Raw genomic sequence first — 138,954 nt, 5'->3', positions numbered from 1 at the left:
CCTGAGAGCTGGGCACACACTCACAGCCTGTCCCCAGAGTTGGGCACACACAGCCTGTCCCCAGAGCTGGGCACTCACACACAGCCTGTCCTGAGAGCTGGGCACTCACACACAGCCTGTCCCCAGAGCTGGGCACTCACACACAGCCTGTCCCCAGAGCTGGGCATTCACACACAGCCTGTCCCCAGAGCTGGGCACTCACACACAGCCTGTCCTGAGAGCTGGGCACTCACACACAGCCTGTCCCCAGAGCTGGGCACTCACACACAGCCTGTCCCCAGAGCTGGGCACTCACAGCCTGTCCCCAGAGCTGGGCACACACACACAGCCTGTCCCCAGAGCTGGGCACTCACAGCCTGTCCCCAGAGCTGGGCACTCACACACAGCCTGTCCTGAGAGCTGGGCACTCACACACAGCCTGTCCCCAGAGCTGGGCACACACACACAGCCTGTCCCCAGAGCTGGGCACTCACAGCCTGTCCCCAGAGCTGGGCACTCACACACAGCCTGTCCTGAGAGCTGGGCACTCACAGCCTGTCCTGAGAGCTGGGCACACACACACAGCCTGTCCCTAGAGCTGGGCACTCACAGCCTGTCCCCAGAGCTGGGCACTCACAGCCTGTCCCCAGGGCTGGGCACACACACACAGCCTGTCCCCAGAGCTGGGCACACACTCACAGCCTGTCCCCAGAGCTGGGCACTCACACACAGCCTGTCCCCAGAGCTGGGCACTCACACACAGCCTGTCCCCAGAGCTGGGCACTCACAGCCTGTCCCCAGAGCTGGGCACACACACACAGCCTGTCCCCAGAGCTGGGCACTCACACACAGCCTGTCCCCAGAGCTGGGCACTCACACACAGCCTGTCCCCAGAGCTGGGCACACACACACAGCCTGTCCCCAGAGCTGGGCACTCACAGCCTGTCCCCAGAGCTGGGCACACACACACAGCCTGTCCCCAGAGCTGGGCACACACTCACAGCCTGTCCCCAGCTCTGGGCACACACACACAGCCTGTCCTGAGAGCTGGGCACTCACACACAGCCTGTCCCCAGAGCTGGGCACACACTCACAGCCTGTCCCCAGAGCTGGGCACTCACACACAGCCTGTCCCCAGAGCTGGGCACTCACAGCCTGTCCCCAGAGCTGGGCACACACACACAGCCTGTCCCCAGAGCTGGGCACTCACACACAGCCTGTCCCCAGAGCTGGGCACTCACACACAGCCTGTCCCCAGAGCTGGGCACACACACACAGCCTGTCCCCAGAGCTGGGCACTCACAGCCTGTCCCCAGAGCTGGGCACACACACACAGCCTGTCCCCAGAGCTGGGCACACACTCACAGCCTGTCCCCAGCTCTGGGCACACACACACAGCCTGTCCTGAGAGCTGGGCACTCACACACAGCCTGTCCCCAGAGCTGGGCACACACTCACAGCCTGTCCCCAGAGCTGGGCACTCACAGCCTGTCCCCAGAGTTGGGCATTCCCAGCCTGTCTCTGGGTTTTGTGCCGGTTCCCCAGCCCCAGCCGGGGGGATGCTCAGTTCACCTGTGTGATTGTACAATAAATCCATGGCCCCTGGAGAAGGGGAGTGAAGAGCTGAGGGGAAATCAGCACGGAGAGGGGCATCCGACTTGCTCCATTCGTTTCCCATGACAGAGTTTAATCTCGGTGTGCAATGGGCAGGAGCACAGGGACACGCCGAGAAAAAGCCAAAGTTGCTCCTGGAGAGCTCGGGGGGGGTGAAATTACCGGGACTGGCAGCGGGGCCAGGGCTCACATCCAGCGGATCCCGGAGCTCCCGGGGCAGCAGGGACAGCCTGGAGCAGGGGGAACCTCAGCTCCAGCAGGACAGGAGCCTGGAGACCTTCAGTAGAGCAGGACAGGAGCTTGGAGACCTCCGGCAGAGCAGGACAGGAGCTTGGAGACCTTCAGTAGAGCAGGACAGGAGCCTGGAGACCTTCAGTAGAGCAGGACAGGAGCCTGGAGACCTCCGGCAGAGCAGGACAGGAGCTTGGAGACCTCCGGCAGAGCAGGACCCGAGCGGCCGGAGCTGCTCCCGCAGGCCGGGGGAGCCCCGGGGATGAGCTGGGGCATTCCCAGCTCCCTGCCGGCATTCCCATCTCCTTTCCCACATTCCCATCTCCCTGCCGGCATTCCCATCTCCTTTCCCGCATTCCCATCTCCCTTCCCGCGTTCCCATCTCCCTTCCCGCATTCCCATCTCCCTTCCCGCGTTCCCATCTCCCTTCCCGCATTCCCATCTCCCTTCCCGCATTCCCATCTCCTTTCCCGCATTCCCATCTCCCTTCCCGCATTCCCAGCTCCCTGCCGGCATTCCCATCTCCCTTCCCGCATTCCCATCTCCTTTCCCGCATTCCCATCTCCCTTTCCCACATTCCCATCTCCCTTCCCGCATTCCCAGCTCCTTTCCCAGCTCCCTGCCCTCATTCCCAGCCTCTCCAGGAGCATCGTGCTCAGCTCCCGTTCCTGGCACCAAGCAGATGGACAACCTGGGCTCTGGAGAAGAGAATGGATTCATTGAACTTTTATTATTCATAAACTTACTTTGGGGCTGGGGTGGACACAAATGCTTCCTCACCCTCATTCCAAAATCCAGAGCAATGTGAGACTAAAAATGCCAGTCCTAAAATTCTACATAACATTTCAAATAGAAGCAATTTGATAATTTCCTCAGGCACACAAAGCAGCAACTCAATAAGAATAAATATGCTAATGAATGTATTTAGTCTTGGCCATTACATTTCATAAATATTTACTGCTCAGTGTTCAGAGTCCCGATTCACAAGAATCAGTTTCCAAGCAAAGCAAGACGTGTGAAGGGAAGGGTTTTGTTCTGCTGTGCCAAAACAAAATCAGCTCATTTCCCACGGAGCCTGCGGGGGCTGCACAGCCACACCCGACACGGAGGGACCCTCAGCACAGCCAGGGAGGGACAGCCCTGGGGCTGGCAGCTGCACATCTGGAGAGAGCCAGCACATCTGGGGAGAGCCAGCACATCTGGGCAGAGCCAGCACATCTGGGGAGAGCCAGCACATCTGGGGAGAGCCAGCAAACACATCTGGGGAGAGCCAGCACATCTGGACAGAGCCAGCACATCTGGGGAGAGCCAGCAGATCTGGGGAGAGCCAGCACATCTGGACAGAGCCAGCACATCTGGGCAGAGCCAGCAAACACATCTGGAGAGAGCCAGCACATCTGGGGAGAGCCAGCACATCTGGGGAGAGCCAGCACATCTGGAGAGAGCCAGCACATCTGGGGAGAGCCAGCAAACACATCTGGGGAGAGCCAGCACATCTGGGGAGAGCCAGCACATCTGGGGAGAGCCAGCAAACACATCTGGGGAGAGCCAGCACATCTGGGGAGAGCCAGCACACCTGGGCAGCAGCACAAACACATCTGGGCAGAGCACAAACACATCTGGGCAGAAGACAACAAGCAGGTACCTCAGTCTGTTGGTCCAACCCAGCCATGGCCCTGGGCAAGGAGAAAGCTCTGACTGACATCAGTGAAGCCTCACAGGGTTGCCAGGGGAGTTACTTATGGAATCGGTCACCTTAGCATGTGACAGCTGCTTTTTCTTCTATTTCTTCTCACAGTACTGCAGATTTCCAGGCAAAAACGGTCTTCAGAAGGAAAAGGGGAAGGAGGGGACTCCATTAAATGAATAAAATAGGAAAGGGCAGGTAAAGTCATTACCTGGTGTCTTTTCAGCAAGGAACAACTAAATCAAAGCCTAATCAATATATTCCTTTCAACTAAAGTTCAAACACAAATCTCAGCCCCAGGAGGCCAGGCTTGAGGGAGCTAAATTTACACAGCTCAGAGGGCAAGGATGCACTTGCCATGCAGAACAAACATCACCTGCCCATTAAAGCCTGCACTCCACAGCTGCAGTAAAAGCTTTCCTGATGGCCAGGCCATGGAGCAGAGCCCTGGAGGAGGCACTCAGCTCCTGGAGAGCCCTCCTGCCATCCATGTCCTCACCTGGCCCTCGCTGCTGGGACACCCCCTTGGTCCCCAGAGCAGGAACGGCTCCAGGTGACCCCTCCAGTGAGGGCCACCTTGGCACTGGGGCCCCCAAGGACTCCACACTGTCCCAGGGTGGCAGAAGCACGGGGGAAACACAAATCAGCAGCCTCAGAGCTTCCAGCAGCAGGGGCTCGCTGAGCAGCCCACATTTGTACCTGGAGGAGCTGGCCTGACCCCCAGGGGAGGGGACCACACCCCACACTCAGCCCTGGGGGTGTTGGTGAGGGGTTCAGGGCTGCACGGACCAGCACCAGCAGCCCAAAGTGGAGCACCCTCGTCACCAGAGCCAGCACCAGGGGAACCTTTCAGTGTCCCACAGCAAAACCTGGAACACTGCACACAGCACCTTTCCTTCTTCCTGGAGCCAGGACAAAACACTGCTCAGCTCAGGATTTATTATTTGAGCTCAGCCCTTAACAAGCACCATCCTGCAGTCATTGCCACCTCCATGTGTTCAAGTCAAGCAAAAGGAACTTGAGAAGGAAACCAAGTGAAAGTGGTAGAAAGGTTGGGATGCTTACAGGGGATAAATAATGGATCAACACAGCAGAAGGTTCCTCCTACAAAAGGATTCTTTATTGTGTGGCCTTAACTTGGCTCAGAACTGCTCTCTCCCCTTGTCACCTGTCCTGCCCCACCTGCCAGGGAGCTCCTGCCTGGGACAGGGACAAGTTCATTCAGCCACGTTGGGATGAAGTTTTAAGAACTTCCACAGGCAGCTCTGCCTCATCAGGTTACTCCTACCCCTCCTGGGCTGGAAACTTTGCCCAGACTTTGCCTGCAGATCCCAGAGCCTCCTTTACCCTCACCAGTAGGTCCTGCACAGTCTGGGCTGTGCTGCTGGCTGGGATTTACTGACAGATCTACTCAGACTTGTGAATTATTCACAAAAAAATAATGGGAATAATGTGGGAGCACATCATTCATTAACACCTTTTCTGAACAAGTAATAAAAAACTAAATATAAATGCTGTAATTTCCACCCAAATGCACTATGACTTCTACCAAAAAAACCCAGAGTGAGGCAGGACAACTTTTTATTCAGAAATTTTTTATATTTTTTCATGTTTTTATTCAGAGCTGGAATAAAATAAGAGAAATGTGACAAATATGGGGAATTTTGAAAGGGCCCTGGCATTCCATTAGGCATTAAAACCCCCCACCTTACCCACAGAACAGGCTCATGTTTCAGTTACAAAGATAATGATTAAATAAATCAGTGCCTTTGGTGTCCTTGAAGATTTTCACAAAGCATAACTTTTCCCTCTCTTTCTATGAAATACAGATATTTAATCTGGCCTGTGTAAATACACGAGCTTTATCATAGCCATGCACAAAATTCAGTATTCACACAGTATTTTCTCCTGCTCATCATGCAGCTCATCCCCTGCTCCATTTCCTGCCCCTCACTCTGCTGAGCCTGACTCCCTTATCTCCCAGCTCTCCAGGAGATGAGGCAGCAGTGTGGAGCTGTCAGGATCCAGGAGATAAAGCAGGAACCAGAGCTCAGCTTCACTGGCAGCCTCTCCACACCCTGCAGCAGCTCCAGGGAGCAGCACCCGCTGCTCGGGCTGGGAGAGAAGCACTGAGCCAGGCCAGGGGACATTTATCCATCACTGCCATCCCTGCAGAGTATATTCCAAACCTTTACACAGCATCACGCTGCTGCTGCCACTGCTTGCATTTGGGTAAGTGAGCCCTGGAAGCACAGGTGTGCCAGGGAAGGATCCTTCTGGAACTCTGGGGTGTCCAGCTCCACCTGAGGGAGAGGTGAGACACCACACAGCAGGTTTGCTGTGCCGTGTCTCCCTCTCACAGAGCTGGGAGGGATTTCTGCAGCCCTGGGCTCACCAGGGGCAGGTGTCACCCACGTCTGAGCCAGACTCGTGTCCCACTCGTGTCCCCCAGCACGGCTGCCACTGCTCCCTCTGCCCCCTGGAGCCTCAGCACAAACACCTGGGGGCCACAGAAAGCGAGCACTGGAATGGCAGCCCTGGAAACAAAGCACATTTCCATCAGCACAGCTCCAACAGCGGCTGCAGAGGCACCGAGCAGAGGCTGGGGCCGTGCAGAGCGGTGTCCACTGCCCCGGGGATGGCCAAAGGACAGGAGTGTCTGCAGAGACCACAGCAATGTCCAGGGGGGCTGCAGGTGCTGCCAGGATCCTGCTGGGATCCTGCACCCACCAGCTCAGAGGGAAAACAGACAGGATGCTGCCACAGCCACTTAAACACCAAACCAAAAACTTCACCCCAATTAACCACTTGGTCCCCACGGATAGTTGGGGTCTGCACAGCATGACCTGAGCCCCCAGATCTCTTCAAAGCACAAATTTCCAGAGAACAAGGCTGCCACTGGCCCCCATTCCCAGGGCAGGCTGCTGGATCTGGTTTGTCAGCAGGACACGGCTCCCTGGAATAAAAGGCCTTGGAATTCTGGCTCCCTCGGGATGCTCCACGGGAGAGCTTTTATCCCTGCCCATCCCTTTTATCCCTGCCCACAGTTCTCACTCAGACACAACTGCTGAAGAGCCAGAGCTGCTGCAGGGGAAGCAGCTGGGGCTGCTGTAAAAACACCCAGCTGCAAATCCATCTAAGGGCTGGAGGAAGACACAATATCAATTCCCAGGGCCTGCTTTGGACTGTTCCCATGTAAAGGTGCTATAGAACCACAAATTGTTATTGCAGTATTAGCTGGAACAACGAGGCATTAGGAGGAAGAACTGCCTGAATGCCTGGGGGAAATCAGGAATGAGAATGAATTACAGAAACTGATACAGTTATACATGCCCTGCTCTGAAATGTATTTGAAACAAAACGATTACCATAATAAAAGTAAATCCATTTCTGTTCTGCTTATTCTCTGTAGACAAAAGAAAGGGTCAAACATTTTTTTTAATCAATTAAAAGATGTAAAGAACCATAACTCAAAACATCAATTTAATTTTGAGCACAGATAATCCGGTGATTTGAAAAAAATAGAATCCAATTCAGGGAAGACATTCAAATAATAAATTACTTACCTTCCTCACACCTTGTTTCCAAAACTGACTGTGTGAGTTTGCCTGTCTGTGAGAAGCCTGTCCTAAGGAAGAGGGACAGAGCAGAACACCCTTTCCTCTTTCTGCCTGCTCAGTAAATATTGAGTAAACTCTGCATTAGAAACTCGGTGCTCTGTCCCTCAGCAGGGGATTCCTCTCTGCACGTTTTGCATGACAGCCCCAGAGGAAAGCACAGGGAGGCAGAGGAACCTCAGGGCCAGGGGGGTTTGTGATGTCCCCTCCCAGGGCCACCCCAGAGGGGACAGGGGGAGCCAGGAGGGACAGCAGCACGGGACAGCCACCCCTGCACCCAGCTGCTCTGCCAGCACCTCCTTCCTTTGCTCCTTTATTATTTTTAATGCAGGGCCACCACTGCAGGGGACAGGAAGGGGGGCTCGGGGGGGATATTGAGCCCAGATTGATCCCCGGGCAGGCAGCTGCCAGGGCTGCAGCAGCACAACACAGGCACAGGGAGAAGTCTATTAATGAGCTCCAACTACTAAATTATTGACTACTTAAGTACTGCAAATTTGGTCTAATTATTTTCATGATGGGAGTTTAATTAAAGTGTCTTTTGTATAAAAAGTCGAGCAATATCCTTGTTCAGATAGTGTCAGGGAGAGTTTCCAAAGCCTGCCTGGCTTTCAAAACCAAATTAAAAGTTATATCCAATGCAAAGCTCTTCAAAAGAGGGAGCTTTTGTGTGGGAGAGCACTTTAATTCTCATCTCCAGCTCACAAGTCCTGCTGCTGAAGCACGTGCACCTCTCCCCATCAGGGAGAAATCTCACCCTGCAGCCAGCACGGGAAACGAGGGCAGCGTGGGGCACCGATGGGAATCTGATGGCAGTGGAGTCACACAAAATGAAACATGAAGGGAGGCTCCCAGGGAGCAGGGGAAAGCAGTCAAACCAAAACACTGAGGGCAGCAAATGACACCAAAAATTCAGGTTGCACACGATTGTCCACTGCAGAAAGACAAGCAGGGATTTGCCAGCAGGCAACTTCAGCATAAATGCAGGCAGTGCCAGCAGCTTGGCCAGTGGCTCTCCCCTCAGTGACAGGGAACAGTTCCCAGCAGTGGTTTGGCACTGACAGCTCCTCCCTGGCACCCTGGGCCTGCCCAGGTGAGCTCGTAGCTAACAGGGAGTGTTTAGGGTGAACACAGGTCCATTCCTCTTCAGGGGCACGATGCACAATCCTCCCACGAGCTGGGAAATCAGCACTGGGCTCTCCTCGCTGGTTCCTTCTTTTTCTCCAGTGCAGTTGCTGATGCCACACCCTTTGCAGAGCTCCTTCACTGCTCACATGAACGTCCCTGTGCACTGATGCCTCAGTCCAGGCACCCAGTGCTGCATCCAGGGGCTCCTGTGGAGGTGGCAGCGGTGTGCTGTGCACCCCTGGGCACCCCTGGGCACCCCTGAGCACCCCTGGGCACCCCTGGGCACCCCTGAGCCCCCTGGCCACCCCTGAGCACCCCTGAGCACCCCTGAGCCCCCCTGGGCACCCCTGGGCACCCCTGGGCACCCCTGGGCACCCCTGAGCACCCCTGGGCACCCCTGAGCCCCCCTGGGCACCCCTGGGCACCCCTGGGCACCCCTGAGCACCCCTGAGCCCCCCTGGGCACCCCTGAGCACTCCTGAGCACCCCTGGGCACCCCTGAGCACCCCTGGGCACCCCTGAGCACTCCTGTGCACCCCTGGGCACCCCTGAGCACCCCTGAGCACCCCTGGGCACCCCTGAGCCCCCTGAGCACCCCTGAGCACCCCTGGGCACCCCTGAGCCCCCTGAGCACCCCTGAGCACCCCTGAGCCCCCCTGAGCACTCCTGAGCACCCCTGGGCACCCCTGAGCACTCCTGGGCACCCCTGGACACCCCTGGGCACCCCTGAGCCCCCCTGGGCACCCCTGGGCACCCCTGAGCCCCCCTGGGCACCCCTGAGCACCCCTGAGCCCCCTGCGCACCCCTGGGCACCCCTGAGCACCCCTGAGCACTCCTGAGCATCCCTGAGCACCCCTGGGCACCCCTGAGCACCCCTGGGCACCCCTGAGCACCCTGAGCACCCCTGGCCACCCCTGAGCACCCCTGGGCACCCCTGAGCACCCTGAGCACCCCTGAGCACCCTGGGCAGGGCAGGTGAGCACCCCTGGCACCTCTGGAGGCAGCTGGTCCTGGCAGGGGTGGGAGCAGCGTGGGGAACCTGCCCTGGCACAGCCCCTGCCCCCTGTGCAGGTGACACCGAGCTGGACAGGGGACAGGGACCTTCCCAAACTGAAACCCCCGGACACCAGGCACGAGAGAGGGACCAGCTGCAGTGTCTGAAGCCTCTGCAGCAACAGGAACAACATTCACAGCTGCACTGCAGCTCTGGGAGCCCCAGAGAGGACAGAGGGTGAAACTTTTGAAACAGAACAGTTAAAAAAGCCAGAGGAATGTGCTCAGCATCCCAGTGTGGGCTTTCAAAAAATGCCTGAGCCACAAGGGATTTAATTTTTTCTGAAGTTACTGGGTTTTCTCACAAACACCCCCAGAGCTTGCTGAAGTCACGTGGACCTTGCTGGACAAGCCTGCCACGCTTCCCAGGGAACAGCACCAGGCAAAAGCAACGACGAATTACAAGAGACACCAGAACGAAGTAGGAATTAATGGGGTTGACATCAGCTGGAAATAAATCTTTTTTTTTTTAAAGACAGTCACATGTATCACATACCTGCTCATTTCAAAGCTACAGGAATTAGAAATTCCACTCTGATCCTGCTGTAAATGTGCATCCAGACATTTCTGGGTTCCCCCTGCACAGGACATGATCTCCAGGCAAAGCCCTGTGGCAGCAGACAGCAGAGGAAAGGAAAGGAAATGGTTTGGGAAGGAGCAAGCTCCATGCCAGGCAAACAGGAGGGAGCTGACAATTCTTGAACTCCTGTCCAAGCATCTGCTGGTCGACACGAGAGCACGGCAGAGGCTCTGCCTCACCTGCTGTGCAGAGCAGTGGGCAGCCTGCCCTGCCTGCAGAGCAGCACAGAAAATTAATTTCCAGCAATTACTCGTGCTCTGGCCAAAGAACCCGACCTTGTGTGTGAGCAGACCAGAGGAGAGCTACAGGACACCTACAGCTGCTGCTCCAAATGCATTCAAAAGGCAACAAAAAGCCATTTCTGAGGGTCTGGGCCTGCAGCAGCAGCCCTGAGCAGGCACAGGGGCTCTGCTCCCAGCTCCCTCCCAGCCCTCCCAGCCCTCCCAGCCCCCTCCCAGCCCCCTCCCAGCCCCCTCCCAGCTCCCTCCCAGCTCCCTCCCAGCCCTCCCAGCTCCCTCCCAGCCCCCTCCCAGCCCTCCCAGCCCCCTCCCAGCCCTCCCAGCCCCCTCCCAGCCCTCCCAGCTCCCTCCCAGCCCTCCCAGCCTCACAGACTCCTCCCGTGCACAGGACATGTCCTGTGTCTGTGTCAGACCCTGACTTTGCAGAGCTCTATTTCTGTTGTGTGTACTAAGTCAAGATTCTTTTTCCAAGCTGGTATCAGGTGAGACTCAGGGTAACAGCCTGATCTGGGGAATGGAAGAATTACAGCTTTAAACAAGAATGGGATGGAATGGAATGGAATGGAATGGAATGGAATGGAATGGAATGGAATGGAATGGAATAGAATAGAATAGAATAGAATAGAATAGAATAGAATAGAATAGAATAGAATAGAATAGAATAGAATAGAATAGAATAGAATAGAATAGAATAGAATAGAATAGAATAGAATAGAATAGAATAGAATGGGATGGGATGGGATGGGATGGGATGGGATGGGATGGGATGGGATGGAATGGAATAGAATAGAATAGAATAGAATAGAATAGAATAGAATAGAATAGAATAGAATAGAATAGAATAGAATAGAATAGAATCAATTCTCAGTATTTGGACAGTATCACTGGCCCCAGAAGCAGGACTGAGGGTTCTGGAGGGCACATCAGACAGATTTTCCCAAACGAGAGCACTCAAATGCTGCAAGGTTGAGGGGAGATGCTCAGTCCCCAGGCAGATTTTCCAGACCCTGCAGGTCACCTCACCTCACCTCCTGCTTTCACTGACAGCCAGTCCTGCCAAGGAAGGCTCAGAGGAGCCAATTTCAAACACTTTTGTGTGAGGCAGCACAACCCAGCACGGCACCAGGCAGCAGGGAAAGGCTCACACTTCTCTTTAAAAGCAGCTTCTTTAATTCTTAAAAAAAGCCATTTGAGGAAATGTGATCCTTTTAAACAAGACAGACCACAGCAAAGCATTAAGGTTTTACAACTTGACTAAATTACCTTTCTTACAATTTCAGGAATTACATTCTGGCACATTGCAAGTCTCCAGTAAGTAATCCCAAAATGCAAACCTGATGAGAGAAGAGAATCAGAAGGGAAGAATCACAGCAGTATATATTACCATTTTTAAAATAAAAAACAAAGAATTGGAAGGCTTTACAGCACAGCAAAAGTACAAGGAGAAATGCTGGGAACTTACAGAGCGCTTGGGGAAGATTCCTTCTGTTTCTTAAGCATAACCCAGTGCTGCTGCTGCTTTGCCAGCTGTAGCAGGGCTGCCAGGCCCGGTGCCTCAGGAGGGCACCTGTGCCACCCCGGCACAGCTCAGGGCACAAAGGGGGCAGTGCCACTCCCCCAGTGCCAGGCTGCGGGGACAGGGGCTGGCAGGAGCCCTGGAGCCCCCTCCTGTGCCAGCTCAGGGCTCGGTGACCAGCCCAGCACACAGACTGAGCTTTGGTTTAATCCTGCCCTCCCCAGCTCGCTCTCCAGGCTCACACACTGTGCACGGGATTTACAGAGCTCTCCTGCCACATCACACTCTTCCTTTCTGTTGGGTTGGACTCAGTGACAAGGACAAAACTATCTATTAGGAAACAAATTACAGTTATTTAGTACTTCTAAAAAACGGCTGGCTTTTAGAATCACTTTGCCTTTTAATATTTAATGACCCAGATCAAGAACAGAACGCTCCCGGAGGAGCAGCCAGCTGGCAGGCAGCCCAGGGGAGAGAATTCTCTGGGATCATGGAGCACCTTCTCAAACAGCTGCGTTTGGGAAAGGAAACTTCACTGGGTTTGGTTTCTGGACTGGAACAAACACATCATGTGGATAACATGAAGCATCTCTGCAAGCAGAGAGCAGAGGGCAGTTCTGGGGAGGAGCAGCTCCCTGCACCTGCAGAAAGGGCAGCAAGGACAGGCGGGTTCTGGGCATCCTCGCCAGCAGCTCGCTCACAAACAGGGCAAGCCTGGCATTAACAACCACCACTAAACCAAAAGACATCTCTAAATGCATGACCAAGAATTTAGGGGCTAAAACTCCAGGAATTAAAGCACTGGGGATTACAAATGTCATAGTTGCTATTTCATCCAAAAGAGAATTTGATTGCAGTTCCTGTAGGAGGAAGAGAGTGGGTCCTTTCCCCCACAAGTCCTACAGCTCTTGTTTCCCACGTGGTGCCAGAACTGTTAATGATCCTCGATATTGTATATCTGCTGTAGGGCACCATCCTGTGCGAGGAAAGCACAATACAGGACTTCTGAGGGGGGAAACTGGCTAGGAGTGAGACACAGGAGGGACCCGACTCCCTGCTGCAAAAGGGAATCAACATTCACCTGGATGACAAATTAGATTGTAAAGCACAAGATAATTTAGTGATCTCAAGCACCAGAACGTTACTGTGACTTCCATACTGATACAAACGCCAGGCTGAAGAAACACTGCCCTCAGCCCGGTGTGAAAGAAAACATGAAGCTTTAGGAAAGGTGGGGAAATTGCCTTTTAAAGCTAACACAGTGACCTAGTGCAATTATGATGTGCAGTCACAGGTGCTCCAAAACTCTGACATAACAAAATTCTGATGTAAAAGTAATCTTGCATTCTAAGCTAAAAAGGTTGACAACTCCAGAAAAAAACTGTTCAATTAACCTAGCTCTGCTGTTTTTTCTTGCTGCAGAACACAAGTTGATTTTAAAAGCATGAGGTTTTCAAGGCCTGCTCTGTACCAAAATTGGAGGCTTCTGCACTGCGTGCTGCTTTGAAATGGCAGTAGTGGCATAATTACATTATCGATGTAACTTGCACTCTCCGAGGCCCAATCGTGTGAAACAAAGAGCCATTTACATAAATCTTCCACTAAATAGCAGGCTCTATTACCCCAGGATTTAAACAGAAATAGGCTCCATTTCCTACACAGAGCTGTGAGAGAAGTAACACTGCAAGTCTACAAGGAGTGCAGTGACTGAGAGAGGCGAGGAGCCGAAAATGGGAGTGTCCAGCTGGGCACAGCCATGGGCTCCGTCCCGTGTCCCTGCTCTGTCCCGTGTCCCGGTTCTGTCCCGTGTCCCGGTTCGGTTCCGTGTCCCGGTGGAGCTCCGGGCCGGTCTCCGCACCCGGTGTGTGTCCGGGTGTCCGTCCCGCTGTCCCGATGTCTGTCCTGGTGTCCCGCTGTCCCGCTGTCTGTCCCGCTGTCCGTCCCGCTGTCCGTCCCTCTGTCTGTCCCCCTGTCTCTCCCCCTGTCCCCGTGTTCGTCCCGCTGTCCCGCTGTCCCGCTGTCTGTCCCGCTGTCTGTCCCCGTGTCTGTCCCGCTGTCCCTCTGTCTGTCCCTCTGTCTGTCCCTCTGTCTGTCCCGCTGTCCCTCTGTCTGTCCCGGTGTCTGTCCCTCTGTCTGTCCCTCTGTCTGTCCCGCTGTCTGTCCCGGTGTCTGTCCCTCTGTCTGTCCCTCTGTCTGTCCCTCTGTCTGTCCTTCTGTCTGTCCCTCTGTCTGTCCCTCTGTCTGTCCCGGTGTCTGTCCCGCTGTCTGTCCCTCTGTCTGTCCCGCTGTCCCTCTGTCCGTCCCTCTGTCTGTCCCGGTGTCTGTCCCTCTGTCTGTCCCGGGCTGTCTGTCCCTCTGTCCGTCCCGCTGTCCCTCTGTCTGTCCCTCTGTCTGTCCCTCTGTCCGTCCCTCTGTCTGTCCCGGTGTCTGTCCCGCTGTCCCTCTGTCTGTCCTTCTGTCTGTCCCGGTGTCTGTCCCCGTGTCTGTCCCTCTGTCTGTCCCTCTGTCCGTCCCGCTGTCCCTCTGTCTGTCCCTCTGTCTGTCCCGGTGTCTGTCCCGCTGTCTGTCCCTCTGTCTGTCCCTCTGTCTGTCCCTCTGTCTGTCCCGGTGTCTGTCCCGCTGTCCCCGGCACCTCCCGGGCAGTGGCGCCACCGTGTGGCCGTCCCGCAGCGCCGCGCGGGGTCCCGGCCTGACCCGCACCGGGACCCGGGGACAGCCCGGGACAGACAGACAGACCGGGACAGACAGACAGGGACAGACAGACCGGGACAGACAGCCCGGGACAGACAGACAGCCCGGGACAGACAGACCGGGACAGACAGCCCGGGACAGACAGACAGCCCGGGACAGACAGACAGACCGGGACAGACAGCCCGGGACAGACAGACCGGGACAGACAGACCGGGACAGACAGCCCGGGACAGACAGACCGGGACAGACAGACAGCCCGGGACAGACAGACCGGGACATACAGCCCGGGACAGACAGCCCGGGACAGACAGACAGCCCGGGACAGACAGACCGGGACAGACAGCCCGGGACAGACAGACCGGGACAGACAGACAGCCCGGGACAGACAGACCGGGACAGACAGCCCGGGACAGACAGACCGGGACAGACAGACAGCCCGGGACAGACAGCCCGGGACAGACAGACCGGGACAGACAGACAGCCCGGGACAGACAGACCGGGACAGACAGCCCGGGACAGACAGACAGCCCGGGACAGACAGCCCGGGACAGACAGCCCGGGACAGACAGCCCGGGACAGACAGCCCGGGACAGACAGACCGGGAGAGAAACCCCGGGACAGACAGACCGGGACAGACAGACCGGGACAGACAGCCCGGGACAGACAGCCCGGGACAGACAGACAGCCCGGGACAGACAGACCGGGACAGACAGCCCGGGGGAGACAGCCCCGCACCGGGACCCCCGGCTCAGAGACCCCCGGCTCAGGGACCCCCGGCACTGGGACCCCCGGCTCAGGGGCCCCCGGCACTGGGACCCCCGGCTCAGGGACCCCCGGCACTGGGACCCCCGGCACTGGGACCCCCGGCACTGGGACCCCCGGCTCAGGGACCCCCGGCTCAGAGACTCCCGGCTCAGGGACCCCCGGCTCAGGGACCCCCGGCTCAGGGACCCCCGGCTCAGCTCCCTCCCTCGGCCGTCCCTGTCCCCAGCCCCACACACCATCCCTCCAAATGCCAAAGCCTGGGAAACAGGGACAGCTGTCCCGACAGGGTGTGCGCGCTTCTCTTAAAATCATTAATGAGCTCCTGGAGTAAATTTCTTTCCAGAGTGATTTTCTGGTTTCAAGGCTTTTTCTCCTCCATCACACTGAGTGGACCTAAAGCATCCACAAGGCTGACTTTGCCTGTAACCCACCCATAACTCTGAATTATTTTTCCCACCCCACTGTTGGCTTTGAGTTTTTACAGAAACCCTCAGCAGCTCAGCACGGGGGTCCCAGTGGTTCCAGGGCCACGTCTCACACTGCTCCAGCCAGAGCCAGCCATCCTCCACTTGCAAAAACCCAGCAAATAAAACTACACCCAGGATTTCTGTGCACCCTCTCCTCATGCAGCAAACACGATTGTTTTCCATGAACAACAAGCAGAACTGGTTGTGTTGGTCGTTGTTCCGAGCCCGGGGAATTCAGACCCCACGTACCTCTGCTGTGTGTGATCGTTTCCAGAGGCAGCAGGAACCAGCGGCGTTTCTCAGGAGTTGTTGGAGGGGAATCACCGGGGCCGCTCGGGCTGCACAGAGCTCTGCAGCCCACACAGAACCGTGGGTATAAAATCAAAAGATTTCAAAGCAATGAAGGGCTGGGTTTACACCAGATCAAATGTAGCCCACATAAATCAAAACAACAGCCTCAAAGACTTGCAAAAATAATAACGTTTAAATTCATAAATATTCCAACTCTTTCTTTTTTAACTGCAGGGAAATAAAGCAGTGATATTGCAAATTCAGCTAAAGCTCTCTAGATTCCTCCACTTGTTTTCTGCTTTGGAAGGGTGGTGGCTGTGAATAAATGTAGATTAAAAACCCACTGCACAGATTAATCACTGTGATAAAGATTGATAAATGCAAAACCCTTTCACATACAGATGTGCATATTTCAAATAAAGATCAATTCATCACACTTGAATGAAATGTTTTGTTCCCAGGTCGTGGACTCACTTTAAAACAACCCCTGCGATCGATTAAAGGCCACCCAAAAAAGCCCAGACCCCACAATGGCGCTGTCCCAGGAACCTCTGTGCTCCATCCTCATGGACCACAGCTGGTACACAAAATCCCCCAGCTGAGGCCACACACGGGATTTCTGTGGGCCAGGAGATGTCCTGGCACTAACATGCCCTTGAAGAACCCCAACAGCTTTGGCTCTGGTCTCCTCTGAGAGCTGGTCTGGTCACACCTTCCCACCCTGGTTTGCAGCAGAACAACATTCCAAGGCTCCACCTGCAGAGTCTCAGCAGAGAGAACCAGGGCAGGAGCCCTCGAGCCAACTTCAACCAAGGCATTTATTAGTAACTCTGGGAATCACCTCTTCAATGCTGCTGCCTTCTGGGTTAGAGCCTTGCAACACATTTTCAGCCACGTACAAGCAAGGATTATTTTACACTCCCAGCTCTGCTCTCCTGGCTGCTGCTGCCAGCCCCAAGCTCCAGCGCCCTTCCCGAGTCCCAGCTGTGACAATTCCAGCTGTGCTTCTGCTTCAGCTCAAACCCTTCACAACCAGCTCTGCTTCTCCTTTCACCTTCAACTGCCAAACACTCCAGAAAGTCAGCAGGAGGTGGCCCTGACTCCTCTTTTCCAAGTTTGCCCAAGTTTTCCCAGGCGTTTCAGAGCAGCTCCATCGCTTGGCCATGGTGTGGCAGCCAACAACAGTCAGTGAATGAGGCACGGCTCTGGAGTTCTGCAGCACGGCAAGAGAAGAAATGGTTGCTGGTTTGCTATTGGGTTTGTTTTTCCTTTAGAAAGACCCTTAAATGCCTTTTTGTGTGCTCCTGTTCTAAGGCAAAACAAGAACAGCTGTAGGAAGTAAACAAAAACACGAGAAATAGACTCCAGACTAAGCATCTTTGCCTGTATTTACTGTTCAAAGTGCTGGCAGTCGCGAGAATATTTGGGTTTTTCCTTCATAAAAGAATATCATGTGCAGGATGGTTTGAGTTTTGGTACGGGGCACACCACCACTCCAGGGGTCTGCTTCTATTACTGAGACATCAAACACCAGGAAAAAACCAGGCGAGCAATTAAACCAGAACCGTGCCAGCACATTTTTTAGAGATTCCTGTATTTCATCCACCATCCTCTTCAGAGACATTGCAGCTGACCCCACTGAGATCACATGCAGAAGCCTGGTGAGTTCAGAAAGTCCAGTGTCATCTATCTGGGCTTTCAGCAAACAGGAAAAGCTGGTTGTTTTTTGGCAGAAGAGCAACACGTCATCTTCCACTCATAAAGTAACGCAGTTGGCAAAGATGTGACCATTTTTGACCAAGGTTCCCCAGCAGGGCTCTCTGCAGCCCCAGGACAGCAGCACCAGCAGCAGCACCAGCAGCAGCAGCAGAGCAGCAGCAGCAGAGCAGCAGCAGCAGAGCAGCAGCAGCAGAGCAGCAGCAGGAGCAGCAGCAGAGCAGCAGCAGCAGCAGAGCAGCAGCAGCAGCAGGAGCAGCAGCAGGAGCAGGAGCAGCAGCAGAGCAGCAGCAGCAGCAGAGCAGCAGCAGCAGCAGAGCAGCAGCAGAGCAGCAGCAGCAGCAGAGCAGCAGCAGCAGCAGAGCAGCAGCAGGAGCAGCAGCACCAGCAGCAGGAGCAGCAGCAGCAGCAGCAGCACCAGCAGCAGCAGCAGAGCAGCAGCAGGAGCAGCAGCAGCAGCACCAGCAGCAGCAGCAGCAGGCTGCACGGTGCAGTCCCTGCAGCCCTGCCCAGCGCTGCCAGCCCTGGCACTGCCCTGCTGCCAGCGAGCCCCCGGGGCTGGGCTGTGCCAGAGCCACAGGCGGGCTCTGAGCAGTGACAGAACCGGGCTGGGGCTGGGCCCGTGCCCTGTGCCCTCTGCCCTGTGCCCTGTGCCCTGTGCCCTGTGCCCTGTGCCCTGTGCCCTCTGCCCTGTGCCCTCTGCCCTGTGCCCTGTGCCCTGTGCCCTCTGCCCTGTGCCCTGTGCCCTGTGCCCTGTGCCCTGTGCCCTCTGCCCTGTGCCCTGTGCCCTCTGCCCTCTGCCCTGTGCCCTGTGCCCTGTGCCCTGTGCCCTGTGCCCTGTGCCCTGTGCCCTCTGCCCTGTGCCCTGTGCCCTGTGCCCTCTGCCCTGTGCCCTGTGCCCTGTGCCCTGTGCCCTGTGCCCTGTGCTCTGTGCCCTGTGCCCTCTGCCCTGTGCCCTGTGCCCTGTCCCTGTGCCCTGTGCCCTGTGCCCTCTGCTCTGTGCTCTGTGCCCTGTGCCCTGTGCTCTGTGCCCTGTGCTCTGTGCCCTGTGCCCTGTGCCCTGTGCTCTGTGCCCTGTGCCCTGTGCCCTCTGCCCTCTGCCCTGTGCCCTGTGCCCTGTGCCCTGTGCCCTCTGCCCTCTGCCCTGTGCCCTGTGCCCTGTGCCCTCTGCCCTGTGCCCTGTGCCCTGTGCCCTGTGCCCTCTGCCCTGTGCCCTGTGCCCTGTGCCCTGTGCCCTGTGCCCTGTGCCCTGTGCCCTGTGCCCTGTGCCCTCTGCCCTGTGCCAGCAGCCCAGGGGGAGGGACACAGCAGAAATCAAACCAGCAGCATGTGGCCAGTAGCCCATTGCCTCGGGAGCCAGCTCACCGGGATGCTGCAGGAACGTTCAAACTTGCCGTGTGAAATAAGAGCATTTATTGGGTAAATCAAGTCAGCATATTACCAAAAATAAAAGGAGTGCCCTGGAAGCTGGGGAAGCGAATCCCTGGTGTGCTCGGTCCACAGGACACTGGAGCCTGTGGGACAGGGCTGAGCAAGGGCAGAGCTCTGCTCCTGGCTGCAGGCATCTCCCCTGTGACAGCTCCACACGATGGGAACAGCCACCAGGAGTGACAGTGCCTGAGAAACGCTACAATTACCGAAGAACGATAAATATTGACTTTATAAGTGCATATTTGTATCTAGTTTTATTGTAAACACTATCAGGCAATTTTGCCCGGTTCCTTTTTTCTTATCTTAAGTCAGCAAACTCTCCAACGAGCCAAACAAACTGAGATCAAACAGGTCATATTGAGGGGATGCTGCCTGACAGCAGTCTCTGCTCTGGGGAGTCTCACCTGCCCCCAGTGATACCCCAAGGACAGGAGTTTCTCACACTGCAGATACTGATATGATGAATGAAGCTGATCAAGTATCTCCTGTAGATTGATGCACCTTTAAAAAAAGAAACCCTCAGTACCCACAGCACAATTTAGCAGAAGATACGTGAAAGTGCAGGAGCTAGAACAGTATTATTTTGAATAATTGTAGTATTGCAGAGAAACCTTCTAGCCTGCCACAGGAAAAGAGAAACTTGGCCATAAATTATCCTGCCTGGGCTTGCAAGTTCAGCGTGAAGCACATGTGAGCAGCCTCTAACTCATCAGGGTCTCAGAGGTAACACAGGAGTTAAGGCTGCACTAACATCACTCCTGAGTATAAAGAGTAATAAGTTAAAGCTTTAGAGAAAAAACACCATTTCCCCCATTTGCCTCAGGCTCTCACAGCCTCTGTGCAGCAGTGGCAGCCTGCAAAGGATGCCCATCATTGCCTCATCTCACTAATTCCAGTTTACCTGCTGCAGATTACAACACGGGATCAGTATTAAGCAAGAGCTGTCCTGCTCACCCTCAGCCTGCTCCTGAGAAATGCTGAGCAGCATACAGAGGAGTTTTTATTCAGCCCTTCCTTGTAGGGAGGCTAAAACTTAATAACTTCTGTTTAGAATAATAAATTCACATGCATTTTTGTATATCTCCAAATTTGGGAAGGGTTTTCAATTCCTGCTATAAATCAGATCCCAAAGGAATTCCTATGTCGCTGAAGCAGGTGTCAGAGCAGCAAAACCTCGGGAAATGCTCGTGACCCTGCAGGACACAGAGAGAGAACTGCAGCAGCAGTGCCATTTTCTGTCTTCAGCAAGATAAACCCAGAGAGGCACTGCTGGGACAAACAGAGCACAGACCTGGGCTGGAATCCACTGCTCCCAGTACCCCTGTACACCTGCACTGGTACTGCCTGTACCTGCACTGGTACCCCCTGCACACCTGCACTGGTACTGCCTGTACCTGCACTGGCACCGCCTGTACACCTGCACTGGTACCGCCTGTACCTGCACTGGTACCACCTCACACCTGCACTGGTACCACCTGTACACCTGCACTGGCACCGCCTGTACACCTGCACTGGTACTGCCTGTACCTGCACTGGCACCGCCTGTACCTGCACTGGCACCACCTGTACCTGCACTGGTACCCCCTGTACACCTGCACTGGTACTGCCTGTACACCTGCACTGGCACCGCCTGTACCTGCACTGGTACTGCCTGTACCTGCACTGGCACCGCCTGTACCTGCACTGGCACCGCCTGTACCTGCACTGGCACCGCCTGTACCTGCACTGGCACCCCCTGCACACCTGCACTGGCACCGCCTGTACCTGCACTGGTACTGCCTGTACCTGCACTGGCACCGCCTGTACCTGCACTGGCACCGCCTGTACCTGCACTGGCACCACCTGTACCTGCACTGGCACCCCCTGCACACCTGCACTGGCACCACCTCACACCTGCACTGGTACTGCCTGTACCTGCACTGGCACCGCCTGTACCTGCACTGGCACCACCTGTACCTGCACTGGTACCACCTGTACCTGCACTGGCACCGCCTGTACCTGCACTGGCACCACCTCACACCTGCACTGGTACCACCTGCACACCTGCACTGGTACTGCCTGTACCTGCACTGGTACCACCTGTACCTGCACTGGTACCACCTGTACCCCCGCACTGGCACCGCCTGTACACCTGCACTGGTACCGCCTGTACACCTGCACTGGCACCGCCTGTACCTGCACTGGTACCACCTGTACCTGCACTGGCACCGCCTGTACACCTGCACTGGTACCCCCTGCACACCTGCACTGGCACCGCCTGTACCTGCACTGGTACCACCTGTACCTGCACTGGTACCACCTGTACCCCCGCACTGGCACCGCCTGTACCTGCACTGGCACCGCCTGTACCTGCACTGGTACCACCTGTACCTGCACTGGCACCGCCTGTACCTGCACTGGTACCACCTGTACCTGCACTGGCACCGCCTGTACCTGCACTGGTACCACCTGGTACCACCTGTACCCCCGCACTGGCACCCCCTGTACCTGCACTGGTACCACCTGGTACCGCCTGTACCCGCACTGGCACCCCCTGTACCTGCACTGGCACCCCCTGTACCTGCACTGGCACCGCCTGTACCCGCACTGGCACCCCCTGTACCTGCACTGGTACCACCTGTACCCGCACCGGCACCGCCTCACACCCCACACGGTGCTGATGGAGCAGCCCGGGGTCAGAGCTGGCTGTGCCGGGCTCGCAGCAGCTGCAGGAGGGACAGTGCCAGCACAGGAGCTGTTCCAGCCCATTCCCAGCTGCAGGGACATTTCCACAGGTGCTTCAGCCCCGATGCCACTCGCTCCCGGTGGGTCAGGGGTGCCCCTGGTGCCAGGGCACGCTCGGGGTGCCGGCCCCGGGCAGGCAGGGCAGGCAGGGCTGGCAGGGCAGGCAGGGCAGGCAGGGCTGGCAGGGCTGGCAGAGCAGGGAGGGCTGGCAGGGCTGGCAGGGCAGGCAGGGCTGGCAGGGCAGGCAGGGCTGGCAGGGCTGGCAGGGCAGGCAGGGCTGGCAGGGCAGGCAGGGCAGGCAGGGCTGGCAGGGCAGGCAGGGCTGGCAGGGCTGGCAGGGCAGGGGGATGGGAGGGCTGGCAGGGCAGGGAGGGCAGGCAGGGCTGGCAGGGCAGGCAGGGCTGGCAGGGCTGGCAGGGAATGGCAGGGCAGGCAGGGCAGGCAGGGCAGGCAGGGCAGGCAGGGCTGGCAGGGCAGGCAGGGCAGGCAGGGCTGGCAGGGTAGGGAGGGCTGGCAGGGCTGGCAGGGCTGGCAGGGAATAGGAGGGCTGGCAGGGCTGGCAGGGCTGGCAGGGAATAGGAGGGCTGGCAGGGCTGGCAGGGCAGGCAGGGCAGGCAGGGCAGGGAGGGCTGGCAGGGAATGGGAGGGCAGGCAGGGCTGGCAGGGCTGGCAGGGCTGGCAGGGCAGGCAGGGATGGCAGGGCAGGGCTGGCAGGGCTGGCAGGGATGGCAGGGCAGGGCTGGCAGGGCAGGCAGGGCAGGCAGGGCAGGCAGGGCTGGCAGGGCAGGCAGGGCAGGCAGGGCTGGCAGGGCAGGCAGGGCAGGCAGGGCTGGCGGGGCAGGGCAGGCAGGGCTGGCAGGGCTGGCAGGGCTGGCAGGGGGATGGCTGGGGACAAGGAGGGGACTGTGTTCGGAGTTTCCCAGCTCAGGCAGCGCACACCCAGCACGGCTGCAGCCCGCTCTCGTCGCACGCCGGACACCGCAGCGCCCGGTAGGACTCCCGGAATCGGTTTGCCAGCATGGAGAACTTGCTGCCATGGCACAGCGAGCAGGGAGCGCAGCCTGAGCCTCTGCACTGCCAACAGCCTCGATCCGTGGTGCCCTCCTGAAGAGACAGCGGGAAAAAATCTGTTAGTGGGGGTGAGAAACCAAAGCCAGGAACATTCCTGAAACAAGAGGAAACCCTGTCTCCTGCTCTTTGCCATCACAGTTGCTCCTGACACACCGCTCTGCCTGTGACAATCAGGTCTCCACAGCAAGGACTTTGACAAAACGGCTCCCAAATGCTTGGGGACAATTTGTGGCTTCTGCTAGAAAATGAGAAGTTATTGTGCCTTGGGCTTATTACACAATACTCCAAACTCTTCTTTCTCCTCTGCACAGCTCCACCCATCCTCCTGTCATTCCTTATCACACCATTTCCACTCTGTAGCCTCAGGTTTGAGCCACGCTTCATTTCTTCAGGGATTGCTCGTCGCCCTCTCTCCCCAAACCCCTCACCAGCACCATGCACACCACCCTCTTTGGAGCTGTCCTTTGTGCCTGCCTGTCTCCCACTGTGCCAGGCAGCCTCTTTCAAACCCCACCTGGAGTTCCCGGGAGCGGAAGGATCCTGGTGACCCACGCTCAGTTCGGGCCAGACTCGGTTCCATGAAACTGGATCAGCTCCACATGACAACATTAGGTTTTGTGGGATCAAATCATGGTCAGACTAATTGAGATTCTGACCAACAAAGACTCCCCCATGAGAAAGCAAATGTAAGACACAGCCTTATTTCAGCTGATACTAAAATTTTAGCCTGAAGCAGTCTCGGCCACAGAGCAGCTGTGTTTAGCCTTGTCAGGCTGGAGAAACTCTGGCCTGCTCTCATCCCACTGGGAGGGGTGACAAGGGATGGAGCCCAGCCAGGCTCTGGAAATGCCAGCCACCTCCAGGGGAAGAAGTCAGTGGGAGACAGGAGCACCTGGCAGCAGCACTGCTGTCCCCAGAGCATGATCTCAGCACTGTGTTGGTCGTTATCTCCTGAGGGACACGAGGAACAGTGCGGAGCCAGACACAGAGATGGGTGGGGCTTGGGTGGGCTAACAGGAAAAAGCATTTTCCATTTTCTCTTACCTGCAAATGCTGGTTGCAAGTGACCTTATTCTCCATGTCTGTTTTCTGTCCATCAAGAAAATGTTCTCTCTTTCCCCGGTACATGAAGGTCCAGTCATTTATTCCATCAGACTGCATGATTCTTCTCATGAGCTCTTTCTGGTCCATCGGTGCACGGATGATTTTCAGGTTGTTGGTGTAGATGATGATCTTGCCAAAATCTACAACTGGGGAGGTCTGAAGAAGGAAGTTACCAGTGTCTCACCAGTATAAATTCATTCTGCAAACACTGATGGTCCCTGCACTTGCAGAAGAGCATTCCCTCCACCAGGCCAGCTGCCCTGACCACCCCCAGAGCATCCAGCAAATTGGTGGAGGTCCAGCCCTAGTGGGTAAATTTGTATTTTTTTCCCTAGTAATTGTAAAGCTAAACTTGGTCAAACATTTCCCTGAGAGCAGCACTTTGCTGACCTGGTCTCTCCTCCCTCCTCTCTGGCTGTCATCTGGAGTTACTGGGGCCTATTGTTTTACACACTCCTCATATTTCACACTGTGGCTGTGGAGAGAAGCCATGAAAAAGGAGATGTTCTCCTAAAAAATGCCCTGAGTCACATCAGCTGCCAGGAGGTGGCTGGTGCCCTCCTGGCCGTGGGACACCTGCGTCCCTGTGGGGAGAAACACGAGGTGGAGGCAGCTGAGCACGAGTCCTGCCCAGCTGCAGGAGGAGAGAGCTGGTGTGTGCTACACAGAGCGGGAGTGTGGAGCAGCGAGTGCAGGCTGGGGCAGCACAAGCTGGGACTGGACAATGTGGTTACTCGAGGTATCTGTGCCTGGGGGACTGCGGAGGGAGAGGAGCGTTACCCTAGAATGCAAAACAAATTAACGGGGTGGATAAGATCACAGCAGTGCACTGTCTTCAGGCGGGACAGATTCATCGTGGTCTGATGTTTCCAGGCAAATTACATGTCCAGTGTGTCAACAGGTCAAATATCAGCCACCTGGGTTTCCCATCACAGCTCTGATGAGTACCAGGAACTAACAGACTTGCAATGTGTTCCAGTCAAGGCCATAAAAAGTATTTACACATATTGTGTGTGTACTGCCTCTTTATTAGGACTAAAGGAACACTTCTCTATCAGTGGCATTAATTATATGTTAAGAAAATAGCCAGTGAAACTAAGCTGGGATTGTCAAAGTAGCCAAAGAAGGATTCTGGCTGCCAGAGGATGAGGACACCCGGTACCCTGATGGCAGCACTGGCTTCCTGCCAGCTGGAGTCGCACAACTTTAATATTTTAAATACATCTAATTAACTTCATGGCCTCCTTACTTTTGACTGATCTAAATGCAGCAGGATTCCCACGTACAGACATCAATATGTATAGAAGTGTTCTCTTTTACTCTACCCAATGGACAGATGCAGATCAGCACCGGGAGAAGCCAGAGCACAGCTGGCAGATGCTGTTCCCTCCTTCCTGCACTGCTGCAGACCCTCAGGATGCTGCCACGTGTGGCATATTCAGCATGCAGAATTCCGGGAATAGTGGCTGGAGGTTCACAACCACCCTTTTCTAGTCCTGGCCTGACCAACCAGTTTTATCTGGCTGAGGCTGCAGTGAGAGGCTCCTGTCCCCAGTTAACTGGAGCAGGATTTAGGCTGAAGGGACAGCCCTGGCAGCACTCACCCTGCAGTGGCTGGCACCGGGCTGGCAGTCGCTGAGCAGGGTCCCCGTGAGCCCGTGCTGCTGCTCCTCTCGGATGATGCTGATCCTCGGGGCCATCAGGGCCGTGGGCCAGTAGAAGCTGTTCTGTGGCAGCTCCCCGGGCACACAGAGACGCTCCTCGGGCTCGAAGCTGTGGCGCAGGAAGCGCCGCGAGGGCTCCTGTGCCGGGGGCTCCAGCTCCTGCCCATCCTCATAGACCTGCTTCAACACTCGCCCGCTGTAGGCTGAGGATATCTTGAACCTCACCTTGCGGGGCCGGCCCTCCTGCCGCTGGCTGAGCTCCTTCTGCGGCTCATCCATCACTGCCAGCTCAAGCTGCAGCTCCTGGAGATCAGCTCCAAGAGCTTTGGGTCCAAAAGAAAACCCTTCCAGCTTCCCCCCGCCGCATGATGTATAATTCAAGGTTTCTAGTAGTTCCTCTCATCTTACAGCAAAACTGACACCGCTGTATTAAATATTGATAGAAATTCACAAAGAGAAAATACCGCTGGTAGTGAAGTGAAAAGCAGGTTGGTGAGTGGGGGCCAGGCTGGACACCACAGGAAAAAAGGAGTTAACCTGGAAGGAGAGGAGTAAATAGGAAACTCTACCCATGTTTCTGAAACCATAGAAATGTTTCTGACACGTGCTAAGAACTACCCCAAATGCATCATCCCAGTAGCTTTTCATGATTTTCTGACAAGGTAAAAAGTTAAAAAGACAAATTCAGAGAAAAAGCAATCCAGCCTCACAAATTGCTAATGTGAATAATACCTCTCCCATTCTCACACTGAAATCCTGAGAGCACAAAGCTCAGTTGCATTTTAATCTCATGTGTTCCTCTACAGGTTGTGAGATATAATTAAGATATTCTCTTGTTAGTGCTCAATCCCTATTTGTAATTTTTGATGCTTTTTAGGGCCTCTTGGACCTAGGTGGTGGATCACCACCCCTGGGGCCCGCAGGGTGAGGGATGCCAGGGCAGGTGCTCGGTGTGGTGGGGTGGCACTGGTGGGCACGGGATGCAGAGTCCTGGCAGGGGATGCAGAGTCCTGGCAGGGGTGGGTGTGGGATGCAGAGCCCTGGCAGGGGATGCAGGAGCCCTGGCAGGGGTGGGTGAAGGGTGCAGGAGCCCTGGCAGGGGCGGGTGAAGGGTGCAGGAGCCCTGGCAGGGGTGGGTGAAGGCTGCAGGAGCCCTGGCAGGGGTGGGTGAAGGCTGCAGGAGCCCTGGCAGGGGTGGGTGAAGGGTGCAGGAGCTCTGGCAGGGGTGGGTGTGGGATGCAGAGCCCTGGCAGGGGTGGGTGTGGGATGCAGAGCCCTGGCAGGGGATGCAGAGCCCTGGCAGGGGTGGGTGAAGGGTGCAGGAGCCCTGGCAGGGGCGGGTGAAGGGTGCAGGAGCCCCGGCAGGGGTGGGTGAAGGGTGCAGGAGCCCTGGCAGGGGTGGGTGAAGGGTGCAGGAGCCCTGGCAGGGGTGGGTGAAGGGTGCAGGAGCTCTGGCAGGGGTGGGTGAAGGGTGCAGGAGCCCTGGCAGGGGTGGGTGAAGGGTGCAGGAGCTCTGGCAGGGGATGCAGAGCCCTGGCAGGGGTGGGTGTGGGATGCAGAGCCCTGGCAGGGGATGCAGGAGCCCTGGCAGGGGTGGGTGAAGGGTGCAGGAGCCCTGGCAGGGGTGGGTGAAGGGTGCAGGAGCCCTGGCAGGGGTGGGTGAAGGGTGCAGGAGCCCTGGCAGGGGTGGGTGAAGGGTGCAGGAGCCCCCGCCGCCCGCACAGCCCCGCAGCTCCCGGGGCCAGTGGGGGTTTGTTTCCCACAGCCTGCACGAGCCTTACTAAAAATACAACAAAAATAATTTTACATTCACCAGTGAAATCATTAAGTTGCACGACCTAGATCATCACAGCACTATATTTGACTCCAGCCTCTGCTCCAGAGCATTTGCCTCTCCTCGAGGTGCAGCGCGGGCAGGAGCAGGAGCCGGGGCTCTGCAGAATGAACAGGCAGCCCCTGCCCAGAGCAGCACAGCACCTGCAGTGCAGCCACTGCAGCACAGCTGGGGCTGTGCAAAACAGGGCCCAAACAGCCACAGTGAGCTGGACTTCAAAGGCGTTTCCACCTGCAAGCCTTGCTGGCAAACTCTTTGTTGTGCTGTGCTTAGAGCAGGCACTGCTGCCCTCCTCCCCTGCACTGGGAGCAGGGTGGGATGAGCATCGGGCTGCCAGCAGTGCCTGCCCACCCCACTGCAGGCACACAGACCCCAGAGCAGCTGTTTCCCACCCCAGGGCAGCTGTTTCCCACCCCAGGGCAGCTGTTTCCCACCCCCGAGCAGCTGTTTCCCACCCCCGAGCAGCTGTTTCCCACCCCAGAGCAGCTGTTTCCCACCCCAGAGCAGCTGTTTCCCACCCCAGGGCAGTTGTTTCCCACCCCAGGGCAGTGGTTTCCCACCCCAGAGCAGCTGTTTCCCACCCCAGGGCAGCTGTTTCCCACCCCAGGGCAGTTTTTTCCCACCCCAGAGCAGCTGTTTCCCACCCCAGGGCAGTTGTTTCCCACCCCAGGGCAGTGGTTTCCCACCCCAGGGCAGCTGTTTCCCACCCCAGGGCAGCTGTTTCCCACCCCAGGGCAGTTTTTTCCCATCCCAGGGCAGCTGTTTCTCACCTGCTGTATGACAGAAACAGCAGGGCCTGGGAGGGCATTCACGGGCAGCCAGCACAGCCACCACTGCCTCTGGCCCGGCAGCCTGCACCTGGATTTCATCATTCCTTGTGCCAGGAGCTACTGGCATCTGCAGCTAGAAGTGAACCTCAAAAAACACAAGTATTCTGCTAACTACTGCTGGGGAGTTTCCTATTCAGCAGCACTGAGACAGTCTCAGCTGAGACTGTTTTATATTTGGGCCTTACAAACCTGTCCACACGAGCCAAGACAAAAGTCTGCTTCCAGCTGTCTCCAATTGATATCTGCCAGCAGCTCAGAACATCTGCAATCTTTTATCTGACATTAAACATGACATTTTTAAGATGAACAATTTTAACAGAATTGTTAGAAGTGAAGAATGTTTTAAATATGAGCTATCCCAGCCAGACCTGACAGATCATAGAGTGCTGAGGGCTGGCTGTGTCATGTTCAGAGTTTGGTTTGGGATCCCCAGGGTGGGAGCAACCCCCACCACTGGCATTCCCAAACATCCCAAATTCCTGGTTCCAACCAGGGCTGCCATCAGCACAGCCTCCCCAGGCCGAGGGATGAAAGGGGCAGGGCTGGGGAGAGGAGCAGCAGCCAGAGCCAGCACCACTGGGTAGGGACTTAGCTCAGGCTGGATTCTCTGATGCAAACCTCTAACATCTCCCCCGGAGTCCTGAGCACCTAATTAGAGCTGAACTAAGCTGTGATGTCATGCTGGATCATCTGCCTCCATGAAGGGGCTGACAGGGCTTCCTTCCATACTCAGCCCCCCGTTTTCACAAAAACGCCAAAGTCACGAGTTATTTAAAACTCAGGACTCTGTAACACTCCACTGAGCTGGATTCACGAGACACGAGGGTGCACAGCCACAGAGCTACATGTACACACCTTCACAAACCCCTGAGCCCACGGGACTCCACTTTCCAGGAGTCCAAGCCGAAGGTTTCCCTGTGCTGGCACAAGGAAACCTGCTGCACATTCCTGGAGGCTGAAGTCAGTGGGAGTGGAGGACGCCCAGCAGCTTACTCTGCACCTACCTAAGCACAAAAATCCTGAAGTCACAAAGAAACAAAGGAAAAAGCAGGAAAAAGAGCTTCGAAGAGGGAAATTCCCAGGTGCTGAGTTGTATCTACAGGCACAGCTCTCCCTTGGCTTCTCCTGAAAGCAGCCTGGATATTCTGGATGAATGCAGCCAGCTCTGGGAGCACTGCTCTGCCAGCACAGGGCAGCTCCACCGCAAGGGCTCAAGCCCCCTGTGTGTTCCTGGTGGGCTCAGGAGCAGCCTGGTGCTGCTCCCCTGACCTGTGGGAGAAGCCCAGAGCCCCCAGAGCGAGGAGCAGCCAAGAGCTGGAGCAGCCTGTAAAGCAGCAGCACAGCAGCAATGCTCTGGCAGGTGCTCACCCCTCCACACTGCCCCTCTTGTGCTGCTCCATCCCCTCCTAGAGCTGGGGATTTATGTCCTGCTCCTGCCTGCAGCACTCACCCGTGGCCAGAAGTACCTGGGAGCACTAAAGGTGATGCAGCCTTGCAAGCAGTGGGGTCATTTCCATGTGTTTAATTAGGTAACTGTAGCCTGATGTTTTCTGTGGTGAAACCTACACAGAGTCCAGCTTCTGAAGGCCTGGGTTCAGGTCCATGCCTTGGAAACCCTGACTTCTTGTCTTGGAGAATTCAAACTGCATCGCTGCAGGTTCAGCACTTATCAGGCAGATCCCAGAGAAGCAGGATGCTGTGCTTGGTGTTCCGTGGTTCTGCTCTGCAGGGAAAAAGGATGAGTGCACCAGAAATCCCAGATCTGGGGGGCACTGGGCACTGTCTGCTGAGGGGCCGGGGGCTCCCAGGCAGCTTCAGCTCCCAGCGGAGGAGCAGGGGCTGCCCACTGCCCCCTCTCCCTGTGAGGAAGCGCCAGCCCTGGGCTGTTAGCTCAGAGCTATCAGAGCCCGTTTTGTGTCTGCCCCACATTCTCACAGGTCTGCTTTAATCACCCCCATTCCATTCCTGCCAGGTGCAGGGACCAGGCCTCAGGAGGAGGAAGAGGAGGAAGAGCAGAGGAGGTGCCCTGGGTGACCTCCCCAGTCACAGGAAGGACACGTCCATCCTCTCTCACTGTTGCTCAGCCTGGTTCCACCGCCAACTATTCCTAATGACACTTCAACAAACACACAACAATCTGTCTTCATGAAAACCAGTGAATAAATTTAATTTAAAAATACTTTTCTATTTCTGGACAGGCACCACTCTGCTCCAGCTACTTCAGAATCAGCTGAAGCCTTCACAGTACCCGACAGCCAGACTGCATAAGGCTGTAATGGCAAAACACAGCATTCAGCCCTCTGTGAATTTAATAAACAGCTCCCCTAACCCCTCCTCTTTACGAAGCGTAGACGGGGTCTCAGTGTTTGGCTTCTATGCTCCAGCTGATGTGTATGTTCCTCATGAAGGGGAAAAAGGAAAAGAGAGCCTGAAGCACACAGCTGCCCCAGGGCTTGTCCCTCTGCGAGCCCCTCGGGGCTGGGAGCAGGGAAGTGATGTTCACTGCCTGTGCCCAGCACAGGAGACCAGGCATTGATTTGGGAAGTGGAAAATCTTAGAGAGGCTCTTTCCCTGCTGGCTGCAGGTCCCCACACTCTGCACATCCCTGCAGAGTCACGCTGGCCCCATTATGTCTCCAAGCAAACACAAGTTATTTACTGAGCGTGCTGGGCTCTGCCGTGGGCACGGCGTGCGCTCAGAGCCCAGGGCCGGCAGACACTGCCCCCAGCACCTGCCATCCGTGCCAGGGAGCACTCCCAGCCTGGCCCTGGGGTCTGCAGACACGGCAGCTCCTGCCACTCGGCCCCTCCAGCAGCAGCGCTGGGCGCTGTGTTTGTGGGTGGGGAGGAGGATGAGCTGCCAGCTCAGATCTATAATCTGTAGCAGCTTGTACGAGGCACCCCCTCTCCCTGCCCTCCAGGAGCTAAAAACAGTCTGAAAGGTCCCTCTTCCCCCAGGAAGGAGGCATGTGGCATCCACTTGCACGGTGCAGAGTGGCTGAGGCTTTTTATACCCCCTGGAGGTGCTGTGCCCTCTCATGGCACACACAGCCCTGGCTGCAGCAGCGGCCACTGAGCCCCAGCCCACTGCCCCTGCGGCACTGGGGGATGATGAGGACAAAGCATGCTTGCACTTTGCTTTGGGATCCATTGGAGCTGTTTTCTGAGTCCATGCTGGAGCTGGGGGAAGCCAAAAGAGGCACCCCCTGGGGCAGACGTGTGTGCAACCACTTGGTGTGCAAAGGTGGGCACATTGCTCTCAGTGCTGTCTTCCAATTTCCAGCTCCATGATAAACCTGTTTGAGTAACCCAGTCTTGCAACACGTATTTGAGCAGTTCCATCCCTTCAGCACCAGGGATCCATCCCCTGGGAAGCTGCAGAGGGCTCCTGTGGATCAGTGGGGCCGTGCCCACGCCTGCCTGTCACCGCCTGCGGCCCCAGAGCAGCATCCCAGAGCAGCCCTGAGTTAATTACAGCATCGGCACCAGACACTGCTGAAATGAAAGGGAAGGATGAGCGGCTTTCTAACTCTGCCTTTATTTTTTAACCCAAATTACGAGTCACGTTGGAAGACAGAGGCGGTGACAGATAATAAAGTTCAATGGAATGGTCTGAGTGTGAAGTGGAAAACCAGGAAAGCCTCACACCCTGATCCCAAACTGGACACCGAGATGCTGTGTGGCCTCGTCTCCTGCTTTCCTCCGTGTAAACTGGGGAGTGGGGGAGGCTTAGTCTGAGGGCATTCCAGAGATGAATTAGCTTTTGCCAAGTGCTTTGAAGATTTAACACGTTATATAAATGTGAGTGTTAGCACAGACAGCTTTTGTATTGCATCAGTAGCAGAGGATGCAGCCCGGATCGGAGCCTTGGCTGTTGTTCCAGCTCAGGAGCGGTGGGAAAAGCCCTGATCAATACCCTGGGTGATCGATACCCTGTGCCCCAGGCACACAGAGTCACTGCCAGGCTCGGGGAGCTCACCCACAGCACATCCCTGGTGGAATTCCCAAGGGATGGAGAGCACTGGGGGCTTCCTACAACCACCCATCCACTGCAGACCCCCAGGGAGCCCCTGATCCCCTGGGACCCTGAGTGTGCTCAGCACTGCTGGATTCCCCAGCCTGGCTCCCCCTGAGCTGCCTGTGAGGTGACCAGGCTCTCCAGCTGTGGCCAGTGGTTTCCCTTGGGGATCCAGCAGGAGCTGTGCATTGCACTGTGCGTGTCCCTGGGTCCCAGCCGCTGCTCTGAGAGTGCAGCTGATGCAGCCTGGCTGTTAAGGACCAGGAGAAGCCAAGGAGCACTCTGGAGACCTGGCTGGAGGTGAGCAGGAGCCAGCATGCAGAGAACCCTCCACTCAGCTTCCTTTCCAGCACCTCCCCACTGCAGGGTAGTCCATAATTCTGTTTCCTTTCTAATCTAATCATGAAAATGCAAACTATGAGTGCTAATAACAGAGCACATATAGGAAAGGATATGTAAAAAAAGAAAACAACCTTCACCACCTTTGTTTTCAGTCAAGTTTATGTCAGGAATCGCATTTAGAAGCACTGGCAGATGAGCTGGTGCTGCTTGCTCATTAACCAGCCCAGCACGCAGCACCGTATGGCACACTACCAAACAGCACCAGAGCAAAAGGAAACTTGAGATGGAGCAATGAGGGCATTGGTTCCTCCCATTATCCTGAAGATGTTCGTCAACATTTTAGTTTAGCCAAATGGCCACTATATTACAGAAGTATTTCGTTTTGACAGAATCATGAGCTGGGCGGAGAACTCTTGAAAAAACACATTAACCCTTTCCACACTGCACTTCTGAAGAATCCTGAGAGTAGGGCAGGCAGGGACGACTGCAGCCTGATGGCATTATCTGAGACATCTTCGGATTTACAGTCTCGTCGTCCCATATTTGCAGTACTCTTATGTTGAAAACACAGGGCTGAAACACGACAAGGTTTGTAAGGAAAATGGTCTTGGACCTTAACTGCCCCTCCTGCTGTCCTTAGGCAATCCATCAGTATGTGCGGGCAGGCAGGCCCGAGATAGGAATTCAACTGATAAAGGGAATGCAAATTACAGGTGTCTGGGATGGTCCCTGGCCTCCCTTGCCAAGGCAGCGCCTCGCTCAGACCCCTCTGGCTGTGCCGGGCTCGGCTGTCCCCGGGCTGGGCTCGCACACGGACCCTGCCCGCAGGGAGCAGGGGCTGCCCGTGCTCAGCACCGGCTGTGCCCCAGCAGCAGCCCATTCCCGACCAGCCTGCGACTGGACAGACTGGGCAGACTGGGAGCTGCTGGGGCGCGGGTGACGGCAGCAGAAGGCACACAAGAGTGTCCCTGTGTCCCCGGCCCTGTGTCCCACCCCGCTGGCGCTGTCCCTGTGTCCCCGGCCCTGTGTCCCATCCCCGCTGGCGCTGTCCCTGTGTCCCCAGCCCCGCTGGCCGGGCGCTGTCCCTGTGTCCCATCCCCGCTGGCTGTGTCCCTGTGTCCCCATCCCCGTTGGCTGTGTCCCTGTGTCCCAGCCCCGCTGGCCGGGCTCTGTCCCTGTGTCCCCGGCCCTGTGTCCCATCCCCGCTGGCTGTGTCCCTGTGTCCCATCCCCGCTGGCTGTGTCCCTGTGTCCCCATCCCCGCTGGCTGTGTCCCTGTGTCCCAGCCCCGCTGGCTGTGTCCCTGTGTCCCATCCCCGCTGGCTCTGTCCCTGTGTCCCATCCCCGTTGGTCGGGCGCTGTCCCTGTGTCCCCATCCCCGCTGGTTCTGTCCCTGTGCCCCCATCCCCGCTGGCTGTGTCCCTGTGTCCCATCCCCGCTGGTTCTGTCCCTGTGTCCCAGCCCCGCTGGCTGTGTCCCTGTGTCCCCATCCCCGCTGGCTGTGTCCCTGTGTCCCCATCCCCGCTGGCTGTGTCCCTGTGTCCCAGCCCCGCTGGCTGTGTCCCTGTGTCCCATCCCCGCTGGCTCTGTCCCTGTGTCCCATCCCCGTTGGTCGGGCGCTGTCCCTGTGTCCCCATCCCCGCTGGTTCTGTCCCTGTGCCCCCATCCCCGCTGGCTGTGTCCCTGTGTCCCATCCCCGCTGGTTCTGTCCCTGTGTCCCAGCCCCGCTGGCTGTGTCCCTGTGTCCCCATCCCCGTTGGCTGTGTCCTTGTGTCCCCATCCCCGCTGGCTGTGTCCCTGTGTCACATCCCCGTTGGCCGGGCGCTGTCCCTGTGTCCCCGGCTCTGTGTCCCCAGCCCCGCTGGCCGGGCGCTGTCCCTGTGTCCCCATCCCCGCTGGTTCTGTCCCTGTGTCCCATCCCCGCTGGCTGTGTCCCTGTGTCCCAGCCCCGCTGGCCGTGTCCCTGTGTCCCCATCCCCGCTGGCTGTGTCCCTGTGTCCCATCCCCGCTGGCTGTGTCCCTGTGTCCCCATCCCCGCTGGCTGTGTCCCTGTGTCCCAGCCCCGCTGGCTGTGTCCCTGTGTCCCCATCCCCGCTGGCTGTGTCCCTGTGTCCCATCCCCGCTGGCTCTGTCCCTGTGTCCCCATCCCCGTTGGCCGGGCGCTGTCCCTGTGTCCCCATCCCCGCTGGCTCTGTCCCTGTGTCCCCATCCCCGTTGGCCGGGCTCTGTCCCCGTGTCCCCATCCCCGGCAGTGCGAGGCTGGAGCTGTCGCTGCCCGTCGGGAGCAGCGGGCGCAGGGAGCCGGCTCCGGAGCGGCTGTGGCACGATCTGCTCCCGCAGCCGGCCCCGGTGCCAGGCCCCGGTACCGGGGCTGTCCCGGCTCCTCGGGCCATCGCGGCTGAGCTGCGGGGCCCCGCGGCCGCTGCACGCCCGGGCTTGATCCCCGCCGAGCGCCCGCCGCAGCGCACAGCCCCGGCCCAGCAGGCTGGGCGGCTCCGGGCCGTGGGAGGAGGAATCGCTCGGGGCTGATTCAGCGAGCCGAGGCAGCCAAACCGGGCGAGGATGGCACTGCGGGGCCAGCCCCGGCACTGCCCGCCAGCCCCGGGCAGCTGAAGGAGCGGGGAGCGAGCCGAGCCCGGCACCGACAGCTCGGGCTGATGTTGATCAGCGACTCCCATCTCCTGAGCCGCTCAATTCTTCCGTGCCGTGTCAGCCCTGCGGAGCGGGAGCGCTGCAGCCTGCCCGGCTGTGCCCGGTTAGGGTTAGGGTTATGGTTAGGGTGGGTTAGGATTAGGATTAGGGTTATGGTTAGGGTTAGGGTGGGTTAGGATTAGGATTAGGATTAGGATTAGGGTTAGGGTTAGGGTTAGAGCCGTCCCCTGGCTCGGGCTGACTCAGGGTGAGTCACTGCGAAGCTGCAGGCGCAGCGAGGGCGCTCGCACATTGGCTGCCGGCCGCAGCTCTGGATGTAGGAGGCTGCGTTCCACGCTCCGGCAGCGCAGCAGCTCTGCTCCCTGCTCCCTGCTTCCTCCTCCTCGCCCTCCGTGCAGGATTGCTGCCTGAGCCCAGGCTCTGCCTCTCGCAGGAGGAGGAAGGCATCTCAGCCGGCTCCGCTGCATGCGGGCTGTGGATGGCCCTGGCTCCTCTCCTGAAGGGGCTCCGCACTGAACATGGATGACTTGGCTCTCCTTGACCTGTTGGAGTGTCCCGTGTGCTTTGAAAAGCTCGACGCCACAGCGAAGGTGCTGCCGTGCCAGCACACGTTCTGCAAGCCGTGTCTGCAGAGGATCCTGAAATCCCAGAAGGAGCTCCGGTGCCCCGAGTGCAGGACCCTGGTCCTGGGCAGCATTGAGCAGCTGCCCTCCAACCTGCTCCTCATTCGCCTCCTGGATGGAGTCCGGTGTGGACAAAACGTCACCAGGTTCGGCTCGATCCAGAGGTCCGGGCTCCTCTCCTCCCCCGCCTCCATCAGGAGGGTCCCCAGGGGGCTGCAGCTGCACCAGCACCGGCTGGCAACGAATCCCAGGGTTCACATGGAAGGGGTAAGGAGATTCTTAGTTCTTTCTTTTGCCCACGAGCATAGAAAGGTTCCTGCTGCGTGCCCGGAGCCAGGAACTTTCCCTGTTAGCAGCACTGCAGTGTTTGAAGTGAGACTGAGTGTTTCGTTTGCAAATTTGGCTGCTGTTTCGATGTGATATTTGACTGTTTCAAGTTCACCGCAGCAGAAATTGACTCCCAGGCTGAGACAAAGCCTTTCTCCCTACAAAAACTTCCGACCAGCTCTTTTCTCCCAGAGTTTTCAGATGCTTCCTGGCTTTTGAGGGCATTTCAGGTGCTTGGACTTTTGGGCAATACACTGCTTTTGACTGATAGCGATTAAGTCAGTAATTGCAGAGCTGTAACTGTTAGTGGTGGAGAAGGTATTTCCATAGCTGCACCTCAGTTTCCCTGCACTGTAAAAGAAGGGGGGGTGCCCAATGCTGCTGCTGTTGTTACTTCCAAAGTTCTTGATTTTCACTAGTTAAAAATATTAAATTTGACTCACAACTGTACCTAGGGATGATTTACTAGGCTAATTTTAAAATTCTAAGTTCTTTCCTTCATTTTCTTTAATAACACAAAAGCTTTTCTCGAATAATGAGGAATTGATATTAGACCCGTTAAAAGAGCTTGGCTGAGATGGAATTCAGGGTAGAGACTTGTGTCTTCACCTTTCCCACATTATATTCCTGGATTTCCATTTGTCTCACCTGAACTGTTCTGTACAATGTCTGTAAAACCTTCCAGCAGCACTCAAGCTTGGCTGAAAGGGCTTTGGATGGCAGAGCCTGGCCAGAGCTGGGAGCTGTAGAGGCTGGGCAGGCACGGCACAGGTGCCATGCCTGTCCTGTGGCTCTGAGCTGGCACGGCACAGGTGCCATGCCTGTCCTGTGGCTCTGAGCTGGCACAGCACAGGTGCCATGCCTGTCCTGTGGCTCTGAGCTGGCACAGCACAGGTGCCATGCCTGTCCTGTGGCTCTGAGCTGGCACGTGTGTCCCAGGGAATCTCTGTGGTGTGGGTGAGGGATCTGGATGGATCACACACCCGAGCAGGCACCCCTGGGGAGCTGCTCTCTCTCTCTCTGTGTTCCCCCTGTGCAGGCCTGAGCCCGAGGCACCGTGTCCCTTTCCCGGTGTGGCACAGCCAGGGACAGGCTGGGGGCGGCGAGTGGCACTGCCCAGAGCACTCTCCTGGCCACAGCACCCCGGGGAACGGGGCCAGGGGCACCCTGGCAGCTCCTCGGGCTGCCACTGGCTCCTGGCAGGGCCCCTGCTCTGACCGAGACCCTCGCTGGGAGCTGCAGGAGCTGCTGGGGCCATCGGTGCAAGGGCCAGAGCGACAGGGACAGGCTGCAGCCACTGCTGTCCTGGGCACCATTCCAGCTGACAAGGAAAAGGTGGTAGTTTTTCCAATTGGACTCTCCTGGCCCTGGATAAAAGAGCACAAATACGCTTGTCTGGTTTTCTTCTCTCTCATTCATTTTGTGTTTCTTTACCTGGTTCTCAGGACAGGTAGGAACTTGCTGCTGGTGTATAATGGCAACATCCATCCATCTATAGCTCCCAAGAGCTTTTAAGAGCAACTTAAGACCAAACTCCTGGGAATCAGCAGAGCCAGTGAGTGCTGGGGAAGCAGTGGCTGTGGCTGACTCCCTGGCACTGGGACAGACCTCTGAGCTCCTGTGCCTCTCTTGGATGGGATATAAAACACATTACAGTGAAATGCTCTTACACTTAATTAGGTACTTAATTATAAAACACTTTGGAATCCTCTGCTGCAAGGTGAAGAATGTAACCTATTAGTCACATTTTGGTTTTAGTGGTTTTAAATACCTGCATTCAGGACCAGATGTTACTTTGGGTACTCCAGTGGGATGGTGATGGATTTGGAGCCTCCCCTAAGCTGGCACTCAGTGACAGCAGCACGTCACCCAGCACAGCAGGGACACCTTTGAAAGTGCCTGTGCAGTGCAAAAATGAGACAGTGATGAGGGTGATTTGTCAGCACCCTGCCACATGGATGCTTCCAGGGTCACCTGAAGCAATCTGGGTAAGCAGAGACCTCCAGATGTTTGTGAACCTCAGAGCAGATTATTTTATTCAAGAATCGTGGTGAGAGCAGCTGCCCTGCAGTGCTGCTCACCCCAGCACAGCTCTCCCCTGGCTACTCAAACTGCAGTGCCCATGTGCTGCTGCAGCTGGAGGTCACCAAAAAACAGACTGCTCCAACCTGCAAGGGCTGCTGATTACCCCAACACTATCCTTGTGCTACAGAGCAACTGCAAGTGATGTGCCTCACACAGCTCTGCAGCCAGAGCCACCACCCATCCAGGATAGGGGCCAGCATTTGGCTTTACCAAGGCTGTTCTATAAAAAAACTTCCTTTACTCCCTGGAGCTGAGAACATCACAAGTTTGATCAAAGTTTCTCTCTCAGCAGAGATGTTTCCTTGCCAGCTCTTTGCTCTTCATGCTCATGAGCATCCATGAAGGCAAAAAATAAAATCAATCCCCCATCACCCAGCAAGCCAAGAGCTCGTCTCTTTCTGAGCAGGAGGAGCAAGCAGGCCCCCACAGAGCTGCTGGATTAGCACAAATACAGCGCTGGGTTTGTGGTCAGGAATTTCCCAGAGCCAGTTGTTAAAAAACAGGGAATTTTCTAATTACAGCTCATCCCAAGCGATTTATTTGCTGGCATTTAAATCCCTTTTGAATCCACTTCCTACGAGCTAACGTGGCTGGGCACGTGCTGGGTTTGTGCACATGGACCTGTCCATGCATAAGCACGGCCTGGCTGTGTTCCCCCAGCTCTGGGCCCCTGCACTGCCCCACAGCTGCTCCTGGCACCCCAGCCAGGCCTTCAGATCCTGAACATCAACGCAGAGAGGACAGGACTTCGGATTTGCAGAATCTCCACATAACAAACTGTCTGGAATTTAAGCATAAAAGGACTTGCTGGGAGGTGTATGTGTAAATAAGGCACGCTGAAGCCTTTGAACTCTTAGGAGCTGCCCCTGGCATGTGCCAGGTGTGGTTACAGCTTGTGCTGAAGCTCCTCCTCAGCTGGCTGCAGCCCCAGCGTGAGCTGGTGAGCAAACAGGCCACGTGTGCTGAGGTGTGCACGAGCCTCCCACTCCTCGTCAGGGGGAGAGGATGACCCAGCTGCACCCTGCACATGGCAAAACTCCATCCAGGCCCCTGAACAGCTGCTTGGGTGCTGAACTTTGTCATGCAACAAGCATGGGACAGTGAGCCAGAGGAAAAAAGTTCCGAGTATGACAGCTTGCCTTAGGAAAACACGGACCACGCAGATTTAACTGTGACTTGGGCTATTTTCTCTTCGCATGAACTGAGCGCTCAACACCCCCTTCCAGCATTTCATGGGAGATAGACAGATAACACCTCTATTGGGATAAAAATACTCTGCACTCCAACGTCCCACCTTCACACGGACGTCTATAGATAGTGCTTGCGTCTTGGTGTTTTCTTCTCCTCCAGAATCATCTCCAACTCCTTTCTGCATTTGACAGACAGGACTTGGGTTGCTGGAGCTTCTTGAAGTCTTGTTCAAAGCAAACTCCATGTTTGCACCTGGCAGAGGCAAGAGAGTTTCCTGGCTCCCTCACTGGGCCAACCCCCTTCCCACCCTCCCCAAACCCCCAGCAGTTCCCAGCGAGGACCTCCAAATGTGTGTGCCGTCCCCTGGGGCTGGCCAAGCGCTCTGGGGATGTCACACCCGCGGTGCTGCCAGCCTGGCCTCTGCCTGCCACAGCATCCTCACACCCCACAGCTGCTGGGGCCACCACAGAGCCCCTCAGCTGCACACAGGGATGCTTCATCTGGCTACAAAATTCTGTGTGCTCTTACGGCCTTTGTGGAGAAAGGATTTGTCCCAGGTCTCCCCCACTGCTGTGTCCTGTCAGGGCTCATCTCACTCGAGCAGAACGAGGAGCTGCTCCCACAGTGCTGGTGGCCCCTTGTGCCAAGCATTGGTGTGTTTCTCCCTCTGCATGTAATTCTAGCACTTGTACCTACTACAGAGAGAGTGAGGACAACAAACCCCCCAAAATCTGTGTGAGCAAGAGCCAGCACAGGGCACTCCTGGGTGGTGCCCCGGGCAGTGGAAAGCCCAAAGACCTCCACAGCCAGCAGCAGGAGCCAGTTTCCCTGGTTTTACAAAATTAGGTACCAAGCTGCAAACACATAAAAGTGTTTTAATTTGTTTCCAAGGCAATGAGTCAGGCTCAGATGGCGAGTCAGGAATAGCACAGCAGGGCTCCTTTGCGAGCTCACCTGCGCAGTGCCGTGGTCAGCCAGGAGCCTCTGAGTCCCCCTCCTCTCCCATTGTCCCCGCTGTTCTCTGGCCACGTCCCTGTGTCCGTGCAGCTGGTGGCTGGCCTGAGTTTGTCGCTGTCCCTCCAGAGGGAAGGGTGGGAAGGAGGCACAGTGCCATGCAGCTCTGCAGCGTGCCAGGGCTGGAGGCAGCAGGTGGGACATGGGAGAGCTCTCCCTCCCTGCTGCCAGCACCAGCTCGGCTTGCAGAGCGTCCAGGCCCGCTGCCCACTGGCAGAGATGGCCACGTTGCCCAGGGCTGGCAGCGCTGGCTGAGGAGCCACATCAGAGCTCCCTTTCCCGGTGCAGGGAGGCCACTGAGGCAGCAGGACAGGGCGCAGGAGCAGCAGGAGGGAGCAGGATGCAGGTTTCCTCCCTGCACAACAAACAGTCTCTTCTGAGAACAGTGCTGCTGAAGCAGAGCATCATGACTGGGCACGCCAAGGGCTGACACAGTTTGTTTTCCGTGCAGCTTAAAGCCATGACACACAAGTTAACCACTGCCCGGGACTGCTGACAGCAGCACAGACTCATCTGATCCAGAGCAGCGAGCCAAGAGGTGTGAGAGGGTTTCGTTCAGCCTGAGCTGGCTGGCGCCTGGTCCCCAGCACGCCCCTGCCACGTCCTCCCTTTCAGAGCTGTCCCTGCTCTCCCTGTGCCCCTGTAGCTCTGCCAGCACTCAGGAGCAAAGCCACACTCTGCTCCAGCTCCAGCCCTGGCATTCCTCCTGCTCAGCTGAGCGTTCCCCGTGTTTCACATCATAGCAAAGTGGAGCCTGACCCAGCTGTGTGCTCCTGGGCAGCCCTGGCAGCAGCACCAGCACATGGCCAGGCGCTCCTCTCAGGGCTGGCTGCCGGCACTGGAGCCTCAGCATCGCTCATCCTCTGCATCAGAGAAGCTGCTCTGTGTTTTCTTTAATCATTTCCTCCATTTTCTGTGTCACCTTTGCATGCCAAAGCCAGGCCATGTTCAGAAGTGATGTGAGCCTTGATGCCATGGTACTCCAGGGCTGTGAGTGAGCAAAGGGCAGAGCTGCTCCCACTCCCTCTGCCATTGTCCCAGCAGCTTCAGCCATGCAGATGGAGCAGCACAAAAGCAGCTAAATCCATGCAATTCACATCCCCAGCATCTCCCCACGATGCCCAGTTGGCTCAGGAGCAGGTGGCCACCAGCATTAGCCATGGCCAGTGCTGGCCTCCCCTTTGGGCAGGCCCAGGAGGGATTGGGGCAGCTCCAGGGCTGACGTGAGCAGGAGGGACTGGCTTTGTGCACACAGTCTACGTGTGCTTGGAAGACAGGAACAATCCTCCTCAGGGAAGAAATAATTCAGAAACCACCCAACTGTCTGAATCCTCAGAATATAATTATGTGAAGAGATTGAAATGACAAGTTCACTTTTGAAGGTTTTGTTCCCTGTGACAAGGCTGAAGTTATCTCCTCTGCTGAAATGCAGAAAAACAGAATTGTAATGGCAATTAATTTACATTCAAATAGCTCTTTTCATCCACCTGGATCCTGCAGAGCCCTGAACTGTGCTAGCTGAGCACACAGCAGGTGATGGGGTTCATTCATGCCACGGAGACATGGGCAGTTGTGGCAGGATGCTGGAGGCAGCTCTCAGTAATCAGAAGGGATGGAGATGTCATTGATCATCTCTATAAAACACTGACATGTGCACTTCCTTCAGTGGCAGCGTGTGGATAATGCCCAGTGTGAGTCACAGCTCAGCAGGAGCATGGCCTGGGCTGTGCCCTCAGATGTGTCCTGGGGTCAGTGGACACTCAGGGTGAGCCATTCACACTGCCTGCTCTGTCCTGTCTCAGTGGACACTCAGGGTGAGCCATTCACACTGCCTGCTCTGTCCTGGGGTCAGTGGACACTCAGGGTGAGCCATTCACACTGCCTGCTCTGTCCTGGGGTCACTGGACACTCAGGGTGAGCCATTCACACTGCCTGCTCTGTCCTGGGGTCAGTGGACACTCAGGGTGAGCCATTCACACTGCCTGCTCTGTCCTGGGGTCAGTGGAGACTCAGGGTGAGCCATTCACACTGCCTGCTCTGTCCTGGGGTCACTGGACACTCAGGGTGAGCCATTCACACTGCCTGCTCTGTCCTGGGGTCACTGGACACTCAGGGTGAGCCATTCACACTGCCTGCTCTGTCCTGTCTCCTGTGGGCAGCTCCCATCAGATCCATCCCTTGGGATTGACTGCAGAGACGTTCAGCAGCTCCCCTGCTGAATGTGAGGAGTTATACCCTGCTCATTGCAGATAATCACAGAGTGCATTTCTCTGCTGGGAAGAGATGCCCCAAATTGCTTCCTCACACACATATACATATTTTTAATCTTTGTTTTGTGCGGAGGGAGACTCAGAGGCATTGGATGTCTGCCCAGCACAACTGATGCCAAATGCCAAAAATAGTGAAAAAAATGAAATCTCTTCTCCCTTACTGGCCTCAAATCCACTGAGAATGGGGACAAGGAGTTGAAGTGCATCTGCCATGACCATCCCTGCTGGCAGAGTGGCCAAGGAGAGAACAGCATCTCCCGCAGAGACGGTGCTGGTGCAGAGGGGTTCTGCTCCACTCCTGGCACTGCCTGCTGCCTTCTCTCCCCAGGGCTCCCCCACTCTCTCCAGGCACCCCCCTGGCAAGGGGCACCTGGGGCTCAGCCACCCTGAGAGCCTGAAGTAACTCCTGGGTCTCACTCAGGCATGATGGAAGAGAAAGCAGAGAGGAAAATCAGGAAAAATGAAGCAGCATCGAAAAATGTTCCAGGCACCCCCAAAACTGGTTTCTTCACTGTAGATTCTCTCTCTCTGCTACTGGGCAGCAATACTCTACACAAACTTTCAGCTGAGCTTTTCCCAAGGCTGCTCCCAGGGTTTTCTCACTGGGATGTTCAGCAGAGTCCAAGGCTGCAGGAGGGACCAGCCAGCGTGGGCAATTCTGAGCACTTGCTGCTGCTCCCACCCTGCTAAAATGAAATGCTGCTTTGGATTAGCTAAAAGCAGCTGGACATACAAACGGGAGATGAGCCCATGAAAACAAAGCAGGTCCTCCTCCCCCTGCCAGGAGCATGTTCTGGCCCAAGAAAGCTCCCCCTCTGCCCTCAGCCACCTCCAGGCACTCCTTGTCTTTATCACAGGTTAATTAGCACCCCAGTTTCTGCCTTTGCAATTAACCTACTTTACATAAAGCAAAACAGATCCCTTGCAGAGGATCTGGGACAGCAGGAGTGGGCAGAGAGCAGCCCAGGCTGAGACAGGGCTCAGAGCAGCTCAGAGCTGCAGCTGCAGCAGAGAGGGGATGGCCCGTGACCATCCCCAGCCCCAGCACCCTGGCTGACACAGCCTGGTTCCGTTGTTCTTTTACACCCTGCAAACACCTTAAGAAACAGGGACTTTGCGTGTCTTTCTGAAATCTTCAGCTTGCAGCTTTATTTTGTGACTGGCCTGTACAGTAAAAACCACATTAGTTGCTCCTTGAGGGTAGGTAAAGGCTTAGTTTATGTCCCAAATAAAGAATTGGGAAATCAATTGGACATTTTTCCTCAGTATCTCACAAGCCAAACAAAATTTCTTTTAAAAAAATTAAAATACTTACAGATGTTGGAAAAAGCTGAGTTGGGTAGGGAGATTTGAAAGGGCAGAAAAGTGTGAGGAAAGGGTTAAAGAGGAGGGGAAGAGCTGAAGGTTGTGAGTGTGGTCAGAGGAAGAAAGAACCCATTCATCCAACCATCCATGCATCCAAGTGGAGGGATGTGTTCAGCCAGAGTTAGCACCACAAACACACCTAAACACGGGCATTTATCCCGGTCTGCCCTGCTGTCTCATCCCTTTGCCTGCTGAAGGAAGAATATTCCAGACTCTCAGCACTCTGTTGCTTGCTCCCTGCTCCCAGTTAGCACCAGATATGCATTTCATTTCAGAGTTTCTCTTCTTTTTAATACATTTCCATAACTCGTTCATGCTGCCTTTAATGTTTTGCCGTGTCCTGCCGTTCCCTCACATCCCAGACGTTGCTGCTCCTCCTTCCCAAGCCCTTTGTGAAAGCCCCGTTTGTTTTCTGGCTGCTCCCGAGGCAATCCGAGCTCTGTGTCCCCCGCGCTGGTGCAGCAGCTGCCGGTGGCCCGGAGGGAGAGCTGCTGTCCCTGTTCTGTGTCCCCAGGCTGCTCTCCTCACTGTCCAGCTGTGTTTGCACAGCCCTGGCACAGATGTGATCCCTGCTCTTCTGATGGAGAGCAGCACTGGCCCAAGCCTCCCTTTCCTGCTGCTTTTCTCCCAGCGATGTGCTGTCTGTGTCACTGAGCCAAGCACATTGTTTACTGGGAGCACAAATTAAGAGAGAGAATGATTTAATTAGAACTAAACATTAAACTAATTGCTTCCCATTTCAAAGGCTTTGAAGTAAAAGCAGTACATGAAATTTTCCTCTTCTTGGTTCCTTTTCCCTACCAGGCATCAGGGTTTGGGGATGCTGGAAGATGCCCTCTTTCCAAAAACTTAACAATTTCCATGGGAAATTCAATCTTTTCCACACTTCTGGAAACTATTGTCTACCCTCATGAAACCCATGTCTACCCTCCTGACCTCTGAAAAGTGACTGAGAGAGAGGGAGCTCTGCAGGAGTCCTGCCTGAGCCCTGGGCACAGACACGGGTGGATGTGGGGAAATGCTCAGAAAAAGGCAGGAAATCTGGAATGTGTCACTGAACAGAAGCCTCCTGTGGGAGGGGGTGACCGTGGGGAAACTGCAGGGCACGCTCCTCAGCATGCCACAGCAGCTGGCAGCCTCTAAAGAGAGAAGGACAATCCAGATGTGCAGAACCCAGGGAGGAAGCAGCTGAACCTTGTCCCCGGGTACCGGCGCTTCTGCTGAAAGCTGATCCAGGCTGTAGAGCCAGGGAAAATCCCAGCACACCAATGTCCCAGCACGGAGCTCGCACAGCTGTGCCACCAGCTAAGAGGCCAGGAATGGAGCTCAGAGTTTGGGCTGTCCCCTCAAAGTGCTGCTCTGTGCCCAGGAGCTCCACACAGAGCCCTGGTGCACACAGGGCTCAGCACAATAGCTGCTTCAGGGGAACTTGGCCACTTCATGCTGGTGAGTCAAGATCACAACACCCCTGCACCTCTTCTGGGTTTGGCACATCTCTTCCATGTCATGTCAAGCTGCAACAATGATAACATTAAGCCAGTTCTTCCCATAAGCCAGGAAAAGGCTGAAATAAACCCACAGTCATGTGTTAAAGCAGGGATAGAGCCACAGGAGCGCAGAACCTGCACTCACCCTGCTCTGCTGCGTTCTCCTGGTGGGTGACGGCCACCAGGTCGATGGCTGTAGCCTCCAGTCCTTCTGAAATAGAAATACCTGGGTCATTAAAATAGATATTGTGTTGGAGGAGCCCTTATAGCAGGCAGTAAGATCCCATGGGAAGACTAGTTTAAGGCCTTAACTGTTTCTTAATATTCTTAAACAAGTCCAGCCTGCTTTTCATCTTGATACACACTTAGCATAAGTATTTGGGAGCTTGTCTTCATTAGTAAAACCCATCAAGGAAGGATGTGGGTAGTTAATCCTAATAAATGCATGCTTAAGCCTTAGACCTCTGCATTTTTTTCCCATTAATTAGGAACGCTTTTGGGGAGCTCTGTGTCGGACGGGGCTGTTTCTTGTCCCCCCAGGTTCCACGAGCCAGGGCCCTGTACACCTACCGCGGGCACAACCCCGGGGAGCTGCGCTTCAACAAGGGGGACACCATCGTCCTGCTGCGGCAGCTGGATGAGAACTGGTACCTGGGCGAGCTCAACGGCATCAGCGGCGTTTTCCCAGCCAGCTCCGTGCAGGTCATCAAGCACCTGCCCCTGCCCCGCCCGCTCTACAGCCTGGACCTGCGGGGCCGGGCCCCGGCCGACAGCAAGGACATCCTGACCTTCCAGAAGGTACCGCCCGCAGGGCTGTGCCCGGCTCCTCGGGAGCTCTGTGCAGCTCCCTGGGGGTCCTGCAGCCCCTCGGCCCCCACTGCCAGCAGCACCCCCCGACTGCCCGGGCAGGGTGACCGACAGCATCCCCAGGAGTGCAGGGTGATCAGCAGCATCCCCAGGAGCCCGGGCAGGGTGACCAGCAGCATCCCCAGGAGTGCAGGGTGATCAGCAGCATCCCCAGGAGTGCAGGGTGACCGACAGCATCCCCAGGAGTGCAGGGTGATCAGCAGCATCCCCAGGAGTGCAGGGTGATCAGCAGCATCCCCAGGAGTGCAGGGTGATCAGCAGCATCCCCAGGAGTGCAGGGTGACCAGCAGCATCCCCAGCAGTGTGTGCAGGGTGATCAGCAGCATCCCCAGGAGTGCAGGGTGATCAGCAGCATCCCCAGGAGTGTGTGCAGGGTGATCAGCAGCATCCCCAGGAGTGCAGGGTGACCAGCAGCATCCCCAGGAGTGTGTGCAGGGTGACCAGCAGCATCCCCAGGAGTGCAGGGTGACCAGCAGCATCCCCAGGAGTGCAGGGTGACCAGCAGCATCCCCAGGAGTGTGTGCAGGGTGATCAGCAGCATCCCCAGGAGTGCAGGGTGACCGGCAGCATCCCCAGGAGTGCAGGGTGACCAGCAGCATCCCCAGGAGTGCAGGGTGACGGACAGCATCCCCAGGAGTGTGTGCAGGGTGATCAGCAGCATCCCCAGGAGTGCAGGGTGATCAGCAGCATCCCCAGGAGTGCAGGGTGATCAGCAGCATCCCCAGGAGTGCAGGGTGACTGACAGCATCCCCAGGAGTGCAGGGTGATCAGCAGCATCCCCAGGAGCCCAGGCAGGGTGATCAGCAGCATCCCCAGCAGTGCAGGGTGATCAGCAGCATCCCCAGGAGTGCAGGGTGACCAGCAGCATCCCCAGGAGTGCAGGGTGACCAGCAGCATCCCCAGGAGCTGGACAGCCCCGGCTGGTGCCAGCTCAGAGCGTCACAGGCGGAGTTCCAGGGGCTGTGGCTCCAGAGACCTTCCAGCCACCGGCTCCCCAGCACAGCTCTGTCAGCACCGGTCTAGACCTTAATTGTGCTGGGCAGTTTAGCTTGAGATGCAGGGTGTAAATGGCACCGGCACCAGTTCCTAGAAATAAAATTAATACTTGTAATGCCCATAATTATGGCAAGCTCTGCTTTGTGGCTGTTTTATAGGAGGACAGAAGCAAAACATCTTATTTGAAGCTCTAATATATATTTTTTAAATGTCTTTTTCATTTAATGAAATAATTTTAACTTCAGTAATGACTTCTTCAAGTCCAGCATTAAAAGACACGAGTTAGTTAAGGGATACATACAGCCACCAAAGAATTAGAAATTAATTCTAGAGAAGGGAAAGGTAGGGCTACTGTGGGAGACACAAAGCTCTCCTGGCTCTGACATGCAGTTTGTGCCCCATTTTATCATGTCTCCTGGGATTTACATAGGCAGAAAAATGTTTCCAGTTTACTCACAGACATGACAGGATGGCCATGGCACATGGGTACCTACACACATACTGTGGGCTTTAAACCTTATTTTGGAGAGGGAAAAAGAGGAAACCATTCCTCTTGTGAAATGACAACATCTGGGAGCCTCCTGTACCTCTCCTGCCATGTCTCCCTGTCCATCCCAGGCATCCAGCACATTGCTTCCCACGAGTGGGTGAGATTCTCCAAGTTTTGCAATTCATCAATGTCAACAGTAGATCATGATTAATTCCTCTGGCACCCATCGTGGTGAAAAACACTGTCACCACATGCCCTTTGCTGCTAACATGCTGATCAGCAGTTTCCAAGAAGTCCTGTGTGATCACTGCCCGTATGCAAACTCGGGGCCTCTCCCTCCTCAACCCCAATCCTCAACAAGTCAGGATTTTTTCAATGGGAGCAGCATCAGGCCATGAGTGTTCCAGCTGACAGAGACAGACCTGCTGGATCTGATCCTGCAGGGAATGCCAGCATGAGTGAGGGCCTCTCTGAGCCCAGGCCATACCCTCAGCTGCAGAGTTTGGTTGTCCTGCTGCCAGGTGCACCCCTGTGTGCCAGCACATGTGCCAGGGAAAGGGCAGTGAGTCTAAACATCCCTTCTGATTTAGAGTTATTGAGTACAGCTCTCCCAGCACCTCTGCCAGCCAGAGCTTTGGGCAAGGAGCGTATCGGGGGGAGCGCTCATCCTCAGTAACCCCTTGTCTTAGCACGAGTCTTTCAAACAAAATTTAATTTTGCTGTCAGCTTTGAATTGGGAATTCTACACCCAGAATTCGTCACTGACAACAGATGAGAGAAATGACAGAGCCCCAAGATTTTAAAGATAGCCTGTAACACCAGCTGACCCCTGCCCGCAGCTCTGCTGCCAGATGGGAAAGGGGAACAGAACAGTGGAGGGCTGTGCCAGGTGTAACTTCTGAAAGCCCATCCCATCTCCTGCTGTCTCTTCCAGCCCAGCAGCTCTGCTCAGCAGCTCCTGCAGGCCAGCAAAAGCCACTGGTCCCCCCAGTCCAAGGGCGCGTCCCTGCAAACGGCGTCTCCCAAGGCCAAGGCCACGGAGCCGGCGGCTTTCCCCAAGGTGCCTGACTCCAGACGGAAAAGTCTGCGGCAGTTCTCCATCACCACGGCCCTCAACACCCTGAACCGCATGGTGCACTCGCCCACCGACCGCCCGGCGCTGGAGATCAGCTCCCCCGTGCTCATCAGCTCCAGCAACCCCAGCGTGGCCACCCAGAGCAGCGAGAAAGCCGAGCCCCCCTGCGGGACCCCTCTGCAGGTGAGGCAGCGGCAGCGCCCAAACCTGGCATGGTCCTGAGGGACACCGAGCCTGGGAACAAACCTGGCATGGTCTTGAGGGACACCGAGCCTGGGAACACACCCAGCATGGTCCTGAGGGACACTGAGCCTGGAGCCAAACCTGGCATGGTCCTGAGGGACACTGAGCCTGGGAACAAACCTGGCATGGTCCTGAGGGACACCGAGCCTGGAGCCAAACCTGGCATGGTCCTGAGGGACACCGAGCCTGGGAACAAACCTGGCATGGTCCTGAGGGACACCGAGCCTGGGAACAAACCTGGCATGGTCCTGAGGGACACTGAGCCTGGGAACACACCTGGCATGGTCCTGAGGGACACCGAGCCTGGAGCCAAACCTGGCATGGTCCTGAGGGACACTGAGCCTGGGAACAAACCTGGCATGGTCCTGAGGGACACCGAGGCTGGGGCTGAGGTACAGGGCCGGGGCAGTGTCAGGGCAGCGCCAGAACAGTACCGGAGCTGTGTGAGATCAGTGCCAGGGCAGTGTCGGGACTGTGTGAGTGCAGTGCCAGGGCTGTGCCAGGGCAGTGCCAGGGCAGTACCGGAGCTGTGTGAGATCAGTGCCAGGGCTGTGTCGGGACTGTGTGAGTGCAGTGCCAGGGCAGTGCCAGGGCAGTGCCGGGGCTGTGCCGGGGCTGTGCCAGGGCAGTGCCAGGGCAGTGCCAGGGCAGTGCCAGGGCTGTGCCAGGGCTGTGCCGGGGATGTGCCGGGGCTGTGTGAGTGCAGTGCCAGTGCAGTGCCAGGGCAGTGCCAGGGCTGGCCAGGGCAGTGCCGGGGCAGTGCCAGGGCTGTGCCGGGACTGTGTGAGTGCAGTGCCAGGGCAGTGCCAGGGCTGTGTGAGATCAGTGCCAGGGCTGTGCCGGGGCTGTGTGAGTGCAGTGCCAGGGCTGTGCCGGGGATGTGCCGGGGCTGTGCCGGGGCAGTGCCAGGGCAGTGCCAGGGCTGGCCAGGGCAGTGCCAGGGCAGTGCCGGGGCTGTGCCGGGGCTGTGCCGGGGCTGTGCAGGGCTCCCAGCGCAGGATCTCCCTGCCAGGCGCTCCCACACCACGCCGGACGCATCTCGGCCCATAAAAGGGAACAGTTCTGCCTCTTCCTCCTCCTCCTCCTCCTCCTCCTCCTCCTCCTCCCCCGGCTGCCAGGCCGGGCCCAGGCGGAGCCAGAGGCAGTTTGCAGGGCTGGCTGTGTCTGTGCATGTGCCTGTTGTGCAAGTGAGGGCAGCGGGCACCCCCGCCCTCCTCCCCGCCGCCGGGCTCCCTCCCCGGGCACGGCAGCGGATCCCTGGCTGGCAGTGGAGAGCTGGCAGAGCCCGCAGCTGCCCCCAGCACTCCCCTTTCCTGGGGACAGACCCAGTGCAGCGCCCGGGAGCTCCCAGGGGATGGCGAGAGCCTCCCTCCCCTCGGGGCACCGCGGGCACAGGGAGCGCAGCGCTGGAAAGGGAGATGGAGCGACAGAGGGATTTCGGGAGAGGGAGGGTGTTAAACACTTTGTACTTAAAAGGGCTTGCAAGGTACTAGCGGGAGATCAGCAAAAGTGAACGCTGAAATCAGTTATACGTGACTCGAAAATATTTCTTTCGGTCTTTTTTCCCCTCTGCATCTTGCAAATGCAAAGGCAGCTTTGAGGATGCGATAAATGCTGGGCTGCTCCCAGACACAGGGGAACACAAAGATGAAAAACATGGAGCTTTCCACCCAGAAGGGGACATTTCAGCACAGTTCCATCAGGAAAACCAGCAAAAGGCTGTCATTTTGTTCCAATGCAGAAAAAAAGAAACTCCAAATTAATAAAACAGAATTATAATTTCCAGTCAACTCTGTGAGCACCTGGTCCAATTCTGCCTGGACTAGAAAACAAGGAATGCAGAGAAGGTTTGAAGCTTCTGCCTGAAGACCTGCCACTCCAGGTCTGAGACAGAAGCTGGAATTGCTGGGGTGTTTTAATTAATTTAATTTACTGGAGAGCACCAGAGCGGGTGAGTCACTTTTCTGTTTTCCGAGGTCCTTGCCAAGCCAGTGCTCCAGCACCGCATTACAGACATGACCACTAGAAATTAGATTTGAAACGAACATGAGATTAAAGCCCCAGCTTGCATCATTAAAGATCCTGTGGTCGTTGCTGGAGAGCACAGCTGCCAGCCACATGCAAGCACAGCGGTTCCGCTGCCCCGAGCTTCCCGGGACGCTGCTGCCACCGCCCTGGGAGCTCTGTCCACAGCAGGGCAGGGTGTTCATCCTCAGCAGGGCAGGGTGTTCATCCTCAGCAGGGCAGGGTGTTCATCCTCAACAGGGCAGGGTGTTCATCCTCAGCAGGGCAGGGTGTTCATCCTCAGCAGAGCAGGGTGTTCATCCTCAGCAGGGCAGGGTGTTCATCCTCAGCAGGGCAGGGTGTTCATCCTCAGCAGGGCAGGGTGTTCATCCTCAGCAGGGCAGGGTGTTCATCCTCAGCAGGGCAGGGTGTTCATCCTCAGCAGGGCAGGGTGTTCATCCTCAGCAGGGCAGGGTGTTCACCCTCAGCAGGGCACAGAGTTCACCCTCTCAGCACGGCACAGCCAAGGCTCCTCACAGCAGGCTGGGTCTGGCCGGGAAGGAGTCACTGCTGGCTGGGCTGGGGGACGTTTCGTGCTGCAGAAGGGACAGCCTGGCAGGAGGGCAGCCTGGCAGGAGAGCAGCCTGGCAGGAGAGCAGCCTGGCAGGAGAGCAGCCTGGCAGGAGAGCAGCCTGGCAGGAGGGCAGCCTGGCAGGAGAGAGTCCTGGGGATGCCAGGCTGCCTGCTGCCATCCTCCTGAAAGCCAAAAGGGCAAAGGCAGAAGCCAGAGGGACAAGTCAGAGTGTGCCCAGCTGGCACAGACCCACACCTTTGGTAGCTGGGACCTGCAGAGCCCAGCAAGCACAAGGGACACAAAGCCGCACTCGGAAAAGGAACAGGAACAGCCCGCAGGCAGGTGCTGGGCTGGGGGTCGTGGCTGGGGGTCAGCAGACACTGGGCACAGGACACCCAGAGCCCCTCAGCAGGGGGACACCAGCCCAGCTGAGAGAGGAGGAGGGACAGGGAGGGGGACAGCCCAGCACACTGCTCGTGACCACGCTGGCACAGCAGGGACAAGGAGTCACCCTCCGGTCCTGGTGGGCAATGAGTGGCACAGCACAGGGCACAGGCAGCTCAGCAGCACAAACGGGGCTGCAGCTCCTCCCTGGAGCAGCAGACCCCAGCAGGAGCACAGCGGGGACAGCAGGGTGGCTGGCACCGCTCTGCAGGTACAAAACAACAGCGGGGAAGGGACCGGCTGGGGATCTGTCACAGGGGCTCGATGATCCTGGAGGTCTTTTCCAGCCGAAATGATTCCAGGATTCTGAGTCTTCCTCTTGCTGCCTGGTCTTTTTTTAAGTCAATAGCTCCAGACTCTTCTATTTCCTGAAATGTTTGGTGGTTTTTGAAGGGTGGGTGGAGCCAGTCAAACGTTAGCTGCTCCTCCAGTGGCTGAATGCAGCTGATAACCAGGTAAATTCTTTGTTTTCTTTGCTTCCTTTCTCCCGTAGGTCAGCACCTCTTACTACCCCTCACCAGGAGCGCTGGGGCCCCCGGCAGCCATCGTCACCCTGCCCCACCTGCAGCAGCACGGGCCAGCTCACCTGTACGTAAGGAAACTGAAATGCTCTGGGGGACACGCTGGGATTTCCTGTAGCCTCAGCATGAGCTCGCTCCTGCCAGGCAGGAGGTGCAGACAGACCAGAGCACAGCTTGGATCCAAATGCAGATCCGTGTAGGAATGGACCTGGCTGGTCTAAGCAGGGGGTGGCAGAAGCCTGGTATCACAGCTGAGCGCATCTTTCTGCCTCACTGCAGAATCTATGGAGAAATTATATTTGTCAACAATACATTTTAATTTTTTTTAAGTGTAAAGAAACCAGTTACTCCTTTAGTGCCTCCAGTTATTTCTGACAACTTTCACAGAGTTAAAATTTGCAGATAACACCCTATGATGATTACATCAAGGTAAGATTCACCACCCTGGAACTTTAGTAAAGAGTAAAATAACAACAGCATCACGACACGCTGTTTACACAGCACTCAGCCCCCCTGGTACAGAGGCAGGCTGTGGGAACGCTGGTGGCCAGGAGTAGCACCCACAGCTGAGCGCTGTGTTGGGACCCACACACACCATCATCAATCAGCCAAGACTCCAGCACACACTTAATCCAAAGGACAAGAGAATTCCCAAGACCTTAAACTAATTTTCAGAAGGATGGTGTGAGGGCATCCCACCAGCTGCATGGTTTGCACAGAGGCAGTGTCAGCCCAGCACCTGCACAGCCTCCCCTTGAGGTGGCTCCTGAACAGCCATGAGCTGTTCCAAACCCCGAGAACGCCCTGAAGCCACCTGGGCTGGGGCAGACCCCGAGGGAGCAGCCCCTCACACAGCCTGGCCCAGCAGGGCAAACCTTCAGATTCTTGTCATGAACAACAGGGAGAGAGAAACCCTTCAAAGAGTTCTGGAGTAGCCCCTGACCTTCCAGACACCCCTTGTGTTGTTTCTGTTTTGTAAGTAACACCTGATAATTGCAGTGTTGGGCTGTAACTCATTGATTCTTGGGGTAGATTACATCCCCCTTGAAAAAACAACAGTGCAATTAAATGTGTTACACTGGAGACAAATTCAAGTTCTTTAAAGAACAGATAGGGAAAAGTTTTGAGAAATGCACCATTTTCTTTGCTGCTGTTTTGCTGTGAGCTTACACTTGGGTCATTGCAAAGAACAAAGCTTCAGCCCTTGGTCCCAATCCCAGAATCACAAAAGAGAGGTCTAGGGGGGATTTCAGACTAATTTCTAGTCTGATTTCCTCGCTGTCCTGGAGTGGACCCATGTACCTCCTCCTGCCTCCTGCTCGGTCTGCTTCATTCTCCATGGCCTCCAGTGGCAGCGCCCCCAGTCCTTGTGCTGCAGTCGAGGAGGAGGAGGAGGGAGGCAGGAAGGAAGGACGAGAATGGTGCTTTTCCCTGGGCCTCCAACACCTCCTGGCGATGCTCCAGGCAGGTAGATCCAAGGCCTCTGGTTTCAAAGGCAGAATTGCCTGATGCTATCTTTAACACCATAACTGTGCTCTTTCAAGAGCTTTGCCTTAGGACAGGTACTTGTCCTGATCGTGCTTCTGATGGAGCACTCGCTGTGTGATGTGCAGAGCAGCAGCTGGGAGTCCCCAGCGTTTGTCACCCTGGGCTGGCACTTCTAGGACAGAAACCATCCTCCCGAGCTGCTTTGTTCTCCATTCCTGCTGCCTTTTCTTTTATTCATGTCCCTTTTGGCCTGAGGTGACAGGCTGTTTCCTCCCTGCGAGTTCTCTCCACAAACGGCAGCACCCAAACCTGGATGCAGCCCTGGCTGAGGAGGCTCCGGGCAGGCAGCAGCTGCTCCGGCAGAGGCGGCAGCATCCCCCGGCCCAGCTGGGATGCTCCAGCCTGCACGGGGGGCTCTGCCTCCCCTCACAGCCTCTCTCCGCAGGTGTGTGGCTCTCCACTCCTACGCCGCTCACGCACCGGACGAGCTGGAGCTGCAGAAGGGAGAAGGGGTCCGTGTCTTCGGCAAGGAGCAGGACGGGTGGCTGCGGGGCATGTCCCTGGTCACGGGCAGAGTCGGCCTCTTCCCCAGCAACTACGTCACCCCCCTTTTCAGGTCTGGGATGCCTTAGGTGAAACAGAAACGTGCAGAGGGAAGGGGGTAACACGGAGAACCTGGGCTCTTCTTGTTTCCATAGAGAACCCGTGGCAAGGCATCCCCTCGGTACTGACAGGGGACCCCCAGCGCTGACCAGGGCCGGGGGTCCCTCGCCAGGCGGGATGGCACCCGGCAGCTCCGGCTCTTCTTTTCCTGCAGGAAATCTAGTCTCTCCGACTCGAAGATGCCTTCCCTGTACACCTCGTGGACGCTGTCGACCTCCTCGCTGTCCTCGCAAGGGAGCGTGTCCGAGAAGGGCCCGAGGCAGAGCAGAGCCCTGCGGCCGCTGCTGCTGCCCGTGCCCGTCCCTGTCCCCGGCAGGACCGCGGGGACACCGGCCCCGCTGCGCCGCGGCCGCGGCAGCAGCAGGAAGAGTAAGTGCCCGGGGGGCTCTGGGGGGAGCACAGGGACACATTCCCCCAGCCACAGCGGCTCCTGGCTCCCACAGCCCTGCTTGGCCCCGGCCCTGGCTGCCCTGGGAATCCCGGGGGGTTTGACACAGCGTGGAAAAATTCCTTCAATGCTTTGTGCAGAGCTCTGTGTTTATCCTTTTTCCAAGGAGGCTGCAAGGTTTATCTTCATCCCATTCACGCTGTTTTGTAATTCACTTCCAAGAGTATCCGGGGACCGGGTGCTGCGTTCCCAGCCCTGGCAGGGAGCGCTGCCCGTGGTTTCACACCTGCGGTCGGTCCCGGTGCACAGGGTGGGCACGGGGTGATCCTTGGGAGCTACAGCCCCACCGCATCCTGTGAGCAGGGCTGTCCGTGCGGGGCTGTAACCTTTGCTTACTCTGCACGGTTTGGATTCCTGACTGAATCCCTTCCCACGGCCCTTGCTCCCCAGACGGATCCCTGCAGAGGCCGGGACAGGCAGGGACCCCCGTGCAGATCAGCGGCTCCCTCCGGCGCCCCACGGCTGCGGGCCGGCCTCTGCACTTGCAGCTTTACCCGCACAGCATCGCTCCCGGAGCTGCCGTGGACGAGGCAACGAGGCCCAACTTCTATGAGGCTTCACCGGCGCTGGTGGTCAGGGGAGGGGAGAGCCGAAGCCCCTCCGTGTGCAGCTCGGTGATCCTGGATGCCAAAGACCCCCCGGTGAAGAGCGAGGCGGCTCCAAAGCCGCCCGCCTCAGCCCCGCCGTCCATCCTGGTGAAACCAGAAACCTCCCGCAACAGCGCCGAAAAGGTACAGCCAGAACCCCCCGAGCATCCCCTTGGAACCAGCAGTGACAGCCAAAACTAACCAGGGTCAAATCCCCCGAGGGCTTTTCTCCATCCTCACCAGCTTTTCTTCCACCAGAAGTCACTGGGATTGACACATGCATTAGGAAGTGGGGGATTTGATAATGTTCACATTAAGCCCTGAAGAAAGGCAGGACGCTGCAGGGGCTCTGTCCCTGTCACCAAGTTCAGTCACAAGCAAATCTCGAGACTTTTCCGAGGTCATAAATTGGGCAAGAATCTATGAGTTGGGGAGCAAATGCCACAGAACTGGTGTCAGGCAGAGCTTTGCAGAACTCCCCCATCCCCCTGATGTCGCCTGGGCTAAGCCAATTGGAATGGGAATTTCCCCTCCGACAGCCAGAGAGAAATTTCATAAAGGTAAAATCATTCTGAAAATTGCCCTAGTGACAGATCTCCCTTCCCTCAGTACCCAAAGATGTGCCCAAATGGCTCCACACGCCCCCCAAAGCCCCGACAATCTCAGAGGCAGCTCAGCATCAGCTGAGAGAGCCCCCGGCTCTGCGAGGGCAGGAGGTCCCGGTGCTTTGCTGCCTCCCGCTCTCAGACCAGCTCTCCTTGTCCCCAGTAGCTGCCAGCACTGCTCTGCTGGTCCCTGGGGCTCTCTTCATCAGCCTGGGCTTCTCTGCAGGCGCCCTGCACGGCGCAGGGAGCCAGCCGGTTCTGCGGGGAGCAGAGGGGAGGGCGGGCAGGGTCTGCTGCTCCCACTGACTCTGGCCCCTTCTCCCTGCAGCAAGTGAAGACGGTGAGGTTCCAGAACCACAGCCCGCCGCCGCCCAAGCGGCACAGCCTGCAGCCGTCGCCGAGGCTGGTCCGCAGCAGGACAGAGCCCGAGGGGCTCCTGGCCGAGCCCCGCCTGGGCCCCGAGCTGCTGCTGCTGTACTCGCCGCGCCTGGGCTCCAGCCCCCTGCACCCGCGCCGGGCGCTGCACCCCAAGGCGCTGTCCCTGGACCTCTCGGGGCAGCTGACCTTCCCCATCAAGAAGAGCTACAGCAGCATCTCTGCAAACTGAGCCTTCCTCCCCGCTCCCGCTCCTCTCCCTGGGCGCAGGGACCCCGCCGCTGCTCCCGGGGGTTTGCAGAGCCGTGGAAGCGCCCGGGGTCCCCGCTGGCCCGGGGCTGCTGGAGCACGGGGGATGTGCCCGGGGTCTCCACGGAACCCCCATCGCCCGGGCTGTGCCTGCGCTGGCCGCGGCCGCAGGGGAGGAACCGCGGCTCTCAGAAGGAATTCCGCTTGCTTTGATCTCCTCAGGGCTGCAGGAAAGCCCAGAGGTCAAACGCTGGCTCATTACCTGCCTGTCTCAGGACAAAGAAACCATTAATCAGAATCAGCTCCTGGTTCGCGCTGCCTTTGAGGGGAGGGGGTCACTCAGATTTTTTGTTAGGGTGGTTGCTCGCTTGCTTTTCTTGTTGGTTTTAGCCCAGGAATTTTAACACAGAAGTCTAAAAGGTGATTTGGAGGGCAAAGAGCCAATGGAAAGGGCTTTGCCATCACTGCAGTCACCCAGGCGCTGCAGTGAAGGCACTGAATCTCCCTTCTCCTCATTGCTTGCATTCCTCTGATCACCTGTCAGCTACCTCCTGCCCATGAGCTCCTTCCAGCCCCTTCCCACCACCCACCCACCCAGATGTGGCTGTTGTAAATACCTAAAGTGGGATTCATGGGTTTCAGATGCATGAAACATTGTCTGTGTAACAGAAAGCAGAATTCAGAGTTCACCATGCCCCAGACCCTGCTCTGCCCCAGCAGCACCAGCTCTGGCTTCCAGCTTGCCCCAGTCCAAGCATTCTGTGAGTCCCAGGGAAGCCAGCAGAGCTGTGCTGGCTCACAGCTGTGCCTGCTCTCCATCAAACCTCTGCACAACAGAATTTAGTTTTCATACTTAGTTTTCATTGCTGGTTTATCAATCAGCTGTCCTGGCCCCTCTCCTGACAAGAGAAGCTGTGCTCCCTCCAAAACTGCCCAGAAACCCCATCCTTGGTTACCTGCACACTAATCCAGGGGAGGAACTCCACTGCTCAGTGGAGACTCCCCCTGGCACAGCCTCAGAGAAGGACATTTTTTCCTAAATCTACACAAAGGGAATGGATAAAACAATTCACTACGCCACAGCCCCTGGGTCTTCCTTCTTGCAGACTTTGTGGAACAGGAAAGCTGGCTCTGCCTGTAGGGATTTTCAGTGGCACAGCAACCTCCAAGGCACAGATCTGTTCTCAGTCTGTGCTGTCACTATTCCAGCTCCTGCAGAAACACCCTGACAAGCTGAAATCATGCTCTGTGCCCAGGTATAAAAAGTGGCAGCTGCTGCAAAACTGAGGGTGAGTCCAGTTCAGCAATGCCACCTCAGAGAGAGCTGAATGCCTCGGGGGAGATGTGCTGGTTCTGTGCTGAGGACCCCAGCCATCCTTTTAAACTGAACCAGAAAGCAGCTGGCTCTGTCGCTGAGACACGTCCACATGTCCCAGCACACCCAGAAATGAGCAGAACTGCGCTCAGTCCATCAGCCCCTCTCTCCCTCTGGGAGATAAGAATGCAAACACTGGCTCCAAAACGTTTTAGTTGGAAACACCAGAGCAGCCTGGGACTGTGTAAAATCACACATTTATCATTCTTAGGAGGTTTATTCATTGGCCAACAGTCATTGCAGTTAATTTGTGAAACGCTGTGTTTAAAGTGTAATCACAGCTCAGGGCTTTTCAGGGTTTTTGTCATAAACTTCAGTATCTGTCCTATTTAAAAAGTAACATTTCCAAATATTCATGAAATCAGTGTTTAGAACCCCAAACTGTCCATGAAGTGACAAGGACTTGCCAGCAAAGCCTGTGGGAGCTCCACAGGTTGATCCCATCATTTGTGTTCCCCGTGGGAAGCAGGGATGGATCTGAGACTGCCTGGGGACCAGCACACAGGTGACCCCCAGGGTCAGGCTGAGGAGGACTGTAAAGGTAATGAAGGGGGAAGAAGATGAATTTACATCAAAGTTACAGCCAAAATAGATCTTAAAGGCAGAAGGGGTCAACAGAAGTTCTCTGATTCTTTACATGACCAAGCAGGGAGTTCCATTGCCCACTTTCTGCACCCAGCCCAGGGAATGCTCCAATGAAATGTTACAGCCAGGTCACAATCAGTGAGAAATCATAAATTACTATTTTTACATATATATATCTTAGAAACAGTAGGATGTATAACCTTTGCTTAGTTGGTGATGGGTAGAAGGAATAAATCAAATATGTTTAGTTTGTTGTTCAGAGACACTTGTACAAATTCAGGGATGCTGAATATTTTTTCCATGAAGTGAAGTTCATTTTTTTAAAAGGTTTTTTTCAATTCAAGGTACTATTTGGGAGAAAAGTCAATAAACAAGAAGAGATTAGTTTCCTGTTTTGTATTAATCCTCAAGCTATTTATTTTGTATTTCTGTAAAAAAGAGCAATTGTTTAAAGACATTTTAAGTTTTCAGAAGTTTATTCATCTAAGTTTATAGCACTAATGCTTAGCTCTGTAGCCTGTAGATAATTAAATTAATTGGGGCTGAATGGATTACAGCCCCTCATGCACTGGAAGCACTGGGGGGCACTGGGGGAACACGGGGCTCAGGAAAGCTTTGGCACCCCCATGTGAGACACCAGCCCGTGGGAGCTGCTGTGGCACCATTAAAACTTTTTGCATGAAAAAGGCCGAGAATGTTTCTTTTCACTTTATTTCAGGTTGTGCCTGCTGGGAACAGATGGCAAGGGGAGGGGGTGACCTGGGGGAGAGGGTGCCTGACTGCAGGGATGAGGTGGGATGAAAAGAACCATCCTGAGGCAGGACCCAGGAAGGAATAAACAGTGGTGAGACCTCAGACATGCGATGTGTCACAGCACAGTGACACCATCACTGCCCTTGCCTTGTGTCACAGCAGTTCCCAGCTGCCAGGGCCACCCCTCACCTCCAGCCAGGCAGCACCAGGCTCTTCAGGTGGGCTGAATCGGGTCTGGAGGGAGCTGAAAGCAGCTCCCTGGAGGGAGGAGAGGAATTCCAAGCATACTATTCCAATTTGTTTCTGAAGACTGCCCACAGCTGGAAAGGAAGGGTCTCCAGGGTAACTGTTTCAAGAGAAGCCAAAGCACCAAAGGAAAATAATTTTATAAAAATCCCTGTTTAAAAGAGCAGGAGCAACTCAAATGCAAACTCAGGTTGATTTGGGTGGATTTTTTTTTTTTTTATTTTTTTAATTTTTTTTACAGAACAAATTCTCCCTTTGTTTAATACAGATGATTCAAAGTCCCTCCATGAACCTCCTCAGTGCCAGTGACACAGCAGTTCAATGAACCAGGTAAACAATTGTGTCCCCAATGTCCCTTGTCAGGCCGTTCTCGGTGACACAGACGTGCCTCTGGGCCAGGTCGATGTGGAAGATGGCTTGTTCCAGGATAGGAGTTTTCCCTGCTTCCTCTTTGCCAAGGACTGGAACACGGCGGGGCCCAAGCACGGGATCATCAAACCTCATCAGCTTCACTTTAGAGAGATCTGCAAAGAGACAGCAGCTGCTCAGGCCACAGCAGCAACAGAGCTAACCACAGCAGTGCTGAACCCTTGGAACTTCCACACCTGCTCCAAGGAAATAGATTCTCACCTGTCATGTTAAGGTTTACACCAATACAACGTCCTTCAGTGGCTACACAGTGAGTTACCAGCAGAAAGGGGGATAAACACACAGAAACACCAGCTCCTAATACCACATTCCAAGCACTGAATTTGCTTTATCTGGACCAGGACAGGTCTGAGTAAGTGAACAGTTATTCCTCACTTTCTGAGGAATGAACTGCAGAGACTGTGAGGAAGAGGAAGGCAAGGATTGATTTTGATGCAATTCCTTATCAAAAGGCAGACTAATAATACTGCTAAGCAGACCAAGAAGCCTGGAACCCTTCAGCCAGGCCTTCCTGTGAGTGCAGCCTTCCAGCCCTGTGCCCAACAGCACACTGACACCTTCTGGGAAGACAGGGAGGGAGTCCCTGTTTCATCTCACTCATTTCCAGCCATTCCCAAAGCTCCCCCACCAGGAGCTGGCAGAACTCACAGCCCTGTCACAGCCCTGTGAGCCCCCTCTGAGGTGCCACAGCTCTACACCTGTCCTGGGGCTACCTTTGATCCCTCTGTCCATCTTCATCAGGCGTCTGATGATGGTCTCCCTGTTGTCCCCTTGCCTGATGTCCATTTTTGTGGAGAAGTGGCCATTGGAGGGCTGAGGGTTCACCAGAAACACGGACACACCAGGCTGTGAGAAACAACACAGACCTAAAGGAGAACCTGTGCACGTGATCCCCCAGGAGAAACATGAAACTAAACCAAATGAAACATCTGCTGTTAATAAATCTTCCAGAGGGATAAAATCCCTTTAGAACCTGCCTGGCCATGCTGGATACCAGCACTGCCCCAACTCTAAAATGAGGCCCAAAGTGTAACTAGGGTTTAAGACATATTAAGGGAATCAATGGCATTTTTATTTTAAGAGTTAAAAATATTCATACATGATAAACATTCATGTCTGATCAGTTTTTAAATGGCATATTTTAAGAAAACCCAGACAAAAGTAAAGTTTCAAGTTAAGTTTTTTAATTAAGTTTTCAGACTTCCAATACCTGAATTTCTGATTTTACCTCAGTTCTGAATATAGAAAATGGTTTTCCAGGACAGCAGTCTTCTTTGATTTTATCTTCTGCTTCAGAAGCAAATTTCACCTCAATGTGATCTAGCTGTAAAAGAAAAAATGGGGGAGGAGGGAATAAGCAGGAGTTTAATGGCTTTAGAGGGAACAGCAGAGGTTACAGCCCCATCAAACATCTGTTCATGGAGGAAAGGGGAAAGCAAACCTGCACTGACATAAAGCAACAAAAGCACACCTGAACCCACAAAACCTTGTTTGGAAAGGGCCTCTGAGGGTCACCTACTCCCTGCTGTGTGAGGCACCCAAGACCCCACTGTCAGCCCCCCAGGACAGGGACCCCCAGCCCCTCTGGCTGTTCCCAGCAGCGTGTCCCTGTTCTGAGGACACACTGCTCCCTCCCCCATGGCAGGGGCTTTGAGGATTTACAGTTTACAGGAAAACTTGCTGCTCGCTCTCAGCTTTGCTCTGACATGGGATAAGCCCACTAAAGTCACATTTGTTTCATACTGTACAGGTTACATCCAGCTCTGCAATACATATTGTTTCTAGTTCTTAAAAAAAAATTGCTTTTGATTTTGACTTTTGGTGTTTGGGTTGTTTGGTTTTGTTTGTTTTGGGTTTTTTAACACCATGTGCCTGATGTCTCCTCATTACCATGTTGCCTATTAAACTAAATTCTGTTCATCACATGAAGCAGCACAGCTGCCACCAGAATGGATGCCTTTTACACAGCAGTGTGAAAAGCCCTGCCCAGAGCCTGCTCCCTGTTGAGCCTGCTGCAGGCAACATGCCAGTGTAGGTGCCCAAGGACTGACTGGTCTTGCTTGGCCTTGAATCAGCTCCTTCTCATTTCTTCAGCTGGAAATGTGAGGAACAGACTGGCTCAGAGAAAAATGTCTCAAAAGCACCAGTGGCCATCACTGCCACAGCTACATCCAGTTCTCCAGTGAAAACCAGCACTGTTTTCTGGGATGTTTGTAGTGCACAGCCACCCCTGAACCTCACACCAACACTGAACGTATCTAGACACACTTCTTTGACAAATGGAAACAGAAAGCTGATAAAAAACTGTTACTTGGGCAATGCACACCCAGAAGTTAATGTAAAGAGACTCAGAGTCTTAGGGAAGGCTGCTGCTCCAGCCATCCCAATAAATGCCAAGTTGTAGGTGCCAAGTCTGTACCAACCTCCAGGGAATTTGTCAAATAGACAATGTTCTCCATGAGCACTGCACGCTCATCAAACTCCAGTTCAAGATCAAGAACACGAGAACCATTTTTCTCCAAGTTTTCCTGTTGGGGGGTGAAAAAAAGTATTAAAACCCTCTAAAAGCTGCAAGTAAAATGATGCTTCAAAATGGCAAACTGTCCACATTAGTCATGAAAAGAATAGGCTTGTAAATCTGAGAACTCTCTGCTGGCACAACATTAACATTGGAGCAATAATTTTCTTGTAACAGGGCTGCTTCTACAGGGAGCTGGTGACACTGATGGGAGGAGTAAGAGCAATTAGAACACATTTTTAATATAGAATTGAAATGGTGTTTGACATTCACAGTTATTTAAATCCCTACTTAATGTGTAGGTTGAGAATTCACAAAATCAGTCAGCATTTCAGTGGTATTTCACAGCAGGAAACTCAGGCTTATGACCCAGTTTAAAATAAAGGACAAGCCCACAACACCTGGACGTGCTCACAGTGAGTTCTCTGCAGGGAAATAACAACCACTTTGTACGTTAACATAAAAGTAACTTAATTAGTCCAGAAAGCCAGCAGCAAGTCACAAGAGACACTGTATTAAAGGCAGTATAAAAACCACACCATTTTTTTTTTTTTTTTTAAACTAAAACAGAACTTCCTCTTTGGAGTTTAATCTGCCCCTGCCTGGCTCTCACATGCTGAGCCAGCTGTCTCCTTTGAAGCTCTGCTTTGTCAGCCTCAGCACGGTTGTGGTTTCCTGGTTTCCTCATCAGTTTTATGTGAAAGATTCCCTTTCAACATGGAACTGCTTCCCTTTGTAAATCACAGAGGTGCTCCTACATTTCAGCCCTCCTCTGATGAGTAGGAAGCACAAGCAGAAGTGCTCCTTGTACCCTGGAATTGATGAATAATTGGTTTCAGAGAAAGACACTGCTCAGGGGAGTCCAAGCTCAGATGTTTCCATGTCTCTGTGGGAAAGAGGTTGCTGCTCTTTGGAAGCAAAAAAATGGATTTGAGGTAAGGCTCAGTTCCTTCCCCACATGCCTCAGGATCACTCACTGCTGCCAGAATAAAGACACCAAAACACAGCAATGTTTCAGCCCTAACTCTTAGGACTGAGAGCTTGCCTGACCTTTCCCAGCTGGATCAGTGCATCTAACACATCCCTGCTGTTCCTAAGCTCCAGAACTGCTCTGTCCTCTGCTCCTCTGAAGGCTCCCAAGCTCCCACGATAACGAACAGTCAGAACAACCCCACAGAGACAGCAAAGAACAGCTCCACTTAGAAAACACAACAAAGCTTACAAATAGAAGACATCATTATGTGCATTTTAAAAATTAAGCTAAAGCTTAAGGAGAAAAAGTAATTTTGTTTTTACACTCATTAGGATTTTTTTCCATTACTAATCCCTCTCAATTTCTACACATCATGAAAAGTCATCAAAAAGGTTTTAAATCTTACACTGTGACCACCCCCCTTTAAAAAAAAAAAAAAGGTTAATTCTTTGCTTCTTGGCTCTCCCTGCCTGCTGTATTCAATTTTCATCTGCAACAGCAAGCACATGAAAGTTTCTTTAAAGCAATGGAAGTCAAGATTTTCATAGGCTCACATGACTCAGGGAAAATAATGGACTACCAGAATATTAAGTGATAAACATAAGAATTACACACAAAATTCATAATTCCATTCAAAGCTCAGAACAAACTGTTGTTTCTTCCCTTAAACATACTGAAATCAATCAGCTCTGGCCTTGTTCTTAGCTTCCACATTTTACATCTCCAAAGCAACACTTGGCTCATTTCAGCATGAAAAACTGGAGAAGTCAAATAGGAGACATTTCAAATACAGAGGAATCCAGGAATGTTTGAAGTACAAATTATACCCACAAAACACAGAAAGCAGCAAGCCTCAGCCAGATCCAGAGCTCACCTGGGCTAATGCACATAGAGACATTTTTATTATGTAGTTCTTCCTGAGATGTACAAGATGTTTAGAAACAAACCCACGAAGATGCCAAGTAAGCAAAGGGCAAGGGGGAGACACTGCATTCACAAAAGCCTTTTCTGTACCAGAACTGTCCCTCTGACACTTACCTTAACCATGGCAACAAAAGGCATCACCTTCTTCATATACTTCTTCAGCTCTGGCAAGGTGTTCAGCTCGCTGGCAATTACTTTATTATCTGGCAGCTGACCTCCACTGGCCTAAACAGGGATGAACGAGCATTAAAGAGAACAGTTGTCATGAAAAAACTTGCCCTTCAATATAATATACCTTTCCTGCTTTCCCATAAATACCAGCTAGGTTTGTCAGCATCACTGATTCCACAGAGAGTTTTCCCCTCCTTTTGAAACCCAAACAGCATTTAACACTAATACAGAAAAAAAAAGCCTATATAATGCCCAAAGGTGAATACCCCCAAGAACAAATTCCACATGAGGAATATTGGTTTATCTCTGCCACAAGCTGGAATAGTCAGGACACCCAAATCTATCATGTACAACCCTGGTGTTCTCAAACTGAGCATGGTTCATCAGGATCACAAAAGCCACTCTCAGCAGTTTCCTCATGTTAGAAGCACAGATCCTTCTGCTTTCTTAATAAATTTCCTCTCAAGACTGATTGTGCTGGTTCCACATAAGTTGTGACTAACTCCATTTCAGGTACTTCTTGTGACACAGCTGAGTGGTATACACTTACTCAAAGGCTAGAACAAAGCTTCTAAGCCCACTTGCAGAGTAAGGCAGTAGTAGCCTGCTGGTCAGCCATGTTTCTTCAAAAATATACTTGTAAAGAAGAATATTTAAAAGCTAACTGTTTACAAATGGAAGAAACAACAGAGCACAGGCACATTTTTACTCAGAGTGTCAAAACCAATGAAATGCAACTGTCAAATCAATGACAGTCCTTGGGACATTTTCATTAACCATCAAAACTTACTGGACAGTTGCAAAAGCATAAAGAAAATGAATCTATGGAAATAATTCGGTAACAAGGTACAGCTTATAAACTTTCTAGAGATAGAAAATGGGCCCCCAAAGAGCAGGCAAGGCAGAGGAGGGGATGAGCACCTGGAAGTGCTTGCGCAGGACAGACAGGGTGGTGTGCTGCCAGGGTGGATAGTTCTTCGCCACGTAGATGGTACAGTGAGAAGGCTTCTGGGAAGGCTCTTTGGTACTTTTCTGAGGAAATAAAAGAAGTCAAGAAGGAGTCCCTAGGCAATAGAGAACTATCACACAGGCACACAAACAGATGAGCCTCACCTTTCCTTTCACAGGCGCCATGTAGCTCTTGAGGCGGAGGCGGAGGTCGTGAGCTGCTTCCATCAGGTACTGAGAGGAGCGAATCAGCACCTCGTCCACGGGCCCTGCTGCTGGCCACGAGGCCCTCATGATGGAGCCAGCCTTTGGGCACAGAGAGACAGGAAAGCACTGAGGTGAACACACCTTAGCTGCTGGGTTTCCAACCATTAGAGCTTGATTGGAAAAGAGAGCCTGGGCAGTCTGGAGCTCAGTGAGTACCTACCCGTAACACCCTGCAGGAGTGGGCACATGGCCAACAAGCACTCCTTTGCAAGTGTGTTCAGGGCTATACATCCAATCACAACTACCAGATGGCTACAGAACGCCATCTACAAGCAGAGGGCTTAAAAAACATCAAAACTAGGCTTTACACAGAACTGTAAGACTATTGCATTGTTCCACTTAATTTTAGATCACCTCTTCGTAAGCAGACAATGAGAGTCACTGCATTAATGCTGCACATATCATCACTGCACAGACCTGTCACTGTGTCCCAGGGACAATGAGCCAGTACGAGCCCCTTGCATTCTGACACATTTTTTCTACTTTTACATGAATCATATCTGTAAGCCTGACATGGGTGTTACTGAAATCCATAAAAGCTCAGATCTGAATCAATGACAGAACTGAAATGTCAGTACCTTCCCCAGCAGGGACCAGATGTGCTCACAAAGGTGGGGGCAGATGGGAGCCAGCAGCAGAGTCTGCACCTCGATGAACTGGAACACCAGGTCCCTGTGCATCCCCTCGATGGCCAGCTCCCGGTACTTGTCTTTTGCTGCCTGCAACAACAGCACAGCCATCAGCCCCCTGCTGCCAGGGAGAGACACCCAGAGTCACACACACACACACACACACCTGTGGGCTCCAACACGCCTTCAGAACGTGAACCTTGTCATAATCCATTATTGAGTTCTAAGAACTGCATTTTCCTGAAGCACCCACGTGTGACTCTGGCAGTTGGCTATTGGATTTTTACATTTATGTGGTACTTTAAAAAACTGTTTATTGGCACAAACATAAAAGACAAAAACATCCACAGCTGTGTATCAGGTGCTGTCATCCCAAATAACTTACATACAGATACTAATAAGGACCAAGAAAAAGGCAATGAATATGATCTATCATTACACATAATTCAGCCTATTTAACCCTACTCCTGAGTATCTCAAGGCAGCCACATGAAGGAGTGTGTGTAATTCATTAAATGGAGCAGCATGGCTCTGCAGACACTCTGGAGACATGGTTTATGGAGGATATCAAAAAGCACTATGCTTCCAAACAATTTTGTTGATGCATTATCTGGATTTCTTATGAAGAGTCCTTTATCACAAAAGAGATAAAGAAAGGCAACACTTTTTTTTAATAGTGTCTGTTTTTAAGCAGCTTCTTGCTCATATTAAACACCAGGACTATTTGCAGAATTGCATTTGCTTTCCTCTGGACCTTTTTAAACTGACACAAGCAGACCTCTACAATTCCACATTTATTCCTTTGAAGTACTCTTATTTCTTGACACAATTCTGATTCCAATTCAGCTTTATAATTAAGGATCAGAGACAGAAGGATCAAAAGAAATCCACAAAGTAACAAATACCGGGTGTCACTTTCTTACACCTCCTACCTGAAACTCAAAGAAGCCAGTTTTCAGAGCTTCCTTAAACATCATCTTCTCATAATTTTGGTCCGTCTTCATTATGCCTGCATTCATCTCACTGGGGAGGGAAGTGACAGCATCAATACTGCACAGTCTGCCTCACATAATGGCAACACTGTAAAACCATCACCAGTGCAGCCAAAGCCCATAACCTATTCTGGAATGAGCTCCATTTTATTGAATTCATTAATTTAAAAAAAACCCAAAAACTACAGGATTCCTCCTTGCAAGGAAAAACCTGGCCCAAACTGTGTTGTTAACCTTTGCACCATACCTGGCAAAGACTCTGTCATTGAAGGTGCTGGCTGGGCCACTCCTCAGGCTGTCTCTGTTTGCAATCATCTCCTTCACCCACTCCACCCACGTGTAGAGACGAAGAATACCAGCATCTGCCATGGCCTCCACAAAGTTGGCATCTTCAACAGTGTCTCCAGCATCAGCCAAGGCCAAACGCATGCCTGAAGGAAAGGGGATCATGCCACAGCCGATACCCGTGGAGCCCTGCTCCTGCCCCCGTGCAGCTCACTGCAGCTGCAGCTAACAAATGCACAGGGCACAGACTGCCTGAGCTGCAGCTGCAGCTAACAAATGCACAGGGCACTGACTGCCTGAGCTGCAGCTGCAGCTAACAAATGCACAGGGCACAGACTGCCTGAGCTGCAGCTGCAGCTAACAAATGCACAGGACACAGACTGCCTGAGCTGCAGCTGCAGCTAACAAATGCACAGGGCACAGACTGCCTGAGCTGCAGCTGCAGCTAACAAATGCACAGGGCACAGACTGCCTGAGCTGCAGCTGCAGCTAACAAATGCACAGGGCACAGACTGCCTGGCCAGCCAGGGATGCCTCAAAGGAGGCACTTCCCGTGGGAGAGGAACACTGCCCTCCTCGGGAACAGAGCAGGCAGACACCAGGAGACCAGCACAGTCACTGCCCAAAGCACAGGAGCACGGCACACATGGATACAGAGGACACAAATATGCCCACTGCACACACACCAGCAGCCTGTCCTGTGCTCTGATCTCTTCAGTGAACACAGAAAGATCAAGCAGGCTGCTCCTGGAGGAGCAACTCCTGGCTGAACCAGGTGTGCTAACACATATGCCATTCTCCCATGTGGAGTTCAGCTTTTCAACAAGAACAGGTGGTAAGTGGCAGATTTATTGCCATTCAATACTCCAATAAACTCCTTTGAGAGCAAAACACTCATTTTAGTCGTTCTGGCATAATTGACAATCAGATGCAGGTCAGAACGCACTCACCATCTGCAGAAAACTTGTCAACAGCTTGAGTGAGGGTGAGGAAGTTGCCTGTCGATTTAGACATCTGAAAGAAAGATAAGAGTGTTTGTTTTCTCACACATCCCCTGTGTTGGTGGATAAGCAAGACAGACCCAGCAAGGGTTTGGGCAAACAATTTTCTCATGAATCACAGCAAAAAGCACTTTGGTAAATCTGAATTAGGTCTCACAGCAAAAGCAGACTGAACTCTGCATGCACTCAGCAACAAAATATAATCCCAGAAATTCCCTAAATTAAACTTATATACTACTTTAAAACTTGCAGTTTCACATCACTCTGTATTGATTTTTCAAGGACTCCATTAGAGATTGTTTTGGGGGTTTTTGATTCGTATCAGACAGTTTCCAAGGCCTAATTCCTGGGTTCAGGCACTTCTAATTCAATCCAGTGTCAGAACAAACTTTCCTCTCACTGCACCTACTCCAATGCTCTAAAAAGCTAAACTCCAGTTAAATAAATAAATATTCTATATTACCCTAAAACTTAACAGAACTGCACTGAAGTCTTCACTAATTTGGTGAGACTACACAAGAGCTGACTTAAAAGTGCTACATAGAATCACAGGCAAGGCAAGTCTTTACCTCTAGTGAATGAAGAACTGGAGGGCACTAATGAAGAAATGTCACTATTTCCCCTGCTTACATCCCAGGAAGTTTCCAGTCTGGCTAACAAATGCCTGTTTTGACAACACAAAAGCCATGTCACACAAAACCTCGCTGTACCTTTTCGGAATTGAGGAGCAGATGTCCATTGGCTCTCACAGCTACTGGCCATTTTTCTCTGTTTGAAGACAAGATACAATTCTTTTGGCCAAGTAAATACATTTTATCTTTTTAAAAAAGGAAACAAATGTTTTATGTTCCAGTTTGAGATGAACACGTCAAGTGGAATCTTCAAAAAAAATACCTAAGGGCTGTCTTAAATATATTAAGGAGTGTCTCTGAAGATGAAAAGAACTACAGTACAAAGGCTAAGGATTATCACTGCTGAAATGCAAGGTAGGGAGCAGTGCACCTGCAGTTACAGTTCATTTACATCACCTTCCTCTGTTCAGATATTTTTAATTTAAAGGCCAGTGATTGGCACTTCCCAAGAGCACACAATAATGCTGGGTCCACATCCCTACATGTGAAGGAAGGAGATATTAAACTACCCACAATCACCTTTAGTATACATCAGAAACCCACTTCTCCTCTGTATACAACCCCTAAACCAGGTTCAAGGGAATGCAAACAGTATCTTCACCATAAAGGCATCATGTGATGGGCAAAGATTCTCAACCAGTCCTGCACAGCCCATGGCAGTATATATGGTTCTTTTAACCATGCTTGAGAATGAATTAAGGAGACTTAATAATAAAGTCAAATAAATTCCAGTGCATGAATACAACCCAACACTGAGAAATCCATAGGAGGAGATAATGCAGAAAAACAAGGGGAAATAATAGTAAAAAATCCTTCCATTCCAGTAGCTTCTATTAAAGACAAATGTATCAAAGCTAAAATATGGAAAAAATACATTTTCAACACAATTCTTAATGTTGTGCAGTCCAAAGGTCATTACCAAATGTAACAGAACTGCAAACTCTCCAGCTTTACCTGGAGACTGACATCCCAACTTACCTTTGTTCTGACCACATGGCCACGTGATTGTAGAGGTAGTAGGACAGGTGATTTGGAACAAGATCTTTGCCAGAAACTCTGAGATCCACAGGATACCAAAATTCAAACTCCTCCTTCAGCTTATCCAACTTTTCTTTTGGAATATCAGTTTTAGGGAATGGAGCTGTCTTAAAGAAGATGTAATCCCAAACCTCTTTGCTCATTTGATGCGCCCTGCACAGAATCAGTTCCACATTACAGTCAGTAAAAGCTCCTCACACTCCACAGCACTTTCTATAAGGCAGCTTAAACCTGCTGCTCCATTCTCACAGCACAGTCCACGTGATCAGCAAACGTGGACAGAGCGTCCAGGGCCTTTACCTGAGTTCAGGTGAGTGAACCCAATGTCAGAAACAAATTCAGAACTGCTCAAGCCATGCCCTGCTTCAACTGCCCTTTGAGATTTCCCAATAAAACATAAAGACTCCCATAAAGAAAAAGTGATTAATAATTAAAGCATAATCTTGAATATCCTGGAAACCTGATAATTTCTTTTCAAATGTCACCACCCAAGCCTCAGCACCACCTGTGACTGTAAGTGAACACTGAGAGCCCCTCACTGGTACGTGGAGCCATTCCTTCTGGCTTCCCATGGTCAAAGAGCAGCACAGGAGAGAACTGCTGTACAGCTCAAGGTTGCCTCCTACATGGAAAACATTTGTGGTCTTTTCCCACTTCGAATGGAATGAACACTTAAAATTAACATTTACTGCAAGACACATCTTGCCAACTACCAGAGGTAGGATCCACAATTCTGAAGGAAAATAATGACGAGATGCAACTGATATCCAGAGCTCTGCAGCCACTAGGCTGCATTAACACATATCCTTCTTGTTTCTACAGAGATTTTTATTTCTGGCCCTCAGAGCTTCAGCAGAGTGCACCAGATACTGCACACATTCCAAATTAAATACTTTCAAGCCAAAGTTTGCTGTGTGTTAGCACCTGCTAAGGGCCTTTGACCTGTGCTATGCAGAAAGGAAAAGCATTCTGGACCTCAAATACATCCAGTACACACTAAAAAAACACCTCAGATGATGGTCTGTACTACCAGTCCAGAATAAATCTTACAGCCACAGATTTTCTGGTTTGGTTCTGGCAGTTCTTGTTCTATGCTTTAAATTCTGTGCTGTGACTGGGCTTGTGTTTGGTGCCAAATTCATTGTAACTGAAGGTGACTGAAAGGATGGGCCATAAACCCCCTTTGCCTTCACACCACAGAGCAAGTATCAGTAAAAAGCATTTTCCAAGGCTGCTAGATGTTATCCACTTGCACAAGAGAGCATTCTAATTGTGTGCACTTAATTACATCAAATCTGTAATTCAGGGCCCAGGATGCTCACTTCAAAGCTTGTTCTAGACATGACTAGCTCATGTGTAGCTTTTCTGTAACTAGGGAGGTTTGAGCCCAAATAACAGCCTTGCCCAGTCTCAGAGATATTTCTATCTGTAAGAATTGGAATCTTTACTTTAGAAATGGTTTTCAGATTAGCTATAGTATCAAGTAAGAAAACTTTCCATTCCAATATGTAAACTACTCCAGAAATTAGTCCATAAACCACACAGAATTAGAGCAGATGATTCAAGGCACAATGTGAAGTGTGTTTTTAACTCCACACTGAGCTGTACTATCTCATCTCTCTGACCCCTATCCCCACACTTCAAAAGCCACTCCAACCAAGAGGTCACATGCCTCCTCCCCCTTGCTCTGAAGGCTTCCACAGAGAAGCTGTGGATAAAAGATGGTTCTGAGCTTCCAGGAGAGTGACAGTGACAAAAGCCAAGAGCTAAATCCTGTTCCCTCTGTACACTGGAGCCCACAATTTATTGTGGAGTACAGCAGTCTCAGCAAGCAGACACGTAAGCAGCCACTGAGACCAATCACCCAACTACTTGCCAAGGCCCATTTCAAGGCAGGTCAAACAAGTATTGGAAAAGGTGATTTACCCTCCACACCGTTCTTTCAGAGATGCTTTCAGAAGCATTTTCCACTCTCTCTCTCTCTTTGTCTCACTCCCTATCACACTCCTCTCTTTCCTTACTGCCCCTCTGCAGACCTGTTCTAATTCAGCTCATGGTAGGTTAAGTTTAATAAAGATGTTTTTTACACACAGACACAAAGACTCAGCCTCCTCGGCAAGTCTTTCTGCAGAGCACTTCATGAGATAAGCACACCCACTCAACCAAGAGAACTTAATGCTTCCCTCTCCCTACCTGATGCCCAGAGGAGATTCTCCTTGGCCCCTCAGGTTCCCTCCCTGCAGCAGGTGAGCCACGGTGTAATAGGCCATGTAGATAGTGGAGTCAGAGAGGGACTCTATCAGCCACTGCTCATCCCAAGGCAAGCGGGTCCCTGCAGGGGGAAGGCTGTGTCAGGCACCAGCAGCACCACCCCACCCCACCCAGGACCCACAAGCACTCGTGGGCTTAGGATTTTCGGTGGAACACATAAACATACATACATACATACATTAGTACTCAGGCTTATGCTTTTACAAATATTTGGTTTAAAAATTAAATTATGCATTTGAAAAATTTACTCAAGAGCAAACAGTTGCTGATTTTCAATCTGTTTCCTGACACAGCTCAGCTCAAGAACATCTGCTGTGGGTTATAGTGCACTTCTAGCAGCTGTCCCATGTCAGGCTACACAAGATGAAAGCTAATCAGAATTCAAGGAGAAACTCCAAGAAATGCTATAAGTTCCTTCTTTTGAAGTCCCTTCCAAATCAATAGCTCAGGCAAAAAGCTACCAAGATGCTGCACAGACTGCCTGTAGTAGTGCAGGTATTACCAGCCCCATGCACTTCCAACACAGCACACCTTCCCTGGGATGCTGGGCCAAGACACAAGTTGGACAATGCTGTTCCCACACTTCCCTACACCACTGGGGATGCTGTATAGCACTTAAGCCTTCCAGATGAATCGAGGCACCCACTGAGAAAGGAATGTTTTGCTTACCTAAGCCATATGTCCTGGAGCACGCATGCTCTTGTAGCCAACCTAAGGTAGCTTCAAAATTTCTCCTAGTCTCTTCACAGAACCTGTAAGAAAGAAGCTCTTACTGCTTGCAGCCCTCTCTGACCCCACCAACAGCAGCAAAGTCACTTTCCTCCACAGCCACATTCATAACTCACGTCTCCAGATGTTGCAAGCACTCTGATGCCTGTTTCTTCCAGCTCACTTCACCATAATCTAAATACCTACAGACAGGAGAGATTTGCTGCAATAAAGCAATCGAGAAGTAGTGTACAACTGCAGCAACTTTATAACTACAGCTTTGTTTCACTTACCACTGGTCACAAAGGGCCACCACACACTCATCAGCAGATCTCGACATAACTTGTTTCTCAGGTTCCATATAAATCATGGCTTCACCCTAGGAGTTGAAAGGGCAATGAAAGCTGAGATTCAAGTACTTAGCAAAGTATTGAAAATCCTGACAATTTACTATAAAGCATTCTCTCCATTCTAATTTGGTTTATAGCATTTACTGCATAGCTCTCACCACTGTCCAGGCTCTCTCCTCAGTATTCTCTCAGGTAAAATGAAGCAAGGCACCAGCTCACAGCACTTCACACAGAAAGCAGGAGGAAAAAGAGGACATAAGCACAAACTATTCCCCACTGACTCTGCCCCCTGATTGAAACAGCTCCTAGGAAACTCTGGGGGACAGAGGGAGAGGGAAAGGCAAAGGAAAATGGGATGCTGAGCTTCCAATCTACTTGCACACACCATGTGTGCTGATGCATTATAATCTGGACATAACAATGCCACAACAACAAGGGAATAATGACTAAATGCCTAAAGCCTCTCCCACTCCCAATCCTCATCAGGGAGCCTCATTAGAGGGATGCCACAAACACTGTTTGCTTACTGCTCTCTGCTTTCTGAAAGAGAAGCCCAGCAATAGGCATTTGCACATCACATCCCCTTCACTGGCTTGAAAGGGATTTGACAATTCAGGTCCTACACTTGCAGTATCCTCCCAGCTAAAGAATAAACTGGACCACCAGAACAGGTCCTAGGGAGGGTGACATAATAAGGCAGGGAACTAGAGAACTCTAATTAAGCTGCTCAGCCCAAGAACACCGGGTCCCTCTCTCTGCAGTGACCCAAAGCACCCTGAGGGCTGCAGAACCACACTGGGGGTTTCTTTGGCAACTCAGCCCTGCAAAAAGGACAAACCAGACAATTCAGAAGCAGCTGTGTGCACTCTGTCACCTACCTTATCCAACATCAGCTTCTGAATGCATTTCTTGACATCTTGAACTTTTTGTCCTTTGAATTCATCCACCAGCATCAACTGTAAAAGACGGGCACAGGAGATAATTTTTTTCAAAACTTAGCAAGAAATAGGTGCCACAGGTGTTCAAATCAATATAAGGAAGTAGCAGGTGCTGCAATCTTTGACATGCAAAAAATAAAGAGTACAGGTGTTGGTTGTTTCATTATGTGTAGTCATCTTTACCCAAAAACAGTTTGCACATGTCAGCATCCACATAGATGACAGATTCCAAAGAGTCAGAAATAAAAACTATTGCTTTCTTACAGAAGAACAGCTGAGAAATACAAATTGTGAGCAAATGAGGTAAAGACAGGAGAAAAAAAAGGAAAAAAAACCAACCAAACCAAAACAAACACAAAAAATAAAACAAAAAAATCTGCAAACAATAACACCTTGATCATTTCATATCAGTTTCCCTATCTATACTTGCAACAAAATGGATCAGCTCCCCAGAAGGTTATCACTTGTTCAGAAACCAGGTTATAATGCTCAGAGAACACAGGAATGTATGAGTGGAAACTTTCTCCAATCCTGCACCGCTCCTCCAAGTGCAGAACCTTACTGCAGCAAGAGTCTAAATGAAAAGTCCTTTGGAACGTTTTAAAGAAAAAAGGATACTGTCCCTCCTTCTTGAGATTTTTCTTTTTTTTAATTCTTTGCCTGCCTTTTCTTTCTCCTAATTAAATTCATCAAGAAACCACTTACCAAATCTTATATTACTTACTCCCTCATAGAATCCTTTCAGGTACACTCTCTCCTTGGCCTCTGCAAGCTTCTCTCTGTCATTCTGGCTCTGGATTTTGAGTTCATCACAGACAAATGGAGCACAAAGGCTGCCATAACCTGGGATCTCAATGATGGGCACCTGAGAATCAACAAAGGGCTGTCAAACTCTTCCTGCACCCCACTGCTCACTCTCTACATTCTCTGCATCTAACACAAGATGTCACAAGGTAACACAAGTTACACAGGACTTAAAACACATGGCTGCAATTCCACTCATGGCCCACAAGTTCTGGGAGCCCCCAGGGTGACTCCTGAGCTGCCCAGGACTGTGACATCCTGTGACATGACACCACACCGAGCTGCCCCAGGACTGGAGCTGGCGTGTGGAACCAACAGTGAGGGACTTCAGCTTTTTGCATTGAACACATACCCTCCTGCTCTGGTCATGAGGGCACGAAGTTTTAACCAACCAGCAGGTTATCAGTACAATGATGCATTTCATCTCCCAAAACAATAATTCCCATAAAAACTGATACTTTCCTTTCTCTCTGAAATACAGCATAGAATAATAAGTCTTGGTTGCAACCCTTAACAGACTAAATGTTGTAACTACAGGAAAATATGAAAACTTTTCATAAAATATGAAAGTTTTCCACCTCTTTCAGCTGAGAAGGACTTTAAACATAAACTCTGGAAGAGGTAGCACAGCTCCTGGTTTGTTTCTCATCAGTAAGCATAACATATTATGTGCTGTAGATGGACAGGTCTGGGTGCACTCACCGGCTCGAATGGCAGGACCATTTCATCTCTGATGTTATACTTCACCCTCAAAGCCTGGCAAGTTGGAAGAAAAAAAAAGCAATAGATAAAGTCTTCTAGATTTAAAGGTTTTTATCATAGTGTCCTTTTTGTACATAATGTTTTATTACAAATCAGACAAAGCCACTTCCCTGCCTTCTCACCCTTTCTGACAACTGAGCTCAGTCCCCATCTCATTTCCAGGTGATTCTTTGACATAACCATCTACATTTTTTAGAAGAGGAAAAACTGGTATTGCTCTATCCTGAAATGAATGGACAAAAATTCAGTAGCCAGGGATAGCTGTTCAGATGCTGATGTAGTCCTGCAGTTAGTAACAACCACTTTCAGTCTCATTTGAAATTTGTAGAGAATCTTAATCTCATTTTTAGAAGTCATCTCCACAATAGAAATTCATTTCTGTTTCACCGGTGCTCTTCTCTACTTTAACATGCAGCACAAGTTACATGATTCTCATCCAAAACTCAGACCTGAAGCCTGAAAAAAAACCCATCTGTCCTAGCTCAGTTCATTTAAACTTCATTCATTTTTAACTGCTTTGAGTTAAAGTTAGAAATGGCAAAATGCCAATTGAAGCAAGTCTCATTTTACCCACTGGATATTCACTTTTGACACTCTTCACTAGGGAAACAGAAACAATTCAGTTAACAGACTGACCTGCTTCTTTTTCAAGTCTCTCAGGGCTGCAAAGTCATCTGGAGAGTCCGAGGGAACACTTGTCACCACTCCAGTTCCTTAGCCAAGATAAACAGATGGAAGGATTAGTCCCCACATACCAAACACCAGTGCCCATCCAACAGGCCCTGCTGCAGAATTACCTTTATCCTCCTTGATGGTGAGCATGGGCAGGGCGTAAATGACCTTGTAGGTGGTGAGGGGTGCCGAAAGTGCAGCACCAAGAATCTCCTGAGCAGGACAAAGGAACAGCATTACAGTAAATCAGGGGCCTTCAGCCTAGCAGAGTAAGCTCTCCTGGCTGATATTCTTCAAATTTTCTGTAACTTTTCCTGACACATTACAAACAAATTAAATACATTTTATATACAGATGGACAAGGAGGAAGTACATATGAAAACGTGTGGTGCTATTTGAGACAGGATACAAGTTATTTATTGGAAGACAAGTCAAATACCAAGAAAAACTACTAGTATGTAGAATTGGGAAAGCATAGGAAGCAGAAGCACAGTTTGCTTCCAAGTATCTGAAGCACAACAGCATTGAGGCAGAAATGGCTTAGGAAGCCAGAGTAAAAAGTGACATTAAACAAAGAAAGGAAAGCATATTGTCAAGATATTCACACAATGACAGGAGGCAGTCAAGATGTGGCAGCTGTCTTCTATCTCACTAATTTTCTTGAATTCACATCATATCTACTAACAAAGGAAAAAAAACTATTTTCTACTTCATTCTTAATGGTGACAAGTTGTAGTGAATGGAGATTGAGGGATGCAAACAGCATTTGTGAAGAAGGTGCTTTGTATCAGGATGAATAAACACCAATGATGACACTTGCACAAAGCACACAAGTTAAGGACAGCAAAACCACTGACATTCACTACTCAGCTAAGAAAGCTTCATTCACACAGATGTACTGGAAATGTCAGTACCAACAAAGCCTTTTCCACATAACCCTTTCTAGTTATTACTTTTCCCCCTGCCTTTCCATTCACTCTTCCCAGCAAGCAGAGAAGTGTTATTTAACACTATCCTTTCACCACATCACACATCTGTCCCCAGCTAAGTGCACCAGGTTATCCTCCCCACAGCACCTGTGACTTGGCTGTCAAGGAAGCTGCCTGCTGCTTGTGTTGTTTGTCACTAAAGATTTCAGTCACTGCAAAATTTCTGTAATATCTCCTGTACTTTCTTTACAATTCGAATTCCACCATCACCTTTCTAGGCATACGCCCCAGAGGAGCAGCTGAGCCTGAGCAGCACGCTGCAGGAGGCTCACCTCTCCCATCAGCTCCTTGACCACGGGCACCACGCCGCTGTCCTTGGTGAAGCCCTGGTAGGACATGTTCCGGGCAGCACGCTGGGTGCAGATGAAGATGTCCCCGCTGCCGGTCTCAAAGCCGATGTACTTCATGTCCGGCCGCAGCCAGCAGTTGGTCTGGCCAAACATGGTCTCTGGCCTGAGCGTGGCAGCCACCAGGAAAATGTTCTTTCCTCTCAAGCCACTGGGGAAAAAAAGTATCAGATAAGTTACCAAAATAAAATCATTCCAGATCATACAGAACAGGCTTTTAAACTAACATTAACTTTCAAGCAACATTTCCTAAGCAACAAAAGTGGGTCATTAATTCGTTGTGGGTTTTCCATTTTCTTTCCCTTTTTTTTATTCTGTCCTGAGTTCCACACAGACACAGTGAATAGAGCAGCTCAAAATTCTGACCAGGTCTTTGAAGTGAGGGAAATAACCAGGTGAAATTAAATTCTGCATTAGGCAAAACAGACTGTTTAATTCAATAGTCATTTCTGACCAGGGAACAGAGCCCATCTGCAACAAAAAGTCAAGACCTACCTCAATTTTGCAGGGTAAGGATCCAACACCTTCATTTTTATCAGTGTGTATTCTTGAGGCCCAACACCCTACAATTCCCACAAACAATGCAATAATCAATAAATAAAACTCACTTGTGCAGGAAAGAAAATAAATCCTATTCTGTAGGACCCTAATCCAAACACTATTTAAGGTACTGATGTTTTTGTCAAAGTAAATCTTATTTCCATTCATATGAAAGGCTGTTCACTAAAATGCAGACTGCAGAGAGGTTATGCTGTGCTCCTACAGCCAAAAGCTTGTCACAGACACCGTCTCAGCAACATGTAAGTTAACAGCTTGTTTATTTAGTTTCAAGAGATAACACAATGGAGTGATGCTGCTGGCACAGACTGCCAAATGATCATAGAAATCAGCTACAACAGAAAATACTATCCATAGTTCCAGATAGATCTGCTCAAGAGAGGTGTTCATTCAATTTTCACATGCACTGACAGCTGAGAGCCAGTGACTCTGCACACCCAAATTATGTTTGGCTCCAAGATACAATTTATTTTCCATTCAGTATTTAGGATCATAAGCAGTGCATCAAAGCATCAAGTAAAAATATTACCTCTCCTGTTTGCCTGTCATGATCCATGCAAGGCTGTCCATCTTTAGGAGAATAAATTGTGTATCTAGAAAAAAGGTGTATTTTCATTTAGCAGTAAGTAAAGTACTGTATAGAGCAAGAAGAAAAAATATATAGCTCTCTGGGGAAAAAAATACCTCAATGGTATTTTCATATTTTGTGTGGATCTGTTTCCATCAGTTTTCAGAAGAGCTTTCAGAATTGACCCTTTATTGCTTGGAGTTGGTACCCATGGGAAAACCACCCAGAAGACAAATCTCAGATGTTTTGTTGGCACAACAACTACACTTCACTGGCAGAGCACCAGCAGTGAAAGATTCTGGCTTCATGTGAGATAAAAGCACGCTCTAGAGACGTGTCACAGGGCTCTGCCTTTGGTACAGCTGAGCTTAGCCACACTCCCAAAAACCCAGAGCTCAGTGGCAGCTTACCGTTTGCCAAACTTAATCTTATTTCTTTCCTTCAGTGTAAGGAATTGCCACCGCACAAAGGAATCATAATAGGGATTGACATTTGTCGTAATGAAGGAACGCCTCCAGTCCACCTGAAAATGGGTAAGAGGCTCCAGTAAGTAAGCACAATCAAGAAATCAAAGGAATCTCATAATACCATAACTATTATTTTAAAAATAAAGAGCTTTCTCTCAAAAAAGATAATGCAAGTACACATTCCATAAAGGGTGTAAGCTTAAACACACATCTGTGCCTGTTCTCAGAGCAGAGATGTCAAAGACTTGAGGTCCCTCCACTGACTGAGAAATTTAGAGGTTTTGCAGTAGTTTCAACCGACCATTCAAGCTGAATTTCAGCACTGCCTTGTTTCATCATTTTCAGGAATCTGTTGTCAGCAGGACAAGTCTTCTTTCTTCTTTTAGGAAGAAGAAAGATGTGATGTGAAATGGAACTACTGTCAATTCTGACTACAGACAAGTTATCTCACATGGGAACCATAGGTCATAATGTCTTTACTGGACTCATGTCCAGCTGTGACCACTGTACAGAGTAGAAGCTCTATATAAGAAAGCATTTAATTATCACCCAAGGCCAGTAAAACATTAAATGACTAATACAATAAATATCAGAAACATTGCTGGAATTATGCTGGTATTACACAGAAAATCTCAAGGAGAAGCAGCACATTCACCAACACAGTAACAATACAGGTATGGCTGCCTGTCTAAGTGAGGCTGGGATCCTCCAGAGTCACCTTCAATCCCATGCTCTTCAGATCCTGGACAGCAAGGGGAGGGAAATAATCCAGCCAGTGCTCAGCTTCAGAAAAATTGACCACTTCTTCATCAGACAGACCCAAAGACTTCATGATCCCCCACTGGTATTTGGAAGAGCCAGTCTTGGCAGCAGCCTTGCTCTGAAAGAACAATTGGGATTAGGAAGAAGCCCACAGTCCTGTCACAAGAGCATTTGCCTCTGTTAATGTTATGGTTTCTGATTCCAGATACACAAGTTAATACAAATATTCTCACATCCTACGTCTAACAGTGAGGGCAACTGATCAGAGTTTCCATCCTACACCCTGTATTCACAGAGTTTCCATTCTACCATACCTTGTATTCACTGTTCATTCCCTAACTTTCCTCTTCCCAGCTGTTCTATGTCAATGTCCAAAACACCTGCAGAGGCTCTGCCACAACCACCTGGCAAAGAATTGTCTGGTGTGGAGGCCCTGCTCAAACCCATGGGTTTTAGCACCATGGAAAGGTGGACAGGCCTGCACCCCTGTACCGAAACCCTTTGCTGCTGTCACTTTGTTCATGGTTCTTTTCCCAGCTGTTGACCCTTGAGAATCTCCTGTCTCCCCCCAGCAGTGACCCAGACAAGGTGACGCCTTCTGTCCTGCAGAGCAACCAGAACCCCAAACCCAGCAGTTCTGGTGGGACAATCTCTTGAGCATACATAAACAACATACAGAGCATCTCTAAACTCTTCCTAGACTTGACTCTTTGCCTTGCTTTGGGATACTCCCAGAATCCTAAATCTCATTTAAACACCTGGCAAATGAAAATAGTTTGGATGGTCTTATGGAGCCTATCTAGGCTCCTAGACAGAACTGGCTAGATACCAACTTAAAAAACAATAACCAGAACAGCAGGAATACACATCCTCTACCTCTGAGAAAGCAGGGCTATTTCCTACAACCTGCTTATGAATGTTCCATGAATGGATTAAAAAAATTACAAGAGAATAAAAAATGAGGGTATTACTCTGGTCCTGATCTGTTTTTTTCTCAGAAAACTATTAGGCAGTGCATCAGCTTACCAATAAAGCATCATGCATTAATGTGGTATCTCTGGAACCATGCAGTTTATGCATTTTTCAAGTCTACCTTAAAGGTAACTCAGCTACCTTAGCAAAAACAATAAAACACTTTGTAATGAGGTTTCTATGAGCTCAAAGGAGGAAAAGTCTACAATGTGCACACCAAAGTTTTGAAAGCACAGCTCTCAGCCCAGAAAGACTTGGTTTATACTTTACCTTTTTGCCTTTTGCTTTGTCTTTGATGATAATTTCTTCCTCTTTTTTACCAGAATTTTCTTCCTCTTCCTCCTCCTCATCAGGAAATTCAGGTGGGCAACCATACAATTCCATTTCTCTTTTCAGCTTATCTGCACAAGCCTGAACAGAGTTATTGGGAGTGTGTCAGCCAGGGCACTGGATGCAATCACAGCCAAGGAGTGGGTTTTACTGATAACATATTGCATTCCACACTTAAAACTTTTTCTGGACCTTGCATTAACATCTAGGAGATCCTGCCACTTCCAGAAAACCTTCCAGGCAGGAAGAGGTTTACTGTAAGGATTTTATTGCAAAGGAAAACATACCACAGGTAAAATTTAGGGATTTTTTTATCTTCTAAAGTGATGTTATAGCTCAAGCACAACATGTTTACTACAAATTCAGGTTCCAAATCACACTGTCTTGGTGAGTTTTTAAATAAACAAAGGTGATGTTGGGGATGGACAGTAAGTAAGGCTCCAGTCAGTCCAAGGGATAAAAACCCCATCAGAAACAATCCCCAGCAACTGCAAAATTCTCACCTTGATGGGCATCCCCGTGCAGTGCAACCCAAAGGGAAACAGGCAGCTCTTCCCCTTGAGCCTCTGGTACCCGACTGCGAACTACAGACAGGGAAAATGGAAAATGGAAAATGGGAAAATGGAACAGCAGAAATGGGAGCAGCCCCAGGCTGAGCCAGCACCTACCCAAACACAGCTGTGACTCCTTCTCTAACCTGCAGCCACTGACAGGTGACAGAGCTGGGGGGGAATTCTGGCAGGAAGGTGAAACTGGAGTTTGTTCCCAGGCCTGCCCCTGGGGCTGCACGGTGTGCCAGGCTTCCAGGCTGGCTCCACCAGAGACCAACGGGTGCAAAACGACGGCTGCTGTGGAATCCTACCCACTAGCACCCAAAATCTGCTCCCAAACAGGTCACAGAGCACAGCAAGCACAAACAAAAGAGCTCTTGTGAAGTTTGAGCCACTGAGCAGCATCTCCTAAATATCTCATTTCAAAGAACAAACAGGGGAAATACCTGCAGCCCCACCTCATCAAATTAAAAATCACATGAATGGAATTTCCTTTCAGCTAGCAATATTCCTACTGAAAATGTTTTGAGTTTAATTAAAAGCTTAATTACTAAAGACATAAAGGAATTGACATGGCATCCTGTTAGCTCAAAACTGAACTACAGAATCAGTATTTGTTCTAGAGCAGTATTTAAAGGTATCAGCAAAGGAGAATTTTTACCTCACATTTAGATAAGGAAAATGTGTGTCCCAGGTGCAGGCGGCCATTCATGTAGGGGTAAGGAAAAGTAACAAAGTACTTCCCTTTGCTGAGAAAAAAGTCAAAGAATTGAAACACATAATTAGCTTTGTAAATGACCATCAGACAATACATGAGCGAAACAGGTAACTGGTGTGTTCAGGCATTATCAGCCCACAGTGATGTTAAAATATCTTCCTTGCCAATAACACGAGTCTTTGATTTTAAAGAGCTGATACACTAACAGGCATTATCATCTTAAAAAATAAACACTAAAGAGAAAATCCACAGGTGAGTGACATCACACAGAAACATTGAAAGAGAGATAGCGTGTTCCCAAAGGCAAATTCTAATTCTGCTTCTGTAAATTAATTACAGCAAAGGCTTAGTTCAGATTTTAAGGGCACACTGCAAGCAATCACTCCTTTCACACGGATATATTGTTGCAGGGTGTTTCAAAGACTTATTACGCTGTTGGAACCTGAGCTCTCAAAGCAGCTAAGAAAATATTTACATTTAGGACACTGAATTACTACCTCCACCTTTGCACTCTACTTCACACCTTGTCTCTTCTCTTCACACACTCCCTCGATCCGTTAACATGCAGGAATAAAGGCCAAGTCATTTGTTTGCTTGCAAAATCTACAGTTTAAGAACCTGCCACCTGTTACACCACTTCAGTTATTATCTTGGTTTAGTCTGACTTTCCCACAAACCAAACATTAACCTCACACTGCCAAGGTCAGTGCTTTTCCAGTTAAAGACCTTCCCTCAGGATTAACACCATTCCCCCAGGCAGCCTCTGCACACCTGTGAAGAGCATAGATCCCACCAATTCCAAAAGAACTGTGCTTCCAAGCATTCCCAGAGGATAAACAAGTTTCTCAGGGTTTACTCTGGGGCACAAATAAAAGCAAGAGTCATGTGCTCTTCCCCAGCAGTGCAGAGCACTCTCCCTCCAAGGGAAACCTCCCGAGCAGTGAGGGCTCAGGCCCCCAGATCAAAGAACACAAGTCACCAAAGAGAAACTGGTTTTAGGACCACAGAGGGTATTGACACTGCCAGGGAATGCAAAACCTTCTCTCATCCTGCTGGAATTCAGCCACACACGTACTCAGCTGCTTGATGTCATCAGCTATGGAAACATCAACAGCTTGTGAGCAAGTCCCTCCAGCTGAGCCATGAATACTGCTCCTTACAAAAGTGGACACCTTTCCCCCCTACCAGATTTTGAGTGAAAAGACATTTTAAGCAGTAAAAAAACCGAGTACAATGATACCTCCTCTGGTCCTTCCTGTCTGCAGCATTGATCTCAAACACTCGATCATGGTCCCACTTCTGCTGGACCTCTTTTTCAATCTTCTTCAAGAAATCCACTTTTGCTGTTCCTTTACGCTCCTGTTCAACAGAGAAAGGAAGAGAAGTCTAGCTGAACAGGGTAAGAAATAACAGAATTGTAACCTATCACAGACCACTCCTGATCTCCTTGCACTGCTCCAGAGCACTGCAGTAACCTGTCAGCAGAGCAGCAGTGATGACTGCAAGCCTGTATCCCAAAATCCAACCCTCTGAAACTGCACCCAAGATCTGTTGGGAAAGTTGACAACCATTTTCCACGGCAAAAGACTCTACAGTAGCCAAGACACACACACACACACTGCCCATCTTGCCAGTAAAGGCTACTCAGAGAGATCTGAACTGGGGAGGCAGAAGAGGATATAAATCATAAGTGAAAACACCACAGAATTCTGCTTTTATTCCAGCCTCTCCATAAAGCCGTGCGATGCATCCTCCTCTTGAGGTGAAGTGGAACAGCACTCCCTGTGCCAGGAAGGGGTTTGGTAACAACTCTGACTGTAGTTCACAGACTGAGCCGTCAGGTAAAACATCAGGTAAAGCATTCCCAGCGATTTTCATTAAATCGGTGTTCAGCAGCCTTCCCCTCATTCTTTCATCACATAACACACGGCAAGTATTAAATGATCTTATTCCTTCACCATATAACACACAAGAATTGTTAAGGAACACACACATTACAGACACACGCATTCTGCACTCATAAAGGTTGAGGATTTAGCTTTTTCCCATCAAAACGATGACAATCCTAAGACCTTTACACCACGGGGCCGCAGCCGCCGGGCAAAGGTCCCGCGCACGCCGCTGTGGGAGCCTGGTCCCGGCGAGCGCGGAGCCGAAGGGACCCTGAGGAGGCGGCGAGGAAGGAGAGGGAGCGCCACGAGTCCCTGAGGAGCCCCGAGCCCAGAGCCCAGCCCCGACTCACCGCCATGTTGCCGCTCACGCCGGGCGGCAGGGCCGTACCAACAGCGGGAGCGGCCGGGGGAGCCGAGGCCGTACCAAGGCAGCAGGCGGGGGGAGACCGGGACCCTTTTTAGTGTGAAGATGGGGGAGAGAAGAGGAGTGGGGGGCAGAGAGAACGGAGCGACCGCTGAGGCCGCTTGTCCCGGCTGGGGACGGGGAAACGAGCCCGGTGTGCCTGTCCGGGGAGTGCTCCGCCTGCACGCTGTCCCTTTAAGAGCACCCCCCCAAGATGTCGCCGCGGGTTCATGTGCTCGCTCTACCGAACTTGCTGGTTCTCCCTGACCCTGGGCTCGGCTCCGGCTGGCTGCCATTGGCTGGCACAGCGGAGGGACACTCTCTGATTGGTGCTGGCGGCGCGGCCCCGCCCCGGCCGTGCCCAGCAGGCTGCGCTGCGGGCGGTGCCGGGCAGGTCGCGGCCATGGCGGCGGTGTAGCCGTGAGCGGGCGGCGCGGGGCCACCATGATCATCGAGAGCGTAGACGCGCTCAAGTCCTGGCTGGCCAAGCTGCTGGAGCCCATGTGAGTGCGGGCGGGCGGGCCGGGCGGACAGCGCTTCCCGCGGACCGGGCCCGGCCGAGGCGTTACGGCCCTGCCCCCGGCCCGGGCCCGGCGCGCCCGGAGTGCGGGACAGCCCGGGCCCGGGGAGCTGCCGGGGCCTCTCGTCCTACAACGTGCAGCGGAGCTGGGGAGGGGTTTGGAGCACAAGTCTGATGAGGAGCAGCTGGGGAGACTCAGCCTGGAGAAAAAAAGGCTCAGGGGGCCCTTGTGGCCCTGCACAAGTCCCTGGCAGGAGGGGACAGCCGGGGGGATTTGGGATCTGCTCGCAGGGAACAGGGACAGGAGGAGAGGGAACGGCCTTAGGCTGGGCCAGGGGAGGCTCAGGGGGGACAGCAGCAGGAATTTCCCCATGGAAAGGGAGTTCAGGCTTTGTCAGGGGCTGCCCAGGGAGGTTTGGAGTGCCCATCCCTGGAGGAGTCCAGGGAAGGGCTGGAGGTGACACTCAGGGCTCTGGGCTGGGGACAGGATGGGAATCAGGCACAGATTGGATTTGCTGGTCTGGGAGCTCTTTTCCAACATCTGTGATTCTGTGTGCTCCCAGCTGATGCCCTGGCTGTGCTGTCCAGTCCCAGCTCCGTAATCTGGAAGCAGAGCCAGGGGCTGCTGCAGGAGCTGACCAGGAATAGCATTGAAACTGTGGGAACTCTGCATTTCTATTCTGCTGCTGCATACAGTGGGGCTGGGACTGGGATGGAGTCAGCGTGGATCCATAAATGTCACACATTTCATGGGTTCTAATAGCTCAGCCTGGCTGCAAAGGGTGCTGGTGCCTGAACACAGCTGATGCTGGTGGTGGAGGCACAGCAAGGGGTCGGTGGGTCTCACCAGGGGATGCTGCTTATCAGTGCCCAGCCAGGCTTAGGTCTCCCATGAAGTACAGCCGAGGCCTGGGGGAAGAGTTTTAAATAGGCCTTAGGTCTGCTCAGTTGCCATCATTAAGTATTAGGCTCTTGGAAGTTCTTTACAACTTTCTTTTTCCCTTGTTGCAGTCACAGGTTTCTCTAGTTTTTGGTCAAACCCCACTGAAAGTCTCTAGACCAGAGCATGACTCCTGCTCCTGCACTTTCTCTGCCAACTCCACTCGTTCCTTGGGCATTTGAGCTGCACTGTGGAATGTGAAGCAGAGTCAAGGAATTGGCCAGTGGGCCCTGACAGTCAGGGACTCTGTAGTGGCACTGGAGTGACAATACAGCCTGGCTTACCTGGGGCAGTGCACTCACCTTGTGTGCTCCTCTAGTGCATAATGGGATGGGATGGGGTGCTTGGGAGGGACTGACATATGGAGAAAGGAAAGGTAATGGTTATAAAGTGAGGGATCATCTCCTCTACTTGAAAGTGAAGATTTATAGTCAGTGGGTGAGGGCCCCAGCACGTCACATACAGTGGATGCATCACATACAGGTTATTTCTCTGTGTGTAAGAATTGTAAAATCTGTTAATTTGTGGTTTCTTTGTTCTTAATTGCTCCATTTACCCTGGCTTTCAGTGGAGGTTGGATGTTGTTGGAGGCTATATGAGAGCAGAGCTGCTTGATTGCTGCTCATTGAGGATTTTTATTTCTGTCACCAGTTGCCTTCTGCTTAGCTTTTTGCTTTTTGCTTGTTTTGTGGATCTTTTTATTACTTGAGAGGGATTATTTTGAGGTGTATATACTACAATTTTTTTCTTTCTATTTCCAGAGTTACTGTTCTCAGAAAATGCACGATTCTCTCTTTAAATGTTAATTAAAAAAAATATATTTCTGAGTATTTTAGGTTTCTGGCCTCGCCTCATATCTGGCACCTGCACCCTCTGAGAGGCCAAACAAGGAGCTGTCCTGAAATCACACTGTTACTCTGTTTCATACCTGGGGTGTTCCTACTGAATATTGGAATCTAAAGCAATATCCAGTTTAAAGATTAGTGGTGAAGTATCGCCACACAAAGGTGCTGTCTTTGGTCTTTGTGGAGCCAGACACAGGTGAGGGAACGTGAGGAGAGAACCTGGCTCAGTAATTGCTCCCCTTTAGTTATTCTACCAGTGTTAGAAGGTTACTGTAAAATATGGCATGGAAGTATCCTCGAGGAGGAAACCCCAGCACATCAGGACAGTCACTGAAGCTGTGCAGAATGTGTCTGTGTGTGTATTGAAAATGGACCTCTGTGACATTTTCTGAACTCCCTTATAATAATGTTTTAATATTTAAACACAGTTTATTCCTTCTCAGTCCTCGTGCAGTGCCTTCCCATGCCTGTGCTGTGCTGTGTGTGTAGAGCCCCTGGAGCTGTGCTTGCTGGGCCCACGGGAGGTTCAGCAGCACTGGGGTCTGACTGGGCAAAAGCAAGGTGGCTTTCCCTCAGCAGAGAGGAGGCACCTTTGTCAGGTGCAGCTGAGGGGTCCACAAGGCAACTAAAATCCTGGGCTGTGGTTACAAAAAGCTCTTTTCTGTCCCCATGGCCCCAGTGCAGCTGTGCTGGTGCTGGGGGTGAGCCTGGCAGCCCAGGGGTGTTGCAGGAGCTCTTGGGGGCTCTCCAGTGACTGTGCCCCCGGGGTCAGCCTCCTGCAGCAGCCAAGCACAGTTCTCTCTCTCACTAGATGTGATGCAGACCCCTCAGCCTTGGCCAACTATGTCGTGGCGTTAGTCAAGAAAGACAAGCCCGAGAAGGAGCTGAAAGCTTTCTGTGCTGACCAGCTGGATGTGTTCCTGCAGAAAGGTGTGCTGGCCATGACTATCTGGGAGCTTCTGCTCGTGGTGGGAGGAGGGAGGGTGATGCACCATTACTGCCTTCAAAGTCTTTCATGGTAGTCGTGAATATTTCCTACAGAGTTTGAAGGAATAAATATCTTGTGGTTAAAAAAATAATAATCATAAGATGAAGTCGTGTAATTTGGACTTTTCATGGTGGGTGGGAGGAAATGTTATTAAATAAGTAAAATAAATAAAATAAAAATAAATAAATAAAAGCAGTTTAATTTAAAGTGTCAGTTGTGTTGCCAGAAGTTTCTCTGGCAGGTGTTTGGTAACTTTTGAAAACCTGGCCCATATTAATCCTTCAGATTGCCAGGAAGCTTCACATGTGGCAATTTGCTTCATAGTCAAGGGTTTAAACACCTGAAAGTCTGACACTCACTGGGAAGGTTATTGTGCATTTCTTGTGATGTTGAACTGCTGATGAGGATGTTGAGAATTATTTACTGTCAAAAACTACCCTAAAGAGGCTGCTGAGTGTAGCTGATGGAACTTGTGGATAGCTGTGGCCTTGTTCCTGTGGCCAGTCATGCTTGCCCCTTAGAGCAGGAGAAGTCTGTTGCTGTCTGTGATACACCTGAGGAATTTCTTTCTCTAAATGAACAGCCTCAAGTGCCACAAATGTAATTCCAGCTCCTTCAGTGGAGCTAATGTTCATTAATCTGAGGTGCTGCTGCTGCAAGCAGTTCACCTGGCTGACTGTTTTCAGAGTCTTCTCTGGGAAATGTAAGCATGCACTTATTGAAGTGCGTATGTAACAGTATTTTCTTGTGTTCTGTATCCCCAGAAACTTCAGGGTTTGTAGATAAACTTTTTGAAAGTTTGTACACCAAGAGTTACCTTCCTTCTGCTGAGCCCACAAAGGCAGAGGCAAAGCCTGCAGGGCAAGAGAAAGAAGAAGTCAAGGAGGAGGTAATGTTATTTATTCTGCCTGTCTTTTATTTTCAAATTAGCTCTCTTGCATTTGAGAGGCAAAATGTGTCAGAAAGAATATACTCTATTGTGATTAATGATCTCTGTGTCCAATGAACCACAGAAAGTGACTGTTCAGACAAGAGCATTTTACATCCTTTTGCAGAGTCTGCCTTCAATCAAGCACTCAGAAATCCTATTCCCAGCTCTGGCAATACCAGTGGATAATTACTTGGAAGGGTTTGAGAGGGAGAAGCAGTGAAAAGCATTACAAAACATATAATTTTTTTGTATATTCTACGAGGAATGAAAATTACTTAAAATGTTTTCTGTGATGCTTAAAATCATTGAAATATGTCAGCCCATGTATTGGAATAATTACTTTGGAAAGTTAGGTAGAGTTTGTTTGCCAACAGTTTTCTCTTATACCTTGTTTTTAAGTTCTGTTGGCAAAATTGAAAGCAATCAAATTTTTTAGAGAAGGTAACAAATACTCGCGGAAATTCAGTCAGCCAAACCCAGGTCAGCCCAGGCAAATGCAGGTCCTTATTTACCCAAATGTTGTTCATCAACTGATTCAGATTACAGTTGTATTTACTTTTTTTCCTCTTTTCTGATGTCCTTTTTTTACCTGAGGATGGGATGTGGAGTTATGACAATTTATCAAGTAGCTTTGTTTATGCTTATTTGTTCATAATTTGAACAAGACTTTCACTGCAAGAGCTTTCCCCTCTGTTCTCAAAATAGTCATAGTTTATAGAAGGTCCTGTAGAACTACCTTCAGTTGACTTAACCAGTGCTCTGGTGGGGACAAAGAAGGAGATTTGGGGGCAGGAGGGGAGTGGCAATAAGCAAAAGAAGATATCTAGGACAGCTTTATGGGACAATGATCCAGAATTCAGGACATTAATGAGTTATTTTGACATCAGCAAGGCCTTCACGATGTGTCGTGAAGCTCAGCATGATTCCTACACAGGGAGGACACAAAATAAACCACACGTGGAGTCACAGTGAGGTCAGGACTGGGGGCACCCCAGGCAGCATGTGACACACCTTGTGCTGGGAGCAGGACTGCAGCTGGAGCTCTCCAGAGCCCAGTCAAGCCAAGTCTTGAGTAATTCTGCCCGTTCTCCCCAGACAGTCCTGTTTTACAAGGATGCAGGAAGCCTTCCTTTTCATTTCAATTGGAAAAAAAAGTCTTTTAAATATTAGTGCATGTAAACTTTTTCCACCAAAATTTACAGTAACTTGTAAGCAGTGTGAAATGGCAGCAGAAGTGCAAAATGGGTCAGTGGTTTGCAGCAGTGGTACAGCTGACAGACTTCTGAACCTGCTGTGGTGGAGGCCAGCAAGAGAAGTGACCAGTTCCACAATGGGAGCAGGTTTTTCCTTGAAGCAGTTGTTTGAAATGGCAGCTAGTGACTTCCCTACCTGGAGAGGTGGCTCCAGACTGTGTTTAAAGGTGCAGGAAGTACCTCACTTGTAGAATTGCTTTTGTTAAACAAGGCAGTAGACTGGAGAGAGATCTTGTCTTTCATGAATCCTGTTTAGAAACAAAACATCAAAGTGGTTTTTTTTTAGGGGCATCTCTTCTGCAGAAAAAAAGATAAAGTTTTGAAACCAAAACTCTTCAACAGTGCTTGCTTCAATCTAGTGCTTGATTACTTGTAGTGCTTTGGTACTCTGGGCAAGTAATACTTGAGTATTGTTTTCTTTGGGATGCTGTCTGCAGCTTGAACTACATTTTGATGTAATTTTCTTCATTAAAAAAAGTGATACTCGTCCTTGTTTGGTAGTTGTGTGTTAAACAGAATTTTCAAGAGTCTGTTGAAGAAGAGCGGGAGAGCAGGAAGAAGAAATATTCCAGTCCCCAGAGGAGCCGTGCAGATTCCAGTGAGCAAAGGTTAGCTTTGAACCACAGTATTAAGAAATTTTTCTGTATTTGCTGTCAATCTTTGACTGTGTTTTTTTACCTTGTAGGTAATGATTTTTGTAAAAAATAGGGATTTTCTCCTTCCTTTGACTGTGATACAGTGTGTGTATGCTGATCACATGCATGAGAAGTCTCCACAAGAAGATGGCCTCTTGCAAAAAGAGATTCCTAGGAATTACAATTCCTAGGAATGTCATCAGTTCCATGTTTCCCTTGGTATATAAATGAAGAATTGTTGGGGGGCTCTAGGGTCTGGGGGAAGTTGTTCACACCATGTCAGCATCACTTCTAAAGCCTTTTCAGGTCTGAGCATCATAACTCTCACCTTGCCAGTTCCTGCTTTCTACAGACCAATGAATCAGCTTTAAGATTCTGTACTTCTCTGTGTAATTTTTGAAATTCTGGGTGGAGTGTTTCGCTGCCTAAATGGATGGGAAGGATGAACATTATCTTTCCATGTTGCAAGCTTCTTTTTTAATTTTGTTTCTCTTTTCACTGATGTGGTCTACATTTGTCTTTCCTAGAACCAGGGAGAAAAAGCGTGATGATGGGAAATGGCGGGACTATGACAGGTACTATGATAGGAGTGACTTGTACAGGGAGAAGTCTGGCTGGCGCCGGGGCAGGAGTAAAAGCCGGAGCAAAAGCAGAGGGTTGAGTCGGAGCCGCAGCCGCAGCAGGGGCCGCAGCAAGGACCGGGATGGCAGCAGGAGCGGTGAGTACCCAGGCTGCTGCTTCTTGACAACATCCTGTTGCAGTGACAGGTGTCACTTCTACGTTCTGAATGGTCTAGCAGGCAGAAGATGCCCTTGAGAAGTTGGAGCAAATTCTTTTCGTCAAGAACACAAATAGCTTTGTGTTCTTGAAATTATTAATTAAGATGCTGTTCTTCAGAGTAGAACAGTAAAGGGGTTTGTTTTCTTCTTCACTAACCTCTTAATTTATCCACAGGTGTATTCCTGTGGATATCAGTAGGTCATATTTTTGTGCTGTGTTTTCTGACAAAGCTGTTGATTTTATTCTATTTTCTTCTTAAGGAGTGAACTTTTTGCAAAGCAGTGTTTCCCTCTTTCATTTTGTTACTGTGTATGTTTTAGAGAAGGCTTCTTTGCAGTTGCAGGTGGTTACCATATGATTGTTCTTTTAGGGCTAGTTCAGGTCTGTCGGAAAAGTAAGTGGCACAGATTACAGCATTCTACGCACCTTGAGACCGCGTTAGTTAAGGGCAGAGGTAGGTTTGTTGTTTCAGGCTTTTGCCCTTCTTTCTCCTTTAAAAGAGAGCTGTGAACTAGAATCATATAAGTAGTAGAGGAATGAATGTGCTTTTTGCAGAGAAAACTTTGGTATTTCTGAAGTCAAACTTCTGTTTACGTTATATTTAGTTATTATTCCATTGGTAAGACTGAGCTCCTTCAAGAACAGCTCAGTGTGCAGAACGCTGAGTATTCCAGGGAATGTGTTATTATCTCTTGCTCATGGTTCTGATGTACTGAGAAAAACATGAAGGCTTTACTCAGCTTTATTTTCTTTAAACAGAGCACCGAGAGAGAGAGAGATCAAAATACAAGAGTGAAAAAAATGATGTTGAAGGCTCATATAATCCGGTGTCCGCATCTCCCAGTAAATCCTCTGAACAGTATTCCTCTGCACAAGCTATTCCCAGTGCTGTAACTGTAGTAGCACCTGCGCACCACCTTGAAAGCACCACAGAGAGCTGGTCAAATTACTTCAACAATCACAGCAATCCCAGTTCATTTGGCAGAAACCCTCCTCCTAAAAGAAGATGTCAAGATTATGATGGTAACTGTTCCTTAGTTTTCAGTTTCATGCCCTATTTCAATGTTTCTGTGACTTTATTTTTTTAGATACTCACTAAATGTGAGCAGCAAGTCACACCACAGTGGCATGTGATGCATTCTCGCATGTAACAGATGCAGAGATGACCTTTATTGTATTGGAGAAATGACTAGTCTTACTGGCAGTTTGTATATGCTGTGGCAATTGCTGGATAAGACATATGGAGTTTTTTCACAGTTCTCTATGTGCTAGACAAATACCTCAACCACTGGCAGTCCTGGTGCAGATCTGTGTGTGTGTTTAAAATAAACCACAGTACTTCTGACTGTTTTTTCCACAGCTTTTATGATAGATGCAAGTTTATATGCTTTTATGAAAGATTGATCTAATTGTAATTGTTTTGTGAAACCTTACATTACAATATAGTAAGATATCAGTGGATGCGTGTTTTCTTTAGTAAGAAATGCCATGAAAAGCTGAAATGCTCTAAATCGCTGAGAACTACCGCGTTTGTTTTGTAACACGAGGTGAAATGTTCTGTTTTGCAGAGCGAGGTTATTGTGTCCTTGGTGATCTCTGTCAGTTTGATCACGGGAACGATCCTTTAGTAGTAGACGAAGTTTCCTTGCCGAGCATGATCCCGTTTCCGCCGCCGCCGCCGGGGCTGCCGCCGCCGCCAGGGCTGCTGCTGCCGCCGCTGCCGGGGCCGGTGCGCGGGCTGAGGCTGCCGCTGCCGCAGCCGCACCCGCAGCCCCCGCCGCCCGTCGTGCTGCCCGTCCCACGTGAGTCCCGCTCCTTCCCGAGCAGCGTGCTGCTCCACACGGGGCCCAGAGAGTTCTGGCTGCTCAGCTGGGAAACCGAGATGTACCTGGCACTGCAGCCTGAATTCAGTTCTGGGTGCTCAGCTGATAAACCAAGATGTTCCTAGCACTGCAGCCTGAATTCAGTTCTGGGTGCTCAGCTGGGAAACCGAGATGTTCCTAGCACCACAGCCTGAATTCAGTTCTGGGTGCTCAGCTGGGAAACCGAGATGTTCCTGGCACTGCAGCCTGAATTCAGTTCTGGGTGCTCAGCTGGGAAACCGAGATGTTCCTAGCACCACAGCCTGAATTCAGTTCTGGGTGCTCAGCTGGGAAACCGAGATGTTCCCAGCACCACAGCCTGAATTCAGTTCTGGGTGCTCAGCTGATAAACCGAGATGTTCCTGGCACTGCAGCCTGAATTCAGTTCTGGGTGCTCAGCTGATAAACCGAGATGTTCCTGGCACCACAGCCTGAATTCAGTTCTGGGTGCTCAGCTGATAAACCGAGATGTTCCTAGCACCACAGCCTGAATTCAGTTCTGGGTGCTCAGCTGATAAACCGAGATGTTCCTAGCACCACAGCCTGAATTCAGTTCTGGGTGCTCAGCTGATAAACCGAGATGTTCCTGGCACTGCAGCCTGAATTCAGTTCTGGGTGGAGGATGGAGTCGGGGACCTTGCAGCTCACCTCTGTGGTGGTTGGTAGTGATTGAATTGGTCACTGACACTTACTAGCCATGTTGTTTCCTGCTGTAATGCAAAAAATGTTGAGATTCAGTCTCCTAGAGGTTCTACTAAAGCTCCAGAGTTGGTGCTACATTATCTATCACTAGAAAGCAATACATTATTGACATATTTAAGATCTTTCCTAGCTCTGCAGTGATCTGAGATGTTACATCTTAGACTCTGTGAAGAAATAGCATATTAAGGGCATGCTTACTCTGTTTCAGTGCTGTCTATTCCAGGCACAAAATAAATGCTGTGATAATTGTGTCCAATATCAGCAATTTTGGGATGAGGAAAATTTGATACAGGATTAACCCTAAACTTTGCATGAGCCTTTTAGCAGGTGGAACTGACTTGCTATGAGAGAACAGACAGTGCTCAGGATGGTCTGTGTAGTGTCATTCCAGGTCCTTTTTGATCATACAGTCAGTAGGAATGTCTGTATGGTATGTGGGGAAACCAAAGCACAACAGCTAGAGAAATTCCTTGTCTGGGAATGCCTCTTGCCCTGCAGTTCTTGTTTCAGAACTGCAACCAAAATGCTGCTGATGTGATCCCTTGCTCTGAGCAAGCCTCAGCTCTCCATGGTAGAGCTGAGGGAGGAGCTGCTGTGGTTAAGACATCTCTAGCACTAACAAACCACTGGGGAAAAAAGACCCTTTTTTCTTTTCCCTGAGAGCATTGTCTCTCCTGAGAAAAAGAAAAGGTGTTGGCATCAGAGTAGCTTACCTGAACAGGCTTCTCGGTTTACTGTTACTGTAGTGGGATTGGGCATATTTACAGCCCTGACCTTGCTCAAAGCAAGGCATAAACACAGCATTGAATTGTGTTCACATTTTGCCTTTGAGCTGTCAGTGTGTGATCTGTTCTGTGGTGTCATTGCAGGACCACCTTTAACACAGTCCAGCTTGATAAACAGTCGTGACCAGCCAGGGACGAGCGCAGTGCCCAGTCTGGCACCCGTGGGAGCAAGGCTGCCTCCTCCTCTTCCTCAGAACCTGCTCTATACAGTGTCAGAACGTAAGCAAATGCCCTTTGGCTTAAATCTGTTTGATGGAAAAATCGTAAATTTCCTCTGTTGATGTATGATTAGAAATTATGATCTGTCTTCCTCCAATATATACCAATCTAAAAAGAAGTCTGATGGCTCTCCCTGGGTCAGCCCATCATCCATTCCAGAATGGAATGGCAGCAGTGCTCTGTCCTGGTCTGAGGGGAGCTCTGTGGGGAGCTCTGGGTTTCACGAGCTCACAGCAATCCAATTGTTGCATAAGAAATGTTCCTTTCATCTTCAAGCCATTCAGTAGGACATTAGTAATTGAAAGATGAATCTGCAAACCTGCAATTGCTGTTTATTTTGGGCTTTATTCCTGTCCAGTTTGGACTAATACAGATGAGAGCTTTTTTTTTCCCAGTTGTATGTTGCAATGGTCCATACAGTCTTCATGGACATCAGTACTTTTCCTACTCTTTTTCCAGAATCACCCTGGTTCTAGCTTTCTGAAAGTTGTTAGCTTTCACTGGACACGTCCCTCTTCCTCAACAGAGCTCAAAATTTTTAAAAGTATGTTTTTATCAGGGAAAATAGAAAAATACCTGGAAAGTCCTAGATTACTGAATTTAAATACAACAAAATTTATTTCTTTGATAATTGAAGGATTAATGGCATTTCCATGTTCTATATGACCAAAATAAAATAATTAAATGTCAGTGTTTTATAATACTCTCATCTGGGTTTTTTTAACATAAATATTCTGAATTTTATTGAGAGAGGGGATCTACTTCAGTTCATGATCCATGTAATTTTATTTGTGACTTCCATGCTTTTCAGAGTTTCAGATACTCAAATTTCTTATTAGATAATCTGTTCAGTTATCCCCAGGTCCTGTTGGGTGTCACCATCTGATCTTTTCAGCTCCAGAACTTCTAATGGGTGATTCTGCCTCGGAGCTCACAGGGCTTCACAGTAATTCTGTTCTGCAGAACCTGTGTGGAGATTCTCGTGTCTGTTCTTGGCCTGTTGTGATAGCAGCTGCTGGTTGCCCTCCCGCAGTCAGTCATGTTCTAAATCAGGGAAGAGGAGCTTGTGGTTCAGCTCCTTCAAGGTTAGAAGAAGTTCTTGTTTTAGAGTGTCAGGCTCTGCTATCAGTGTGGATATTGTGGGGCATCTGTTTTTAACTGTAGAGGTGTCTTTGTTGCTGCAGAATAAAGAACTGAGATTTTGGAGGAGTTCATGTCTGTCAGGTTCCCTTGTACAGGCATTCATTCTGTTCCTGGATGAACTGTTCCTGTGGAGGCACTTCACAAACTTCATTCATTCTACTTCTTGTACAGCTTTTCCTGTTTAAGGTTAAAAAATGCATTATCCTCAATTTGGACCTTGGGCTGGAGGAGCAGTAGGAGTAAATTCTGTCATCTTATATTCTTGTGGTGACCCTTCTAATGAAAATGATCATTAGTACCTTACCTAAGCTAGGCAGCTGATCTCACTCTTGCGTAAACAGAATTCAGTAGGTAAGTATTGGTGTCGTTACCTCATTTCTAAGGTTTTTTTGATTGAAATAATTTAAATATGTTCTTCACCTGAAATTCTTTTCTGAGGAGAACTAGATTGTTGGACAGCTAAGGCTGGAAATATCTTTGCATCTTAGACTGTACAGTATAAATGCTGAAACCAAAGCCTGTGTTGTTGCCCTTAAAACACTGCCAGACGTTGTGCACGCTGTCACACAGACACCTCAGGCCCTTCCAGACAGTGGATCAGCAGTGCTCTGTATTGTGACCTGTGTTCTTTGGACAAACAGTACCAGAATAAAAAACTAATGTGTCCAGATAGGCTAGGCCTGAAGATCAGGTGAGGGTTTGCAGTGGCTGCACAGGTTGGCTGTACCACCTCTCTTCTTTCATCCAAGACAGCTTCTGACTCTTGGACATCTGTGCACTGCCTTAAAGGGAAATTAACCCCGAGTCTTAAACTCACCTGAAAAATTCTGTCGTTTCTCTCCTTTTTTTGTAGATACATATGAGCCAGATGGCTATAACCCTGAAGCTCCTAGTATTACCAGTGCTGGTAGATCTCAGTATCGGCAGTTCTTTACGAGAGCACAAATGCAGCGTCCAAATCTAATTGGCCTAACATCTGGGGAGATGGATACAAACCCTCGAGGTAGGAAGGGTTCTGGTCATTGCTGTTGCTATTTTTATCCAAGACCGTCAATACTTTTCCCTCTTTTCAGGCTGAAAGCACTAGTTTTTCTCACTGATCTAGTGTTTCAGAGTTTTTTGGGACATTTCTACTTTTTTTCAGTGTTAACTTGCCCATATTAAAGTCAAAACAGGCTTTTTGATTAAAAATAACCACTTGCTTGGGAGTGCTGCAAGGGTTTTGTTGGTTGGTTGGGGTTTTATTCCTCTTAAGCCTGTGAAGGTATTTTCCAGGTACTGGAAGCTCCTAGAAACAAAAATGGTGCCTAAAAATGTCTTTAGCAGCACAGTCTGCAGACTGCTTTTGATCAGCCATGGGCACAGAGATGATGATCCAAGCTCCTTGCCTTGGCTGTGACACTAGGGAAGAAGGGAACTCTCGTGGCATATTTGGTGCTTCATGGCCTGACTCTGTCAGCCAGGTGTTCTCTCTGAAATGAACATTGCAGGTATCATTCCAGTTTCCCAGCTCATGGGAATCCCAGTCTGTACTCACCTAATTTCTAGCCCCTGCCTGAATGGATGTGGCTGCTGTCTCTTAGTGGTGATGTGTACCAAGTATCTGTTAGGTAAGGTCACAAGTCAAGGCTCTTCAAAGTTTAGTTGTGGTAGCAAAACTTTCTTTCTCCCTGGTGTTTTTCCTGCCCTGATTCTTAAAACCAAAGATGTCAAATTTTGGGTTTTATTGTTATGCTTCAGTATCTCTTACTCAGTAGATAAGATTTTTTTAAATTTTATTTTCAGTATTTCCTTCCAATGACTCATCACATAAGGAATATGGTTAAATATTATTGTAGAAATTGCTGTTGCTGTTTTCATCTTAATGACTGTCACAGAGGCAGGGTTGGAGTTTAATTGCTGCCCCTCACATTTTCTCTGAGAGCCCATCCCAAGGGTAAGGCAGGGATGAGTGCTCCGTGGCCTCACACAACTTGTTTTACTGTCTTTGTCAGAGGTGTGAAAGGTTTGCTCTCAGATCCTCCTCCAAAGTGAGGATGCCATACCCAGAAATGCCCAGTCTCTGTTCTTACCAGTGGAACCAGCAGAGCCCTGGCTTATGTAAAAGCCATAGAAATTTCTATAACTCAGACTTCTTTTTAGGGGTTGAATATTTGGCATTCACAGGAGATTAACACCAAGAGCATAATCTTGAAAAGATTGCAAATACATTTCTAGCAAACTGTGTTGGTAGAATTTGCTTCTTTAAACCTAATGTCTTGAAAGAGTGTAATAGTTGTGCTTAATTAACAGTTTGCTGCTGAAACCTGGCTGGAGGACTGGCAGTGGGATAGCAGTGGAAAGAACGGGTTCTTTGTTGCTTTTGCTCTGTCAAGGGTTCACGCAGGGCAAGCTGGTTATTAATTCAGCCCCTGCCCATTGCACAGCTCTAACCTAAAGCCTGGGGATCCACCCATGTTTCTTTTCCTCCTTTTGTTTTGTTGGGATTTGGAATTTTCTTTTTTTTTTTCTTTTTTTTTTTTTTTTTTTAGTTTCTTTCCTTTTCCTGCAGAATTTGAGTTTTTAGTACCTGAAAAATGAAGTTTTAGCTTTGTTTCTTCAAGCTTATACTAACCTTAAAGGTCAAATCCCATCCCTCTTAGCTGGACCACATGTGTTTCTTTCAGGATGTTTAGTTAGGCTAGGGAATAATATGAATGATTTTGTTCAGAAACAAAACTGACCAATTTGATAAAGTCTTGCTAATGTTTATGTTTTTAATCTTAGTTCTGCTTTGCTGTGTGAAAGCTTTTCCATGTGTTGTGGAATAACACAGGCCTTTTTCCTTCCCTCCAGCTGCCAACATTATCATCCAAACTGAGCCTCCCATTCCCATTACAAATAACAGCAGCAATGTCACGAGAGTTGTTCTGGAACCAGACAGCAGGAAGAGATCTCCAAGCAGCATGGAATGTCCACCATTGAAGAAACCCTGGTTGGGAAAGTAAGAATTAGCTACAGATGTTAATTCAAATGTACTTGGTTGCTGTCAATGCTGTGAACATTGCTGTTCACCAGTCTCTGTAATTTGGGATGGTTGGGTCAGAAAGTCTGTGTCTACATAATGTGGAGACTAAACATGGGGTCAGGGGGAAGCTCTTTTTGTTAGTGTCTAGAGGGTGTACTTAAGGGAAAGGTGCCATTTAGATGTGTGGTAACATTTGCTGCCTTACTTGGGCACACATGTACTTACCTGAACTCTTCCTGTTCTCCTTTTCTCTAGGCAAGTAAATAACAACCAGAATAAGCCAGGGTTTTTGAAAAAGAATCAGTATACTAATACAAAATTAGAAGTTCGAAAAATTCCACCAGAATTGAACAATATTACACAGCTCAACGAACATTTCAGCAAATTTGGAACTATTGTAAACATTCAGGTAAAAATCCAAAGTCCAGGCTTATGTTTGTGTGTGTGCATTTTATTTTCCCTGAAGCCTGCTTCAATACTGCATGGTTTATTTGAGAAATCTTAGTGGATTTGGGAGAGGAGGTAATCAAGTTCAGAGAAACCTTTTCTTGGTCTACTGTGTATTGTATTAATTCTGTAAAACATACTGGCTTCTGCCTTCATGATGCCTAATTATATTTGAAAGGCCGAGAGGTTTAATAGTGTCTAAACCAACTCAGGTTTTTGGGCAACTTGTGTGTGACTTTGGAAAGAGATGAACTGACAGTTTGTCTTGTATGATAGTCTTATGCTGTTTGATGGTCAGGGTTTTGACAAGGATGCTACAGAAGAGTCTTTATCTGCTTCAGTTTGTTACCACTTGGTGTCCTAGAACTGGCTCCAACTCAGAGGTGTCCTTGCCCTGTAAAAAATGGAAAAAGCACTTGGAAAAAGTAGTGGCTAAAAGAGCATTTAATTCCCATTTATTTTTCTAGACAAATTGGTTGACTCTCAAGTCCTCAGCTGGAGATCTAAATAAGAGACAGATACCTGGGAAGCCTCTGTATTTCTTGATAACTTTGTCTTGGCCCAGAAGATACTGTGGTGCTTTCTGCACCTCTAATGAAATACTGCATTTCAAACATGCTATCTCAATCGCTACACTGGAAAGTCCAGGATATATTTTAATTGCTGTGGTACTAATTTTTAGAGAAAAAGATGCTTATTCATGACCTTGAGATGCTGCTGCATTGAGGGTGTGGTGAGGCTTTGCACCGTGCACCCTCAGGCAGCACTTGGCCTTCGGGTGGCTTGGATAAAGAGCCTTTGGGTCAGCACCAGTGATACCAGACATGCCCCAGACATGCCCAGTGCTCTGAATGTGTGGTGCTGTTGGTGGAGGAGTCTTATTCATTCATCATTTAAATGTATGTAGACTTAGCTGCAAGTACATGTAATGTTTGCTAAAGCTACTTTGCTTTAATTACACAGAGTGTCTCACCAGTGTTTTGAGTTGTTAATACACTGGATACCCAGATTATCATTGCATGTTATTCCTAGATGGGTTTGCTGATGATTGAAATGTTTTCTTCCTTGAGAAATACGCATTTGTGAACTTTTGCCTTAGGTTGCTTTCCAGAACGATCCTGAAGCTGCTCTCATTCAGTACTTGAGTAACGACGAGGCGAGGAAGGCGATTTCCAGCACGGAGGCGGTGCTGAGCAATCGCTTCATCCGGGTGCTGTGGCACAGGGAGAGCGAGCAGCAGCCCCCACTGCTGCAGCAGCAGCAGCCAGCGCCCGCCCCGCAGGCCCTGCAGCACCTGCAGCAGCAGGCCCTGGCCACGCAGCCCGCCGTGACGGTGCACAGCAGCCTGGCCAAGGTACGTGCACTGCCAGGGGGCCCAGCAGCATTCCCAGGTGGCTGCTGCTGCACAGAATGCTTTGCAGTGTCTGACCTTGATGTTTTTGGATCTATGGATACACAGGTGATGAACAAACCCCTGGCCTCTGGTGCCTACGTCCTTAACAAAGTCCCTGTGAAAAGACGCCTTGGAGCAGCGGGGGGGAGCCAGCCTGAGCTCAGCCAGCCCGGGGCTGGGGTGGAGGAGTCTCAGGTATGTTGAGAGTGGACCGTGCTCATGCTCTCAGGTACAGCTTTGGTTTGTCAGCCAGGAAGGAACGAGCAAAGAGAACTTGTTCCCACTTGGTTCTGTTCCTGTTCAGTAATGTTTCATGTAGCCATGGTCAGTCACTTCTTCCTTGTTTCATCAACTGTTTATGTGGAATAGGGACAATGACTTCAGGAGCTATCAGCTACAACACTATCAGTGTTTTAAATACCATAAAATATTTTTGGCAGTGCTTGATAGTAAACAAATCTGACAACCTGTATGTGAGACCAGCCTTTTGTTGACAAATGCAATGGCTCTCCCAGTAAATTTTGGGCTTATGCTGTGCTTTAACAGCAGTGCTAGAAGCTTAGGGAGTATTTGTGGCGAGAGTTCAAGCTGATACTGTTCAATTCACACTGACACTGTAGTGCAGCACGTGTTCTGAGCCACGGGGAGTCCTTCTAAGAAAGGAAACATGGAGTGGCTTTTGCTGCCTTACTTGATCAGAAAGTGGGATGTTGGGCTGTGAGTGTGGAGCTGAAGCTGAGGCAAGTGCAGACCATCACCTTCAGCAGTGTCCTGGTGGGAATCAGGATGCAAAGGGAGTGTGCCATGGAGAAGGAAAGACAGTATCTTTCCTAAATCCTTTAAACTGGACTCAGTCTTTATCCATGTGTTTTAATTGGACTCTCTGCCTCCTTACACAAATCTGTACATCTGAGTTGGTGTTTCAGGGAACGTGATCTGCTGAAGTTCCCTGCTGGTATATCACAATCACTTTAAAATATTCCATATTTTACTGTGTGTTTTTTACTATTTCAGATATTTCCTACTTCTACAAGCCACTCAAAAATGGTTTACAGTTCTCCAAACTTGAAGACAACTCTGAAGTCTGGTGCAGGGTCTAAACCTCACGACGTGCAAGAAGTCCTTAAAAAAAAGCAGGTACTTAATGCTTGATGAGGAGCGAAGTGCTTTAAACGCAAGGTTTGATGGCATCTGAAACCTCATCCTCTGCAGCTTTATATGTGGGGGTGGAGCTGGGGATGGTTCTGGGAGGGCCTTGCAAACACACATTGGGGTAATCATGTGTGGAGTGTCCTTTTGGGGTGTCTTACTCAACACACTTGGCCATGTTGGGTTTTCTGGGTTTGCTTGGGGTTTTCTGGATTTAATGTCTGTAGGTGTGAGATTCTTGCATGACAGTGCTCAGTATATTTCTTAAGAGGTGTCTGAAGGGGGGAAAATATTAATAAAGTACCTTACAGCAGGTAATTAGCATTTTGTTTATCTTTTATTTATTGAATCAGCTGCACTTCATACTTGGCATTTTGCAAACAGTACTTTTGGTTGTAGATTTCATTTCCATAGCTCGAAGAGGACAGTATGATCTCTATGAGTACATATAGTGCTAGACTGCTTTTTACTGATGGAAAGAATTTTCTCCTCTTATAGGAGGCAATGAAACTCCAGCAAGATATGAGGAAAAAGAAGCAGGAGATGTTAGAAAAACAGATAGAATGCCAGAAGGTAAGTCTGGGATGTGGCTAGTAAATGCATTCTGATTTTGTAGGTACCTGTTTGTTCAGGGCTGTTTTTCCTGGAATTTTATGTTCCTGTTCTTTTATTATTGTTTAGATGCTGATATCCAAGCTGGAGAAAAACAAGGCCATGAAACCAGAAGAGAGAGCAGAAATTATGAAGACTTTAAAAGAACTAACAGGAAAAATATCTCAGTTAAAGGATGAATTAAAAACTTCATCTACAACCTCCACACCATCCAAGCTGAAGTCCAAGACAGAGGTATTTATTGTGCAAAACACTTTTCTACTTGTTTTTTGTAACTATTTATATTAACATGTCTTAAAAATGCAGTAGCATTAGATCAAAACTCTTGCAAGCAGCATTTTAATGTGAATGATAACCATGGACAAACAAGCCATGGTCGAAGGAACTCCATGACCTATTTTTGCTTGTAGCTCATTCATGCTTGTTCCAGTTCTAAAGCAGAGAATTCCAGGTCCTTCAAAAAATGGTGGGGACCACACACACGCAGAGGCAATTAAAATAAAACTGAGTTTAGGGAAAAGTATGGCTGTTGTGTCCTGATCTGTCCATATCATTTATGTGACTGTACTACTGAAGTGGAATAAAACATTACAAGTGTTTCTTACAGTTCTTCCCTTTCCTTTTGTTTTCCCTTCCCACCTCTTTTTCTGCCAGGCACAGAAGGAGCTGTTGGATGCAGAGCTGGACTTCCACAAGAGACTGTCCTCTGGAGAGGACACAACCGAGCTGCGGAAGAAGCTCAATCAGTTACAGGTGGAGGTGAGCTGTGTGCCCTGCTGCCAGGGAGTGTATGAATTGTGGTGTTTCAGATCCCTCAGCGTGGGGATGGCTGTGTTCTCTCCCCAGGCTGCCCGCTTGGGCATCTTGCCTGCTGGCCGAGGCAAGGCAGTGGCAGCGCAGGGCCGGGGCCGGGGCCGGGGCCGCGGGGGCCGAGGCCGGGGAGTGCTGAACCACATGGTGGTGGATCACCGGCCCAAGGCGCTCACCGTGGGAGGCTTCGTGGAGGAGGAAAAAGATGAATTGTTACAGCACTTCTCTGTAAGTGTCACCTATAAATTAATACACATTTCCTTTACTGCTGTAAAATCAAGCTCCTCTTAGAATAGCAATAAATGGGAGCTTTTGCCCAAAAATACAAGTGCTGCAATACTGCTGGCTGATGCAGCTGGGAGTCCTCTGGCTCTCACTTTTCTGTCCAAAAAATCAGATTTGAGTGTCAACTGCAGTTGTACCACATGGTTATGGAGATGGAGGAGAACATTACTGTTGATCCTAACAAACTTTTCCTCACAGAAATTTGGAGATATTGAAGATCTTCAAGAAGAGGATTCCCCATTAAGTGTTGTTGTAACTTTCAAGTCCCGCTCAGAAGCTGAGAATGTAAGTAGAATCCTGGATACATTTTTTCACATATCTAAAATAAGAGTTTTTAACGACTTGTGTCTACCTTTGTATCTTAGAATTCCAGGGGCTTTTATCCCCCAGTTTGAGCTTGATAGCGTTTGGTGCTGCTGCAGGAGAGGTACCTCCTGGTGGTCTGAGCAGTGACACAGGGCTCTCCCTGATAAAGCTGCATGTCCCTGGCAGTTCTGAGCTCTGCTCATCCTCTCACAGTGCCCGGGCAGGAGCAGGAATTGGCAGATTTGGGTGTGGCTGAAGGTGCTCTTGGAACACTGAAGTGGGTGATTGTGGTTTATATATCTGAGATCTTCAAACATGCTTCTGTACCACATGCTCTGGGTCTGGCTTGTTGCTGCTGTGAAAAGTTCTTCACTTGACCCTCCCTCTGAAAATCTGTGCGTTTTAACACGACTCAGGCTGCTAACCAGGGATCCCGCTTCAAGGACCGACGGCTCCAGATCTCGTGGCACAAACCCAAGGTACCTTCTGTGTCCACAGAAGTTGAGGAAGAGGAGTCCAAGGAAGAGGTATGAAAATCTCTTAATAATGTGATCATTCTTACTGGAATCTAAGAGATGAGAACTCTTAGGATGCAGTTTCCTGTGTGCTGAAGAAACTTCGTAAAAGATGTTTTTACAAACCAGGAGCTGAACTGGATTGGAATAGTCAGGTGCGTTTCCCACATTTTAAATGAGAAAATGGGAAAAAAAAGACAATTTTTTTGGATGGCTGTTAATTTGTCAGTGATGTAAACAGGCCCTGGGTTCTGTATGTGCAGGCTGCAAAGCCCTTTATCCCTCACTCTTCCTGCTCTGCTGTAGGAGAAGCTGTGTGTTCTTCCCTGTAATTCACCTTAACACCTTGAGCTTTTAGAAGTTATTTTCTTGTGGCATTTAACAGAAACCTGGTTTGGGAGAGGGTGAGTGGTGGTTTATTCCTGCTTCCTCTGAAGGTTTGCTCTCTTTCCTGACGTGAGGCTGCTGTTCTTCCCCTGAAACTGTTTGGATGTAGCTGTGTGTGTTTCTGAGACCAGATACCCCTACAGCTGGTGCTGTGAGCTGGGATGGCTCCCTGGGCATAGCTTGGAACTTGTGTCTGAAAGTTTATTTTTTTCTTCCTCCAGGAGACTGAAACCTCAGATTTATTTTTGCACGAAGATGATGACGATGATGATGAAGATGAGGATGAGTCCCGTTCTTGGAGAAGATGAAACTTGATGTTCGAAGTGTATAATTTTAGGAATATAGTTCAAACTACATCTTTTAAACATTTATTTAAGGAAGTTGATGAGCCAAAAAGAGCTTTACTTTCTTTTCAAACCACAAGATTTACTATGAGCAGTTTGGTATGAAAGCATTTGGGACACAGAGCTGTGAGACTGAGCTAGCCAAAGGCCCAAGAACTTCTTACAGGATTATCAAGATCACCAGGGTGGTGATTTTTTTCTATTTAAGAAGGATTAAAAAGGTGGGAGGGAGGGGGAGGGAGGGTTGGAAATCAGTATTTTCTTGTCCTCTTTTTGTGTCACCTGTATTACCTTGTTTTGGGTTTTTTATAATGTGATTGGTTTGTTAGTTTATAATTGAAAAGATATTACAGGTTTTATTTAGCAATATTACGGAGTTAGGGGAAAGACAAACTTTCATTAAATATTATGAAAGAAAAACTGGCCTCATTTGCTCGTTGAAAAAAGGGAGCATTTTATTTCCTGTGGAGTCTCATGTTGTAGGAGTTATCTGTGGCTAGATTCTTAAACCATTTACTTCAATGTGTGTGACAGCCACACGGTCTCCATGTTGTGCTGCTTTTTGTGAGAGAAGGTGGAAGAAACAATTTAACAGGGTATTGTTTTAACATTGTCCAGTTCACTTTGTTTCTCCAAATTCTGCTTCACAGAAAACATCAGCAGGAACACACACTGGAGTGGATTTCCACTCCTTGATTTCCTTCTGTCATTTCAGTGTAAGGCTCAGTGTAAGTCAGGCTGTTTATTGCATTTCTGTATTTGTGAGCAAGAATGAAAGGAGTTCCAGTCTTCCTCCAAAGCAGCTGAGCTGGCCCCTGACTGCCAGGCAGGAGCAGCTCTCCTCTCCCTGTCCCAGGCAGTGTTGTTCTCGCTGTGTTCCAGGCAGAGCCCTGCAGGGTTCAGAGCAGGGTGGGCTTCACCCCACAGGGCTGGGGTGTCCTGCACAGCCTGGCCCCACACCAGGGCCCTGTGTCCCAGGGGTGTTCAGAGCTGGGTGTGCTGCGTGTCCCTCGTGTCCCAGGGCAGTTCCTGCAGCCTGTCCCATTCCCAGTGCCTCTGCTGTCCCTGTAACCCGGCGGGCTGGGAGCTGGCAGTGGCACAGGGGCTGGGCTGGCTCTGTGCCTCGTGCCTGGGGCACCCAGCAGCTCCTTCCCTGGCTGCCCCGTGCCCTGGCACTCCTCAGCGTGCTTTATGTGCATTTCTGCACTAAATCAGCACCAGGGCCGTGCACAGCGCTCTCCACGCTCGGGTGATCCCCAGCAGTTCCTGACTGAGGCTCAGCACCTGCCAGGCCTTTACCTGCCTGTGGCTCTGAGCGTGGCCAGGGCCAGGTGCTGAGCACCCTTTGGGGTCACAGCCCTGCTGGCCCTGGCCTTGTGCTGTGCCGAGACATCCACCTTGTGTCATTAATGGCCTGTTCCTTGTCAAGGGAATATCTCCAGATTCTGTCTCTTTCCAAACCTCTCCTCTTGCTAGAATTAGGACTGTCCTGCTAATGCTGAGACTAAATTCCAGGTGTGAAGAAATGGAGGAGAAACTCACCCCATGAACTTACAAGAACGTCTTGCTCTTCTCCCATCACCTCTAGGGGTTTTAATGTCTGTGGCACAGTGTGCATCTTGAGAAGTCCATTGCAGCAAACATGTCCGAGTCCTGACAACTTAAAAAAGGAGAGAGGGATCAAAAGGATTTATATATTTTTTTGTACAGAGTTTTTTCTTAAACTGTATAATTTTGTAAATATTTTGCTTTTTTTGTGTACTAAAATTACCGGCGTATAGATTTCAATAAGAATTGTTGTATTTTTGTATTTGGAAAATGAAAATTACAGTGGATTAATTAAGCTGTAAGAAAAATTGCAGTAGCCTTTGACACACACAGAATGGATTCCTTTTCATATGGTTTTAGCTCTAAAGTGACACTGGCGTGGCACGTGTGTCCGGGGTGAGGGAGCGAGGGCTGTCCCAGAGCTCCATCATTTGCTGTTTGCCCCCACAGTGCCCTGGCAGGGTGGCCCGAGGGCTGGCTGCCATCCCAAGGGTGGTTCTGCCATCCCAAGGGTGACTGCTGCCATCCCAAGGGTGACTGCTGCCATCCCAAGGGTGGTTCTGCCATCCCAAGGGTGGTTCTGCCATCCCAAGGGTGACTGCTGCCATCCCAAGGGTGGTTCTGCCATCCCAAGGGTGGCTGCTGCCATCCCAAGGGTGACTGCTGCCATCCCAAGGGTGACTGCTGCCATCCCAAGGGTGGCTGCTGCCATCCCAAGGGTGACTGCTGCCATCCCAAGGGTGGTGCTGCCATCCCAAGGGTGACTGCTGCCATCCCAAGGGTGACTGCTGCCATCCCAAGGGTGGTGCTGCCATCCCAAGGGTGGTTCTGCCATCCCAAGGGTGGCTGCTGCCATCCCAAGGGTGGTTCTGCCATCCCAAGGGTGACTGCTGCCATCCCAAGGGTGGTTCTGCCATCCCAAGGGTGGCTGCTGCCATCCCAAGGGTGGCTGCTGCCATCCCAAGGGTGGTTCTGCCATCCCAAGGGTGGCTGCTGCCATCCCAAGGGTGACTGCTGCCATCCCAAGGGTGGTTCTGCCATCCCAAGGGTGGTTCTGCCATCCCAAGGGTGGTTCTGCCATCCCAAGGGTGGTGCTGCCCCCAGGGCTGGCAGTGCCCCAGCCTGGCTGTGCCTGGGGGGCAGAGGGGCCACAGCTGGCACCGGAGGAGGAGGAAGAGGAGGGGAGCTGTGTGAAACTGGGCTGCCTTTGCCAAAGCTGATGGAGCCTCCTCTGTTTTAGGGCGTGCTGGGCCTGTCCTGGGGTGGTTTGGTTTGGATTTCTGTGTTTCCACAGCCAGCAGGGCACCACAGCCGAGTTGATTTCATGGTGATGCTTTACTGGGAAGTTCACAGCCCCCAGGGGTACCTGTGTGCCCCAGCCCCGTGTCCCAGCCTGAGCTGGGGGACAGGCACTGAAGGATGAGGGGATGGGGAAAGGAAGTCACTGTGCAAAGAATTCCCTCCCTTTCCTTTTCAGGTGCTGAATTAACCTGAACAAAATAAACAAAACCACTCAAATCTGAAACCAGGCACCTGCTTAGGAAAGCACCCCTCTAACAAAATCATGTGAAAAGGAACAAAGCTCCTCTTGGTGTATAGTAACCTTGTACTATAGTTTTTACAGATTGTGACCTTGTGTAATAGGATAATAGCCGATATTGTTGAATTTCTAATTGTTTACACATTAAAATTCATATATGTAATGTTTGTTTTATTGATTACAAGCCAAATTTCTAAGATGCATGTTGACTTTTTTGCAATAAAGTTATAGTATGGAATGGTTCAAGATTTAGAAAAGACAAAATTCTAACTGAAATAAATGGGAAGGAGAACCATTCAAAAAAATTACAACTCTCTGAAAAAAGAGCATTATCACTTCTTTGGGGGGAAGTGGGTGTGTGAAGGGGGATTTATGTGTGTGTAACGTGTGTGTAACGTGTGGGGGGGTTTGGTTTAGGTCAGAGCTGAGAGAGAAATCTTCCAAGTGCCTCAGTGCTCTGGACCAGAACAGGTTCACACAGGTAAATGGACGGGGGAGGAGAGGGGGTGGAGGGAGTCCAGTAAAGGCTGTTTGACATTTCTGAGGGGCTCAAGGTTTAGCAGAAGCTGGAGGAAGCTGTGTGGTCCAGGGTGGGTTCCCAGTCTCCTGCAGATTTGCAGTGTTTTGGACGATTGGATGCGAATTCTGGCAGGACACAGCTGCCAGTCCTGACTCCCTTGCAGATTGGGGTGAAAGCTAATGTACTCTATTATTACCTTTATTCTGCCTCTTTGGCCCTTTCGCCAGTTCCTGTAATTCCCTCCTGCAACCCCTCCTTGTACCTGCTGTGTCCAGGTGCTGGAGGGTGATATAAAACCCATGTTTCTCCTCTGTGCTGCTGAAGAGCCTCTCCATGACAAACCTGTGGCTTTGAGACATCTCAGTGCCAGGAGTTAAACTTCAGAATCTGCCCCAGACCCTTTTTCTGTCCACAGCCAGCAGCCAGCCTCGTTCTGCAGGAAACAGCAATGTCCTTTAGGAGACAGATCCTGGTGTGGTGCAGGAAAGGTTTAGTGGCCAAAGCACTTGCTGCTTCCCTATACAATTAAAATTCATTTTACTGGAAAAAGGGTGTATAAAAAATTGGAAGGAGAGTAGCATTTGTGTGTGTGTGTGACTTTGGATGTATTTTTTTCCCCAACCATTCCAAGTGTGATCTGAGAGTTGCCTGAGCACAGCAGCAGCATTGTAGGGTGGGACAGCTCTTTCCCCAGCCATGGGCCACAATCCTGCCCCTTGGAAAGGAGCAAATATCAGCAGGAACTATTTGAAGGGATGAGTCACATAAAGGTAAATTGTTGGTGTAATTGTCAGGCCAAGAAATCTCTTTGTTGTCTCCAGTCGAGGCTGTATGGAATGCAGCACTAACTTCTGGAGAGGGTTCCCAGAGGTGACAATCTAATTTTAACTCCTCTCTGGAAATGTGGGACCCAGTTCTGTCCTCTGGAGCAGGTTGTGTAACATGTCTGGGCCTTTACTGATGAGATCACTGACACAAGGGATGTTCAAAAGGGAAAAATAAGTTTGTCTGATGCTTCCCTGGAGATTTTTATATGCTTCTACCACTTTATTCCACGACAGACGTACAGTTGTGATGATCAAAACCTAAATACATAAACTAGAGCACTTTCTTTCTCTCTCTCCCCAGGATCATTCCACAGACAATTCCCAATGACGGCTCAGTAACCTCAGGTGGGCTGATCCCTGTGGGATGCTGGTGCAGGGAGCCAGGCAGGGCTGCCAGGGGCAGGGTCAGGCCTCATGTGCCACATTGCCAGATGTCTCCTTCACCTGCAGCTGCCCCTTTCTCCCACCAAAAAATGAACAGGGTTCTTCACTACCTTTTCATGGCATCTGGAAAACACCATTTTTGTCACAAACATCTCTTGGATTTGAAGATCAAAAATAGGTTCTACCTGGTGAAGAGACTTCAGCCCAAGTAGAGCCCATGACAGCAGGGGCTGTCGGTCACTGCTGGGGCAGAGGGGAGCCCCGAGCAGGAGCAGTGACCCCGGTCAGCACAGCACAGCAGGGGTGCACCCAGCACACCCAGCAGGGTGCCTGGCAGCACTCGGTGCCCTGTGCCAGCTGTGGGTGCCTGGGGACAGGAGCCTCCATCGGGGTCACGTTCCTGGGGACAGGAGCCTCCATCGGGGTCACGTTCCTGGGGACAGGAGCCTCCATCGGGGTCACGTTCCTGGGGACAGGAGCCTCCATCGGGGTCACGTTCCTGGGGACAGGAGCCTCCATCGGGGTCACGTCCCTGCAGAGCCGGGGCCGGGCTGGGCACTGCGGGACCAGCCCAGGGCTCCAGCATCGCCCCAGCTCGGGGCTTTGCCTGCTCTGCTGTCGTTCATCTTATTTTTAGGAGCCGAATTCCTTTTGTACCTGGTCTTTCCGAGCCTCGATGGTGTCGTGTGGCGCTGCTGGAGCTGCCCTGCCCCGTGACGTGGGAGTTAATTATAGCCCATCCTGCGCCCAACCTTAAAGCACTCCTGCCAGTGATTTATTTAAACGCTGATAAATTATACATTTTTTTGGTAATTCATGTGAAAATTACTTGGAGTCAACTCAACATGACATACCTCTGTGCTGTCTCGTGGTGAAAGCTCTGTCAGACAACACTTCCATCCCCTCTTCCCTTCTGCAGCTCCAGGTGACTTTGGGTTACCTGCGGGTCACAGAGGAGTGCGGGGGCTCCTGGAACAGCCTCACTCCCAGCTGGTGTCGGCACCCAGGGGGAGTTAACTCTGATTTTAAACAGTCTGAGCAGTCACTGGCTGTGGGAGCAGACTGAGCCTTCCCCCTGTCCGTGCTCCCCGGGCCATCCCTGGCCAAACCCAGCCGTCAGCATCCCTGGCTGCAGGAGCACGGTGTGAGCCTGCAGAGCTGCTGCTCCTGGGCACTGCAGGGCCAGGACTGCTCATGCTCCCACACTTCTGGCACCTTTGCTGGTCTGGGAACAAATACCCTTCACTGAGTTAGAGGGTGAGACTCTGGGGGCAGAACAACATGCTAGCGTTGTTCTTCTGTCCCGCCCAGAATTGCCCTGACAAAAATACAGCTGTTTCACTTGTTGATTAGCAAAAACATTAGGAGATCTACTGTTTCAGGGCATGAATAATTAATGTTTGTTCCTCATTAACTTCTTGTGGCAGAGTCCTGTTAGATGCATTTAGATGTATTTCTAGAATTAAGAGCAAATATAACGAGATGCCTGGCAGCTTAGTGTTCAGTTCCAGCCCTGGGAAGCACTGCCCCATTTGTTCCCATCCTCTCTGGCAGGAAGGGGAGAGTTTGTTCTGATGAAGGACTGATGTGTCCTTTATTACAATTTTAATTTCAGTGAATGATACAAGTAACCAGCTCTATAATTCATGTACATTACAAGAACACCCCTCCCAAGAGAGTGGTTTTTTTCTCTCTCTCTCTCCTGTTTTCCTGGGACCTCAAATCAAAACCTTGTTTCCTGAAAAATTCAAAACTAGGTTGATGAGCTTTCCACCTGCTGCTGTTGGACAAGGCTGTTTGTCCTGCCCTGTAATCCAGCACAGCAAAGCTGCAGCACAGCTTCAGCACTTGTTGTGTTTTCATGTGGCTACGATGCTCTACTAATGCCAAGGCTTTTGGGTTTGGTCTGGGGTTAACACCCACAAACACCCGCTCAGCCCCTGGAGCCGCCTGTGCCACCGCCTGAGGCCAAGGACATGCCCGAGGCTGAGCCCCTCTGCAGACAGCAAAGCTCTGCTTGCATTTTAATTATAGAAGAGGAGAGAAAGCATTTCTAATTTAATCTGAAGCAATGCACAGTCCCCAAATGCTTCCCCTTCCCTCTCCTCAGAAGGAAGTTTAGCAATTGGCCCAATACTCTGGATGTCTCTGGTGGGTTTTTGTGGGGTGGACCTGCAGTGCTCCCTGTCTGCAGAGGAACCTTGTCCTTGCTGTGATGCCACTGGCAGCTGTGCTCTTTGAAACAAATCCATCCCACCCCCACCTGTATTAAAAACTTCCCAGAGCGATGGGGGTCCTGTCCTGGCCCCTCCCTTTAACCCTCCAAGTTCCTCTGTAAAACTGCCTTTCAGCTCCCCTGGAACCCCTGAGGGCACAGCCAGGGCCCGAGCTGCTCTCCCTGAGGCCATTGCTCCCGGAGCTGCAGTGGAACAGGCTCCACAAACACAAGTGCTCTGCAGGACCTGCTGACACTCAGGGACTTCCTCGGTGCCAGACCCTTTCCTCTGGAAGCCTGACACTGCCTCAGCCACAGACAGCTCCTGTAACTTAGCAACTTTTTTTTTTTTTGCCCTGTTAGGGCGGGTTCTTCAATCTCCTTAATGAATAAGAGAATCAGGCCAGGTAATTGATGCTTGGCCATTTAGCTGATGAATAATTGACTGTCTGGGTAACTCGAGATATTTCCTTGATCAGATTGTGCAGTGGAACAACCTTATCATCCGGGGTGCAGCATGGCTCACAACTTTGGGGTGCTGGAAATGTGCTGTGCTAGCTCAGGGTCTAAAGGAACCTTCCAGAGTCAGCTCTAGTCCTCTTCCTCCACATGGACCAGGCCCATGGAACCTCCTGAGGTTCAGCAAAGCCTAGAGATGATCCCTTCCAACCCAAACCGTCCTGATTCTATGAATTTGATAACTGGCTATGTTTTAGCAGCAGAAGTTATTTTATCACATAAATCTTGACTCAGGTCTGGAAGCAGGATTTCTTTTCTAGATCCTCAGTGAAGACAAACACAAGGGCACAAGAGTGAGACCTGGCCAGGCCTCAAGGGGAGCTGGGGAGGGGAGCAGAGGCTCCAAAGCAGGAGCAGAAGGGGGTGAAGGTGCTGTGTGCCCCGGCAGGGAGGTGTGAGCTGGGTGTGCTTTAGCTGCCTCCTCTGCAGGAGCCAGGTGGGCAGGACATTGTGTGGTTGTTCTAAACAGCAGCTGAAGAACATTTAAAGAGGTGAGTTCTGTCAGGTTGTGACTGTAACACATAATGCTGCTCCCAGTCCGGGGCAGAATTGTGAATTAAATAACTCATGGCTTTACTTCAAACTTCCCATCAGTCCTATGTCAGCATATTTTTTAAACTAAATTGAGTTAATACAATGAAACCAACACCCGATTGGCACCACTCTGTGATGGACTTCAAATTAAAATCTAAATAGGAACAGAATTTTTTGATGGATTAGGAAAATGAATAACAATCCATGAACTGTGACAAAGGATAAAATAGCACATGCTTTTAATCTGACTTTTGCCTTCAGATTTCCAATGAGTCATGAGCAATGTTTCATCAGGGTATGGGTTTGGGTTTTTTCTTCCAGAAATGCCATTAATTATTTACCAGTAGGTGAATGATCTCTGAAATCTATTGCTGTGACACCTTTGAGTCTGCAGACAGTTTCTGATGGCAAACCATCTGGGCTCCCTTAAGTTGTTCTTGTTTATCCTCTGGACTCCTCTCCCCTGGCTGTAAGGTGTAACAGCAGCAGACGGGGCCAGGAGCATCAATATTTCACAGCATTAATTAAAGGGAGCTCAGCAGCTGTGCTGCCCAGCCCGGCTGCTGTGGGAGGGGGGAAGGACCGTGCTCAGAGCGGGTGGCCGGGAGAGGTGTCCTGGGACAGGCTGGGAGAGGGACCCTGGCAGCTGCGACAGCAGCCCCGAGCCCGGGGCACAGCGGTGATGCTCGGCTGCAGCAGTGAACAGTGACAACGATCTGTGCAGTGACAACGGGACCAGAGGAGGGTGCGGGGTCTCCCGCAGCTTCTCCTCACTTGGGAGAGAAAGAGGCAGCAGCAGAGAGACGGAAAAAGCTGCCGATCTTGTGCGAACACCCTCGGAGCCGGGGCCAGCGAGTCGGACTCTGACGAGCAGGCGTTAATCGGGCTCTGCATCCTCCCTTCGCATCTTCTTGTTCACTGGCGTTAGCAGACAGCGCTGAATAAAGGGAGGGTTAAAACCAGACCAAAACAAAGACCTGAAATTTATCCCTCTATTAATTACTTCCAGCAAGCCGGGCCGCCTTTAAAGCGGTGCCACTTCAGATAAAACTTTCATGCAGCTATTTAGGGCCTCTGAAATATAAATGATTTCCTTTAAATGTTTTATCATAAATCAGGGCAGGCAGATTCGCCACAAAGCGCCCGTTCCCCCCGGTGGGAGGGAGCTGCGAGCCCGGCCCGGCCCGGCCCGGCCCGGCCCGGCCCGGCCCGGCGGAACCCGGGCGGGAGCGGGATGGGGATGCGGGCGAGGGGATGGGAGCGGGGGGATACGGGAGCGGGATGGGGATGGGGATGGGGATGGGGGCGAGGGGATGGGAGCGGGGGGATACGGGAGCGGGATGGGGATGGGGATGGGGATGGGGATGGGGGGATCGGAGCGGGGGGATACGAGGGCAGGATGGGGCGAGGGGATGGGAGCGGGGGGATACGGGAGCAGGATGGGGATGGGGATCGGAGCGGGGGGATACGAGGGCGGGCCGGGCCGGGCCGGCTCCGCTGCCGGCGCTGTCCGCGGTGCTGCTCCTCCCGAGCCGCTCCCCGCCCGGCCGGGCCGACCCGCGGTGAGGGTCCCAGCCCAGCCCGGTCCTTGATCCTGCGGTCTTGGCTCGGTGCGTGTTTCCCAAAGGAAGCCGTTCCACCGCAGCAGTACCGCTTCTTTTCTCTGATCAGTCGGTACGTTTGTCAGAAACCAGACAGCAGCTCCTCCGGCTCTTGGTGCGTATTTACCGACGCCTGCAAGTCTTGGAAACTTTAAATCTCGGAGTGGGTTTTATTTTTGCTTAAGAACTTCGAATTTTGCAAAATATTTACATCTCTGTAAATATCATCTTTGTCCCTCAAAGTACAGTAGTGTCTGAAGATGTGTGAAGATTGGGAGAGAGAAAACGACAGGGCCGCTCAGTAACAGAACAATGCCAACTTCAGAACCGCTTCCCCGGGGGGTGGCTGTGGACGACGGCCCCTCTGCTCCAAACGTCAGCCCGCGGCTTTTGCCCACGGAGAAACGCCCGCTCCTCCCTCTTCTTCCCCCGGGACCTGCCGGCCGAGGGAAGAGCGGCATCGGGGCGGGAGCGGAATCGGACCGGGAGCGGCATCGGGGCGGGAGCGGCATCGGGGCGGGAGCGGCATCGGGGCGGGAGCGGCATCGGGGCGGGAGCGGAATCGGGGCGGGAGCGGCCCGGGGGCTGCGAGTCGCTCCCGGCCCCACTCGCTATCCCGACACCCGCGACGGCGGCTCCGGCCCCGAGCCCCGGGCGGAGGGCGGCGGGCCCCGGGCCAGCGGAGGGTGTCTCCGGCTCGCCCGGCCGGTGCTGGCCGCTCCATGACGCCTGCGCGGCCCGGGCGGGCGGGCGGGCGGTGTAAGATGAGCGAGGCAGCGCTGGGGGGGCGGGCGCCGGGGGAGCGCTGCCACCCAGCCCCGCTCGCTCGGGCAGTGCCGAGGGCAGACACGGCCCCGAGCCCATGCCCGGGGCTCCCCGGCCGCGGGCCGCGCCGAGATGATGGCCATGGACGCCAAGCAGCCCTTCGCCGTGCCCGCCGCCCTCCAGGAGCCCAAGTTCCACAGCCTGCACGCCGGCACCGAGGCGATGCGCAGAGTTTGCCTCCCGGCCCCGCAGGTACGTGGATGCAGCGCAGTTACCGTTGTAAGCCGCATTTTCTGACAGGCACCGGGTTAATGTTTTTTTCATGTCGGCAGCACCATCGCGCGTCGCGGCTCCGCTCCCCCCCGTGCCCGCCCCTGATCCGCGCCATGCGGAGCGGGGCCCCTGTCTTCCTATTAATTTTTATGACCTGAGCTCCGGGGAGGACCCGCGGTGCCGGGGCCGGTTTTTCAGGCGGAGATGACAGAATTCCCCACTGACCTCGCCACGCGTGCTCTCGCTCGCAGCTGCAGGGCAATATATTTGGGAGCTTCGATGAGAGCCTGCTGGCCCGCGCCGAGGCGCTGGCGGCCGCGGACATCGCCCCCCACGCCAAGGGCCACCACCTCCACCCCCACTTCAAGCCGGACGCCGCCTTCCACGCCATGAGCGGCGTCCCCTGCGCCGCCGCCGCCCTCCCGCACCCCGCCGCCCTCGCCGCGCACCCGCACCCGCTCCCGCACCCGGCGCTGGACGGCGGCGACCTGCTGGAGCACCTGTCGCCGTCGCTGGCCGTGGCGGGGCTGGCCGAGCCCCCCGCGCTGCCCGCCCCGCTGCCCCCCGCCGCCGCGGGACCCCTGCCCGTGCCCGTGGGCGCCCCGGGGGCTCCCGCGCCCGCCGCGGACCCGCGGGAGCTGGAGGCGTTCGCCGAGCGCTTCAAGCAGCGGCGGGTGCGCCTGGGGGTCACCCAGGCCGACGTGGGGGCGGCGCTGGCGGCGCTGAAGCTGCCGGGCGTGGGGTCGCTCAGCCAGAGCACGATCTGCCGCTTCGAGTCGCTGACGCTGTCGCACAACAACATGACGGCGCTGCGGCCGGTGCTCCAGGCCTGGCTGGAGGGAGCCGAGGCCGCCCGGCGCTCCCGCCCCGCCGGCCCCGACCCGCCGCCCGGCACCGAGCGCAAGCGCCGGCGGACCTCGATCGCCGCGCCCGAGCGGCGCTCGCTGGAGGCTTATTTCGCTCTGCAGCCTCGGCCCTCGGCCGAGAAGATCGCGGCCATCGCCGAGAAGCTGGACCTCAAGAAGAACGTGGTGCGCGTCTGGTTCTGCAACCAGCGCCAGAAGCAGAAGCGCATGAAGTACTCGGCGGTGCACTGACACCTGACACCCCGGGCCCGACCGCCCCGACGGCGCGGCACCGTAAACCCCCGCACGGGACGGGACGGGACGGGACGGGACGGGACGGGACGGGACGGGACGGGACGGGATGGGATGGGATGGGATGGGACAGGTCGGGACGGACGACCCTGAGCGCCCCCGCCCCGCCTCGCCCCGCTAAACCCGGCACAGAAGCCCGGCGGGGCGCGGAGCCGGGACGCGGAGCCGGGGCTCGGAGCCGGGGCACGGAGCGGCCCCGCAGGAACTCCGCGGGTCCCCGAGCTCCGCTGGCGGCGGGCGAGGCCTCCGGGGCGCGTCCCGGGCAGAGCCGCTCCCATCGCGCCCGCCCTCCCGCCCCGTCCCACCGCGGCGAGCGAGCCCCGCGCCCCCTCCCCAATAAAGCTTTATTTTTCAACCCGCCGGGACGTGTCGTTCCTCGCCGCCCCGCGCCGCAGCGCGACGGGAACACCCGAAATAACCTGCGAGAGCAATCGCACCCTCAATAAACGCCCCTCGGCCCGGCGGCGGCTCGGAACACGGCACCGGGCTTGGCCCCGCCGGGCCCCGCGCTGCCCCCGGCCCCGGGGAAACGGAGACATCCCCCCACCAAAACCGAAGCCGAATTCGTTTCTGAATCTGTTCAGCGGGGGAAAGGGCTTTTATTTGCGAGTCCCAGAAGCACCTTAACGATTAAAGATTAATGTTCGAAGCGTGAGCCTCCTCTGGATATTCCACTTTAGCATTTCAATGAGTGACAACCATCGAACTTGAGAACCGGGTCTCATCCTCCTCCCTCGCCAAGAAAAGATCTCACGAATCCACCTTTTCCTCGCGGGTAACGCTTCCTCGCACCGCGTTTTCCCAATCATCCTCAGTGATTTTTCCCCAAACAAATGTCCTTTAACGAAAAACACCTTTATGCCATTACATTATATTGTGGGCTCTGAAAATTTAGAATAAGGGCGATGCTTAGAAGGCGCTTTAGAGTCAGCGCCTACTGCACTATAAAGAAGGAAATTCCAACGGCATCTTCCCCCGCAGCTGCGGACTCCGGGCCCGTGTTTTTATAGGTAAGATGTGTTTTTGTCTCTTCCCTGCTCCCCGTGTGTGTCTGGGAGCTGAGCACTGGCCCCGCTGGGGTGGGCGCGGGGTCGGGAGCATTTCTTGGCACGGGAATGAACATCCAGCCCAGATCGCCGCGGGGCACCGCAGCCTCACGCCTGCCGTGTTCCAGAGGAAAAAGCCGCTAGCGCTGCTCTCGGACGGTATCAGCGCCCTCCCCGGATCGGGTTAAAGCCAGTCTGAGCCTCGTCGAGCCCCTGGCTGCTAGCCGGCGGTGGAGAACATCCCCACGGCTCCGTGGCCGCCACCTCCATCCCTGCACACCTCTAGAAGAGAGATCGGACCGGGCTTGTTCCTGCAATGGCAAAGGGATCAGCGCTGTTTTACTTGTGGCTGTTCTGGGGTTGCCTAGCTTTGTGGGTTTGTGACGTTTCTGAGTTTGTCCCTTTTGCACAGCCCTGGAGAGTGCCTTTAGGATGTAAAACAAGTCCTAAACGAACTTTCCCAAAGCCGCAGCTACTGTCCTACATAGCAGCTCCTGTGAGCTCTTCCTCACCTCCAACACGTTCACCAGGCAGACCTTAAGCCCCTTGATCTTTCAGCTCACCCTCCCTCCCTCCCAGCTCCTTTTCTCCCGGCAGTGCCCGGCTTTCACATAGCGGACCTGATCTCTTCATTTGAGATTTATTTTGGAGGTCAGGTACGTGCTGGTCGGTCGCCACTCGTGCCTTTGTCTGCCCCCGGCTTTGGCTCCCAAGCTCTGGTGCTCTCGGGTAAACCCTGCGATACAGGAAGCTCATCTAATCTTCCTGGAGCTGGGGATGCGCTTCTTTGGGCCTCGGTGGGGATAATTGAGAAGCGCTATTTAATGCCGAAGAGGCACAAAGGAGCTGCCCACGTTTTCCCCGCAGAACAACGAGCAGTGCCCGGGAGGCAGCAAGCACGGGCAGCAGGCGATGGGAGGCAGGATGGAGCCAGAGCTCGGAATTCCGGGTTTGTGAGAAGCTGCCACCAGATCACAGCCCCGCGCATCCCCCAGTCCCTCCTGCCTCGTCTCTCCAGGTACCTGGGCATCAGGACTCGCCATTTTCTTGGAGGGATGGGGCTCCTTGTCACCGGCAGTAGGTCTGGGGGACCCACCCTGGGACATTTGATTCTTCAAAACACAAACCTATGCACAAACACATCTTGCACAGGTAAAATGAAAAATGCAAGTGGAATTTGCTGAGAAAGGGAATTCCCTTTCAGTGACAGGTCAGATAAAGAGGAAAGGGAAACCTGCTGAACTGGGATACCCGTGTGAGAGACTCAGCAGGCAAACCCCCTGTCTATGGTTTAGTGTTATGAAACCACTAACAATTGATTTTTTAATTTTTTTTTTTTTTCCTGTTCCATGCTTGTTCCTTAATATCCTGCTCTCTGTCTCCCGGGACCTGTGCACAGGAGATGAAAGCACAGAAAAGCAAACAAGCCATTGGCACTGCTCACTCAATTGATTTTTACACAAAATTTGCCTTCATGCACAAAGGATGGAAAAATGATCCCATTAATAATGAATAACAAAAACAAATGCAGGGAGGAAATCAATAGCAGCACATCTGATAACACGAGGGGGCCGGTGAAGCTCCTAGATGTACAAAAGCATGTGTGAGGAAGAGGGGGAGAGAGGGGAGAGGGCTCAGGAGGAAGGCAGCAGGTGCTGTGGTGCAGGAATAGCTGATGGCCTGCCAGGCACACACGTGCATACGATACTCACACACATACGTGTGCAGGTGTGTGACTGCGTGTGTGAGAGAGCTGGAGCTGGAGCCGTGCTGCTTCTCCAGAGAAAACCAGTTTCCAGCTGCAAAATTCCAGATTTCCAGTCCATTTTCCTCCTTGCCTTCTGCCTTCAGTGTCTCCCTTCTCCTGAGTTTTCAAAGACATTTTTCGTCCCAAGGAGACACATTCAGTTTGAGTTGAAAAGAATTTATTCCTCAGGACAGTGGTTTCTGCTGCTCCCCAGGCTTTGCTCTGGGCCCTGGGCTGGGAGCTGCGGTCCCCAGGGCTGGAGCGAGGACCGGTGTCTGCCCCTGGAAGAGCTGGGACTGGGATCAGAGACCACCAGGGCACTGGGGCCAGAGGACCAGGACCAGCCCCAGGCACTGCCTGCTCCTGGCAGCATCACCCGACCCCGGAGTGGGGCAATGTTTGTAAGTGTTGGAGGGGTGGGGTCTCTGCCCATTTCCTCTGGTCTGTCAACAGACAAGTGGGAGGGGAACTAAGGCATCACCTTTCATCAGAGCTCGGCATTCAGAGCTCAGTGAGGGAAGTGAACAACTCAGTCCCTGTTTAGAGGGGAGAGGTTTTTGTTTTCAGTGGAATCATCTTGGTGCAATTCCCTGTATCCTTGTGCTTGGAGTGGATGCTCCCACCAGGCAGGTGAGCTGAGCCTCTCATTCCAGGAACAAAAGAAGCAGGGAGCAGGTAGGGAGGTGAAACATGCCACCAGCATATACTTGCTTTTAAACTTGCATGAGTGTGGAGTTAAAGTGGAGAGAGACAGCAGGGAAACATTTTTCCTCCTCTGAAGGCTGGTGTGTCTAACACATGTACTTTGGCTTACCCGGGCCCTTGGTCATCCCAGGAGAGCCTAACAGCGGATCCCGAGGCCCTGGGGATGTCACTGGGGACAGGCACTGTGGCATGGGGGACAAATCCTCCCCCGGGTGCCCACCTGGCAGGGCACAAGGGCTGCTACGGGGAAATGCAGCCTCCAGACTCCACCAAGACTCTGCATGGAGCCCACCCAAATACTGCAATCCACACCACAGAAACACATACCGGGGGTCAGGGGACAAACCCATCAAAAATCAGGACATTTTCTGGGGAGAGGGATTGCATTCTCAAGACCTCTGTGTGATGCAGAGCTAAGGAAGGTTCATCGGGGCATCCTGTGCTCACCTCTCATATGCCAGAGCCTCGAGTATTGTGTGCAGCATCTCCACAGCCCCCCACAGCCCCCCACAACTCCCTCAGCCCCCTGCACCCCCCATGGTCCCCCACAGCTCCCTGCACCTGACGGTCTCTGCCACAGGAACAAAACACGACAAGGATCTGAGTCAGAGACGTGGTTACAGTTTGATACCTTGGTTACCTCAGAATATGTCTGCTTTTCCCCAAATGCCAAAACAGATTAGTCTGCAGCTGCCACCACATCATGGCCTGAGTGAGGATCTCTGCGAGGAAAACCATCATAGGTCAAGGATCCTCCTTCAGGTTCCACAGCGAGAACAAGTAAGAGCCTCTGGAAAACATCCAAACCCTGTTCCTTCCTGGGCTGGTTTTACACCCTGTGATTCCCCAGCCGACAGCCACGGCTCCGGGCACTTGCAAGAGCAGGGGACACACAGGAACCTTCTGCTGGAGCTGGGGAGAGAGCTCTGAGTCCCCTCGGATAGGACGGGGCAGGAGGAGGTTTAGGGATGGGGATTCTGAGCAGGCGACAAGGATGGATCCCTTGGCTGGAAAAGGATTGCAATTCTGCAGGAATTTCAGATGGGATGGAGCTTGAGAGGGATCTGGGGCTGGCTCCCAGGGGGAACCAGTGGGGTGGTTTGGTCAAGTTCTGAAATTCCTCAAAACCCAAAATACCTCTCATCTAGAGACATAAGGAAATATATACATAAAAAAATAATAGTCCTTTCAATGTTGGACTTTTCAAAGAGAGATTTTGTGCTTTTTCTCACTGGTTTCTTTAGCAGGGGTCAGGGGAAGAGCAATGAAGGAACCTGAAATATTTTGGATAGAGCAAATAATTTCCTTGTCAGAGACACTGGAGTGAGAAAAGTCGTTTGCTTCCTCCTTTAACGAGGAAACCTGAAGTATTGTAGATTTGGGGTCAGCCCAGGCAAAAGCCGCTGGAGGACGCAAGCAGCCCTGTCCCCTGGCAATGGGGCATGTGTGCCAGCCATGCAGCATTAGTGGCTCCGTGTTGCAGTCAGGCTGGACGCCACGTGCAGGCTCGTTAACATGGAAAACACATTAGCCCCCGCCGAGGAGACCTGAGCGAATCGGCCATGAGATGAGGCGTCCCGGGATTTCACAGCGATGCCATTCCTGAGACACGACAGCCCAGCAGAGCTGAGGCCTGAGGAGCGGGCTGGCTCCAGTTCCCCGCAGTCCGGGCTGCAGCAGCCCTCTGGAACCGCACGGATCCATCCCCGGTGCCCGGGCCCGGGGCCCCTGCGCCCCCCGTCCTGCTGCGGGCACGCCTGCCCCGTGCCTCCGAGCCAGCCTCTGCCCTCAAACCTCATGAAATATTAACCCTGGAGCGCTGCTGGTCTCTGGGGGAAGGAGGCACATTTGCAGTGCTGCGAGGATGCTCTCCTTTCCCTGCCGTGACGGCACAGCGCCAGCCCGAAGCCAGCCCGTGTCCCCTCCCGACGGCTCCCGGCCCTCCTCCCGGGGCAGCGCCGCTCTGGGGCCCCGTGGGGCGGCTCCGGGGAGCCCGGGCAGCCGCTGGGCCGGAGCGTGTGCGGCACCGAGCTCCGCGGCACCGAGCTCCGCGGTACCGAGCTCCTCAGTACCGAGCTCCGCGGTACCGAGCTCCTCAGTACCGAGCTCCGCGGCACCGAGCTCCGCGGTACCGAGCTCCTCAGTACCGAGCTCCGCGGCACCGAGCTCCGCGGTACCGAGCTCCTCAGTACCGAGCTCCTCAGTACCGAGCTCCTCAGTACCGAGCTCCGCGGTACTGAGCTCCTCAGTACCGAGCTCCTCAGTACCGAGCTCCGCGGTACTGAGCTCCTCTGTACCGAGCTCCTCAGTACCGAGCTCCGCGGTACCGAGCTCCTCAGTACCGAGCTCCTCAGTACCGAGCTCCTCAGTACCGAGCTCCGCGGCACCGAGCTCCGCGGCACCGAGCTCCGCGGTACCGAGCTCCTCAGTACCGAGCTCCGCGGCACCGAGCTCCTCAGTACCGAGCTCCTCAGTACCGAGCTCCTCAGTACCGAGCTCCTCAGTACCGAGCTCCGCGGTACCGAGCTCCTCAGTACCGAGCTCCTCAGTACCGAGCTCCTCAGTACCGAGCTCCTCTGTACCGAGCTCCTCAGTACCGAGCTCCGCGGCACCGAGCTCCGCGGCACCGAGCTCCTCAGTACCGAGCTCCTCAGTACCGAGCTCCTCAGTACCGAGCTCCTCAGTACCGAGCTCCTCTGTACCGAGCTCCTCAGTACCGAGCTCCTCAGTACCGAGCTCCGCGGCACCGAGCTCCTCAGTACCGAGCTCCTCAGTACCGAGCTCCTCTGTACCGAGCTCCTCAGTACCGAGCTCCTCAGTACCGAGCTCCGAGGCACCGAGCTCCGCGGTACCGAGCTCCTCAGTACCGAGCTCCGCGGTACCGAGCTCCTCAGTACCGAGCTCCTCTGTACCGAGCTCCTCAGTACCGAGCTCCGCGGCACCGAGCTCCTCAGTACCGAGCTCCGCGGTACCGAGCTCCTCAGTACCGAGCTCCTCAGTACCGAGCTCCTCTGTACCGAGCTCTGCGGTACCGAGCTCCTCAGTACCGAGCTCCTCAGTACCGAGCTCCTCAGTACCGAGCTCCTCAGTACCGAGCTCCTCAGTACCGAGCTCCTCAGTACCGAGCTCCTCAGTACCGAGCTCCTCTGTACCGAGCTCTGCGGTACCGAGCTCCTCAGTACCGAACTCCTCAGTACCGAGCTCCTCAGTACCGAGCTCCGCGGTACCGAGCTCCTCAGTACCGAGCTCCTCAGTACCGAGCTCCGCGGCACCGAGCTCCTCAGTACCGAGCTCCGCGGTACCGAACTCCTCAGTACCGAGCTCCTCAGTACCGAGCTCCGCGGTACCGAGCTCCTCAGTACCGAGCTCCTCTGTACCGAGCTCCGCGGTACCGAGCTCCTCAGTACCGAGCTCCGCGGTACCGAGCTCCTCAGTACCGAGCTCCGCGGTACCGAGCTCCTCAGTACCGAGCTCCGCGGTACCGAGCTCCTCAGCCCGGGGAGAAGCCCGCGGCAGCACGGGCTGGAGGAGGCCGCCCGGAGGGACCAGAAGCGATGGTCAGGAGCTGGAGAAGAGCCTCGCATGAGAAGGGAAGGGAACACGGCCTCTCCAAGCCCATGAGAAGCCCCCGCCGGCTCCGGCCAGGGGCTCCAGTCTGCTCCCCAGCCGCGGCACCGAACTGCTCGGCTCCGCCGTGGGACTCGGCTCGGAGCTCGCCCCGGAGCTCGTCCCGGGGCCCACCCGGGGCCCACCCGGAGCCCGTCCCGGGGCCGGTGCGGCCGCGGCAGCAGCGCGGAGAAAACGGGAGAGCCGCAGCACCTAGGCACATCAATATTTCATAAAATGCCAGCAGCAATAGAGGGAGAGAGGGATCGGGAGCAGAGCAGAATATCACACGGCTTTTTAGCGGTCTTTTTTTATTAGTGTCAGCTCTGTGGCTGCTTTCAGACAGGAGAACTTTCCCTGGATGCTCCCAAAATTTCAGGGTGTGACCAAGCGCCTCCTGGCCAGGGCCTGCTCCCCGCTCTGCGGTAGCTGATGCAGTCACAGGACTCTGATGCTTTCAGAAGGACTCGCAGGGCCAGCGGCACTGTCCCTCCTGGCCAAGGAGCTGCAAGAGGAAACGTGCTGCAGGCAGCCCCGCTGGGCTCTGCCCTGCTGGGCTCTTCACAGCCATCACCTCCAAACAGCTCCTTTGGGCAAACCCCTGCTCTGACTGTCTCGGGGCACCTTCCAGACCTCCCGCCCATCTGCTGCTCTTGGCTGAGCCTGCACCCCCTTTCCCCACGTAGAAGGGAATCCGCAGGCTACATATGTAGAGAAAAAACGGGATGTTTTCATGCAAATACAGGGAAAGCCTGGGAGCAGGCCGGCCAGCTCCGTGCCTGGAGCCTGTGTGCAGCATACCGTGCCGACAGACAGGGAGGTGGTGCCCTGTTAAATTCCAATAATGCCCAGACCCTCTTGCTCCCCACAATGCCCAGACGATGCCTCTCGTGGCCACAGAATGGGCCAGCCCAGCTCCAAGCAGGGGCACAGCAGCCACGGCCCCCATGGCTGGAGGGGATGGGGGATGAGCCCAAAGGCTTCACCCTCAACTTCAGCTGTGAACCGTGAGGCCGAGGGGGGCTGGGAAAGCAGAAACACCTCGGTGCCAGCAGGAGCCTCCCCCGCTGCCGCCTCCAGCACGGGATCTGGGGCTCTCCCTGGCAGATGCTGGCACCGCAGCAGCCCAGAGGCCCTGCAGACAGCCCAGGGCAAGATTTTTAATTTGTCATCACACTTCAACCTGAAATCTGAAAAACTGGAAGAAGAACGGCAGGATGTCGGCGTCTCCGAGACGACACAACCCCAGGGCTGCTGCAGCTCCACGGCAGGGGCCAGTCCCGGCAGTGGGAGCCCACTGCAGCTCTGCCACACCGTGCCAGAGGGAACCCTGCTGCTGAAACCAGCTCATGGCACAGAGCTGCAACGAGCATCAGGAAGGCCACTCAGCTTGGACCAAGAGAATGCAAGAACACGGGCAGGTTTGAGATGGAACATCCACACTATGGGGTTTCAGAACTCCTTCCCATACTCCTGGCAGAAAAGTCAGACCACGTTACAAACCACCTTTTAAAAACTACAGATATACAAATATTTGAAAAGGTTCCCAATTTAAAACCTTCCTGGGAGCAATTTCTGGAGCAACAACAGCAGCAGTGACAGCAGGACAGCAGCTCTGTGCTGGTATCTGGCACAGCATAGCCAGCAGCTTTCCAGCCAGGGAACAGCGGGTCTGGGGAAGGTTGGCAGGAGAGATTGGGGAACCAGGGCTGCAGTGGGGGTCCCAGACTTCTCTGGAAAACTGCCTGGATACGCAGGGTACCTACAGCCATTCCATTTGCAGAATTCCATCAGCAGATCCACTAGCTCTGCAGTGGGTGGGGGTGTGTGATTCCCCCGGAGAAATTTCCCCCGGCTCCAGTGCTTGCCACAGCCCCGTTCTCTGAGGAGCATGGCCAGCAACACCCTCCCAGCTCCGGGAGCAGTGCCACAGCTTCCTGAGGGGATCAACAGAGCCTGCTGCCAGTCCCCTGACACCTGCAGGTTAGGGAGGGTGTCCAGGCAAACAGCAAATTGAGCCATTGGAACTCTTGGTTTCAATGAAATCCAGGGAAGTGCATATCAATCACAGCAAATTGTACTGTTGCCAAGAGCCACGTCCTGCAGCATAGGGAGCTGCCAGCAGATTCGTCAAAATGACTCGTTTTGAAGCTCACCATTAACTAACTGCTCCTGAAGGAGCCACAGCCTGAGAATTCCTGACTGGAATGTTTTGAGAACACAAAGGTGAGGGGGCTGGGGTACAGCGGCGGTGCCAGCCCCCCCGAACCTGGGAGAGGGCCCTGCAGCTGCTCCCACCTTTCTTGACATCAATAAAACATGGAGACAACCCTGGGACAGGAAGATAAAGAGGATGAAAGAGGCGTGGAAGACAGGCAGCCCCGCTGTGTGTGGAGGACTGGAGCACTGGTGGGTAAAGGCGGTTTTAATCTCTGCCATCACAAGGTGCTGGGGAGGTGGATGCGGGGGGAAGGCGCGGGAGGAACACCCGGCTCCATCCCTGGCCCCCGCAGAGCGCAGCAGGCGCTGGGGCACAGAGCAGAGCTGCTGCAGCCGGGACACGGAGCGGACGTGCTGGCATGGAGCAGGACACACCGGCTCCTGCCGAGACCCAGCACACGCTGACCTGCCCCAAATCCTCATCGTGGCAGCAATTTCAAGCAAAACACATGAATAAAGATCCTGAGCAGCGAACTCGAAGTGTTTAAAGGTCTCTGTGGTTCAGCACCTCCAAAAGGCCCCCTAGCAATTCCTTATTTTCATTATCTAAGAAAAGACGTATCTTTTTATTGAGAGAAGGAGAGGGATGGGAAATGTGGGAACACAAAACTAGTTAGAGATGGAAAGGCCTGACAGCCCAGAGAGGCTGTGGCGTCCTTTTGGCACAGGACTATGTCCCGGGAACGTGTCCCTGCTCTCTGCCATTCGGCTGTTCCTTCGCAGCGAGGGCTGCAGCTGCCCAGCAGTGTTCCACGTCCCATCCGTTCCGAGCGCTGAGCTCCCGCTCTTGGCAGCGGTCACCGCAGGCCTCACCCGTCACTCCGGGGTTTTCCCAGTGCCGCTGCCGGGCCGGGGCTGCCGAGTGTCCCCAGGAGGAGCTGCTGTCCCCGTGCCCGGGGACCCGGCTCACAGGCACCCGGGACAGGCCGGCCCCCGGCCGGCGGTGCCTGCCCCGCGTCCCGGGCTCCCCGGGCGGACACGCGGTGCTGCCTGCGGAGCCTGGCCCACCGCGGCCGGGGGGGCCCAACCCCGGCACCCCCGCACCCCTCGGAGCCCCCCGAGTCTCCCGGATCCCTCGGAACCCCCCAGAACCCCCCGGATCCCTCAAAACCCCTCAGAACTCCCCCGAGTCCCTCAGAACCCCTCAGAGCCCCCCAGAACCCCCCGGATCCCTCAGAGCCCCCCAGAGCGCCCCGGATCCCTCAGAGCCCCCCGGATCCCTCAGAGCCCCCCCGGGTCCCTCAGAACCCCTCAGAGCCCCCCAGAACCCCCCCGGATCCCTCAGAACCCCCGGGGATCCCTCAGAGCCCCCCGGGTCCCCCAGAGCCCCCCAGAGCGCCCCGGGTCCCTCAGAGCCCCCCCCGGATCCCTTAGAGCCCTCCCGGACCCCCCAGAGCCCCCCCGGGTCCCTTAGAGCCCCCCCGGACCCCCCAGAGCCCCCCGAATCCCTCAGAGCCCCTCAGAGCCCCCCAGAGCGCCCCGGATCCCCCAGAGCCCCCCGGATCCCCCAGAGCCCCCCGGGTCCCTCAGAACCCCCCGGATCCCTCAGAGCTCCCCCGGACCCCCCAGAGCCTCCCCGGGTCCCCCAGAACCCCTCGGATCCCTCAGAACCCCCCGGGTCCCCCAGAGCCCCCCGCGCACAGCCCCCCCCTAGCGGCCACGGCGCTCCCCGCTCCGGGAGCGTTCATTGGCTCAGTTCCCCGTGACGTCACGGGGCACGGACATTCCCTATTTGGTTTGGGGGGGCGCGCGCCGCCGGCTGCGGGCGGTGATTGGCGCACGTGGTTCCGACCGCTGATTGGCTGCCGCTCCTCCCTTTCCGCCTACGGCGTGAGTTCCTTCCGGTTCCCTCTCCGGGTCGCGCCTCACGTGACGCCAGACGCGAGCGGCGCGGGCGGCCCGCGCGCAGCCAATCGCGGCGCGTCCGGCTCCCCCCATTCAAAGCCGGCGGGCGCGGCGGCCAATGGCGGGGCGGGCTCGGCCCGGCGCGCGCTGACGGGCAGGCCTTCCGGCCAATGGGGCGCGGCGGGGCCCGCGCGGGGCGGGGCGGATGCGCGCGACGGTGGCGGCCATGGCGGAGCGGGGCGGCGGCGGCGACGGGGAGGCGGCGGCGGCTGCGGGCGAGCGCTTCGGCACCGACCTCCGGTACGGTGGGCCGGGCCGCGCCCGGGCCGGTCTGCCGGGCGAGCTGGGGCGGGGCCGGGTGGGTGGGAGGGCCGGTAGGAGCTCTCCCGCCTCCATTCCCGGCCCCTCGTGCGGTGGGACGGGCCCTGTTCCCGCTCACCGGGCCGGAGCTGCTCCCGGGCGCGGGACCGGGTGCCGGGGGGTCCCTTCGGAGTTCGGATAGACCGTGTCTGTTGTCTCTCACCGTCTCATAAGCTGCTGTATATCCGAATCTGAATCCCCGTGTGTACAATGTGACCATTGTATCGCAGTGCACTCAGTGGCGGGTGAAATCGTTCCCCCAGAGCCGCAGAGCCGCTCCTGCCGCTGCTGAACGCGAGGGTTTTCCTGTGTCCCCGGCCCCGAGAGCCCGTGCGGGGGCCGGGTGGGCAGCTCGGGGACAGCGGTGGCCGGGCCCTGCCGTGGGTCCCAGGACGGGGGAGGTGCTGGCAGTGCCCGGTGCTGCGGGACCGAGCCGTGCCGGACCGGGCACTGCGGGACCGAGCCGTGCGGGACCGAGCCTTGCCGGACCGAGCCGTGCCGGACCGAGCCGTGTGGGACCGAGCCGTGCGGGACCGAGCCCTGCCGGACCGGGCCCTGCGGGACCGAGCCCTGCGGGACCGAGCCCTGCGGGACCGAGCCCTGCGGGACCGGGCCGTGCGGGACCGAGCCCTGCTGGACCGAGCCGTGCGGGACCGAGCCGTGCGGGACCGAGCCGTGCGGGACCGGGCCGTGCGGGACCGAGCCGTGCGGGACCGAGCCCTGCCGGACCGAGCCCTGCGGGACCGAGCCCTGCGGGACCGAGCCGTGCCGGACCGAGCCGTGCGGGACCGAGCCGTGCGGGACCGAGCCGTGCGGGACCGAGCCCTGCGGGACCGAGCCGTGCCGGACCGAGCCCTGCGGGACCGAGCCCTGCGGGACCGAGCCGTGCGGGACCGAGCCGTGCCGGACCGAGCCCCGCGGGACCGAGCCCTGCGGGACCGAGCCCTGCCGGACCGAGCCCTGCAGGACCGAGCGGCCGGAGCGGCTCGGGACGGAGCCGCAGGCAGCGCTCAGAGCGCCGGGCCGTGCTCAGGCAGCTTTGGCAGATAAGGGAGAATGCGCTTCCCAGGGGCTGCGTACCCCATCCCAGCCCTGGCTACTATCCATTTTCATGAGAAAAAAATCGCGGTTGAGGACTAATAACCTTGAACTGTGAAGCAGAAGAACATCCTGCAATAGTTTCACACTTGACTTGTTGTGCACAGCCTGTTTGTTGGTGTTTATTGTATTTTTCGCGGTTCTGTGTCACAAGCGGCTCTCCCCAGCCCAGCAGCAAGTGGCGGTGACCCGTGTTCCCTGTCCCTGTCTCTCCCCAGGATGGCTCAGCAGCAGGCGCTGCGGTTCCGCGGCCCCGCGCCCCCGCCCAGCGCGGTCCTGCGGGGCCCCCCGCCCCTCCTGCGGCCGCCCCCGCCCTTCGGGATGATGCGGGGCCCTCCTCCGCCCCCCCGGCCCCCCTTCGGCAGACCCCCCTTTGACCCCAGCATGCCCCCGATGCCACCGCCGGGAGGGATCCCCCCGCCCATGGGGCCTCCACACCTACAGGTAAGGAATTCTGGGTTATTTAAGTGAGATCTAGGGAAATTTCGTTTGTTTTTTACACGTGGAAATGTCCAGTTCTGGGCCCCTCAGTTTCAGGAGGGACATGGAGCGTGTCTGGAGAACGGCAGTAAAGCTGGTGGAGAGTCTGGAACACAAGTCTGATGAGAGCAGCTGAGGGATCTAGGAGGGCTCAGCCTGGACAGAAGGAGGCTCAGGATGGTGCTGGAGTCCCCAGCCCTGGAGGTGTCCAGGGAACGACGGGACATGGCACTCAGTGCTCTGGGCTGGGTGGCAAGGTGGGGATTGGGCACAGGTTGGACTTGATGGTCTGGCTGGGCTTTTCCAGTGTATTTCAATTCCAGTTGGTTCTGTGATTGTGTTGAAATAGTACGAGAATGGACATTGAAATGGGTGAAGGAAACAGCAAGGCAAGATGAGAACACAGGGCTCAAGCATGGTGTTATACAACATCATACCTGAGGCATGCAAATACAGCTTCTGCTCAGCTCCTCCACTGCTAAAGTGATGCATGGTCTTCTGTTTTTCTGAGCATGAACAGTTTGTAAGGGACAGCACCTTTGTGAATGAGAAATGGATTGTTTTAATTGCCTTGTGCTGTTATTTAATTGCTTTGTGGGGGTGCCTTCCCATTAGGGCAGTGTAAGTGCCGTGTGGGCAGGCTGAGGAGCTGAATGGCACCACGTGCTGTAAATAATGGATTAAACCTACTATTTGTAATTACAGTTTGAAGAACCAGCCAGAGTTACTTTGGATCCCAGGCCTGGCTGTGGGTGTCTCCCTGATTTCTGTGTTTGATTTCCATCCAGGGTGTGCTGCTGCTCCCAGCTGTGCTCAGCAGTGTCAGCCGTGGCTGGGTGTCTCAGGCTGTGCTGGTTCCGTGCTCCACGCTGGGGGCTGCCTTCACTCCTTGCCAGCGGCCGCTGCAGAGGCAGATGGGATGGTCAGAATGGGGGGAGCTGTGCTCAGAGCAGGGCTCAGGATGTGCTGGGACCCCGGCTGCACACCTGGCACTGACTGCCCACCTGGTTTTACTTCTGGACTGGGGAAAGCAGCTGTAGCAGGTGGAAAGTGGGCGGCTTCTCACTGGAGTCTTTGTACAGGTCGCAAGAGCAAGAAAGGGGAAGCTCATGGTTTAGCAGGTGCAAGAGCTGTTGAGGAGGAGCAAGGGAGGGAAGACAGGCTACAGTTGAGTTGAAGGCTTTTCTTGTTTGTGTAGAATGCCATCCATGCACTCTTGGCTTCCTTCTTTAGTAGTATTTAATGCAAATTACCGTTACTAATTTGGTATGTGGATTTAAAGAGCAGTTTAAAATACCACTCTTAGAGCAGAAAGGTGGCAGCTCCCGACAGGAGCCAAGGACGTGGCAGCTGCCAGGGGTAGAGCTGTGGTTGTGGGAGCAGGGAGGCAGCTGAGGGCCCACGTGTGCAGCTTGTCTCGGAGCCATCCCCTCCCTGTGGCAGGGGGTGTCCTGGGCTGTCCCAGCCCCAGTCTCGCCGCAGGCTCAGGGTGAGCACAGCGCTCGGGGCTGTCGTTCATTAGAGCTGGGGTGATGGGGATAGTTAGGGCACTTGCAGGTGTTTGCAGAATGAGCTAAAGAATTTGGTGAATTTTGTCAACTGTTCTTACAGGGAAGTGTTCACTGTACTTGTTGCATGTAGGGAATTTCAAACAGTTCCAGTAAACAAGTAAAATGAAAGAACTGAATGTACTTTGAATGATAAACAAGTATTCAGGCTTTAAGGTAACTATGTGCAGGACAGGTCAGGATTTCCTACCATGCAATAATGAGCATGTAATTTCATCTTGTTTTTATTTTAATTGTCACAAGTTAGAATTTTAGTTAGTGGGGAATTTAGGAGTGTCATGGATTTTTATTAAGCCCACTTCTCAGCTGTGCTGACAAACTGGATGCTTTATTGTAATTTAGTTTTTTTTAACACTTCTTTCCTGGGAGGGTCAATGGTTTTTCAGGTATTTGGTTCACAGATGGGGATGTCTGAGCAGCAGCTCTTTGGGAACAGCTCTTCCATTCTTTTTCTTCCTTGCATTGAAATATTTTCTCCTTTTCAGGAGAGGACTTTTGGACTTTGACCACATTTCTGTTCATGCCACCTTTTTCAGGTGCCTTGATGTTTGCATCTCAGGAGTGAAGTGATGGCTTCAGCTGTTCTGCCATGGGTGGGGGGTTGCAGGAAGCACATTCCCTGAGCTGGGAGCATTGGATTGTTAGAGAGGCGTCCAAGTCTGGCACAGCTGTCCTTACTGCTGGTGTAGTGTCTGTTGGTTCCTAAGAAAGGAAAACTGTTTTAAATTGTATTGTTGTTATAATTATCATCATTATTGTTATTATATGCCTTTAGAGACCACCATTTATGCCTCCTCCCATGGGTAGCATGCCACCACCTCCTGGTATGATGTTCCCTCCAGGAATGCCGCCGGTCTCTGCGCCGGGAACACCAGCAATGCCCCCAGCCGAGGAGATCTGGGTAGAGAACAAAACTCCGGACGGGAAGGTGAGATGGGTGTCGTGGGTGGTCCTTCTGTGAGCCCTGCTCACACAGGCAGGTGCTGGGGGGGATCCCTGGAGGCACAGGCAGCAGTGAGCTGTGGTGTGACGGGCCACTCTCCGCCACAGGTCTATTTCTACAACGCACGGACACGGGAGTCAGCGTGGACGAAGCCGGACGGGGTCAAGGTCATCCAGCAGTCAGAGCTGACGCCGATGCTGGCGGCCCAGGCCCAGGCCGTGGGGGCCTCCACCCCCACCACCAGCAGCCCTGCATCTGCAGCATCTCCATCCACCTCCTCCAGCACGCAGTCCTCCACCACTTCCACCACCACCACGGCCACCTCAGTGTCCCAGACTAACTCCAGTGAGTATCTGGGGGTGGCTCAGGCCCCGCGGTGGTGGGAGCAGCTGGTGGGGATGCTGCATGGGGAATTGCTGCAGCAAAGCCTCGGTATTCAGGACAAGGTGGTTTCAGCATGGAGTGTGAATTTAAAGTACAGTGTTTAGTCCAGAAGAACCTTGCATGCAAACTTTTTTTCTCCCCAGTCTCAAAGAATTCTTCAGGTCTTTGTATACTTTTCTTCTGCTGTTACCACACGGTCTCAGAGCTATTACACATCTATTTCCTTTTGACTATAGATTGAGCTAAATTGTTTTTAAAAATGTTTCTCAAGAAACATTGATCTGAGGTAGGAGTTTAGCTGTAGCAATTTCCTCACTATTTCCACGGCATCTGTTTTTGTAGGTCGGGTCTCAGAGCTGCTGGTCTGTGAGCATTGGTTGGTTACAGAATAGATTCCCTTTCTTTGTTGTACAACTTTTATTAGCGTTATTCTTCTGCCTAAGCCTTCTCAGTTCCTATTTTCTACAGTTCCACAAAGAGGAAAAAGAAAGTCCTTGGAGCCATTTTTGTTTATTTATGACCTTTGAATGATAGTCTGGAGATTACTGCTGCTTCCATGGACTGAGCTTTTGCTTGTAGAGGTTTTCCAGCTAAGGAAAGGGGACTGAGTTTAGGCAGCATGCACATAAATGCATGGCAGTGCACACAGCAGCGTGGTTTGCAGTGCACTTTGGCACATGTGTGCTGCCCAGGTGCCTCAGTGCATGTCCATAGAGCTGTGTGTTAGGAGCTGTGTCCACAGCAAGCCCTGAGCGAGGTCAGCCCCCGTGCCCAGAGCGAGGTGTGCAGGGGAAGGAGCAGCTCGGAGAGTGTCCTGTCTTGCATGCAGGGCCACAGCCAGCACTGGTGCTGAGCAGGAGCCTGGCACTGGGACACTGAGCACTGTGCACTGAGCTGGGCCAGAGAGTGTGAAGGAGGTGAACTGTTCCACCTCCTGCTGTGGGGTAGAGTTGCATTCTCTGGAACTGATCTTTTTCCTTTAGCAGGTGAGACAAGTCAAGCTTAACTCACCATTTAACCTGAACTTCAGAATCTGTGTGTGAAAGGGAGTCAAATTTAGGTAACCCTCCAATCCTGTTTTCATTAAGGCTGGAGGGAGCACATGTCATTACAGCAGCAAAGACCTCGTATTGCTCAAAGCATTTTAGGACTTTTGTTTAATTTGAAGGGTAACTCAGTATGGTGTTAATTCACTGTGCTGAGCTATGGTTTGCTCCAGTTGTTGTGCTGAGTAACAGTTCAGGTGGGAGGTAAATGTTAGCTCCTGACCCGGTGTCGGGCTGGGGAGAGCTAGTCATGCTTTGGGAGCAGCACTTCATGCACCTTCTCTGAAGTTGAATTTCCTAATGTTGAATGCTGACAATCTGTTCCTCTTCTACCTGTTCTATCTGCTAAACTTTGTCTTTGCTTTCAAGAACTGTTACTGTTGGTGTCTGTGCCTAGGTGATGAAATTTCATAATTTAAAATAATTTTGTAACTCTTAAACTTGGCCTTTGAAAAATCCCTGGGATTTCTGGCTGAGCTTCATTCTTGCCTTGTACTGATTTGACTTAGGTCTTAAAAACCACATACTGACTGTCTGCTCTGTTTCCCTAAATGTTAGGCACTGCTAAGAACTTTCACTCTTTCTGCAACGCTTATCGAAAGAACAAAAACCTTTATTTAAATATGCTAATACTGGTATGTTCTTTGGAATGTTTCTGGTGGTAATAGAAAATACACGGTGTGCCCATTGGAATATGGCTGTAAATTGGTGTCCTTTCTTTACTTTTTTTAATTTTTCCCTTCTCCTCTGCAACAAATCTTACAGAGTGAGTTTAGAAGTTTAAGCAGACTTGTCGCAAGTTCCTGTTGGCCTGTGCTGTGAGACTGTTTGCTCCCAATTAAAACAATTTGAAATTGAAACCAGTCATGCTGCAAGGATTATAGAACTGAAAGCCAGTTGTGTATTTTCCTGCTGGGAGGCACTGAAGACCAAGAAAGTTCTTGCAGCTCTTGAAGAAAAGTATTTTCCTTTTCCTTTCTTATTTACACATTTTTATTGACATTTTCCTGTTCTGGGGGCACAGCCCAGCATAGTTTAAGGCAGACTGCTGTCATGCACGTGCTGCTGCTGTTAAAAGCAGAACCTGTGTTCATGTAACACAAGGACAGCCTGTTGCCATTGGAAACTTGATGTAATGTTCCCTTTCTGTTTGAACAGAATAGAACCTCATTTCAGCCTGTGTTTGTCCTTTGATACAGCCCTGCTACTGCTGCAGAGACATTTTAGGTGTAAAGAATGGGACAAATTGAAGATGGAAATTGACTTTCTTTGTGAATATTTAATGTTCCAGAGAAGGCAAAGTAATTTTTGTCCAGGAGTGTCTTCCTGCTGGTTGTAGCTGGGCATACCTGTTACGTAGCGGGAAACAGAGCGCCAGTATGTTTGCAGCAATATATTGCAGTGTCTAAGATACAAGGTGTTCTTTGTGTTTTTTTATCAGCACCTACCACACAAGACCAGACCCCGAGTTCGGGTGTTTCAGTTGCCACACCATCAGTCAGTGTTTCAACCTCTGCTCCTTCTGCTACACCTGTGCAGACTGTACCCCAGCCAGTCCCACAGACATTGCCTCCTGCAGTTCCTCATGCAGTACCTCAACCAACTGCAGCAATTCCTGCTTTTCCACCAGTAATGGTACCTCCATTTCGTGTCCCCCTTCCTGGCATGCCTATTCCACTTCCAGGTAAATTGGCAAACTGTAATTGTCTTGTCTGCTACATGTCCATGTTGTCAGTTGTTTGCACTCATGTGTCCACTGTGTACAGAACTTGCCTGGATCCTCTCCTCAGAGTATCTCTGAAAGAATTCAGGGTTAGCAGACAGACTTTTTAATTAACAAAGAACATATATTTTCTGGACTTCTAGTTCTTTGCTATACTTGGCAGAAAACAGCTGCATTTAAACATGTAGTGTCTAAATGAGAATATTGAGCACTATTTTTTACTAATTGCAATATTGTTTTAATTTTTTTCTACTTACTTGATTTAGACCTTAAATCTTGTGGATAAATATTCACTGGGACATGGATGAGCAGGAAAAATTATGAGCAGGAAATCATGACCCCAGTGATACCAGGTGTTCCCAGTTCTTTTAGGCTGCAGCCATTGGGTAGGGTACTGAGTGTTGAGGTGTGACCTGAAGACCCTAATGAGGCATTTAGGGTGCCAGGGTGTTGTTATTCACAGGCATTAGGTTTAAAGAACACAGAGAAGGAATCTTAGATGGCAGTATGCTTCTTCTGGATATATCATAATTTCTTAAATTTTTATGAAATATTTCAATACCTAAGGGAGGAATTTTAGGCTGGCAAAATGTTGGACTCACTGTCTGTAGTAGCTGCAGAGGGCCTCCCAGGAGATCACTAATGACTCTTAGCACTTACACACCACATTTCATTTGCATGGATACCATTGAGTTCATGTTCTGATACAAAATTGATGTGTTTCAGTGCACTAAACATACACCAGGAACTGATGATTTTGTGTTGCAGAGGGAGGTTGTATTGGATTCAAGTTAGTTTCAGATTTAAAAAGACAAGCAACTTTGAGCAGTACCTTCACGTTTCTGACTTTTTGTACAAGCTGAGTGAGGTGACTTCCCTGGTGTCCTCCTAATGCAGTCACCCAGTGGATGTGGAGGGAGGCCTTCACCTCCCTGCTGAATTGGAGGGATGAAAAGTAGCCCTTCAGAACACTCCTTTGATAAGAGAAAAAAGCCTGAAAGCAGTTAAAGTGCTGACTAGAAGAGAGCACCAGCTTTTAGCTGCCTCTGCTTTTAGAATAGTATTCTAAAATAACTGGGCAAACCGACTTTAATCTATGTTGGCCTGAAAAGGAAATCACAGGGTAGTACTCGTTGGTTTAAACCAGGAACCAAATACTATGCTGCAGGTGATATTCCAGGCTGAACAGCAAATGAATAAAGGCTAGGAAAAAAAAGTCTGTTTATTGGTGAGGTTTGGAAGAATAATAAAAACAGCTAAGCCTTAAAGGTGATCAGCTGAGTGCTCTCAACTGCCATCTCTAACCTTGCCAGCAAGGGAGCAGCATGGAATGAAGGGTCATTACACACAGTGAGGGATATAATCTATGCAAGTGAGACTTT

General features: G+C 52.1%; 6 protein-coding genes across 12 annotated transcripts in view; 4 read left to right on the top strand and 2 right to left on the bottom strand.

Moving 5' to 3' along the window:
• Positions 1–22,652: 22,652 nt before the first annotated feature.
• GRXCR2 (glutaredoxin and cysteine rich domain containing 2) lies at positions 22,653–25,846 on the bottom strand. Its single transcript, XM_058849126.1, has 3 exons — positions 25,508–25,846; positions 23,844–24,059; positions 22,653–22,832 (listed from the first exon to the last, which is right to left on the bottom strand). Exons 1-3 carry the CDS (start codon positions 25,844–25,846, stop codon positions 22,653–22,655), a joined length of 735 nt encoding a protein of 244 aa, XP_058705109.1.
• Positions 25,847–35,759: 9,913 nt separating this feature from the next.
• SH3RF2 (SH3 domain containing ring finger 2) lies at positions 35,760–57,215 on the top strand. Its single transcript, XM_058848904.1, has 7 exons — positions 35,760–36,131; positions 46,144–46,401; positions 48,891–49,214; positions 52,790–52,884; positions 55,123–55,337; positions 55,807–56,147; positions 56,937–57,215. The coding sequence occupies exons 1-7, from the start codon at positions 35,760–35,762 to the stop codon at positions 57,213–57,215; spliced, it is 1,884 nt and encodes a 627-aa protein (XP_058704887.1).
• Positions 57,216–60,400: 3,185 nt separating this feature from the next.
• Positions 60,401–86,157, bottom strand: LARS1 (leucyl-tRNA synthetase 1). Its single transcript, XM_058848792.1, has 32 exons — positions 86,008–86,157; positions 85,006–85,124; positions 83,709–83,796; positions 83,000–83,080; positions 82,437–82,577; positions 81,151–81,312; positions 80,376–80,488; positions 79,927–79,990; positions 79,335–79,402; positions 78,765–78,990; positions 77,629–77,716; positions 77,468–77,544; positions 76,772–76,825; positions 75,990–76,130; positions 75,206–75,283; positions 74,271–74,356; positions 74,115–74,180; positions 73,939–74,021; positions 73,192–73,330; positions 70,939–71,151; positions 70,039–70,096; positions 69,278–69,341; positions 68,290–68,473; positions 67,983–68,073; positions 67,000–67,140; positions 66,320–66,460; positions 66,128–66,238; positions 65,150–65,260; positions 63,044–63,148; positions 61,849–61,944; positions 61,334–61,466; positions 60,401–60,715 (listed from the first exon to the last, which is right to left on the bottom strand). Exons 1-32 carry the CDS (start codon positions 86,011–86,013, stop codon positions 60,510–60,512), a joined length of 3,534 nt encoding a protein of 1,177 aa, XP_058704775.1. The 5' UTR covers positions 86,014–86,157; the 3' UTR covers positions 60,401–60,509.
• Positions 86,158–86,430: 273 nt separating this feature from the next.
• Positions 86,431–110,305, top strand: RBM27 (RNA binding motif protein 27). Of its 4 annotated transcripts, none has more exons than XM_058848746.1 (23): positions 86,431–86,563; positions 89,177–89,295; positions 90,118–90,242; positions 92,039–92,145; positions 92,700–92,890; positions 93,323–93,406; positions 93,712–93,975; positions 94,521–94,754; positions 96,386–96,520; positions 98,517–98,666; positions 100,499–100,646; positions 100,926–101,079; positions 102,217–102,471; positions 102,577–102,705; positions 103,525–103,647; positions 104,158–104,232; positions 104,341–104,505; positions 104,926–105,030; positions 105,118–105,309; positions 105,565–105,651; positions 106,089–106,199; positions 106,796–109,101; positions 109,554–110,305. In XM_058848746.1, exons 1-22 carry the CDS (start codon positions 86,505–86,507, stop codon positions 106,880–106,882), a joined length of 3,099 nt encoding a protein of 1,032 aa, XP_058704729.1. In that variant the 5' UTR covers positions 86,431–86,504; the 3' UTR covers positions 106,883–109,101; positions 109,554–110,305. The 4 variants fall into 4 exon arrangements, with proteins under 4 accessions (XP_058704729.1, XP_058704730.1, XP_058704732.1 ...); XM_058848747.1 differs by lacking the exon at positions 109,554–110,305 and adding an exon at positions 109,268–109,283 and having other exon boundaries at positions 106,796–108,978; XM_058848749.1 differs by lacking the exons at positions 98,517–98,666; positions 109,554–110,305 and adding an exon at positions 109,268–109,282 and having other exon boundaries at positions 106,796–108,978.
• A 7,147-nt stretch (positions 110,306–117,452) lies between these two features.
• On the top strand, positions 117,453–118,741 carry POU4F3 (POU class 4 homeobox 3). The gene is made up of 2 exons (XM_058848833.1): positions 117,453–117,623; positions 117,896–118,741. Exons 1-2 carry the CDS (start codon positions 117,504–117,506, stop codon positions 118,739–118,741), a joined length of 966 nt encoding a protein of 321 aa, XP_058704816.1. The 5' UTR covers positions 117,453–117,503.
• Positions 118,742–130,129: 11,388 nt separating this feature from the next.
• Positions 130,130–138,954, top strand: part of TCERG1 (transcription elongation regulator 1) — a 29,367-nt gene continuing 20,542 nt past the window's right edge. For 2 of the 4 annotated variants that reach the window (XM_058848507.1, XM_058848505.1), the window contains exons 1-5: positions 130,131–130,270; positions 131,647–131,872; positions 134,252–134,404; positions 134,527–134,764; positions 137,291–137,533. In XM_058848507.1, coding sequence (XP_058704490.1) covers positions 130,176–130,270; positions 131,647–131,872; positions 134,252–134,404; positions 134,527–134,764; positions 137,291–137,533 — 955 coding nt within the window. In that variant the 5' untranslated portion in view covers positions 130,131–130,175. Of the gene's footprint in view, positions 130,271–131,646; positions 131,873–134,251; positions 134,405–134,526; positions 134,765–137,290; positions 137,534–138,954 lie in introns of all 4 variants that reach the window. The other 2 variants (XM_058848506.1, XM_058848508.1) reach the window with 2 other exon arrangements.

This window comes from Poecile atricapillus, chromosome 13, assembly GCF_030490865.1.
Source record: "Poecile atricapillus isolate bPoeAtr1 chromosome 13, bPoeAtr1.hap1, whole genome shotgun sequence".
Lineage (NCBI taxonomy): Eukaryota > Metazoa > Chordata > Aves > Passeriformes > Paridae > Poecile > Poecile atricapillus.
The sequence above is the reverse complement of the archived record's forward strand: the minus strand, read 5'-3'. Positions and strand labels throughout refer to the sequence as shown.

Excerpts from the sequence above, each read along its gene's own strand:
- GRXCR2 (XM_058849126.1), bottom strand. The coding sequence starts at position 25,846 with ATGGATGAGCCGCAGAAGGAGCTCAGCCAGCGGCAGGAGGGCCGGCCC. Across the intron at positions 24,060-25,507 it reads CCGGTGCCAGCCACTGCAGG|ACCTCCCCAGTTGTAGATTT; the intron begins GTGAGTGCTGCC and ends TTCCTTCTTCAG. Across the intron at positions 22,833-23,843 it reads CTTGCAACCAGCATTTGCAG|GAGGGCACCACGGATCGAGG; the intron begins GTAAGAGAAAAT and ends CTGTCTCTTCAG.
- SH3RF2 (XM_058848904.1), top strand. The coding sequence starts at position 35,760 with ATGGATGACTTGGCTCTCCTTGACCTGTTGGAGTGTCCCGTGTGCTTT. Across the intron at positions 49,215-52,789 it reads CCTGCGGGACCCCTCTGCAG|GTCAGCACCTCTTACTACCC; the intron begins GTGAGGCAGCGG and ends TTTCTCCCGTAG. Across the intron at positions 55,338-55,806 it reads CCGCGGCAGCAGCAGGAAGA|ACGGATCCCTGCAGAGGCCG; the intron begins GTAAGTGCCCGG and ends CTTGCTCCCCAG.
- LARS1 (XM_058848792.1), bottom strand. Across the intron at positions 70,097-70,938 it reads GCCATGTGGTCAGAACAAAG|AGAAAAATGGCCAGTAGCTG; the intron begins GTAAGTTGGGAT and ends GTCTTCAAACAG. Across the intron at positions 69,342-70,038 it reads TGCTCCTCAATTCCGAAAAG|ATGTCTAAATCGACAGGCAA; the intron begins GTACAGCGAGGT and ends TCTTTCTTTCAG.
- RBM27 (XM_058848746.1), top strand. The coding sequence starts at position 86,505 with ATGATCATCGAGAGCGTAGACGCGCTCAAGTCCTGGCTGGCCAAGCTG. Across the intron at positions 92,891-93,322 it reads CCGGGATGGCAGCAGGAGCG|GGCTAGTTCAGGTCTGTCGG; the intron begins GTGAGTACCCAG and ends TTGTTCTTTTAG. Across the intron at positions 103,648-104,157 it reads AAGTCCTTAAAAAAAAGCAG|GAGGCAATGAAACTCCAGCA; the intron begins GTACTTAATGCT and ends CTCCTCTTATAG.
- POU4F3 (XM_058848833.1), top strand. The coding sequence starts at position 117,504 with ATGATGGCCATGGACGCCAAGCAGCCCTTCGCCGTGCCCGCCGCCCTC. Across the intron at positions 117,624-117,895 it reads TTTGCCTCCCGGCCCCGCAG|CTGCAGGGCAATATATTTGG; the intron begins GTACGTGGATGC and ends TCTCGCTCGCAG.